General features: G+C 41.4%; 4 protein-coding genes across 5 annotated transcripts in view; all 4 read right to left on the bottom strand.

Annotated features, from left to right (window-relative positions):
• LOC144522704 (septin-7-like) overlaps window positions 1-15130 on the bottom strand; it is a 58348-nt gene extending 43218 nt beyond the window's left edge. The window contains exons 1-2 of one of the 2 annotated variants that reach the window (XM_078257983.1): window positions 14860-15130; window positions 8677-8776 (exon numbers count right to left, since the gene is read on the bottom strand). In XM_078257983.1, the coding sequence (XP_078114109.1) occupies window positions 8677-8776; window positions 14860-14898 (139 nt within the window). In that variant the 5' untranslated portion in view covers window positions 14899-15130. The remainder of the gene's footprint in view (window positions 1-8676; window positions 8777-14859) is intronic. The other variant, XM_078257984.1, reaches the window with a different exon arrangement.
• A 3049-nt stretch (window positions 15131-18179) lies between these two features.
• Window positions 18180-20591, bottom strand: LOC144522703 (monocyte chemotactic protein 1B-like). Its single transcript, XM_078257982.1, has 3 exons — window positions 20360-20591; window positions 19427-19544; window positions 18180-18856 (listed from the first exon to the last, which is right to left on the bottom strand). Exons 1-3 carry the CDS (start codon window positions 20424-20426, stop codon window positions 18742-18744), a joined length of 300 nt encoding a protein of 99 aa, XP_078114108.1. The 5' UTR covers window positions 20427-20591; the 3' UTR covers window positions 18180-18741.
• Window positions 20592-32059: 11468 nt separating this feature from the next.
• Window positions 32060-100938, bottom strand: smpd3 (sphingomyelin phosphodiesterase 3). Its single transcript, XM_078257981.1, has 10 exons — window positions 100776-100938; window positions 66493-67504; window positions 63596-63847; window positions 62099-63044; window positions 46829-46904; window positions 40662-40823; window positions 39826-39915; window positions 35281-35344; window positions 34374-34542; window positions 32060-32165 (listed from the first exon to the last, which is right to left on the bottom strand). The coding sequence occupies exons 2-10, from the start codon at window positions 66792-66794 to the stop codon at window positions 32064-32066; spliced, it is 2163 nt and encodes a 720-aa protein (XP_078114107.1). The 5' UTR covers window positions 66795-67504; window positions 100776-100938; the 3' UTR covers window positions 32060-32063.
• Window positions 100939-134812: 33874 nt separating this feature from the next.
• LOC144522701 (olfactomedin-like) lies at window positions 134813-141519 on the bottom strand. The gene is made up of 5 exons (XM_078257980.1): window positions 141387-141519; window positions 139167-139325; window positions 138375-138587; window positions 137657-137789; window positions 134813-136193 (listed from the first exon to the last, which is right to left on the bottom strand). Exons 1-5 carry the CDS (start codon window positions 141516-141518, stop codon window positions 135346-135348), a joined length of 1485 nt encoding a protein of 494 aa, XP_078114106.1. The 5' UTR covers window position 141519; the 3' UTR covers window positions 134813-135345.
• Window positions 141520-144179: the final 2660 nt, after the last annotated feature.

The following is a 144179-nucleotide window of genomic DNA, read 5'->3' as shown; positions in this document are numbered from 1 at the left end:
TCTACCGTTGTTTTTTTTACATCAAGCCTAATGTTAGCTTTGATAGCTGACAATAGCTAATGTTGGCGTTTGTTGCAGCTGACCTCTGCATAACATCAGTTCCATGTGAAAGAACTGATGACATAACGTTAGCTAGGTAGCTAAGTTAATCATAAGTTAACAGGGGTTGACCACACAGCTAACAAGCTTACAACGTGTAGGGTGAAAGAAGCACAACACACACCAGCAACATTCAGAGTGAGTCAGCATACACTCTTTTTTTGTTTTGTTTTTTTTAAATGATTTTTTGGGGCATTTTAGGCCTTTTGTATAGGACAGTTTAGACTTGAAAGGGGAGAGAGAGGGGGAATGACATGCAGCAAAGGGCTGCATGTCGGAGTCAAACCTGCGGTCGCTGCGTTGAGGAGTAAACCTCTATATATGGGTGCCCGCTCTACCAGGTGAGCTTACCAGGCATACGCTCTTTTGTCGTTGAGACCAACTGAAAAACTCAGAAAAAATAGCTATGTGGACACAGGCCCTAAGACTAGACAAGCTCTATATAAATGCAGTCCATTTAAATCATGAATCTGTCTGGACATTCAATGCCAGCTTTTGGTACTTAGCAATTTCACACTATGGAGACAATTTGGTTGGTACCAAAAAATAATTGATGTTTGATACCCAGCACTTGTTTGCTGTAGTCCTACTTTGATCCAGCTGACGTGTCAGAGGATAAGCCACTCTGACGGAGAAGTTAATTATTGGGGAAACAGGGAATGCTGAATAAATTAAATAATCAAAAGGCAGTAAACTTGTATCAGTTCAATTCTGATGCAATGTCCCGCATGCAACTCGCAGCTCTGCTTGCAAGGTCAAACTCATAAAGAGCTTCTGATGTTCTCTCCTCCTGAGTTGCTTTAGGAAAGCAGAGGCAGCAGTACTGTGAAGTACTGGCCTTGATACACTTGAGAAGCAGCATGAAGCAGGCATCACTTCCTCTCTCCCCACAGCTCCCTTCAGTTCGGATCTGACACTCAGCTCTGTTCAGCTTTCTACACTGGCGCTAGATCTTGCTAATCTTTCCAGGAGTTTTATTCAATCTGCCAGCTGGACAAAAGGGGCAGGAAGCTGCTTTTTTTCCCCCTCAGAGAGAGGCGGATCGGGCGGGAAAAGAAGAAAAGAGAGGCTTAAGACGAAAAACCATCAGAAGAGCAGTTTCTGGTGAAGTTCCTTCTGAGAGAAAGACTGACTGAAGGCAGAAAAACTAGAGCTGCATCCTGGTGAGCCCAGAGCTTCACATGGGCATGACGAGCACCTATACAAAACACACAATACCACCATTCTTGTCTCACATTGCCAGACCTTCCTCCACAGCGCTGCAAAGTAAGATATAGCTAGTCCACACAGCATTCCGGGATAATGCTCTGGCTTATTGGCGTTTCTTTAAACCAATCACAATCATCTTGGGCAGCGGTAAGCACCCTACGGACAAACGGTGCCTCTGCAAAAAGCCTCGGGAAGGAACTTGTTTTGGTGGAATATGTGTACGTTCAAAAGTAGTTTTAGTCGTGCAACAGAAAGCTCAGATTGGACAGATAGTCTAGCTAGCTGTCTGGATTTACCCTGCAGAGGTCTGAGGAGCAGTTAACCATAGTCCTCACAAATCCACCAGAGGTTAGATCGCCAACACAGAGACAGAGGAAGGGGACGGACATTAGGCCAAAATGAGGGACATCCGGCGGAACCTGAACAATCCAGTAAATGAAACATCGTCGATATAGACTACCACCATTCTGACTGCCATGCCAATAATTGGTTTAAAACCTAAAATGATGCAGTGAAAACGGATACAGGGGACTCTTGCCACATAAAGCCTTGTAAATGAACAGTAAACAATGTTGCTCTCTTCGGATGGTGAGAGAGGGCCAGCCCACTTTTGGATACAAAATACAATGATGGGTGAGAAACTCATAACCAGTAATAAAACACAAAGCCGCATCAAGTGGCTTCAATGTGGCAGATGAAGCATGCATGTAAAGAATGTCCCCATAATCAAAAACAGAAAAACAAGATTTATTTCTGTACAGAAAAACAATTTTTGCTAAGCAGTGGCGTAACGAGCCAACACCGGGCCCCTACGCAGGATTATCAAGGCGGGCCCCCCTACTACAGCATGTGATGACGGCGCAATGTCCACGAGTAGGCTACCATCAACAGGACAGGATAGGATCACAGAGACACAGCATATAAGAGATGAGATGACTGACAAAATCAGGAGTAGCCTACGCGCACCACAACAACAATAAAAAAACACTGGTGAATGCACCATAACACATGAAAATACACACAAGGGAAGTCCCTCCAGGATTTCGTGGCCTTTTTTTAAAGATTGTTGCGGCCCAAAATGCCTGAATTTGCAATAAAAGTTGAGTCTTTTGTATCTTTTGTTTGTTGAAGACAGTGAAAGTTGCAAAAAATGTTTTTTGTATAGTTCTTTTAAGGAAACTTGTTTTGGGGAAAATAATAATTATTACTATTAATTAATTACTCTGGGCTGAGATTTCCTAGGAACCTTACCAAAAAGGCTCAGGATGCTGCAAATGTTGGTATAATATGAAAATGGCTGGTGGATTTAAGACAAAAAGTAATAATTGATTGAATTAATCAAATTAACGAGTAGCTGTCCTCAATTTAGGTCATCCTGTACGTCTCATCTCCGGTTTGTCCTGCATCCACCGTGTGTGATTTTGTGTGTGTGTGTGTGTGTGTGTGTGTGTGTGTGTGTGTGTGTGTCAGTCGCGGGGGAACTCAGCAGCCCCGCCCGCTGCAGAGATCAGACAGGATGTAAACAGCAGCAGCTTTCAGTGACTTTAGAGTGAAAAAACGTTACAGCGTACATTGATGTTAAAATGTTTACAGGATGGTCTGAAATGTTCTGCACGGTCTTTCGCTGTACGTTTTGTTGGTAAATGTGAGATGTTCGAGTCACACACGTGAAGAGAACGGTCTCTGAAACAAGGAAATTAATTTGACCCGTTCTCACTCCCGCTTGGTCAGTGGCCAGATGCGATAGGGGGCCCCGGCTGTCAATCAATATCTTCCAGTCACGCGGGCCCCTGATTGGTCTGGGCCCGTAAGCACCACTTACCCTGCTTACCGATAGTTATGCGTCTGTTGCTATGTAACCTGCAGGCTTCTTCCCAGTGATCTTATACTCTTATACACCATATGCCTGCTCCAAAACTACAATACTGGGCCTCTGAGTCGAGCCGAGCCGTCACATTTCACTACAATGCCAAGTTCAGTAGTACTGAGGCCAGCCTTCAATCTTTACTTTCACAGTCTGCCTAATGCTGTAGGTCCAGCTGGCTGCTTCTCAAATAAATAAATAAAACAATCAGCTCTCTTGCCTCTGCAACACTGGTATTTCCTATTTTTCTATGTCACTTCTCCATTACATTGGCTTGTGATCATGGTCATATGTATGAACTTTGTAGTCCTCATTTTTGGTTGATTCTACGTTTAATGACGCAGGAATTGGGAGTTTATTGTACCTTTTGCCAAAGTTACACAGTATAAGTCTATGGTGAATGCCTAACATTGACATTTCACCATACAACACTGTATACAGAGGGTACATGACTTCTACTAGATGCATGGATTAGAATGATGTTGCATACATTGCTAAAGCTGCACAAGCCAATCTCACACTTAAGTAGCTCTCCAAACTTTATTGGACATATTGGACCTTTTAGCCTCTATGTTCAAACTCGTATGTGCGCATGAGTATTTCCGCCGACCCGTTTGTTTGTGGTTGTTACCATGGTGAATCACAGTATCATTGCTCCATTCATGCTGCCTTTTTATAGTGGTGGTGCACTCACTTAATTCTGAGTTGATTGAACTAACTCAAATCAGCTGTTCTGGAACCGAAAACTCTGAGTTTCCCATCTCAGGGTAAATCAACTCAGAGATCAGGGTTAGACTCAGAGTTTGTTAAACCTCCTTCCTGAAACGGGCCCCAGGTTCATTCATACTTGAGCCAACATCCTGCGGCTCACGTCCCAAATCAAGTCGTCCAAAGCACACAGATGTGTTATTTTGCGACCTGGGGCCACAGAGACAACTCCCCTACAAACTGTGGGAATCTAGCTTTGACAAGAAATATTTTCACATGCTCCCTCTCCGTCACTGAACAACACTGTAGATCACATGTGTCAAACTCCACGGCCCGGGGGCCAAATCAGGCCCCTCACAAATTTTGATCCGGCCTGCATATTAGGTTCACAATAAATCAGAAACTGTTTTTCAAACTTTGACAAGAAATATTTTCACATGCTCCCTCTCCGTCACTATGAGATAAAGTCACAGTTTTAGTTTCATCTCGTCGATATCTCGTCTTTGTCATGGAGAAAAATAGTCTGTGAACAATGTCTTTCGTCACAGCTTTCATTCATCATAGCATCACAGCTATGATGAATTCAGAAAGCATTCAGTGGTGGGACAAACTGGCCCCAGCTGAGAAAACCTCCCTCTGATCCTCTTCTTTAACTGTCCGCTGTGTGCAGGGTATTTCCTGCATAGAGACATTTTTGGGGCCCCCCCAAAGAGGTTTTAGAATTGAGATATAAAAAAAAAATAGCACTTCAAATCTTCTCCAAATGGGTTTAATTGCAATTTATCAAACAACCGTTCAACAAGAACATAAACTTGAATATGAGTGCTAATCTCAGTTTTACTGCCCAGGGTCTGGCTGGACTGGACACTCTCGGCGACTTTAAAGCTATAGTGTGTAGTTTCTGTCTCCCCCATAAGGACTTGTAAGTAATGACAACAAAACTGTCGGCACGTGCACATGCACATGATACAATTCCGTTCCTTTTCGTGATCGCATAAAGTAACACAGACTCATTGACTTTACAGTACATGGACCAATCATGCTTACTTTCGTGCGTAGGCACCCCCACCCCAAAGGCTCATTTTGTGTGTAGCGTTGAACAAACTGCTATGCTCTTCACATTTGTGTGTGTAATTTGGATCAGCTGGGGTATGCGGGGCTGGGAGCCAAAAAGCTGGGGCGAGAGACAGAGGGGCCCATATGTGAGAGGGCCTGAAACAGGATCTAATTGATGACAATGTGGAGCTCTCTCTGGTTCTCACCCAAGACATCACTCTGCTGTCTCTGTGTCCCTCCTGCGTCTCTTCCACAGTGGCTGTTTACTAAACAGGAAGCTAAAAACCCCAGGCTGAAATAATAAAGGTTGGACGCCTCTTTGTGTTAATGTCTTTCTCTGTCCACTGAACTGATTTGGGGACACCACAAGATTCACAGAGTTAGATTTATGACATTTTAAAACATTTTAAGGCTAGCTGGAACAGAGTTTAAGACCGACGTAGAAACCTAAAATAACCTGCCAAAACAACTGCCAAATCCAGAATATTTCTGAGGGAGCAGAAATGATGAAAGGCAGAAAGAAAGAGAAGCACAATAGGAAATTATTTTTTAAGGGTCCAACTGAATAAAGTTACACTGACAGGATATATTTTGAGTTGTCAAGCTTTAGTTTAGTTAGGGTTTTAAAGGAATAGTTCAATATGCCTATTTGCTTTTGTTGCGAGAGTGAGATGAGAACCAATCAATCTCATGCCCGTGCTTTAAGTACAGAGCTAGAGTCAAGAAAAGCTTAAACACTGAAAGCAGGGGAGACTGTTTTTGCTGAGTCCAAAGTTGCAAAAATACATCTACCAAAACCTCTAATTGTGCCTCTTGTAAATTGAACCCACCGTGAGAGGACAATCGCTCAATCCACCTTTAAGTAGAAAATATGGCAATAATTGCAGAATTACAAGGTAGGGAATTACGTTTTTGTCATTTAATATGAAGTATCTGCCAACATAGTACTCAATATTTCACTTTTTGTTAATAATAGATTGTGCACATTTTCCCTGTACAATGCATATCTGTTCATTACTGGTTACATGCCCCATTCACACAGAGCCTGGTTAAATATGTCAACAGAAAGCCGAAGTGAAACCCTAACCCTAACCTTCCGGTTTCTGTTCCAGGGGTAAGACAACCTCATTCTAAATCCAATTAACATTTCTGACTATGCTAATAACCAAAAATCCAGCCTCGGAACAGAACGTTTCTCAACAGTATGTCAAGTGGCTGGCTCCATATGTTTAAATATGGATGGTAGTTTGAAAAAGGATCTAATATTGTTGTGTTTCAACATTTGTTTTTAGCGTGCATTTAATGAACACCGTTTCCCATAAGCCCTAGACCAGAGATCTTGAACAGTTGTTCAATTATTGTTTGATAGTTAAAAAAAATGAACATGTTATTAACATGAATCCAACATATTATTTGTAAAGATAAATCTGTTTTTAAATGTACACAACATTGACGATAGGCTTACTGGCCTGTAGGTAAGGTAGCCATCCACAGAAACAGTTACCGTTCCACATTTTAACATTAAAACATAATGTATAAATATATGAATATGTCAACAATTCTTTTAATAGCTTAGTATTGTATGCACCATAAAAAGGTATTTAAAAAGGCAGGGGTCCCTGCTCAGTCTCTTTTTCAGCTGAGGGGTCCTTGACCTAAAAACGCTGAAGACCCCTGCCCTAGACCGTTGCAGGCTAAACGTCACAATGTCTCATTTGAATCTCTGCAGCAGCTCCGTGCAGGCTCGTGTCTCAGCTGCGTCTTACAGGCTTAAACTGGATTCCACCAGTAAGCAGCTGCGCTGCATATCGACAGCGAAACTGGATACATACTCCCCGCGTGCGTATGTATGTGTGTGTGTGTGTGTGTGTGTGTGTGTGTGTGTGTGTTAGAGGAGACAAAACGTGACAGTAAGTGACAGTAAAGACTCTCACACTGAGCTGAAATGGAAACACGGCGTGCGCTGCGACACGCGTCAATTGCGATTTGAATTAAAGGCAGTCATTTTTAAGGATCTGTTAATCTTCACAACATGTAGTAAAAGAGTGCTCTGTTTATTTGAATGTGAATAATCATGGTAAATAATCGTGATCTCAATATTGACCAAAAAAACCCCCAATATTGGCCATGATTGTGCAGCTTTAGCCAGAAGAAGACAATGCTTTCTACAATGCCAGATGCTCTCCCAATCGTTAGTCGTTCATACACTTAAGCAGTGATTAAAAAACCCTTAGGTGCTCCCTCCAGCACCAAACAGGAAGCAGCAACAGCTAGAGCCAGAGTTGTTAATTGTTGCTATGGCGACACACTAAGCTAAACACTAAAGAGGGAAAGTTCTAGATTTTTAACCCTTCTGAAGCCAGTCATCCAACGGGAGTTTTACCGCCAGGTAAACACAGACCTCAGGGTACTGGAGACATTCATCTACATGTACAGCAGAACAGAAAATCTGCTGACTTTACCTTAAGTTACCAGCTAACACTAGCGGTGCAATGTGTGACCCTGCAAGATCCCCAGTCTTTACATGTTATGACAGTCTTTAACGATAGATGTGGGATGATTGTCTTTAGATGTGAGATGGTGTCCGACTTTAGTCTGTTCAAAGTCTTCTAGTGTCTGGTAGGCATAAGACGTAAAATGGAAGGGAAAACCCTGCTATACAAAACTACTTATGCATGTGTTAGTGTGGTGTGTCCATAAAGAAAGCCAAATGCATGGTCCCTCCACGCCTCTGTCCACTTCCTTCCTTCTGTAATGCTGTTAGCCACATTTTGTGACCAGGTTCATTCATACTTGAGCCAACATCCCTGCGGCTCACGTCCCAAATCAAGTCGTCCAAAGCACACAGATGTGTTATTTTGCGACCTGGGGCCACAGAGACAACTCCCCTACAAACTGTGGGAATCTAGCTTTGACAAGAAATATTTTCACATGCTCCCTCTCCGTCACTGAACAACACTGTAGATCACATGTGTCAAACTCCAAGGCCCGGGGGCCAAATCAGGCCCCTCACAAATTTTGATCCGGCCTGCATATTAGGTTCACAATAAATCAGAAACTGTTTTTCAAACTTACAACCGAATTTGTAAGATTTGCCCACACCGGGAAACTTCCCCACAGAACCAGTGAGTTTTCATATTCAGGCTGTGAAACAGGTTGTTGGGAGTCGGCTGTGTGGTAGCGGCTTTTAAAAATGTAATCATTGTTTTGGTTGATTAGCTAAACTCTATGATGGCTAAGGAACTATTTTGCTGACTTTTTATGGACTTTATGTCGACCAAACTGTAAGTGAGAAGATGCAATAATACAGTCAAAGATATTTTACTTTTTCGATTAAATAAAAGCATGTCAATAAAACTATTAATGTTTGGCCCTTGATGTGATTTTCATTTTTCAGTGTGGCCCTTAGTGAGACTGAGTTCGACACCCCTGCTGTAGATGTTCTCAAAGCCAGGCCACACAGGGGACCTCCGTCCTGCAGAAACGGATTTTTAAATTGTCAACTCGTCATCCTGAGCAGCTGAGTGCGCTGGATGCCACGCATGCTTTGCCTCCTTTGAACCTGCGCCGATGACACACATTCACACAAAAATGAAAACACTCAGACGAGCAGACGGATGGGCAGGTGTGCATACATACTGTAAGATTGGCTTGGGCGCACAAACACTCTCACATGAACAGAAGAAAACACACACATTCACCACTCAGTCATGAGTCAGATGTAGATGTTTCCAACTTACCGACAACCATTAAAGTAAACTCGAACCCTCTTTTGACAGACTTCCGATACACCTGGTTGGGGAGATTGGCGAAGCCCACATAGCCCTCCAGGTTCCGCTGCTGAAGGAAAACACACACACACACACACACACACACACACACTTTCTGTTAATGCAGGAATCACACACAGTATGAATAATTAAAACATACACAGAGTCATTCAAAATTTTGCTGTGCAATTAATCGTCTCAGAAGTCATTGCAATTAACAATTTAATTGACGCTTTCAGTCAAATAAAAAAATTCATTTATTTATTACTTTTGTAAATAAATTAAAGTTTTTAATGAATCCCAGGATTATTGTTACAGGCCTACATACACACACTCTCTTAAACTCTGAAATTTGTATTATTAAACATAGAATATAGGCCCTCAACAGAACAGGCTTTTGGCAAAAGATGAGCAACACACAGATGCATGCAACGCACACAGAATCTCTGTTGCTATGGCAGCGATGTTACTAGGGACACGTGCTGCGTCTCTGATGCATTCAAACCTGAAAGGAAGCAGTAAACTCACTATCCATGTGTCCAGGGGATGCACTAGGGCTGGGCAATATTTCAATATTATATCAACATCAATATATATGAGGCAGTGTTGTAGTCAAGACCCCCTAAAGTCATAACCGAGACCAGAGTGTATCAAGACCAAGACTTTGAAGGGTTGAGACCGAATCAAGACAAAGACAAACGCAGGGCCAGACTGAATCAAGACCAAGACCAAGACCAAGGCAGGGCCAGACCAAATCAAGACCAAGACCAAGACCAACGCAGGGCCAGACCGAATCAAGACCAAGACCAAGGCAGGGCCAGACCGAGTCAAGACCAAGACCAAGGCAGGGCCAGACCGAGTCAAGACCAAGACCAAGGCAGGGCCAGACCGAGTCAAGACCAAGACCAAGGCAGGGCCAGACCGAGTCAAGACCAAGACCAAGACCAAGGCAGGGCCAGACCGAGTCAAGACCAAGACCAACGCAGGGCCAGACCGAGTCAAGACCAAGACCGGGCCAGACCAAGTCAAGACCAAGACCAGACATCCAGAACTACTACTTCTGTCTCCAAGATTCACTTTCTTGGGAGTATGTGTTAAGGAGGGGAGGCGGGGGTGGTTGCATTTGATGCAGGAAGTTTTACATCCAATCACAGTAATGATGTTAACACATACAATTACACAATGCAGAGGCAATTTAGTTTATCCCTGCAGTGGGGGTCCTGAAATAAAATCCAGAGTCCTCTTTTTTGGATATCCTAATATCGTAATATGACAAGTGTTGTCTTTTCCTGGTTTTAAAGGCTGCATTACAGTAAAGTGATGTCATTTTCTGAACTAACCAGACTTACTACAGTAACTGTTCTATTATTTGCCTTTACCCACTTAGTCATTGTATCCACATTATTGGGAATTATTTATCAAAACTCTCATTGTGTAAATATTTTGTGAAAGCACCAATAGTCAACCCTACAATATCGACATTGATGTATTTGGGCAAAAAATATATGATATTTGATTTTCTCCATATGGCCCAGTTCTAGTCCACATTCATTATAGGAGTGCTTAGATTGCATTTGGGGACGGTTCCGGGAGGATGGTGAAAAAAGTACTGGGACCCACTCAAATGACCACCTGTGGCTCCCGGGGACTCACTCCATTGAAAACCTATCAACATCACTGCTATGGTATTATACTTGTGTGTAAACAAATACACAGCTGATTTGGAGCTGCACACAGTCATGGTGTGCACACAAAGTGAGAAGAATCTTTTTTTGTGAACCTGCAATTAGTATTCCTGTGTCCTGCAGTGGCAGAGCCCCTTTGAAGTGAAGTGCAGCTGGGATGAACACAAGTCGGGGAAAAAAGGGCTGTTTTAAGGGGAAAAGAGAGGTGAGAGGGTGCAGGCACACAGAGAGAAATAACAGGCTTTCTCCGAGGAGGATGGAAAGAGGAAGTGGAGTCTACCCTGCCAAAGTCCATCAAACAAGTAAACTAAAACAGAACAGTCATATAAGCCAATAAATGAAGCCAATCAGTTCCTCAAAGCAGAAATGCAGAAGTATATTCCTCTGTGGAGGAAGACAAGGCAACACAAACAAACAAATCCAATCTCGCTACGCGTTGAACATGTCCACCCTGTTCCTCATGTAGGAAAGTGGTAAAGGCTGTGGATCTATGGATCGTAATCACGGTTTCTTTGTTTAACCGCAAATAGTTGCTGACATTAGCAAAAAAAAAAAAATATTATAAAGCGCTGCGGAAGCATCAGAGGTAGCGTTGCACGGACGTAGGAAAATGAAGACCTGTGTAAAATTATTTAAGACCTAGAACACAATACTTAAGCGAATTTAAGACTTTTTAAGGGCTAACATTTTGATTTTAAAATATTAGACTTTTTAAGACCCCACAGAAACCGTGGACTGATGATGGTTATTGTTGCTTTGTTTAGAATTGTGCGGAATTGTAATTTTATAAGTGACTATTGGTCGGACTGTTGAGCTAAAGCTATGCTAGTGGCAGCTGTCACTTGTTGTCATAGCACCTCCAAACATCCTGGGCTGTAGTAGCTGTCTCAAGCCAGAGAAATTTAAAGAGTAAAGAGACAATTATATTATTATTTCTGAGACAATTAATTATACAGCAACATTTGGAAAGTCAGGCTCGCCAGCTGCTCTCTCTCTTCACCACCGAGATATCTCTTCATCCTGTTCTCATTTCCCCATCACTCTCTACCTCTCTCACTCACAGTCTGCTGTCGGATAACACCCCCCCAATCACTGTGCACTGCCCTGCACGCTATGCGGGGCAAACACAATTGATTGCTGGCCTGCCTGCCAGTGAACGCCTCTCAGGCTCTGTCATGCATGGCGCCGATGGAAACCTGCAGCTCTGCACTGATAGATCGGCTGAAAGAGGGGGTTTAAAAGCACCTGCAGCTTAACTTTGGACCAATTTAAACTCCCAAATGAAGGCACAGAATGAACCTATTTTTCATTTTGAAAACATAAAATAGGGCATTATAAGGCCATTTCCATGCCATTGTAGATAAGTGCTAGTGTACACTCGTCACATCCGGGCTTCTGTACTTGAGACAACTGCTTCCATCTGATGCATCTTTTGCGCACTATGAACACACAACAACATTTAGTAGCCAGTTTATGTTGCACTTAATAATTACTGCCAAGTGTGAATACAAGTGACCATGTGCCATTTGTCACACCACAATCATACATTAGTGTTTTTCAAAACCAGACAATAGCATTCTTTCTGTGCCAACAGTTTGGGGAAGACCTATTCTAACTCTATAAAGACCCTTTCCTGTTTCAACATATTAGTGCACGAAGCCAGGTCCATAAAGAAATGCATTTCCCGGTTGGGATGTAGAAGAACTTGACTGGCCTGCAAGGAGCCCTGAGTTCATCCCCATCCAACATCTTTGGGATAGACTAGAACCTTATCGGCCAACAACATTAGTAGCGGACCTTAGTAATGCTCTTTTGGCTGAATGGAGCCAGGCTCCTGCATCTTGTGAAAACTTTCTCAGAGGAGTGGGAGATGTGTGATATTCAACATTCACATATGGTTGAACTAGGGTTTAACAATTTGGGGAAAATATCTAATAATTGCGATTATGGAAATGAACAATTTTGCATAATTATTATTTTGATTGAGAAATATATTAAAATGGTCATTGTGTGATTTTGTAGCAAACAAATATGTTTTCTTTGTTAAGTCTGTAGAATATGATTTGTAGGCTGGGAGATCTCCGCAGCACCACAAAACTAACTCAGAATGGTATTTTGACACATATTTTGCCTTTAACAAATATTGCACCTGCTGAGATTTGGATATTGTCTGTATCAGCATTGACTCATCATTATGAACAAATGTTGAACTAGACTTTCACAATTACAGCCTCGGAGAGCTTTCCTAGCAACACAAAAATAAATGCCCCCCCCAACGGATATGCATTTAAATATTCTGGACTATTTGAGGGGTGTCAAAGTTACCAGTATTCTGTGGACGTTTTGGACACACAGAATGTGGGAAAAGAAAAGGAAACAATCTATTTGCCTCGTCAATACTACATGATGCATGCAGCTCAACACCAGGCGTAACTGCCCTGAATGAGCCTGAAGCACTTTCCACCACTTCCATGTTTGATCCACCCACATACAAGTTTTGTGTGTGTAATTATGAATGTGTTACATAAGGTGCCAACTCTGACGGTGTGTGTTTGTGTGTGTGTGTGTGTGTGTGTGTGTACACATCTTGATAGGAGTCTGTGGATCAAATGGTGCACTATATGAGTTAACGTGCGCGTGCAAGTGTGTGAATGCATCAACATACAGCATGCATGTGCATGTGTGCATGAATTAGAAACCCTTTTATTTACGGGGACCTTGTGTCTGTAGCACATAATGAGGTTTGTAGAGCCTACGAGAGACACACAACACGCTTGAAAGGTCTTATGTCCAGCTAATGATAACTGTATTCATCATAGCATCACAATCATTATTTGCAATGCTGCAATGGCACTTGTCACTTTAAAAAAAATTCAATATGATTACTAATGTAGTTCTTTTTCATAAAAAAAAGTGACTAAGAGAAAAACAGGCCGGGAAAAGAGGGAAGTAATGGGGGATGTGAGAGAGAAAGGCTAGTCAGTCTACACTATTACTGTTAACCCCTCCCCCAGTCGACCCAGTGGTGATAGTAGCTGCCTGGTTCACTGACATCATCTGTATTGCAAAGTCCACTCCCCCACCCCTGCATGCATTCAGCAGCTGATGCTGAGACCCTCTGAATGCTTACATGTTAAACTTTGATTTATTACATATTGAATATTAATCATGTAATACATATTGCATCTCTTAGCACTGCAGTAGGGGGACAGAAATCATTTGAAAACAATGCCTGTGTAATTTCTTTCTTTTGTTATTTTTAGCAATGAGCACATTGCTCATTGCCCACTGCTCCTACACTAATGTCTCTGTGCATAATGTGTATGCCCACCCCCTTAGTGCTATGCCAAGGAAAGTCACTGGCTATCCACTCCGTCTGTATCACAAACAGATACTGTACAAAGTAAGTGCCAGTGTACAAAGCCCTTAACAAAGCAAAGCAAATGTGGTCAACCAACAGGGTTCTTCTGGCTAAACGCAGTTGTGTGGACAGTCACACCAAACTGCTTTCGACAATTAAGCAGTTTAATAAAGAGTTGCTATCTACAGTACATGTACATGTTTGGGAACACAGTTTAATACCTCTAGTAGTGAGTGATTCCGACATTATCGTTATGTATAGGCTACAATACAGTCCACCAAGCACTATTTCACTCAATTAAATTCCTTTTTTATTTACATTGATCGTGGTCTAGCTAAACTGCGAGATTTCTTAAAGGAATTTGGCGAAGGAGAGCAAATCTCAACTGGGATCATAAAATCCGACCACCATAGTGTGGCTATGATCTCAATTGTAGGCTACTAAATTACATACTTTCACTAGTAATATTGTCATGGTCGGTAGGAAAACACGTCTAAACAAAAATGCACTGTTGCCCATATAATATATGTCCACACTGCAACGAGGTATAATTGAAACCAGACCACGTAACCCCCGATACGTGCTGTTCTAACATTCAGGGAGCCTTCAAGCCAGCCTCAGTTCAAATAACTGCTATTTAAAAGACAACCTTATAGTGTTATCTCTTTGTCATTTGGTACATTTAGCAAACACTGCATCCACCAAACATGATATATTGCAACAAAAATGCAAATGATGCATCGCACCCATAACCTCCCTTTACCAGAGTAACGTTAACGGTACAGAGGTGGGAGGCGTGATTCATTTCTTTAAAACGATGGCATTGAACGTTACTGAAATTACGTCTTGTTTAGTCAACCACATTATGCCAATGTTAGAAATAGAGGTGTTTCTTTCAAGTATATGTCTTTGTAGTTATGCTAAATATCATGAAACAAGCAGCTATTAAAGGAGCTTGGTGTTTAGTTTTCTCCATATATCAGAGGTCGGTACCAGCAGCAACCATAACACACGGGTATGGTTAAATAGGGTAACGTTATAGAAAACAACAGTAGTGTCAACACTTGCACGTTGGTCCAACGATACTTGAAAGACAAATGGACTTACAGCGATGCTGGGAACCGCAGTCTCTGGTCGCTCGATCATTGTTGCTACTGTGCTGTCACAGCCCAGCCTGCACGGACATAAACTGATTAACGTCCACACAGATGACGGAGCGGAGAGAAATACGCTCTTTCCACCCTAAAACCCGTAGTTTGGTGTAAACAAAAATAAGCAAAGTGCGTCCTGTAAACGAATGAATGAGGTTAAATTACATATGGCCGCTGACGGATACTACTACCAGATGTAGCGTTAGCACAGTGAAGAAAAATGCTTAACGACAGTTTTTTTCCCTCACAAGGCAAACAAATGAAATGTATACAGTGCATCCGGTTCAGAATTTCAAAATAATGTTGTTGTTGTTTTTTTATTTTTTATTTTTTTATTTTTTTTTTAAATTTAAAACTTTTATTTTCAAGGGGAGAAGTTTCCACTACATTGGCCAGACAAATTCTCTCTCCCCCCTCTATATATTTGTCTCCCTGAATAGCTAAAAAAAAAAAAAACATATTTGTTCTGGATATTAAACATTAGAATGGCTTGTCATTATAACCAAAATAAAAGTTTATTTTGTTAGCATTTAACAACTACATTCCTGTGAGTTATAGCTGTAATGCTACAATAATAGTATGATATCAATAGTAGATGTGCTCACATGGTAATGAGTTAAGCTTCAAATGTGGACAAGACACACCAGTATCATATTTAAGCTATTCAGAAAAGGCAGTAAAAGAAACTACCTCATGGCAAAGTACCATAGGTATATACAGAGACGGTTTAGTATAGAGGATCTTTGGTAGGATATATATATAAAAAGTACAATTATGAGAACTGACAAGTGACAAACCTAGGGCGTGATGAAGGCTCTTATTTTGAAGGAAAACAGCCCTAAGTTCCGCTATATTACTGGCTGTGTGTGGCTAGCTTGCATCTGTGAGACCTGGATCCATATTCCTATTGGTCAAACACAAATGTGATCGGCCCGGCCTCTGATCGTGTGTGTGATGCCTTCAAGTGCTGGAGGCAGACACTTGCTACCTTCAAAGACTGTTGTGAATAGCGTTACTAAACATATCAATCAACCGAAGTGGTAAATGCGGCTTAATATTCATTTGGCCATACCATGGGTAAGTATCAAGTAAGACATATGTGATGCAAAAGCCACAACACATAGGGAAAAAACTGTATAGGCCTTCTTTGAATCATTTGCTTATCAAAAATAGATTAGGGGAGCATTTAGGACCAGCATTGGCTCTGAGGAGATCATGACATACAGCAATGTAGTTATAACATTTATATAATAAGGGCCCAATAATGTTATTTTTATAGGTAACCCATGGTTTGTTGTTAGGTAGTCAGAATATAGGCAGAAGGCTACTGGTGGTTTGGTGGCAAGGGGGTAATGGACACGGGCTTTACATAATGGTGTCTGTCCCCCACACAACAGGCCTGAGTTGATTTGAACGCACCATAAGTAGGCGAGTGTGCACATTACTCAGGTTGCCCCCCCCCCCCAAAAATAACTTTTTGCATATTGAGGAACTTAGTACTAATATTTGGTTCATTAGTATGCTCCACCTGTATGGGCAGTTCAAATGTTAGCAGGTCTCCCATTGGGCGAGATGCAGCAGTCAGCAAAACAGTATGGAACGGTTTATGGAAATGTTGGTTTCCATCAATCATAAATTAAATGTACGCTACTTGGAATCCGTGATTAGGAGAGACAAATGGGAGAGGATCTTTAAAAAAAACAACAATCTGTCCCCCTCACTTTGGGCATTATGGCTACGCCCCTTTTTGGTGGTGAACATGGCTTTAAATTGACACCCGCCAAATGCAGGTAAAAATGAACTTTGGCAGGTAACATTTTAAAGTTACCAGCCAATTGGTAAAAAAATGTAGCGAATAACACTGCGTCTGTTGGAATCGGCCGGCTGCAAACTTTTTGCCAGATTGGTCTGTTTTCCGCCAAGAAATGTGGGCGGTTTTGTGTGTGTTTTGCTTGGAAACGTAATCTCAATCTGGCAGCACTGCTTGGAGTACAAATGTGTGGTGACGTTTCGTATAACCGTCAGCTACATGCCGAGCGTCTGTGGTATCGATTACAAACCACGCTGTGTATGTTTGCCATCAACCAAAAAAAAACTATTTAAAGAAACATGGATGCTTAGGTGTATTCAGTGACACTCATAATCCAAAAATTGGCTAGTGGAAAATCTGATTGGCTGGTAACTTTAAAAATCTACTAGCCATGCTGGCTGGTGATCAAAAAAGTTGATTTAAAGCCCTGGCGGTGAATGTCATAAGAAGCGTTCCTATCTGGTGCTATCCAGTAAATCAATGTGATTAGGTGGCTGGAATGAAAAGAATAAAGTAGGTCTATATCAAGAAGTCATCACTGGAAGCACCATTAAAAGCATTGTGTGTCTCTTTAGTAAAGCTTCTGATGATGGGAACTTTTCTTGTTGTTTAGCCCACAGTTAAAGGAACAATCCCAAAGATTTGCATGCACTTGTGATGGTGGCTTGGATATGATGCTAAGTGGTCCATTGGTGCGCTCTTGTGGCAAAGAAAGCAGCTGCCATCTGACGTTCCAGCAAATGTCTTGTCCAAAAACACACTTGTTGTTAACTCATGTAGTTCAGTCATATCTACAGTACATAACCCCTGTATTGTAGTCTGAATGTGACTGTAGGTGTCTTTGCAAATAGCATTTTTTTTTCATATATAGAATTAAACTTGTCCATGCTGTACTGTCCAGCATTGGCGATTTTAGACCCTCTTTAGTTGTGTTGTTGTTCTGTGTTTGTCTTTGTAATCTGACTCCATGACACTGAAAATGAGGGTCGCCCCTCAATGATCTCTCGAGGATAAATAAAGGTTGAATGAATGAATGCATGTACTGCAATGAGCAAGTGTGTGTTTTATTGCTTAATAATTCAATGTGTCATTTGGAAGAAGGAAAATGTGGTATCTCCCAAAAGTTCTGGCTTTAAGGAAATAAGTTTTTGGCACATTTTCAAAAAGTCATTACTTCAGTGCTGCTAAGGAATTCAGTGTTATCACACAGACACATGATCCCACACATCTAAAGCTTACTTATCTGGGAGAAAGCTCCTTAGCCTTGAAAAGGAAGATCAAAAGCAATATGAGAATGTGAAGCTAATTTGCAGCACTTGGTATTTCTTTGCATGTCTCCATCCCTTCAGCATTTATGGTTCCACACAATTGTTTATGTAATATCAAAAAGGGAATGAACACAATGAAATAGTTAAATCCATGTAGAAACTAAAGCCCTGACAAGAAGAGAGAGTGGAGCACAGCCAAACCTTGACATATTATCTTGCTTTAATTCAAGAGGATCAAATTAGTAGCACAAGCATACAGAAATCAATGTATTCTATTCAAATCAATTATTTGTTGTCAAATTGCAACAAACAGACTGTAAATGATCATCACTTTACTTTATAGAAAAAATAGACAACGAGCTCAGAATGGTTCATAAATAGTGGGGTAACCCGTAGCTTATACTATACTCATAACGACAAGTGGAGTTGGGAGACATGCCTCTTTGACAGAGTATGGAAGTAGCAGTAGTTTCTGTAAGTCAATTTAAACTACATTGCAACGGTAGTTCACAGTGTTGACGGTCGGACTTTGAGTGTTGTATTAAGCGAGCACATACATATTGTTCCATATACTTAAATTAAACATTTGAAATCATAAATGTAGAAAATGGTATTTATAGAAATGCCTCTTAGCAAATTCTATCCATGAGTATGTTACAAAACACAACACTATTTACTATATACTGTATTAGGTATATATGTTGCACATAGATAGACAGATAGCTGAAATTGGAGATAAACTGGCCACATGTTGCCCTGGTTACAGGTTGGACGTCTCTCCTGGGATAGATTTGGCGTCCAGGTAGCTGATGAGCTGCTTCACCCAAGTGGCTGAAGGTCTGACACACAGCTGACGACCGGCCACTGTCTTCAACCTGAACACACACACACACAGAAATCAGACAGTCAGTGCATTCATGTGTAGATACAGTACATTACATGATGTCTGTGATATATGGCAGTGTTGTAGTACTCAACATCAGTCTTGGTCTCGAGACCACTTTTTCGAAGGACTCAGTCTCGTCTCGGACTTGACCACATTTTTTACTCAGTCTTGTCTCAGTCTCAGATGAAGAGGCCTTAGGATTTTATTTTTAAGACCGGTCAAGACCACAGCTGCAGGGATATCACTAAACTGTCTGTGTTAACATCAATACTGTGATTGGATGTCAGCCAAATCATCGGTAATAACATTTGGCGGATGGACTTTATTTGTTTTCTGTGGGTGTTTTCAATTTGAGGAGTGCCTATTGTTAGCATTTTCAATGTTATGGGGTCTTGCAGCGTGGGACTCGCACTGGTCTGGTCTTGGTCTTGGTCTCAACCCCTCAAAGTCTTGGTCTTGTCTCGATCTTGATACACTCTGGACTTGGTGATAACTTGGTCTCGGTTTAGGTGGTTTTGACTACAACACTGATATATTGCTCTAAAGGTTGTGTACTTACAAGATGGCAGGGTTGGAGCACCGCTGGCTGGTCCGGATGTAGCCAGCCACTCTGTCTTTAGGCACCTCGTTCTCATTGAAACGAAAGCAGCATCTCTTTGGGCCGACACCACGCACACCTACCAACAAACACCTTCAAATGAACAACTCACAACAAACACGCAGACTCATAGACATCATGTGCTTCTTCCATTTTTGTTCCCTTTTTAATTTCCTCTGGGCCTGCATGAGGCCAAATCTGAAATCTGTGTCATTGCTCAGTTGTTCCACCAGTAAGTATGTTAGTTAGTATAAAAAAAAAAAAGTATGTAAGTTAGTATGTAAGGAAGGAAGTAAGTAAGTAAGTAAGTAAGTAAGTTATTAAGTAAACAAGTAAGTAAGTTATTAAGTAAGTTATTAAGGAAGTAAGTAAGTAAAATGTATTTATTGAGCACCGATCAGCCTATCAGATAAAACTGACAAAGTGCTTTACATCAAACAAACAAGATGATACATTTTAAAAAAACACAACACACAATTAAAATTACAAAGTAATACATAAGAAAGTAAAGTGTGGACAGGCCAATCAAAAGCCTGATTAAGACGGTAGGTCTGTAACTGATTAACAACATTTAAGAAAGTAAGCTGTTCAATATTGTGAAAAAGGAACATTTGAATAATATTTTAGGGTGGATTTGTCTTTAAAAGTAAGACTGGAACAATTTCATACAATTAGTGTATGTAGTGCTGGAACCATCAAATCAGGGTTTCTTAACCTTTAAAGCTGCACTAATATATCTTTCAGCCACTAAAAGATCTTGTTTCTTTTTCTCTTTTATGTTTTTATATGTATTTTTATTTCATTTGAGCCTGCCCTGTCTAAGACAAATTTCTGTCACTCATGACAGACAATAATGTTTTTCTTATATCATATTATTATCAAGCCACTTCTTACCTTCACTCAGAGTGATGGCAGCCAGCATCAGCACAACCACAGACAGGGCAAGACGAAGAGCAGCCATCCTGAAGTGTGTGTGTGTGTGTGTTCCCTTCACTGTGTAGCAGTCGGTGCTAATCTGAGTTGAGCTGGCTCAACCTGTTCTCTCTGCTGTGATGACTTGGACTCCAGCTGCCTCCATATTTATACAGTTGCAGGGGAGAGACCCTGGGCTTCATTCAGGGATTTCTATATGACGTGTCAGTAGCTCTCACCTTTATCTGTGTGCAGGGGGTTACCAGGAGTGGGAGTTTCATGTATGGGCTTTTTTGTGCATGTGTTTGTGTTGAAGTCTATTTCACTTCCCTAAACAAATTGACATTCAAGAAGGAAGTATTTGCTTTGTTTTCAACGTGGTTTCCCTGTGAATTATTCACTGCTTGTTTAATTGAGACCAAAACTACTGTACTTTCTGCTCGCCGCCTTCATGTCACAGCTACAAAATTCTATATATACTGTATATGATTTTAGATAAATGAGTATTACATTTTTTTTGTGTTTCTACTAGAACAGGGGTGTCAAACCCAACGTCACTAAGGGCCAGAATGGAAAATGAGAACCACATCAAGAGCCACACATGTATAGTTTATTGACATGCTTTTATTTAAGAGAAAAAGTCAAATAATTTGACTGTAATATTGTATGTCCCATATAGCTGTAGTTGGCACCATCATAGAAAAAAGCGATAAAAAAAGACCGGAGAAAGCGACATAAACGTTGAAAAAAGCAACAAAAAACTCAAAAAAACGCAATAAAACATCGGAAAAAATGGCCAAAAACTTGGTAGGCTGAGTTTTATGTTTTAAAATTCAATTAAAAATCTAAATTAGAAACATGTATACTAAATTATATTTTGTTAACCCATTAACCATAAGTTGCAGGGAAAAGAATTCAGACAAAATAAAATAAATAAATAGAACTCTTCACACCAAGCAGAAAAACTGTCTGCTAAATTCAGCAGGTTTTCATTTTGGATCAACCCTGAAAACTGTAAAAAAGTATATATAAAAAAGTTCTGCAGATTGCATTTGGATCTGATCATCAGTGTATGTATTGTACTGTAACAGGTGAGCATCTGTCTGACTCATATTGCTGCTCTATACTTTTTGCATGATTTAGTCATAATAATCTTCTTACCATCTTTGAACCAGTCATATGTGAAGACACCTTACAGCAGCCTGAAGGAGAGAGGTGAGACTGAACCAAAACAGTCAGACCAGAGGTGGAAAGGAACCAATTTCAATTACTAATGTTACTGTAATTGAATAGTTTTTTTGTGTACTTTTACTTTTTGAAGTATTGTTTAAAATGTGTAATTTTGGGCTCCTGGGTAGCTCACCTGGTAGAGCGTGCGCCCATATATAGAGGTTTTCTCCTCGATGCAGGGGCCGCAGGTTCAACTCCAACCTGCAGCCCTTTGCTGCGTGTCATTCCCCCCCCCCCCTCCCCTTTCAAGTCTTCAGCTGTCATGTATAGATAAAGGCCCCAAAAATAATCTTTAAATTAAAAAAAATCTGTAATTTCCATCCATCCATCCATCTTCATCTGCTTATCCGGGGTCAGGTCGCGGGGGTAGCAGCTCCAGCAGGGGACCCCAAACTTCCCTTTCCCGGGCCACACTAACCAGCTCCGACCGGGATATCCCGAGGCGTGGCCAGGTTAGAGATATAATCCCTCCACCTAGTCCTGGGTCTCCCCCGAGGCCTCCTCCCAGCTGGACGTGCCTGGAACACCTCCCTTACCAGATGCCCAAACCACCTCAACTGACTCCTTTCGACGCAAAGGAGCAGCGGCTCTACTCCGAGCTCCTCACGGATAACTGAGCTTCTCACCCTATCTCTAAGGGAGACGCCAGCTACCCTCCTGAGGAAACCCATTTCGGCCGCTTGTACCCTGGATCTTGTTCTTTCGGTCATGACCCAGCCTTCATGACCATAGGTGAGGGTAGGAACAAAAACTGACCGGTAGATTGAAAGCTTTGCCTTCTGGCTCAGCTCTCTTTTCGTCACAACGGTGCGGTAAATTGAATGTAATACCGCACCTGCTGTGCCGATTCTCTGACCAATCTCCCGCTCCATTGTCCCCTCACTCGCGAACAAGACCCCAAGGTACTTGAACTCCTTCACTTGGGGTAAGGACTCATTCCCTACCTGGAGAAGGCACTCCATCGGTTTCCTGCTGAGAACCATGGCCTCCGATTTAGAGGTGCTGATCCTCATCCCAGCCGCTTCACACTCGGCTGCGAACCGATCCAGTGAGTGCTGAAGGTCACAGGCCGATGATGCCATCAGGACCACATCATCTGCAAAAAGCAGCGATGAGATCCCCAGCCCACCGAACTGCAACCCCTCTCCACCCCGACTACGCCTCGATATCCTGTCCATAAATACTACAAACAGGATTGGTGACAAAGCGCAGCCCTGGCGGAGGCCAACTCTCACCTGAAACGAGTCCGACTTACTGCCGAGAACCCAGACACAGCTCTCACTTTGGTCGTACAGAGATTGGATGGCCCTGAGAAGGGACCCCCTCACCCCGCACTCCCGCAGCACCTCCCACAGTATCTCCCGGGGCACCCGGTCATACGCCTTCTCCAGATCCACAAAACACATGTAGACTGGTTGGGCATACTCCCAGGCTCCCTCCAGGATCCTTGCGAGAGTAAAGATCTGGTCCGTTGTTCCACGACCAGGACGGAATCCGCATTGTTCCTCTTCAACCTGAGATTCGACTATCGACCAAACCCTCCTTTCCAGCACCTTGGAGTAGACTTTACCGGGGAGGCTGAGAAGTGTGATACCCCTGTAATTGGCACACACCCTCTGGTCCCCCTTTTTAAAAAGGGGAACCACCACCCCGGTCTGCCACTCCTTAGGCACCGTCCCAGACTTCCACGCAATGTTGAAGAGGCGTGTCAACCAAGACAACCCCTCCACACCCAGAGCTTTAAGCATTTCTGGACGGATCTCATCAATTCCTGGGGCTTTGCCACTGTGGAGTTGTTTAACTACCTCAGCAACCTCCACCAGGGAAATTGATGGCAATCCCCCCTCATCCTCCAGCTCTGCCTCTACCATAGAGGGCGTATTAGTCGGATTTAGGAGTTCCTCAAAGTGCTCCTTCCACCGCCCTATTACCTCCTCAGCTGAGGTCAACAGCGTTCCATCCTTACTGTACACAGCTTGGATGGTTCCCCGCTTCCCCCTCCTGAGGTGGCGAACGGTTTTCCAGAAGTACCTTGGTGCCGACCGAAAGTCCTTCTTCATGTCTTCTCCGAACTTCTCCCACACATGCTGCTTTGCCTCTTTCACGGCAGAGGCTGCAGCCCTTCGGGCCCTTCGGTACCTTGCAACTGCCTCCGGAGTCGTCTGGGATAACATATCCCGGAAAGACTCCTTCTTCAGTCGGACGGCTTCCCTGACCACCGGTGTCCACCACGGTGTTCGTGGGTTACCGCCCCTTGAGGCACCTAAGACCCTAAGACCACAGCTCCTCACCGCAGCTTCAGCAATGGAAACTTTGAACATTGTCCACTCGGGTTCAATGCCCCCAGCCTCCACAGGGATACACGAAAAGCTCCGCCGGAGGTGTGAGTTGAAAGTCTGTCGGACAGGGGCCTCCTCCAGACGTTCCCAATTTACCCACACTACCCAGTAGCACAAACAACAGTCAGAGTTTTCCCCCCCACAACCCGCAGGCGTAGGGAGGCGACCCTCTCGTCCACCGGGTTAAACTCCAACGTAGCGGCGCTCAGCCGGGGGCTTGTGAGTATCCCCACACCCGCCCGGCGCCTCACACCCTGGGCAACTCCGGAGAAGAAAAGAGTCCAACCCCTATCCAGGAGTATGGTTCCAGAACCAAGACTGTGCGTAGAGGTAAGCCCCACCAGATCTAACCGGTAGCGCTCCACCTCCCGCACAAGTTCCGGCTCCTTCCCCCACAGAGAGGTGACATTCCACGTCCCCAGAGCCAGCCTCTGCTGCCCGGGTCTGGTCCGTCGAGGCCCCTGACCTTCACTGCCACCCATGTGGCAGCGCACCCGACCCCAGCGGTTCCTCCCACAGGTGGTGGGCCCATGGGATGGAGGGATGTCCGCCACGTAGCTTTTTCGGGCTGTGCCCAGCCGGGCTCCGTGGCAAACCCGGCCACCAGACGCTCGCTGACGAGCCCTCCATCTGGGCCTGGCTCCAGACGGGGGCCCCGGGCTTCCTCCGGGCAGGGTCACTTCATCCCTTCCTCGATTTTTCATAGGATTTTTGAACCATTCTTTGTCTGGCCCCTCACCTGAGACCACTTTGCCTTGGGAGACCCTACCAGGAGCACAAAGCTTCAGACAACACAGCCCTCAGGTTCATAGGGACACACAAACCTCTCCACCACGATAAGGTGATGGTTCCCGGAGAAGATCTGTAATTTCACTTTTACTTAAGTAAGTTTTGTGCTTTGCTAGATTTTAGATCACATCCGTTACGGAGTTAAAAAAAAGTCAAAGTCAAATTTGCGCCATTTCTTTGACAAAGTATCGGTCAACAAACTAAAATCAAATGTCTTTGTGTGCCCTTATCAAAAGACTGCGATTTAATTAAGTAAAGTGTAATAAGTATAAATAAGATATATAAATATAACAACAAGTAAAGTAATTTTACTTGTACTTAAGTAAAAGTTCATTAAAGTAATAGTAGTTTTACTTAAGTAGAATATTTTTGTTGGGTGATAATACTCTCTGGGTTTGTCACTATGACGACTCCTTTGACATGACACACAGTTATTTGACAAATCATTCATGTAAAGATATTGACTATTGCAGCCTTAAAACAACTTGTTAAGATGTGTTTTGTTGGTACATACTATTGGAGACGCAAAGGAATAGGTCACAACTGTTTATTTTCTCTGCAAATTAAATTGAACTGTACTAGGAGTTACTTGGAAATTCAAAGTTAAAGCCTGTTGATACAGTATGTCACACATGGCTGATGTCACTTTAGTTTCATTGTAAGGGGAGTTTTCACACTTGACAGAGCCCCCCCTATGTAAATGTTCACTGCTAGATTTCTCCCTCTGCTCATGAAAAGCAGAAGGACTCCTTAGAAGCTTCTTTCACTTCGTCATACTTTGCCCTTAAGAGAGACAAACACAGGTTTCTTGTTTTGGATTGACCTTAATGTTATATTCAAATACATGAGTGCCTCAGGCCCACATGGCCAAACCCACGAATTGTGGTTACCAAGGTCTTGACCCCGGTATTTTCTCTGAGGTGTATGCTAAAAAAGACATGTAATATATGTATTAAAATAACTTGATTTTGGTGTGGCTAATGCCTACTCCCCAGGCCTGGCGCCAGAGTAAAATGACTAAGAGATGCAGGTAAAAATTGCGAGGGGGTAAGATTTTCTTTTCATAAAGTAGGATAAAATTAACTATATTTTACCCAGTGCTGTCCTGTGCTGCCGCAACAGGGTCAGCACTCGTAAATATGGCATCTCTTGAAGCAGTTAAGTTCAAAAATCTCTTTTTTAAATAATAAGCACGACTTGACAAGGTAACTATTTAAAAGTCAGTTTATCAGCTTTAGGCTTTCATTAATGTTACAGATGGAACACACACACACACACACACACACACACACACACACACACACACACACACACACACACACACACACACACACACACACAGAGCTGTGACTGCGCTCTCCCAGTGCGTGCTCCCGGTTGTAGACACTTCGGTCCCGTAATGGTTGAGCTAAAATATTTATAAAAAATGTAGCTAGTGCAGTTACATTAAGCTAACGTTAGAAACTGCTAACTTTTGGGGGCTTTTTTTAATGATTGCTGAAGAACATTTTTCCTGACTTTTTTAGGGCTTTATGTCGACCAAACTGTAAGTAAGTAAGTAAGTATGTGCTGTGCATAGCACATTAACCATTGAATAATAACAATAAAATATAATAAATAAGCTAAGACGACATCAATAGACAAACACTTAATTACAGACATAACAGGGTAAGACAATTAAAACACGGGGGGGGGGAGGCCAATGTAAATAGGTGAGTTTTGAGCCTGGTTTTGAATATTAAAATTGAAGGGGCGTTTCTGATGTCAGCTGTCAGTTGGTTCCACAGCTGAGGGCCAGCAACAGAAAAGGCTCTGTCACCTTTTTGCTTAAGCCAGGACCGTGGCTCATGGAGGAGGCCTTGGTTGGAGGATCTGAGGGACCTGGGGGCTACATGGGGATGAATGATACCAGCTCTGTAGCTGGGGGCCAGGGCGGGAACAGCTTTAAAAACCATCAGCAGTATTTTAAATTGTATCCTAGACTGGACTGGAAGCCAGTGCAAGGAGGCTAAGACAGGTGTAATGTGTTCACGCTTTTTTTGTGTTCGTGAGCAGCCTAGCTGCTGCATTTTGGACCATCTGAAGCCGTGCCACCAGAGTCAGAGGGAGACCAAGGTAGAGAGAGTTACAATAGTCTAGGCGGTAGGTTATGAAGGCATGGATGACTTTTTCCAGATCATTGTATGACAGAACAGACTTGAGTTTGGAAATTATTCTTAATTGTAAGTGAGAAGATGCAACAATAAAGTCAAAGATATTTGACTTTTTCGACGAAATTAAAGCATGTCAATAAACTGCATACGTCTGGCTCATGATGTGATTCTCGTTTTCCAGTGTGGCCCCTTAGTGAAATTGAGTTTGACAATTCTGCTCTACACCCCACTAGTGTATTTTTTTCACTAGGTGCCTTCCACCTGGTGAGTTCTCTCCCATCCAAGCCATAACAATGTTTACCCTTTTTCTCCCATTATTTGAATGAGCAGCTAAGGGACTGAAATGTCAGGCTCCCATCACATAGACTTCCTGTATAAGAGGCCCAAACGTGCCTCATTACACTTTTGGTGCGTGTTGGCCATTGGAAATGAAAAGTCAGACGCTTTCAGTGCGTTTGGGCCTTAGGGCTCACCATGGACATACAGCACCAACACAAACCAAAACTTTGCCTTTACACCGTCATCTTTAATCAACCAATCAGCTTCTTTGCCCACTACTTTCTTCAGTTGTTATTAAAAAATATGCAAAAATACAAACACAGAACAATTAGCAAAAGAAATAAACTCCAAATTATAAAATGAATTACCTCCACATTCCAACTTTTAAAAAACAACACAAAAGTGTAGTATCATCATGAAGATGTTGCACTACATACTGTAAGTCCCGTTGTTTGGACGCCTTGGATCTCTCCATGCTTGATGATGAAATGTTCGGCAGTATTCAGGTGTTGTGCAATAAAATCAGACAATTAAAAAAACTAAAGCTTATTAATAAATCTCTACATCGGCTACCACTTTGCTCCCACCCAAACCATAACTTATTTACCCTAAGAGCAGATTCTCACTGAAACTTTAACTATAATAGACCTATAGTGTATTTACATGACTATTTACCAAGTCAATAGTGAGGGTTTGATCTCATATGAAGTTCACCTAAGCAGATGACAGGATTCAACCTAAAAAAAGAAGATTGAATTGAAAAAAAGCACAGATACAAATCTTAGTAATATGAAGGATATATTAGTCATAATCATAATGAGTCATAAAGAGACAAAGAGAGTGTCAGAGCAGCCAGGTGACCTGTGGACTCATACTGCATGTAAAAATGACAGTTGAACATACATAACAGAACAACCAACACGCACGCACACACGCACGCTGGCACGTTTCATTCAAACGACAGTTAGCACATTTCTATTGAAAGAATATAACACGATGAGCTGCCCGAACAAACGTACACACATTTGTGTTAAAAATTAACACTTTTGCCAAAAAGTTGTTGTAAACATTGTTCACCGTGCAGACCATGGAACTCAAACAGTATCTGACAACCTAAATTGTTACTGTAACACATTTTATTCAGAGAAACAGGCTTCTACATTAGTGACTTTCCACACACACCACTAAAAAGAAATATACAGCAGGGTTTTGTAGTTGTCCCATGTTGACTGATAACAACAGGGACACAGACATGATCCATGTGTTCCCAGTACGGTAGATCATTGATCTGGAGATTCCTGCTAACACGTTAGCACACATAGTGTTGAGTGATAGGGAGGCCACCATTGCTAAAACCAATTCATATTTTAAAGCAAGGATATGCACATTTAAAAAAAAAAATGACACAATTTACAAATTGAAATTACAATTCCTAAGGAATAAAACACACCGTTGCTTAATTCAATTCACTCGGAGGTTTGTGCTGCAACAGCCTTACTTGGTCTGGTATGACCATAGACATAGATAATGGACGAAGCTTCCGTATCTGAAAAGTAAAGCCAATGCGGAAGTGCTTTAAACCTGCATTCTATCCAATTCAAGGCTCAAAACAGCAGTCCACAAACCAATGGGTGGTGTCACGGATGCTACGTCCATTATTTTTCACAGTCTATGGGTGTAACTAGTAGCTTTTGGTGGCTAACGTTAGCTAACCTGCGTTAAGTCTTGCTGTTGAGACCTGCTTCCATGTTATGGAATGGTATGTTCCAGCTCCTGTTTGACACCATGGTCTGTGTGGGTCTGGTACGCATTATTATTAGCCTGATTGACACCAGACCCACTCTCAGTTGTAACTGAGAGTGGGTCTGGGAAAGGTTCATTCACAGCTCTTTTCCAAAGGGGCGTCACCAACGGATGCCGCTCAAATGCCTCTGGGCGCAACTGGATAGTCCTTCAACCAATCAGACCAACGATCCGGGTGACGTAGCAGCGACAGCAGCATCAACGGGTTGCTGCCCTTCGGTGGCCGTCATGTTGAATGTAAACAAAAAGATGCTTTCCGTCGCTGCGCTATCGTCATCATGTAAAGCCCGCTTCAACGGTTGTGATTGGTGCCTCGATTTGGAAAAATTGGAAATGGGCTTGAATGGGGTCTTGGCCAGACGGACTTACAGAGCAAATCTCAAATTTGCCGGAAGTTCGTCAGGGTTTTCCCAGGCTACGTTATTATGGAACCCAAGAAACTTCTAGGAAAGACCCGCCCTTCAATAGCATTCACACATTACTATTGGCCAGGCATCCATGCTTACGCAAGGTAACGTAACCCGATTTGTTCAGGTCCTATCCCCTGACCAATCGGCTATCCTATCCTTAACCACTCAAGGTCAATGCCTAACGCCAACCAATCGAGCGGCTTCGTAGGACGTGACTTGCCTAGAAGTTACGTGGGATCCATAATAACGAGCCTGGTACAGATTGGGCGTTGAATAAGATAAGATAGACTTTATTTATCCCACACTGGGGAAATTCTCTTGTAACAGCAGCCCCCCCAAAAAAGAAAAAAAAGAATGCTATTCTATAATAGCATTATTATGAGTTCAAATAATTCAAAGGTTGTCATCTTTGCATTGCTGTAAGGTATATTGTTGTCCAACCAGCAGCAGAAGCAGTGTGTCAACAATGTAATACAGTACAGACAGGTGAGGGGAGCAGAATTCTAAAGGTGTGTTTAGACTGAATGCGAAGCATATTTTTTAGCCTTGTGCTTACTGTGTGTGAATTTGACTGCTGGACTGTGTGTGCAGTTTGTGTTTATTTGCCACAAACAGCCAATTTAGTCTGTAAATGTATGTTGCTAGCTAGCTAGCTGCTGCTAATGTCTGCACATACATTAGCTGTAGCTAGCTAGCAACATACGAATACAAGATATGACTGAACACTGGTTCTTTCTGTGTTTTTTTAAAATGTTTTTTTTTTTTTATATCCTTCTCTTTTTGTTCTAATCATCTTAATGTTCTTATATATGTTTGTTTATGAGTTTGAGTCATAAAGCCTTGGGATAAATGCAACACTTTCACTTAAGTTGAAATATATCTAACTTGGGCGGTTGCGTCTAGCCTCATTTTTTGTATCTATTACTTTAAATGCAATCGCACCGCCTCTAAAGTTTGTTTCACTTTCAGTCTGAACACACCTTAAGTTGTGTTGCATTGTAGTATTACACTGCTTCATGTATTCGTGTACCTGGTATGCTGTGTGTATTCATTAGCCTTTGCACTACTTGAATTGTGCATTATTTGTAGGTGGGCTGTCTTAATCTTTGGGACTTTTAGAACATTATAAAATGTGTTTATGTATACTTGGCATATTGTACAGGGTGTGTGCAGCGTGTAGGTCTTCAAATGTTTCTGTAATCTGAGGTTTTGCAGTTGCGTCACAATATGGCTGTCATCAGGGTGATCCATTGGACAACTGGCTATGCTCTAACCAAAAACTGGGCTGTATACTGTGTGTTAGCTAGTGCACAAATCAGACGTGCTCACAAAACGGCGATGGCTTGCTAACCAGATAGATACATTGGTTTGTTAGCTAACAAGCTGACAATATCTACTAAAGTCACATGTTGTCATTTGGGGGATCTCCAATATGGCTGCCAGAAGGTATGTTACATCACCTGAAAACCCCCTGTAAATGATGTGTGTACATGTTTGCCTGCTTCATGTAAATCTTCAGTATGTTTCCGTGCACACCCTCACTTGTGTTCAGTGTCATCAGCAGGGTGGAGTCTCACATGCACAAATGTCACACTGGCATACATTAAGTGTGTGTTACAGGGAAAAAATGCTTCTTGACTCGTCAAGCAGCCAGAATCAAGCAAGCAAGTGTATCAAGATGCTAAATTCATGTTGTAAACTGACACTGTTTCCCATCATGCATCCGCAAAGCCTCAGTTCCCATGATTACACCAAAAACATCCGGTCTAATTGTCATGGTGGAAAAACATGCTATAAGCATTTCAATGCATCTAACAAAACGCTTTCTCCAATTCCATGTCCCTTTATACAATACCTCTTTTTTTCTTCTTTTTTTTTTTAGAAACATACCATATAGTAATAAACAGGCATTTAAACTCCCTATAAAAATTCTTCTTTTAGAAAGACTAGTTTTGTTTTGTTTTTGTTTTTTAGAAAAAAAGACACTTGTTGAGGTTCCTGGGACTGACGTGGGAGTAGTAAGGTGAACGACCAGTAGCCAATCAGGAAGGAGCACGACACAAGGACACACATGGTCAGTGTAAAGGCCAGTCAGTAGCTGTACGCTTCACTCTTATCACTTAAATTAGGTGTTTTTCTTTTACACACAGTCAGTAAAGAAGATCTGACTGTCCCTGAAGGTAGAATCATAAAAAAAACGCATACTTACTCTACGGCTAAAACAGATCCAATAAAAGAAAGGTGTGTAAATTGACTACATGAAAACAATTCACTGTAAATAAAAACCTTCAGTTCAACAGGGAGTGTTGGCGAAGAAGAGTGGAGAGGCCAAGAGATATTCAACAGTCAAAATGTCGATCAGTTGTGTTTGTGTGTTTTAGGTGCTGTATTTAGTGTGTGTTTGTGTGTGTGTGTGGGAGGTTTACCCAGGAAGATGAATATCTTTCTGGCTTTCTAAACTGAATTGCCCTGCTTATCTCTCCCCTCCAGAGTCTTTCTCTTTCAGAGAGTGCTCCTCCAAGTGATTCATCCGTCTATTTCGTTCTCCCTTCAATCCTCGCGCAGAACTGCATTTATAGTCTTTCTCAAGCTGATCCGTATCTGCAAACTCTTAATCTCCTCCTCTCTTCCTGGTCGTCTGTCACTCCTCCATGGCAGTATTTAAAAAGCTCAGGTGGTCAATCTAAGGCTCCTCTTCCCCGGTGGAAACAGCCAATCGCATGGCCACAGACAGGTGGTCGGTGAGGCCGGCCAACTGGGTGACGAAGCTGAACTCCTCGATATCCTGCAGGAGGAGGAGAGGAGAACTGTCATCAAGTCTTCAGTATCTCACCTTCTATTCTGTACAACTTTAAAGTTACCTTCATTTCAAAAGCACACAAAAATACAAATCACTAAAATAACTCAAATGTCACAGAGTCTGTTTATATGCACACCAATATTACACAATTACTAACAATATATATATGATTCAGAATATGGCAATATTCCAAATTTGATTCAGGTCATGTAAACAGTATATTCTGTTTTTAGATCCCGAATTAGGCCTTTTTCCAAATTCAGCATTTTCTGATTAAGACCTGTGATATGACTTTATTATTCAGGTTTTAGAGGCATTCTTTGGACATGTATACAGTGCATTCAGAATATGCATTTCAATCAGGGTTTTTACCACAGTTTGCAACAGTTTACGTGCAGTTTACAGCTTACGGTCAGTTCTGTGTGTTGCTATGGTTGTTGGACACAAACTAGTCTGGCATTGCCAGACCTTCCTCCACAGTGCTGCGTAGGAGGGTCATAGGGAAGATGTACAAAATGCCCTTATACATCAGAGGGTTAACTTAAACTGTATTGTGTTAATTGTTTAAAACAATATACATAAACATCTCGACTTAGTCAAAATCAATAAAAAAAAAAAAAATAATGAAATGGGTGATGAAATTGGGTTTGTGGTTTGTTTATGAGAAAGCAAAACAACGATATATTAGTTTCACTTGTGTTGAGTGAAATGACGTTACAGTAACTCCAGTCTGGCACAAGGTGGCGCCAGGCGGCTGCGGTTTGAGAGACAGAGCGAGTCAGACAGACGGGGGAAGGAGACAGAGATGCTCTATGTAAATGATGTGATTTGATTTCCCAATCCTCTCCAATCCCTCACACAGACAGGCAGGCGTGACGGCGGTGCCCTCATTTCCTCTCAGCCGTGTTTCATTGTTCTCCTCTCTAGCTTTACCTCTTTAAATCTTGTTATTCCTTTAACCAGTCAAACATTCTCCTGTGTAGAGGTGGAACATAGCGCATTACAATTACTCATGTTACTTTAACTGAGTAGTTTTTTTGGTGTACTTTTACTTTTTTAAAGTAGTTTGTTTTTAAATCTGTAATTTTGACTTTTACTTACAGTAAGTATGTTATTGTTTGAAGTATTGTACTCTACATTTTAAATCACATCCGTTACTGTAAAAAAAGCTCTTACGTTGTTTTGTCAAAATATCTGTCAACAAACTCAAATCAAAATGGTTTTTGTCGCTTTTTGGACTTTTTTGTTGTTTTTTGGCTTTGTGCCCTTATTGAAATCGCAAAAGACTGCGATTTAATTAAATAAGTATAAATAAGATATTAAATAAGTATAAATATAAAATAACAAAACACTTCATTTCCTGCATTCTGATACATTTTTGAGCACCAATTTATGTTGGAAAGATCTTTATTTAAGTAAAAGGAAAACCCAGAACTCAGGAGGCGGGTAACAATTAAAAATATAGTCTGGGTTACAAAATGTTACAGCCTACCCAAGGCAACATTTTGGTTGTATATATGTTTTTTTTTCTTTAAACTTTGGTCTTGGAAAAGAAAGACAGACTGAGGCGTGCCTCTCAACACATACACACACAAATATTATATTAAAAAGTAATTGAAATGTTAATCCTAATTTCGTGATGTAACATTTCAGCCCAGGGTATGGTACAACTAACCCAGACTATGGGGTAAATTGTAACATTTCCCTCCTTGTGTTTGAGAGTAAAACGTGCATGTTCTGTTTGGGGTTGCAGAGATAACAGCTACATCATTTATCATCACGCTAGTTTGTATCACATTTTGAACATGCTGGCTTAAAAGAGCTCCGAGATACAGACAGAAAATAAAACAAATGTTACAACTATCCCCGGTCTCCCCTACCATACCCGGGCAGAGTTGGTCGATCCGTGCCCGAGTCCACATTAAAAACAAACGTACCAAAACTATGAGACATTTTTAACCAGTTAAAAATCTGTCTCAATTCAATCCTAATGCCACTATATCAGCAGTGGCTACTCCTCTCAATGTTTTTTGTCTTTCCTAAAATCTTAAAAAAAAAAAAGTAATGTTGAACCCTGCAAAAGGGGAAAACTGGATGTCACAGGTTTTAAGATTTACATTTTTTGTTCTCAATTTCAGACAATTTAAGAATGTTTTTTATGTCATTTTCCTGTTATCCTTGACTAAACCATACCAGTTTCCAGTCTGGCTGCAGGCCCTCGTCGCTGTAGAGCATGTAGTCGATCCGACGTCCGTTGCCCTTCAGTGGGATCTTTCTCCCTTTCTGACTGCTGGCGGGACACTGGTTCTTACTTGGAGGAAACACCAGGTACTCCTTCCTCCCCTCCTCGTTCTCCATCACTCTAACAGATACACACAGGGATGGGGAAGGATCAGAAGAACCAGGTTTAGACAAAGGATGTAGCCCTGGAGTTGCATTGCAGAGAGCCTTCTGCTCACTGTACTACTGACTGTTATTCCTAATAGGATGCACTGTTACATTCTGGTGGCATCCACCAACATTTGATTTACCAACAGTCTGTTCTTCTTCTGTAATGTGGGACCTGCTCTAACTCAAGATTTTAGTGTAAGACCTTTGATTAAGGGTTAGTCTGAAGCTTGGTTGTGGTAAAGGTTTGGATGAGTCTCTCACAAAATGAGTCAAGTCAATGCAATTTCATCCTTTTAGTTTAGTTTAGTTTATTTATACATCTACAATTACTACAAATTAATATAGATCAATACAAGATGTGATGCAAAAAACCCTCAGAGGGGTGTAATCTGGGCCCTCTCCAATGCATACTCCCAATTAAAATAGAAAGAAACTGAAATACTGATACGAAAAGAAAAGAGTAGAAAGAGAAAAAAAAGCCAAAACAAAAATGACACAATATCAAATCAACAGAATAAATATGAAAAGTAAAATAATATTAGGAGTATGTATGTGTGTGTGTGCGTTTGTGTGCGTGCGTGCGTGTATGTGTGTGTGTGTGTGTGTGTGCATGTGTGTGTGCGTGTGTGTGTGCGTGTGTGTGTGTGTGCGTGCGTGCGTGCGTGCGTGCATGCGTGTATGTGTGTGTGTGTGTGTGTGTGTGACTTACTTTTGTAAACTTTCAGGTGAACTGACCTCATCGTCATAAAGGCCACTGGGATCCAGTAAAGTACCTGTTGAATGACACATTCAAATGCATTACTGTTCAGGCAGACTCACATGCTGCTAATCATTTTATCTGAAGTCCACTCTACTCTTCACTTCTCAATAAATAATCCAATTAAATGTTAATTTTGTAATGATTTTCCCTTATTTCCGTGCCCTGCCCTCAAAGTCCCCAACCCTCATGGGTTTAAAAGACACCAACATGTCAGTTGCAGGGTTCAAACACTTCGTTACATTTAAACGCCTGTTAGAAGGCAGAAGTTGTTATGCAGAGTTTAAAACATGCATGGAGTCAGAAAATATGCTGTTAGCAAATCCGAGCATGCTTTTCTTGTGGGTTGTTTGAAACAACAGAGTGTAAAATGTAATTTACCCTTGGGGATTAAAAAAATAAAGTATCTCTCTGTCTCTCTCACACAAATGGGCCATTTAAGTGACACCGCCACCGCCACACAATCCTGCGGCGAATTGCCAGATGTGTGAATGTGATAGTGCCCTTATACTTTCCCTCATTTTGTTCAGTGCCAGTGTATATCCCAATAGCGTCTAGTAAGAACTTCCATGAGTCCAGTGAAGGACCCCCAAAGACAGCAGTACTGTTTTGACAGTGTGAAAGTGGTGGGTCTGGTTCGCCAAATATATGTAACGTTCTGAAATCATTAATGCTTTCTACATTTAAAATTAAAATTCAGAGTTCCTACTTTACCCATTGCCTGTTTTCACTGTGTTGTGCTTTCACAGATGTGATGGGAGACATGGGATTGAAATCTGGGTCATATTTTGTTTCAAATATTTTGTATTGAAAGCATTTGCGCATTAGGGTTATTATATATGCAATATGGAACTCAAGCAAAGTATAACTTCTGTCTAATGTACAAAATAAAAGGTTACTGTTTGTCTGAAAATTGTTGATCACTGGAGGAACTTCAGCTTTTTTTCCCTTAATTTAAAATACAAATCTGGGTCATATGTTGAGCAATTGTTGGGACGAATATTCAGATAGATGAACTGACACTTCATCTCCACTACATGTTTTTCATTCGCAGAAACATACCTGCAAATATGGCCACCCTATTTGTTATTTCCGTACTGTGTTTATTGATCCATATGCTTTACAACACATTCTCTCTCCCATCGCGTCAAAAAGCAATGCTTGGTCAGGAGCCTTTGGCGTTTGTTATTAGTGCAAAAATTCTCCTTTAGTGTCATATTTAGGACTTTTCACACATGCCTCATTTGGTCCGGACTTTCGAAATTTTCAGTTTGACCTGAACCAAAATTACAGGTGTGAAACCACCCCCGGACCACGGTCCGGATCAAAAGACCAAATTTTGGTCCAATAAAAAGAGGTGGTCTCCGGTTCGTTTATAGTGTGACAGCATTTTTTGGATGGTTCGGACATTCGGACCAAATACAAGAAGCTCTGGCAGGCTCTCCTTGTGTTACAAGACCGGGGAAGCTCCTTTAAGGACTAGCTCGGTGCTTAGTGTGTAGGCTACATGAGAGAGAGACGGTGTCAGCGCTCAGAGCAGACAGCTGTGTCTTGCTTCTCAACATCACAACAAAACAAAAAGAGCCGCGGCAGAAGGAGAGAGCAGCAGTCAGCTGAAAAAACTCAGACACAGAGAGAGGATACGAGAGGACGAAGAAGCCTGTTTACAAACCAATCAGTTATAAGTATCTGGAGACGCAGCTCACGGATGACGGCAGGACGTAGTTTTGTCACATATAGATCTTTAGTGTGCTTGCATAATTGCAGTGTGAAACCAAAACTTACCAGCTCAAATGTAGACAATGTAACAAAAACATGAACCTTGGTCCGGACCTTGGTTATGACTTTTATGTGTGAAAACGCCCTTAGACGCACTTGGTCGGGACTCTTGGCGTCACTATTTGACGCTCTGGGTCAGGACGTATGTTTTACTGACATGGGGCACAAGAGCTGGACAGTTAGGTTTAGGGTTTGGGTGGGTTTACAAAATGTACGTTTCAGTGACACGCGGGACAAGAACGGGACACGAACCCGGTCTCCTGGGTGAAAGTCATGTTTTGTTTAACACATCCACCCCCCCAACCAACCTCCCTACGCAGATTTTTGGTCTTTCATACCACTCTCTACCGTTGTTTTTCTTAATACTACGTCATTTTACAGCGCCGCGGAGCACCTGCACTGTGTTCCATATAGACGCTAAAGGGTGATTTCTAAGTCGGTATCTGAAGAGTTGAGTGTGAGAACGGGTTGCCCCCTCACCATGACAACCAGTTTCTTCCATCGAGTACAGTTGACCTTAAAGTACAACTTGGCTTTTTTTTTAGATGTGGCAAAGAAGGCGTCAGCAGACTTTGTTCTGAAAGCGTGTTTATGGCACTCGGACAGACAGCCAGAGAGAGACGAGCACTCAGAGTATCCTTTTGACGAAGAGGATGTGAGGCTGTGGGCCGGATAATGTGTTTCAAATGCCCCATACGAAGAGAACCCGGCACTGTGAAGTTACTCCAGTCAATTCACAAGTGTTGGGAGCTCTCATGAAAAGTAGGTGGCTGAAGCACAGTCTGTGCTTTTTACTGCTGTCTGCTGTGCTACTTACTTTCAGCTTGTTTGGAAAAGTGTAGATCTACATGAGAGTCCCTCTTTCAGGGAGTTAACATGACCTCAGTGTCTCTGTCCTCGTAACTTCTGGCATCACCAACAAGCTGTAGTATAATAAATAAATATTCTTTCACAGCAATTTGGACCACCACTCCTTAAAAAACATGGAAAGCTGCAGTTACTGTACTTGTTGGGTTTTTGGTTTGTGGTTGACATGTTTAATCTGACATCAAACAGGGCCTCAAACGCATCACCATCAGAGCCATGTCAGTTCTGAATGGAGTAGATGATCAACAGTGAGATTTCTACTGAAACCTTTCATTTTCACAGCTTCAAACGCGTGACTTTACTTTCATCTCACTGTTTTTTGAAACTATCAAGTGGTCCCAGGCTAGCCCTAATTCCCACGTGATTTGAATGCAGCACAAGCCCTGCAGGTTGTCTGCGTACAATATTTGGCTGGCTGGGTGATCAGCATTAGGATGATTCCTTGAGCTCTGTTACAGCTATTCCTTGTTTTCTTATATTTAATAGTTAAATATTAACTTATTTTTTTCGTTGCTGTTTTGTTTACATTTGGCTGAATAAGTTTGATTATGATATCAGTATTACTCTCGCATTGCCAGACCTTCCTCCACTTAGTCTGAGGACAAATCGCCACTCATTTCATGCACATTTCATGAAATCTATTGACGCACCATCAGTAAAAGATCTGACAATAGCTGGCAGCCTGGCGCTCTGTCGGCCTTTTTAAGCCTGGCTGTTGTTTTCATTTAAGTCTATTCTTCTTTGGATAAACTATGTGAAATGGGATCAGCTTTCTCCCATTTTCTTTCATTGATTCATTTTTCTTTCCTTGCCTCCTCCTTTCCCTCCTGTCCTGTCTTAATATCGACCAAACTACATGAGCAGATCCGTTGTCCAAATAAATAAGCCCTTTCTCTAAAACGAGCCCTTTCACTCTGTCCTGCCCACACTGTCCCTGAAATACCGCTGGCCTAAATAATGCTTCACATCCAGACCAATACCCTCCAGTCTTTACGTCACTAATTCCCATGTATCAGCACGCTGTACTGGGTGCATTTTAAGTCACACAGTGGTTGCATCCTGATTTAGCCAGACAGAGCCAGATTAGAGTCAGCTCTGTATGGATCACCAGCTTTTTCTGAGCAACTGAGGCTATGGGTGTATAGCAACACCTGCCTTTCATAATGTAAAGTAGCTTTACTTTTTGAGGGTACGTTTGTGGTGTTGATGCTTCATCTGTGAAAGCGTGTATTAGGTAGACTAGAAGTACAGTATATGCAAAAAAAACATGCAAGAATTAAATCCCCCTTTCCAGTGCTATGTAGTGCCACTCGGCCTCATGCCAAAACACTTATTTATGAACCTCAATACCCAATGGAAAATAATCTCAAAATGAAAAAGCACAACGGGGTGTCAACATAAAACACAGAGCTTTCAGGCCGGGGAGCATGCATTCATAATCTTTCTGAAATGGCCAAGATGGACAAGTGCTAGAAATGTTATGTACAAATGTATGTGTCGCTTAACTTATTCAAACAATTTAGTTATAATGGCTTTAACTGACCTCACACAGAGTGACACAAGGTACACTTTTTGCTTTTGGAAACATGTTTTAATAACTTATATAACTTTTTTGTCTTGTCTGTGCTGTTGTGTTTTACATAGTTTTATACTGATATGGACCTGCGTGGGGGGGTACATTTTGTGATAAAAATAACTCAACAGAGGCAGGGATATGTAGACCAGAAAGGGGGGAATCCCATGCATCCCCCCCAGCAAATCGCACCCTGACAATATGTGATGTGGCACGGTGTCTGTGCTTGTGTGTGTGTGTGTGTGTGTGTGTGTGTGTGTGTGTGTGTGTATTGTTACCCAGAGCCCATGGTTTGTCCTCCCCTGGCCCCAGGCGACATGGGTCCTTGTATTGAGTAAAAAGTGCATGCTGCTGCTCCAACTTGTCCTCTGAAAAAAACACAAGAGCACACATACAGTACAATTGTTCACACAGTTTAAGGCTCTGACACACCAGCCCAACGGCGGACCTTTGGCAGAAAAGGCAGTCGGACTGAATCCAACATGTATAATCTCTTTTTGATTGTATTAGAAATGCACTATATGACTGTGATATGAATTAATTTAATTAAAACAGATATGAATTGCACTTATTTGTGGGGAAAGAAATAGTCTTACGTTAATGTTTTTTACTTATTTTTACTGATGAGTCATGTGTTTCTACATTGTGTTTCAGCTTCAAGCTTTTGCCATTAATGGTACATATATTAATATTTTATTAGTTTCCCCTGTAAAAACCCTGGTACCATGTGCCAATCCTGTCTCAGAGCTATATGAGCTCTTACATATACTTTTATAAATTATACATTATGGATAGGTATTCCTTAGGCTTCTTGGGATTTAAACGTTATCTGGGCGGAAGAGATATCGAGAGATGAAACCTCCATCATGTTGGTGTGTGAACTGATCGGCATTAAAACAAAATGTCAAGTTTAGAATATATTGATTTAGATCGGACTAGTCTCGCATTGCCAGACCTTCCTCCGCAGCGCTGCAAAAGAGGGTCTCGATTTACTCTGCAGAGATCTGAGGAGCAGTAAACCATCCGGCCGAAAATGAGGGACATCTGGCAGAATGTCCGGTGGTACCTGAACAATCCCGGAAATTAAACATCATCGATATAGACAAATGCATACCTGAAGAGCAGTTATCAAAGTTGAGATCTCCAAGGATGACATCAAAGGCCACCAGGTCTTCCAGCACCTTCTCTCCTTCACGTGGTTGGGACGAGGATTGGCGAAACTCTGCCCCCCACTGGAGCAACAGGTCCAGCTGCTCACAGCGTACAGACGCATCACCTGGTGGACAGCGCAGTGTCAGAGGGGAAACAAATTAATACAAAATGTTTGCCATAAAGTCACACAAGCATGTCTGAAGGAAACAGACCTGACCTGATTTACAAAAGACAAAAGAGTAGGAGAGGATGGAGATCAGGTCTGGGTATTACCAGGGGTGTCGGACTGGGGGTGAAAAAAGGGACTGAGTACCCAAAAAGATGCTACAATGGATAGCTGTGGATGCGGGGAGGGGCCCATAGATAATGCTTTTCAACGAGGCCCAGAATTTTGAGTTACGCCCCTACAACACAACAGAGCACAACAATCCATCTTAATGATACAGTCCGATACGCTGTGTTCAGAAACATCGGTTAGGATCTCATACGATGTAAGTCAAATCACCTTAATTCAGATAGCCCGACAATGTAAGATTGTCTCTGGGAGCTTTACAATTTGAACAAAATGTACAACCCTTTACAGATCAGGATTAGGCTAAACTCAATGGATCAGGATATGACATGATATAATAAAACAATGGATGCCGATGATACTCTGAGTCACTGTCATACATTGATATAATAACGACTTTACATGTTTTTATTCAATGCATTCTCATAGACCGGTTTGTATGATATTGTATTAAAACATATGCACAACAATTGGTATGATATCCTACAAAATTACGGTGACCGATGGCCGGTCACATGACAGTTAAGTTTAGCCGAGAAAAGGTGACTGTCATGCGGCGACTGTTATGGAAAAACTCAGAAGCAGCTTGACTTCTGGATACATTAAGGTTTGAGAGACTTTGATGACTTATACACAAGCATTTATTAATGTCGATCAAAGAGAGTTTAAGGTAGACAGTACAGTTTAACCACGGTGTGTTAGCGTGCCGCGTCGTCCTCAACTCTGAGGGTCTATGCCTCTTCACTGATGCGTATATCTCTCGCCCAAGCTGTCAAGTTTGTGTTATGCCAAGATATATACCTTCTCTTCTCTGCTTCTCTTCATAGTTGTCAGATTCATCATACAAAAACTGAGATACATTTGTTTATTGTGTCTTTTTCACTCTAAAGAAATGTTATGTTACTTTATTTGAACAGGGACAATATAAAGAACATGTAACAAAGAGAGACATAATGTACCGGGTCTTAGCAAATTGATATTTTATGCCAGTAGTCCCTGGCCAGGTAGGTCGAATAATAAAATATTAAGAAAGATTAAAAATTATAAGAATATTAGACATTTAACAAGTACAAAATACATCCCGCCTCCAACAAACTGCACAAGACTGTCCCTCACTCGAATGACAATTTTTGTTTCTTTCCTTACTTGATGACACTTATCTATTGTGTTACTAATACTCGTGGCATAATATCAAGTCGATTGTGGAACAGCCTAAGCCAAAGCATTTTGCTTTGGCTGTGTTTTCTTGTGTCCACCCCTGAGAGAAGGGAGGAGGGGAACAGAGGGAGGCGGTAGGTGAGAGCGTGAGAGAGAGAAATAACAGCTGAATAGCGGAGAGTGTGAGAAACAAAGAGGTGTTAAGATATTGCTGCGTGAGTAGGTGGCTTTGATTACTCTCAGCTCCAGCTCAAGTACATGTGAAATGTAATGTTTTTCCCTTCTTTTTCTGTTACTGGATCACTAATCACTAGAGATAGTGCTGGCTCTACATTTGTGTGTGTGTGTGTGCGTGTGTGTCCATTCCGCTTGGCTTTCTGTGTGTGAAAACCTGGATGATGTTTATTTAGGGCTGAGTAACATAATAATTTAAATATCTGTAACTCAGCAACATTTTTTATTCTAATAGAGTGCCAAAGTAATAAGCATGATTAGTTTAGTCCAACCCCGACTATACAGGTCAAATATGGCATGACAGTCTTGTTCAAAAGGATCCTTTACATTAGGGCTGGGCAATAATTCAATATGATAATTTATCATCTTTCAATGGAATCATATCGTGATGAAATCATATATGGAGATATCGAGATATGCATTACGTTGTCTAAATTTTAATTACAAGCACATACTAACTCAATTTTCTCAGAAAAACTGTTGTGAAACATTTTGAGGGAATTTCATTTGAAGAATTGCAGATTTGTTTTACCATCAGACTATTTTTGTGCATGCATGTAAATATAGTCAGTATATAGCTGGAAACAAATTATTTAATTTTACTCTATAATTTCACTTGACTCTGTTTACCACATTATTGATGATTATTTATCTAAAATATCACTGTGTAAATATTTTGTGAAAGCACCAATTGTCAACCCTACAATATTGTCGCAATATCAATACTGATATATTTGGTCAAGAATATTGTGGTATTTTTTCCGTATCGCCCAGCCCTACTCTACATCCAGATGAGCAAAGCTGCCTTCTGTAGCCCGTCCTCACCCAGAAAACGGCCGTATGGGTCAATTATGCGAGCAGCTCATAACGACCCACCCACAATTAAGTTTCTTGTTAGGACGCGACTTCTCTGTTTTTCAACTGTTTTCCCAGTTGAGAAACACAAGCAGAGATGTGTAGTCTGGATTAAGAATGGGGATTTCATTTTACTGTGCCATAGCCAGAAAATAGCTACATTCATAAAAAAATAGCAACAAAAATAACTGCCTCAAACATGGTAAAAATAAAGTAATATCAACATAACTCCCTACAACCGCTGCTGCAGCTTCCGTGAGGATTGAATATAGCCAGTGGGACACATATGTCGGATTAGTCAGGGACCAAAAGAAGATATCCTCCCCTCGAAAAACAATCGACTAACATGATTAGATGTCAGGCTGAAGATTAAGTGAAAATGAAATGGCGGTGCAGTCTGATTATCAGGCCTCTGAAGAACACAGCTTCATAGGTTGTATTTTTCGAAGAAGGCAGCCCTTTCTCAACAAGGCATGCAGTTAGGATTTCTATCAAAATGACATTCTTTTTTAAGTTGTGTGAAACACGGCTGGGAAATTATTAATTATTTTGACTAATAGTTAAGATCAGATGATGTTGAGTGGATCACAGACTGGTTTATGTCAAAGTTTAGTCAGAAGGCTGTTTTGAAACCATTTAAACATTATTTTTCAAATGCTATAAAACTGAACCCCAAATTCATACAACTTGCATCCATGCATCCATGGTTTTTTGGGGCAATTTGGTTGAACGAAAACCAAAATTTCTGATGTTAAAAAACTTAAAAAATGAGTCAGATTTGACCCGAGGACAATACAAGGGTTAAAAGGACACTAAAACGCAATAAGTTGTGAGAAAAAAAATCAATGCATTTCAGTTAAAGGAGTAAATTTACAGATGTTATTATAACAGTTGCAGTGAGGATCTGATATGAATATGTTGAAAATAATTAAATGAACAAATATCAAATAGGCTGTGAGCTACAGCATCAGTGTTATGACCCTGGGGTCATGTTTTGTGATTTGTTTTGCCCTGCTCTATCAGTTGTTCTCCTGAGTGTACACAGGTAATGAAGAACAGGTGTGAACACCGGATTGGTCCAGCAGAGCTGATTGCTGTCTCCTGATTGGTCGCCTGGAGGACAGCAGCCATTTTAAGCCTCATTGGACAGGAGCTCTGTCTCTCTCTTCACTCTGCCGTTCCCAACATGTGCCTGTGTAAACCTGTATCTTGTGTTTCACATTGCTGTGAGTAGTGTTAACAGCCTTCAGTCAAAATGGCGCTTGGGCACAAAATGGTCGTCAAACTTGGCCATTATAGTGATGTAGTCGAGCGCTGAATCAATCCTTTCAGTGTCGCTGTCCGAGTGCTCATCATTGAACACAAGAGTCATAGATTGCCTCCGACTCCCTTCCCATGGCATAGAGAAGCGTGTTGACCTGCACTTCCCCGCTGTCCCTGTCCAGCCTAGACGCCACCCGAAAGCGATCGAAGCGACGGCGCCACATTGGCCAGTCCGCCGGGCGGGTGAAGTCAAACGGTTCTGGTGGTCCGAGCTTTGCCATTACAGCTTAGTGGGCACCCAGTCGGCCACTTCTGACACCATGTCATGAACGGTAATAATTGATAAAGAATCCGTTAGTCCAACCTGCTTCTTTATTGACGAGCGTACACTTTTTTACTGCCCATTACAGGCGCGCACCCAAAACGTCACAACCGCGACTACGGTGGCCTGCAGTCACGATGCGATTAAGGGCCGAGCATAATGCGTTTAATTTTTTTTAATCCCATGCCACCATTTATTATTTTATTCTCACTTCACTCGGCTTTACGTCGTGCCTAACAGGATACTATTTTGCCGTACTTCCTAGCGCATCCTGCTGCTGCAGGAATAGCAACGCAGATTTCGGTGCCTCATTCTGGTGCCACTGATATGTCTGCTCTTCTCTCTGCTGCTCTGAAACAGAAACACCGCTGCACATGACGCTAGTTAACACTATACTCAACAGCAGCTAACGTTAGCCTACCGCTAGCTAGTTAACACTATACTCAACAGCAGCTAACGTTAGCCTACCGCTAGCTAGTAGCTGAATTAAACACGGTTACAATGCTAACAGCTAACGCTAAACGGTGTAAAGTTTATCTGTATTTCACTGTAGAGGATTCAACACCGGGATGTAACAATCTGCAGCTGCTGCTGTCGGAAAAACACAGACGGCGTTCAATCAAACTGGTAATTTACAGACTAGTGGTGCATTCAAAGTTATTGTTAAATGCCCATTTCCCATCTGGTTGTTGTTTTTGTCATTCAACAGCTATTTACTAGTGAAATAAGTTATTGTTATAGTGATTACATTATTATTAAACATTTAATTTTGACGATATGGCCTTAGCAATAAACAAGTCGTTCTTTAATGTCACCAACTGTTTAGTACCTCTTTCTTTTTTTTACTTTCTTAAAGTATCGGTTAAGGCACCAGTACCGTTTTAAAAGTACCGCTTTAGCACCGGTAACAAACAATACCCAACCCTAATATTGACTCTAGATTCTAATGTGTGACTAGATTACATATATAATAAACAAATGCATTCATTTTATTCCCAATCAAGATCCACTGGTAAGAATGGCTTTCCATTGTTAATATGGACTTAAAAACTGTTCTGAAATGCAAAATAACAGAATTTTAATCATGTGATAAAACATGCGATTATTCACGATTAACTATAGAAATTCTACAATTAATCGCGATTAAGAAAATGTAATCGTTTGACAGCCCTAATTATTACTGCTATACTTTTGGTTTGTTGCTTTTTTAATTGCTTTTGTGAAATTATTTCCAGACTGTAAAACACACGTCGAGGAAATTCTAACTCCTGATGCTACTACCAGCACGCTTCGTCAAGAAATCTCTTTCACACCCGACATCATGACAGGTGCCGAGGAAAAGAACAGAAATGAGAAGAAACACCTGACACACTGCACTTTCAATTCAAAATAAGGGTTTACCGCTTACAGTAAGTGTAGTAATGAAGATACTATAATACACTCAAGAGGAGAATCAGGTGTCTACCCCCCCTCCCCCTCGCTCATCCCTCCCCCTGCCCCAAAGGCTTTATGTTTAATGCATCTTTAGAAACAGCCCTGGCACTGCTATTTTTAGACCTGAGAGAAGCGTAGGAAGAGCCCAGAATAGCAGGCGAAAGGGTAGGGGGGGGAAGAAGTGTCTTTGGTAAAAAATGAGGGAGGCATCGACCGGAGGCTTTAAATAGGGCCGTAAGGCCGTAAACAGCTTGAGCCAGTCGCCATGGGAACAACAGCAGCAGCAGCAGCAGCAGCAGCAGCAGCAGGAGGAGGCACACAGAGGTTTTGATGCGCCCATTTATCTAGCTATCTGGACACACACACAGGGCTGTGTACAGTAGATGGATGGTTGTGCGCACACACACACAGAGCTAAGATGTTCTTCGCTCTTAGTGCAAAACAGCCTTAAAAAGTGAAAGGCAATGTCATGGAAATCATATTAATGCATTTATGTGTGCATGTGTCCATGTGTGTGTTTGGGACACAAAGTGACAAAGTGTTTGAACAGCTGTAGAACATGTCACTGTACCTTCTATGGCATGGAGGTGCGTACACGTGAGATATCCCACAACCCTTTGGTCCTGATGGGAGGTGCCCACGTGAACCTGCAGGGAACCAGAGACAAACATGACATTGTGTTACTCCGCCATATTCAAACCAGCAACATGATCTGAAGCCCACTGAACATGTGTGTTTGCGTATGTAAAGCATGCCAGGTAACAACACCAATGCCAATTAGATCACACAAGGGAAGGTGAAACTTTGATTCCTGTGGGGGAAACTCATTACAGCTGTAATTTAATTGCAGCAGTTAGGGTGTGCTGCATAACAGCAGTGGGGGCAAGAAAATGAACTAGAGCGATCTCCCTTAGAAGCCTGGTCCGGGTACAACAAGACTAGACATCGGCCTAGGCTGTCCTCAGCGTTCAGGATGTCAGATCGTAAATGTTGAACATGTTTAATATTTGCATATGAAATAGGTGCGGACAGATTAGACTTCCTAGCAGATCGGGGGATGTACACTCTTAAGATACCTCACACCACAAGAAAATCTGGCAAGATAATCTTTAGAACAATTATTTTAGGGTTTATTTAACTAGCCATCTTTATGTCCAGCAATATTGTTTATCACTGCTAATGCTAACTACCCATTTGTTTTCTTGTGGATAAAATATAAGCACATCACTGTGTCGGTCAGTCGGCCACTTTGGTCCAGACTGAAATATCTCTAACTGTTGATGGATTGAAATTTGGTACAGAAATGCATGTCCCCCTCAAGATAATTGTAATGATTAGAAACTGCCATACTTATTGCGAACTATCGAATGTTAGTAGGCTACGCTACTAAGATGATCAATATGGTAAAGATTAAGACTGCTTAGCATCAGCATGTTAGCATTGTCATTGTAAGCATGTTAGCATGCTGAGGTTAGCATTTAGCTCAAAGCGTTGCTGTGTCTAAGTGCTGCTAGCTGGTTGTGACTTACTTCTACGTCTTGTTCAACACAGGATTTTAGATAATAAAAAACTAGCAGACAGTAATAAGAACAAAAATAATGTAAAGGCTTTCCTCATGTAGACATATTCTGAATTAATGATATAAATTTATATTATTGTGCCAAAAGGAAATATTTTAAGCAGCTAAAATAATTGGTATTGCATGGTATTTCCAACATAAAAATGATGTACAAGGAGAAGAAATCTTTGATTCCACCCTGCCATTCACAGTGTTGATATTTTACGCTGCATTATGAATGGTCTGCTATTCCCAGGGGCATGGAACATTTTCAATCAGCAGGGAAATAATGTATCAGTAATAATCAGTGTAAACAAAAGGTACAACTCTTCAACACCAAAACCATCTGACACAACTTCTGGTATTTTTCTTTTAATGCCAGTTTCTTTGAATAAAGCTTAAAATACTATATATAATATAGATGTATGTGCATTGGAGTGAGTTTATAACTTTCACAGCTAAGTAATCTTGTCAACAAAACTAAGTGAAGTAGAGAGAGTAGATGAAAAATGCATTTGGTTGGAGTGTTCATTCTTGTGAAATGTCCAATTGCATAAGTGAAATGAGTGAGCGATGTTCTGTAAATACAAGAGGCAGGCTGAATCAATCAGCGTCAGCTAAAGACAGAGCTGAAGATTTTAGTAACTATGTCCTCGTACGCTTTACACGTACTTCTTCACAACCTCAATTTCTCCATTCCCTTTGCAGAAGAGTGAGAGAGAGCAAAGCTGCAATAAATTGATCACTCCAGATTTAATCAGACACCTTTAGCATTGGTGTGGAGAAGTCCTTCAGCATCACAGAAACAAGACATGGAGGACGGTGGAGGCTGGCAGCGCTGAAGTGCCAGTGGGTGGATGCAGACTGAGGCGGAGGAGGAGGAATAAAGGGTTGCAAAGAAAGGGAGATGGTGATTGTGGGGTGGTTAGTTTGAAGTGGGAAGGTGTCTGGGTGAAGCACATCTATAACAAGACAGAATACATCCTGTCAGAGGCCAACTTAGAGACAGCCTTGGACAGAAGTATTGCATGAGGTAAACTGCTCTTAATATAGCTTTCTATCTTCATAATCACGGAGGGATATTTGTAAAGCCATATAATTAGTACTAACTAATCTAAGTAACAACCCACACTGCTAAATGTTATATATGTATTGTATTAAAAGAGACTATTGTCAGTAAGAAAATTTAACATTAAAGTCATCCAGTGTTGTGTCAGCCTTTCAACATACAGCATTCACACTGCAATTTCTTCAGAAATTGCATTCTGTTGTTTATCCAGTTAATGAAAGCTTTTAAATTCGCTGTGCTAAAAGCTTGCGGTCTGGCGAGGTTTTATACCAGGAACAATCCTCTGACAAATTTGAAGAACAGAACAGCTGGCCTTTTTGTGTGGATTTTGCATGCTCTCCCCTGTGCCTGCGGGTGTTCCAGTTTGCTCCCAGAGTCCAAAGCCATGCAAGGTAGGTCAACTGGTGACTCTAAATTTCACATTGGTGTTGATATGGGAATGGTTGTCAGTATATATGTGTTAGGGACTTGTTGTTTCTTATCTAAGGGGCTACCGGAGGAGTTTTGGTATCTTTAGTCAAAATAAACTTGACCCTCCCTTCGCCAGCCATACATTTTTCTATGACCCTCTGCTTTCTCATCTGACACATCCCACTCCTCTGTTATGGTGGGGGGGGCATTTCAGTAGATTTACTCACTAACATTGTTGTGGAAACACAATAAGTATGGAAACTAAATGCACACTTCTGGCATTACTTCAAATACTAAGTTACTCCTAGTGAACTAGTATTCAAATGAAATAAAACAATAAAACATTGAGACCATTCAACAAAGCACCCTGGGTAATAAGAAATGAACAACACATGAACTGGTTGCTATGGACTCGTCACTAGGCTTCCTCAGTCATTGTATATTTTAGCATATAGGTAAAGCTGCCAAAGCTGAACATTATCCAAAACGCCATTTCTCAGATGAGCGTCAATTTGGGAGCTTGCATGCTACCACTCCTTCCTTCTCAAATGCCTTGAAAAGGCTGTCGTTTGCACAATTTCAAATCACCGGGACCCAGGCGCGGAGGTGTGGGCGGGCCTGGCCCGCCCACATTGACTGCTGGCCCGCCCAATCAGAAAGTTGGTGTGCAACAATCACAACAACCATGCATTGCTGTTGTGGCCAACAACTGGACACTTTATACATTGTTCATCTGCTATTTCATTACTGAATTCACTTCTGAGACTTTTTTATGCGAGAAATCAACTATATAGTTGTAATTGATGGCTAATTGCAAATTTGGTCCGACTGTTCAGAACCTCCACAGTCTGACGTGACAGCCGGCGGGTGCCTGCCGGGGGCGCTGGCTTGCTGCCCGGCCTGTCCACCTTCACAGACCCGCTGTGAGCTGGCTGGAGCTCTCTCAGAAGACTCGCGGACAAGAGGCGTTCCCCGATCGTTTGTTTAACACACATATCCATTATAAGATTAACTGGAACCTGTGGTTTTTCGAAGTTATAGTGCTCCACGAGAGATTGCGGGCGTAACGTAACAAGCTCGCTGACCGGGCTGTCACTCACACACACCGGCCACGGAGCAGGAAAACGAGAGGGAGAGCAGCGTCTGACAGGGCAGAAAGATACCCGTCTCCCTTTGATAGTCTTGTAAATAAATTATAACATGTATATTAGATCTGTCAGTCTTCCTCTATCATAGGCGCCGATTTATGTTTTCCTCCGTGGGTGTCCACGGGTGCACGCCCTTTAAAAAAAAAAAGTAGGCTAGGCTAGTCAAAACATTTTTGCATTTCAGAACCTTAGGGAATGGACAGCGGCCGACACAAAGACACACGCCTATTGATTCGATAATAAAGCCGTAAAGTAGGCTTTCAACTCAGGACAGCGCCACTTCTCACAAATACAGATAGGATTGGAGATGAGAAGTTTAACTGACACGTAACCGCCATCAGCGCTCACACGCTCCACTTCGCACCAACTGCAATGTTTAATTTTAAATGAATGTAGCCCACGTGGATGCTCAGTATTTTCCGTGGGTGCTCAAGCTCGAGGCAACATGAAACCTTTCCATCTTCATGACAGTGACGATACTTTGGCAACAGGTGGAACAGTTAGCTATAGGGTTTCATTCTCAAAGAAAGCAACTCTAAACTCGTGTTGCTGTCATGTTGCGATTTGTCTTGGGTCAGACCCACCTGCTAGCGACGGGGGGCCAAGACTGAGAGCTACATGGAAAAATATGCACCAAACAAGCCACTTTGAAATTTTGCTATTTTCATGAATACAAAAGTTGGGTTTTGCGTCGGTCTCTGACGGTGAGAGCCACTGACCAAGCATCCGTATTTTACGAGTTGGGAGTGAGAACGGGTTGGTCCAATGTGTACCCAGCCTGAGAGCTGAGATACACCCCAGCACCCTGCGACCCTGAACACAATATGGTGATATACATAATGGATGGATATATGAATGAAGACTAAGAGCAGGGTAGTACTGTAACCCCTATCTTCCACCAGGTGCGTCTGCGCTGCATTCCGAGCAATCGCACCCATTCATTCATTCATATGAATACTTGCTTAAGGTAGAGTTCATTTATCTAACTACTATGATTTTTGGCTGCTCACTAGTCCTTAACTTCCCTGTTACCTCCACTGACTTCTTTCACAGTGACTTAAAAACATGCTTGTTGTGTGACCCTCTCATTCAGTCAAATCAAGTGCATCATTTACGATCAATTAATGTCTAATGGAAAAAGTCAGCATTTATCTCTCTGGTGAATGAGCCCTGGTGTTAAAGCACCCCACTAAGGAGAGGACTTCCATATAGACAAATGGAGACTGATTGACAATAATGGGATGGCTGTTTAGGCTTTGTTTCTGTGCAGACCTCCTAATGAAAAAATCTAAAAGGCATTAGCCTGATTAACTCGACTCTGATACCAAACACAAAGCTCACGTCGCAAGTTCAGTTAATACACCTCACAGCAAAGGCCACACATTTCCCTCCGAAGATTTGGGCACTAATTTAATTTCCATTAATGGAATGAGTGTTTTGTGAGAATGGGTGGGGTAGAGGAGCAAAAAAGATCAGATGGTGCATTAACTTTGCAAATAATGTTGCATAAGATGTGACTCAATGAAAATGGGTGGGACTGTGTTGGTTTGCTGATAACAGCTGACACAGGCAGACACCAAAAACCTTTAGTGTATACTATATTTTACATGTTTCCATACATAATACATATCACAGCTTTAGTAATCCATATTTAAAGGAATAGTGATGCCCAAATCAATATTCCCATCTAACGCTGTGTTAGATTGATACCACTGTCATGTTTGTCTGTTAAATATGAAGCTACGGCCAGGAGACAGATAACGTAGCTTAGCATAAAGAAATAAGAGTGCCAAAATGTCCAATCCATAAATGTTGGCAGGAGTCTTCTCACTCATGTACTTTTATTGTGTTAAAACTGTAAAATTAATACTAAAACCCATATTTGTCTCCATTACATAATTACATTAAATGCTTTTTATTTCTCAGTTTGGGTAAATCTCACCATAGGGATCATTAAAGTTTCATGTAATCATCTTATCTTTACTTTTTTTTTGTTACCCTCTCTCCAACTCTGTCCTCATTCCTTCCATTTCTGTTGCTCCAACTCTGCCTCTTCCTTCCCCTCTGCTCTCTCTCTATCTGCATGCCGCGCTCTGTATTAATATTTCAGGGGCTTATGCATGCTTCAATAGGTGTGTGTGCACCCTGAAACTGACAAGAGGCCTGAGGGGATTCTTATATGTGTGTATATGTGTGTGTACACACACTCATGCATACAAGAACAAGTGGACTTTCAATGTGTTTATATTGTCTGCGGTCTATGCAGAAGATGAAGTATAGATGATGCCAACGTTAACTGGAGTTCTGCATAGTGACTTTTGGTCATGAAATAGGAAAGCAATTTCTGTCAATAAATTGAGTTGACCTTGATAGTTAACAGAGGTCCTTTTTGGTCATTTAAGGCCAGGGGTGGCTTTGGGGAAATCTCCCATTGATTTCCATTCTATCCAATCTAGTGTGTCCCTGTTTTAAAACCTAATCCGTAAAAATGCATTCAAACTGTGTATTTACACACACACACACACACACACACACACACACACACACACACACACACACACACACACACACACACACACACACACACTCTCTCTCTAACCATGCACTTAGTAGTTTGAAATAATTATAAGAGGGGATAAATGTTGAGACTGAAAAGCTTTAATTACGGAGCCAGCGCTGGCTCTCTCTTTAGGGAATTTTTTTTTTAATAATATGCTATCTCTGCCTCTCGCTGCCTCTCTCTCTTTCTAGTGCGTCACTTCCCCACAAGAGACAATTCAGATTTATGTCGCTGACCCGCTGCTGCTCTCCAGGTAAATAGATCCATTGGGAAATAATGAGCATTTGTGTGTGCCCCGAGTTATATTTTCTAGAGACTGAATTCATTCAAGAAGAACAGCATTTACGTTCATCATAATTGAAATAAACCAGTCTGGGAACAATAACAGAGGATGGCTGAAGGCAACATCATGGGTTTATTTGGTATAAAATTCAGTTAATTGTAATAATTAACATAAATCATGTTCTAGATACTTTAACCCAAACTGAAATAAAGCAATAAGAAAAATATAAAGGCCCTTGGTTACTTACATTTGATCATAATAATGGAAAGGTTAATGTAAAGGTTGCTAAACGACAGTGGTCACAACTGAAGCCACGTGTAAAACTCTAGCGACACACTTTGAACAATCCTCATCGAGACAACACACAGTCACTCACAACACACTGAGTAAAAACACTATAATCAAACACCCAGGGGTGGGCCTAGAAGGGGGGCCCGGGGTGAAATCTATTCTGTTTTGAATGTGTGGTTAACAGTTTTGACAGCAGAGTGTTAGCATTTGAACAAAGTGCTGTAGATCCACAGTGTTGTGCAGGCTGTGGCGGGTTGTGGGATAAGTCTGTAGGGTTTTGAAAACTGTGTTCAAGCTATGAAAAATGAACTAGAGTTTGGTTCACATGAACTGCTGCTATGCAGACTGTAGTTAGTTAGTTTTGCACATGTGGCTCCAGATGTGCCCACTGTCGTTTAGCAACCGAAAAAGACAATTTACAACTACTTGGTTAAGGGGACAGGCCATGGTTACAGTGAACCGAAAGGCGAACATTAATTTCAGGCTTGTGATGGAAAAGCAAAATATGATCTCCTGTCACTTAGCTTTCTTGTTTTAGCCCACCATGGCATTTAACATGCTCATGCTTAGTTTCCTTATTTTGAAAGTGCTGTAAAATCCTAACTATAACGACAACAAAACTTAAATCGTATGCAGCTAAAGAGAACTAGTACTAGTAAGATTTCTGGCAGTGTAAAGCACAGTGCTGGTAAACTGCCCTATTAAAGCTATAGTGTGTAGTTTCTGTCGCCCCCATGAGGAATTCTAAGCAATGACAACAAAACGGCGCGTCTACATGATCCAAGCCTTCCATGATCACGCACAGCCCCCCCCTCCTCCACGCAGTTGCTAGTAGCCAAGGAGGACAGAGAGAGAGTTGTGTGGAGCTGATAGTCTTAATTAGCTTTGTAGCAACTCATTTGGCAATGGCTTGAATGTAACGGACGTTCATTAATATAAAATAATTACTCACTTAAGTTTTAAATTAACCCTAAACTCATTTTAAGCACAGAAACAACTCGTACAACACATCATAAGTTAAGGTTTGTTTTCAAAAGAGATTTGAGGAATTTCAAAAAGCGAACTTCAATGTTTTAGCTTTAGCGCCAAATGATCTCTTCACACGTTGCTCTAGAAAAAATGTAGGCGTCACTACACAGCTGAGTTTGTTCTGAACATTTAAATATGAAACACATGGGGATCAGTTATATGCAAATACCTTAAAAAGTTAAATTTAATAAGGTATGTGAAAAGACCTTAGACCTCAGAGGGTTAAATACGGAAATTTGATCTAAAGAATTACAACAATTACAGTTTTCTTCAATGTCAACATTTATTTTTGGCCCGTGGCCTTCCATCCAGATACATTTTTGGCCCTTCATATAAAAGAATTTGGGCATGTCTGCTCTAGTGGATTTGGTGTTTTGGGGTTTTCTGTTCCTTGTTTCATTCATTGTTTGAGTTTCCTGTGCTTGTGCTTTGTGTACCTTATGTGTCCCTGTAGCCCTGCCCAGCATGTCTTCCATTGTACACCTGTTTTGTGTCCAGCCTCGTCAGTCTGCCTTTGTGTTACCAGTCCTCATTGTCTTGTTCCTCCTTATTCCAGTTCCCTGCACACTCCAGCTGTGCCTTGTCTGGTGATTAGCCCCTTCTTTATTTATTCTGTGTGCTCCTTTTGTCTGGTGTTAGTTCGTCATCGTGTTTTGGGTCAAGAAGTTCTGCCTGTTTCTCGTGCGCTGTTTCTCAGTGTTCCTGCTTTTCCCCTGTTTTGGATTTGTTATCTGCTTGGACTGTATGTTTATTTAAGTCATTCAATCAACTGAAACTCCACCTTGCTACCACCTCATCTCATCTTCTGTGTTTGGCCCTAACCTGACCCTCCTAACAGGTGACATAATTACGCAATATGGACATAATCCCTTGGGATAAAATGATGCTTAGACTGATGTTTTGATAATAATAATTAATGGTTGATAGTTCAAAATAATTTCCCTTTCCCACAAAAAATGTATTAGAAGACGATCTAAATTGAAATATGAAGTTTCAGTTGTCTATATCCACAATGTTCCATTCTGGGATTGCTCCATTGCTGCCGGAAATTCCGCTGGATGTCCCATCTCCTTCCTCTTTCTTTGTGTTGGCGTTCTAACCTCTGGTGGATTTCTTAATCTAAGTTTTCTGTTGCACGACTAAAACTACTTTTGAATGTCCACGTTCCACCAAAACAAGTTCCTTCCTGAGAATATTTAGCAGAGGCACCGTCATTGTGTCCGGGGCTTAGCACCGTCCAAGCAATTGTGATTGGTTTAAAGAAATGCCAATAAACCAGAGCACGTTTTTCTCCCATCCCAGAATGCTGTGTGGATTAGCCAGACCTTCCGCCGCAGCGCTGTGGAGGAAGGTCTGGCAAAACAAGACTAAGTTTCAGTAAATGTTTCATTCAGTTGAAGGATATTTTGTTAGCTACAGTCTTATTGGTTCCAATGCAATTTTTTTATCGCATTGGAATGGCATTTTTTATGTCATTTAAAAGTCTTTTCAGATAATGTCCATTTTGAGCCGCAAGAGCCTTTAAACTTGAAATGAGTTACTTTTTTAGTTCTTTAGTGCGCTAGCAAAACCAGTATGTGAAACCAAAAAGAACGGGATCAAATGTATACAATGTAATTAAACACAGAGGTTGGTTCGGACCTTGGTCTGGACTTTTAGGTGTGAAAATGCCCTAAAACTGTGTAAGGGTCAAGACTCTGTTTTGCAAAAATATGCACATGCCCTCTCTTCGTCAGATTTAGCGCCAAATTATCTCGTTACACATTGCTCTAGAAAAAATTTGGGCATCACTATAGAGCTGAGTTTGTTCTGACCATTTTTATATGAAACACACGGGGATCAGTAATATGCAAATACCTTGAAAAGGTCAATTTAAGAAGATAGGTGAAAATGCCCTTAGACCACGAACGTTGGTTCGGACCTTGGTCCGGACTTTTAGGTGTGAAAACGCCCCAAAACTGTGTAAGGGTCAAGACTCTGTTTTGCAAAAATATGCATATGCACTCTCTTCGTCAGATTTATAAAGCCATGCACACACATGGTTCTGCTCTATAAATCTCAGCTTTTATGAAATTGTGCTCATGTGCATTAGCTTAGATGTAGACACAAACCTTAATCATCTGTTTGCATGTCATCTGGCTCCTGATGTCAGGTAGCTCCTAACTGTGGCACAGGCACTTTTATGATGTGTGTTTGAAGTAAACAGAAGAACTGAGTAGTTAGCATCAACATTGATAGCTTAGTTGCTTAATGGAAATTTAAAAAAAGAGTACAGAAAATCCATGAAAGATGATTGGAGTAGCGTCCACAATGTTTTGACTGACAGGTGATGTCTGGGGAAAGTGCAAAAGCACCGCAGTAATGAGTGCACAGAACACAAAGTTGAAAAAGGAAGAATTCTAAAGATCATCACTTTACAAATGACGTCTCACTGAGCTTCCTTGTTTGTGTTTGATATGAAAGAACAAACAGTATCTGGTAGCTATGAAGCAAAACGCAGCGTGAACATCAGGTACATCAAATGAACTGCATCTAATGAGATGCATCCCAGCTGGTGGCCAAGTGAGCCGGAGTGCCGAGTAGTAATGAGCGAGAATGACCAAAGGTTCATAGAGAGGAAGCGAGGGTTCACAAAAAAGATGCTGCCTTTGGAAGGCTGCCAAGATGTCTAGAGAATGGAGAAGGGGCAAGGATTTGAACAGCCGGCACATGAAAGCCTGCAGCTGGCTGCGAGAATTAAGGAAGGGCTAGCAACAGCCAATGTTGAACGATGTTTTATTGATGAGAACAACAACATGTAGTCGGAACACAATATACAGTAGTGAGATATAAACAGCGTTTCTCTAAAATAGGTGTCTGACTCATGCCCGCGGACGGAACCCGGCCACTCGGGCCCGCATATCAATTTGGGTTCGTAATAAATGTTGGCGAGCCTAGATGACCACCAAACCAAAAAGACAGGAAAAAGTTTTTCGAAACGGCAATTACTCGACACTCAAAGCAGAATTGGGCAGATTTGCCGACTTTGAGACTCACACAACTGCTCAGTTTGCAAATTCAGACCTGTGAAACAGGTTGTTGTGAGTCGGCTGTGTGGTAGCCGGCTTTTCAAAATGTAATCATTGTTTTGCTTGATTTGCTAAACTCCATGATGGCTAACGAACTATTTTGCTGATTTTTTTTAGGGCTTTATGTCGACCAAAGCTATATAAGACATGCAATAACAAGGTCAAAGATATTTGACTTTTTCAAAATAAAAGCATGTCAATAAACTAGACATGTCTGGCCCGTAATGTGGTTCTCATTTTCCTGTGTGGCCCTTAGTGAAGTTGAGTTTGACACCCCTGCAAAAGCTCCTTTAATATTGATGGTTGGGAGTGAGCATGGCACACAACATGGCTCAAAGATCAAGGAGGACAGTCACATTCTGACCACAGACAGTGGTTACAGTGGTCTCCCTCGCTGTAGGATCATTTAGGCACTGTAATGACAATTATACGCAACAGATCTGACCAGGCAACCTGATTGGTCAACTACACATTTAGGACATTTATACTGCTTAACTGAACCATCTCTGCAACAACTGACCAATCTTAATCTGCAAATGAAGACCATGAAAAAAAAAACTATTACGTCTATCTTTATTAAAGATTATTTTAGTAATCCCTATTCCCAAGGTTGAGAATGAACTTTCACACTCACAATGGGTTGTTTCTAGATGTTTGACAATTACATTTATGGTAATGACAGTCTCAAATGTGTCCATTTTGTGCTATTTTGCTCATGGTACAGGGATAGGATGTGCAGTAAAAAACAACAAAAAAATGCAGCATAAAACAAAAAGGGTTCTGCTCCAACAAGCAAAGAATTCCAATCAATCCCACCAAAACGCTTTTTAGTAATACAAGCCTCAGCCTATTATTCAGCGGTAGCTCATTTGGAATAAAAAAATCGAGAGTGACGGAAAACAATCTACAGTATAAAAGCAAAGGTGTTTTGGGTAAACAACTCTGGGAAGCCGATTGTCAGTTGCGGTTCTACCACCATTTCAAATGGAGGGGCCAGGCTGGGGCCACATGCAATTTTAGGGGTACCAAATATATTAAGCACAAGGGATACATACCAAAAACCCTCCATAGGTTCCACACAAGAATACTCAATCAGAGTGTCCCTGTAACAAGCTGGCTGACCTGGAACAACCTCATATACAAGAAGGTGGTGAAAAGGAGGTGTGAGGCCAGCTTGTAAACGGCAGTGACAGGCAGAAGGGCAAACAGGGAGACTGTCAGTCAGCATGCAAGCCGTGATCGAGTGTGTCTTTATTAGATCTGGTATTGTATATGTAAGGGCATGTATGGACACAATCACATTTTGCACATACATACGGGTACCCGTCATCGGCATCAGGTCACATAAAGCCGATCCATCACAGTGGGAACTGGATCCGATCCAGACTCACATCACGACAGCAATAGTACGTGGCTGATTAATGAACTCACAGACTGTCAACACTCATCACGTACGCACGCACACACACACACACACACACACACACACACACACACACACACACACACACACACGCACGCACACAACCACAGCTCACTTCATCACTGATTCATTGCACATTGTGTTTATAAGCTCTACACAGTGCACTACGGGCTTTTCTCTCTAAGGCAGGGGTCTTCAATGGGTTATTAAGCATACTGGTGTATCAAAGTTGTTACAGCAGGAAGAAAATGTTTTGCATTTTGATGCCTTTGCCATACTACAGCACGGAGATCTAATTAACACAGACAGCTGGCAGGTCATTTTAACTTGGACTCTCCGTCTCTCTTTCACGCTCTCTTACACACACACACACACACACACACACACACACACACACACACACACACACACACACACACACACACACACACACACACATATAGTGTGTGGCACTATCTTTGTGGGGCCCGTCATTGTATATAATGCATTCCCTAGCCCCAAGTCTTAACCCTCAAACAGACCTTTAACCTTGTGGGGTCCAGCATTTTGGTCCCACAAAGCTGTCCGGACCCCACAAGTATACTGTATTCCCGGTTTTTGGACCCGACGAATATAGTTAAACAATAACACACACACACACACACACACACACACACACACACACACACACACACACACACACACACACACACACACACACACACACAATCTCTTACACAAATGTATAATAAGTTAATTTAGTATAAATAGACTTAATGGGCAGATTCAATTACCGCCTTGCCGAAGTTACAGATAGTGGCGTCAGAGATGACAAGATGAGCTTTCGGCTGAAAAGGCACCAAGCAGCAACCAGAGCTTAGACACATTTCTGCTGCAGGGAAGGCATTAAACGAGGTCCACAGTGACATTTAGTTCTAATTTGGCTCAGTTTGAAATTAAATGAGATGGGGGAAAAAAAGGATATTTTCCCCTGTTACATCTACAATCTCATTAAAAAGACGTTGAGGAGAGAATGTTAAATTGTCTTAATTCTTTTGAGTCATAATCATTGTTCTGCAGTCTTGTCAAAGCCGACACAAAGTAACGCTGTCTTAATATAGACTCAGATATTAGTCCTGACATTTCTTAAACTGGTCTCTGCACTGACCTTTTAGCGAGAATGATTCTGAAACTACTTTATGAAACCATGGCAAAACGACAAAAAAAGATTGTCCGTCTTAAAGTTGTTGGAGCAGTAATTAATTTTTTTCATGCATGTAGAATGTGATTGAAACTATTACAGTGCTTTAGGGCCCCTGTGTGTACTTGCAGGCAGGGGCGCGGGAAGTAGGGGTGCTGGAGGTGCTGCAGCACCCCCCTGTTAGCAAAATGCGATGACAATAAAATGATAGCTTATAAATATCTCTGGTTGTTGTTTCTGTTCCACGACATTTTGTATGTCATGTTTGAGGTGTGGGATGAAGAGAGGGATAATTTTAGTAACAAGAGGGCTTTTCACCGGGGTGGAACAGCTGATCTCTTCACCGTGGAACAGCTGATCCACTTGTGCCTCTGTTGACCAGTGTCTACTGCTGGCTCCGAAAGGTCTTTCTCAGCTCTTCGCTGCCTGAAAACCTGGCTCCGTATCACTCAGAGTAGACTTGTTGACATGTTGGATGATCTAATATTCATTTTTTCTAGAGCAACGTGTAAAGAGATAATTTAGCGCTAAAGCTGAAACGTTGATGTTGTCTTTTTGAAATTCCTCAAATCTCTTTTTGAAAACAAACCTTAACTTATGATGTGTTGTATGAATTGTTTCGGTGCTTGAAATAAGTTTACCAAAGTCTTAGGTTCACAAAGTACTGTAATATATGGTTAAAATAGTAAAAAAAAAATTGTAATATCGCTTTTTGAGTAGGAGTTTGGTCAAACGTCGTCGTCAGAGGTTTTAAAGCAATAGTTTGACATTTTGGGAAAAGCACTAATTTGCTTCATTGCCAAGAGTTAAATGAGAAGACTGACCATCAAATCTGAGAGGGCTATCAATATTTGAAGCCAACTTTTGGAAAGACATTTTCTAAAATGTCGAAATATTTCTTTAACCCTCCTATTGTCCTCGGGACAAATTTGCCCATTTTCAAGTTTTTTTTATTATATCAGAAATCTGGGTTTCTTTCAAACAAATTGCCCAAAAAATACATGGATGGTTCCATACAACATTCTTCGCATGTACAATTAATGATCAGTTGAATTGTGGGTGTTTTATTCAATTTTATAGCATTGGAGAAAAAATTTAAAAAGTTTCAAAACAGTGACTTCACTCCGACGGTCCATCAACATATGTTCCTCTGATCTTAACTACTCGAAATAATTCATACTCTACTCAAATTGTGGGCATAATTTCATATAGTCTATAGGAGATTTATTGACCATGAATTCCAAAAAGTAAGTGTAAAACTAGTTGCAATAAGTTGGTGTTAGTGGTGTATAAAATAGTGTTAGTTAAAAGAAAAAGTTCCACAAACGTCAAAAAAAGCTTTAAAAACCTCGAGAAAAGCACAAACCCTCTGAGGACAAAAGACGCACTACTCTAAAAGCGATATTACAACATTTTTATTTTTGACATTTATTTACTATTTCTCATTTCAAGCACCAAAAAATTTGAGTGAAGGTATGTTTTCATAAGAGACTTAAGAAATATTTCCGCTTAAGGGCCAAATGATCTCTTTACACATTGCTCTGGAACAATTTTGGGCAACACTATACAGAAAGTGTTCATTCTGAGTATTTTGATATGAAACACATGGGGATCAGGTTATATACAAATTCCCTTAAAAGGAGAATTCAAAAAGAAATCTAAAAATGCCCTTAGACCTCAGAGGGTTAAATAAGTTAAAAAAACAGGTTAAAAAAGTGTTCATTTTTAATGAAAATTTGCACCTGGAATTTGCACCATGCATCAGAACAGCCAAAACAAGAAGAAGAGAAGATAGAGGGAAGTTAAAGTAACATTTCTGACCTTGGCAAACAGAGCCCCCTTGGCTGCCAGTGCGTCCTCCCCCCTCCCGTTGGGGTAGCACTCGAACCGTGCGTCCAGGATCGGGTAGCGGCTGGCCAGCATCAGTCCACTGTTCAGGAACTTGAACCTCGAGCAGCAGCCTTTCCAGCCGTACCGGCCCACATCACTCAGCACGTAGGGGAAGTAGCGATGCAACTGGCGCCGCAGTCTAGTCGTCGACCCGTGGTCAAACACTTCCTGCAGAGCCAGGAAATCTAAGTTGGCGGGGAAAAAAGCAGAGATCTCGTGGTCGAATGTCTCGTCTCCGTGGCGGCGTTTTCGCCCGGGGCGCTTGAAGATGGACGTGCGTGGGACGTGAGAGAGAGTGTTGTTGGAGGATATCCCCACGCCAGTGTCCCCGCCATGGTAACGGGCGAGTGACTCCCTGGAGGCGGTCATGCTGCCCGTGTCTCCCCCTGCCTGCTCCCCAGGCCGGTGGTTCCCTGTTCTGGCCTCCTCTTCCTGTGGGTCTGGCTCTGGAGCGCTGATGCTGATTTGAACCCCTGAGGTGTGCATCGGGCAGTCTGACGATGGTTTTGTCTGGGTCCCGTCCCCATGCATGGGGCAGTCGGGATGACCCTGGCCACTCTGAGCCCCTGTGGAGTGCATGGGGCAGTCGGGAGCCTCCCCTGAGGTGTGAACGGGACAGTCTGAGCTGCTGGTAGTCCCTGCTGGGTGGAGGGGGCAGTCTGCTGCCGTGTCTCCTCCATCTGGGTGCAGAGGGCATTCGGAGGAGCCCTGGTCTCCTGCGGAGGGGTGCACGGGGCAGTCGGTGGCAACTGAGGGGTGAATTGGGCATTCGGCTTCGGGGTCGGCTGGGCCGTTGGTGGTGTGTGTTTGGTCCGGGCGCTGGTCCAGAGAGGAGGTACGGCGGAAACCTGTGGCAAGGCTGCTGAAGGATAATGCACTGATATCCACAACAGAAAGAAAAAAAGAAGGAAGGAAAGAAAGAAAGAAAGACTTAGAAACATTTCACTTAAAAAAAACACCAGTACAGGGGAAAACTGAAAAAAACAATATTCACTTAAAATCAGCCCACCTCACCACACTGATGACAGGAACAGAGAGAGGGAAAGATAGAAAGAAAGAAAGAAAGAATGAAAGAATGAAAGAATGAAAGAAAAAGAAAAAACAAAGGTAGAAAGAAAAAAGAAAGAAAAGAGAGAGAAAGAAAGAAAGGAAGAAGAAAGAAAAACGAAAAGACAAAAAAGAAACAAATAAAGAAAAAAAGACAGGAACTAAGAAAGAAAGATAGAAAAAAGGAAAGAAAAGTGATAGAAAGAAAGGAAGAAGAAAGAGAAACAGAAAGACACAAACAGGAGAAGAAAGAAAGAGACAGAAATCAGGAAAGAAAAAAGAAAGAAAGAAAGACAGAAAGAAAAGAAGGAAAGAAAAGTAGAAAGGAAAAAATCCATGAGTTAGATTGGTATTACTGAGCAGAGTGAATGTGCCGCTCACCTGATGGAAGTGTTGGTGGGGGAGTCGATGTAGATTTTAATCTGAGGCCGGCTGGCCCCGTTGCGGATCCTCTTCCCCACCTCGCGGGCTCTCCGGTGGGTGTCTGACAGGTTGTTGAACCTGGCCAGGGAGTCAGGCAGCAGGCAGACGTTGGCACTGCAAAAACAGAAGCTCCTGCCCTGCGGCCTCCACTCCCCGATGCCAACACCCCCCAGGCCAGCCTGGCCCTGCTCGGCCTGCGCTTTGTCTGGTCTGCACAAGGTAAGCAACAAAATACTCTTATCAAGTCAGACAGATGCTATGTTTCCCCCCACCCTTTTAATACAACATTATAGCAGCACGGTGGCCCTATAGAGCTCAACGCTGACCGCCCACTTTTTGAACGGCTCTGGTTCCTAAAGTGTTTTTCCACATTCTATTGTTTCACAGACCTTCCTCCACAGCGCCGCGGAGGAAGGTCTGGCTAGTCCACACAGCATTCCTGGATGGGAGAGAAACGTGCTCTGGTTTATTGGCATTTCTTTAAACCAATCACAATCGCCGGAGCCACGGTGCCTCTGTAAAATAGTCTCAGGAAGGAACTTATTTTGGTGGAACATGTGTACGTTCAAAAGTAGTTTTAGTCGTTCAACAGAAAACTCAGATTGGACAGATAGTCTAGCTAGCTGTCTGGATTTACCCTGCAGAGATCTGAGGAGCAGTTAACCATAGTCCTCACAAATCCACCAGAGGTTAGAATGCCAACACAGAGACAGAGGAAGGGGACAGACATCCGGCCGAAAAAAGGACATTCGGTGGAATTTCCGGCAGCACCGGAGCAATCCCGGAAGTGGAAGGTCGTTGATATAGACTCTGTGATGTCAGACAACTCCTACTTTATGACGTTTGCCTCAAGTTTACAAGGAGGAGCCCCCACATACTGTATCGGTATATTCTGGTTATGTCGTAGGGAATAACTTTCCCGTTTAAAACAAAAAATGTGGCCTTATTTTGAGAGGCTTTATGCATTGCCTATCTAGATAGTAAGGTGGGATATTGTCTGCACTAACTTACAATAATGGTGACAGATGGCGTTACTTTTCCAACTGGTTTCTTTCTTATCTTCATATCCTTTTCTGTTGTCCATATAACCAAAATGTTATTTTCATTTAATTGTTTTTCTACTCAAATCTGACACTTATCCTCTCTACTGACTCGCTCCATCAGGATCAGTGGCTTGTGATCTTAAATTATGGATGTGTCATTTGTGCAATATGTAGGGCTATTTGGGTTGGGCAATATGTTAGTTGTGCAATATCTCACAATATAGCTAAAAATGTTGTACCCATAACATTCAATAAACCATTACCACATTAATGTTGGTCTAGTCTAGTTACTGGATACAAATGCAGATAACATAAGGGAACGTCTGTCACATTTATGCGTGCCACAAGGAAGTTCCAGGGAGAGAGGGCTGCTCTTTCACCACAAACAGAGCTAAATACAGTACTTCAAAGTTGTGGTTATGGTGGGTAGCCACTTGGGTGTGTGTTAGGATAACCAGACGCCCGCTGGGACCTAAATGAGCCTGGCAGCAGCTGGAGGCATGACCAATGAACAAACTATTTACAGTAGATAATGACTCCATTTTCTGCCTCCTGAAATCTCCAAACCTTGGGATCAACTGGCACTGTAGATATAAAATGAAGCATGACTCTGCAACTGAATGGTCTATTTCTCAGCTCAGATAGATTCAGAAACCCATTTTGATGCATAGTTTAGGAGAAAATGGACAATGAAACGGGGCTGTTTCCAGAACAGCCAGTTTGAAAATCAGATGCAAAAACAAATGATGGCTATGTAAATGGTGTGTTTATCCCAACGCATTCTCATGAACGGGTTCGTATGATATCTAAAAAAAGTTATGCACACGAAAACGTATTATATCATACGAAAACTAGGAGACCACCGGCTGGTCACGTGACATCTGCTACAGAGCTCTGTTCTGCAGAGCGGTAGTTGCTAGCTGTTGAAACCCCAGAATAGGTGACTGTGAGCCGGGTACAGAGCACCGTGAGCTGCTGGTCGTTTGGGCGGAGATTACAGTTAAGTTTAGGCAAGAAAAAGTGAGCGTTATGCGGCGACGAAAGTTGAGTTTAGGCACCAAAACCACTAGTTAAGTTTAGGAAAAAGATCATGGATTCATCCATGTTCCTTGCAAGATCATGCAAGGAACATGCATTTCCTGGGTTAGTGTGTTTTACTGTGCATGCAGTAGAAAAGCAAAATGGACAACAGGTTGGAAGAGAAACTGTATAATGTTTATAATTCATCACCCACACCTGTGGGAGAGATTAAAACATGGGCACACTGATAGTTAAAGCCCTGAATAACACGTAACACATGTGTGTGCAGATACTCAATAGTAATACGTATAGAAACACTTCCACTAAACTTCCACTTGTTAAATGTCTTATTTGTTACATGACTTGAAAACTAGAGCTGCACAGATTAATCGATTCATCGATTAGTTGTCAACTATTAAACTGATTGGCAATAATCCATGAATCAGTGACAGTCATCTTTTATGAAAGACAAATGAAAATTCTTTGATTCCAGCTTCTTGAATGTGAATATTTTCTAGTTTCTTCACTCCTCTGTGACAGTAAACTGAATATCTTTGACAGGGGTGTAGCACAACATTCTGGGCCCTGTAGAAAGAGTAATTCTTTATGGGCCCCTCCCTGCATCGACAGCTATTCATTCTAGCATCTTTTGGGTACTCAGTCGCCTTCCACCTTCGTTTTCATCTCTGATTTATTGTTAAGCAGAGATGGAGCCATTACAATGCGAGACTAGTTGCAGCCCTATATTTAAAACTAGAAAAAAAGTGGCACTTCACCAAGGTCCAGACTAACCTGCGGTAGGTGAACAGGTATGGCTGGCGGACGGCCTGCAGGGGAGCCCAGATGACGAAGCCCAGCAGGGCGAAGGGCAGCGAGGCGAGGAGAAGGAGCAGGTAAAGGGGCGCTGAGATCACGACACACAGGGTGAGGAAGGAGCAGGGGTCCTGGGAGCGTTGGCGCTTCTCCAGCGAGGTTGCCACGCAGGAGCCCAGGAGCCGGTCCAGGAGCCAGTAGCAGGGGAACACCAGGCTCCATGACAAGCCGTCCAGGAAGTGCAGGCAGGCACTGGAGTAAGGGGTGGTGTGGAGGACCATCTCTATCCTTTTCTCTCTCTCTTTGTCTTCCTCTCTGTCACGCTCGCCTCGCCTTGCAAGCTAGCCTACGCTGTTAGAAAAGTCCGTAGAAATACGGGCTAATCTAGCGTCTTAATATGAAGGAATTTTCTGTAATGATTTTTCACAGGTGTTTTTCCGTATTTAGATTTCTTTAAGATTAACAGAAATGTCCGTTAAAAGGTACAGAGGATATACTGTAAATCGACAGATTTTTCCGTTTTTGGATTCATAGAAATGTATGTAAACTTAACGGAAAAGTTACTGGTAATTTTCTGCCAGGACATTATCCATCTTTTTTTTTTTTCTTTTTTTTTACAGTGTATGTACACAACCACATATGCCACACAGATCTGTTCCAGAGATTACGTCAACAGAAATAAATAAAAAATATAAATCAGACTCAACTGAGACCCTCCCCCCTCCTTGGAGAGAGGTACACTACATGGTTTGGGTGTTTTTTTGGGTGTTTTTTTTTATCTTCACAGGCGAGCTTGTCTCAGTATCGCTACCCCTCCTTTAGCAATTGGACCCTCTACAGGGGGGGTCAAGAAGTGCAGTCTGGAGGGAGGGGGTTTCCATGGTGAGAGCTTTTCTGTTGATGATGGATCTACGATTGCGGGGACTCCAACGACCTCGAGAGGGGGCGGCCATCAAACGTCACCGTTTCCTCGGGACCTGGAGAAAGTGAACTAATCGATAGAAAGAACAGAGGAAGGAAATGGGGAAGGGGGGGAGGAACAAGAGGCGATCAGTGATTGATTCGCTATGATGTAAGCACGCTGCAAGCAAAACAAACCTTGTAAATTTCCATGTATGTGAATGCATACTGAACATACATTCCCAGCGGTTCTTGTATGTCCACAGCCAAAACAAAAGAGTGTTCTGTTTGTGTGTTTTGTCTTTAGATAGGGCATCTGGGTTTTTAACACAGCTACTGCCCATCCAACCTTTAGTGTACTGAATACAATCCAAATGAAGAAAAAAGAAAGTGCATTACACCGGATCTATCAAAGTAAAACAAGCACTAATATTCAACAGCATGTGGTTCACTGAGGCTACATCTGCACTACTACATTCTCATTTTAAAACAGCATTTTGAAGCAAAAACAACCTCCGTCCACACACGCTCCGTAGCAAAACTAATCTCCGTTCATATTAATACCTCTGACACATAAGCTGTGTTGGAAACCGTTCCCTATCATGGAAATAATGCCCTATATAGTGTGTTCGCCATTTTGAAGTTTTGTTAGCATTCTCCACAGTTAATTTCATTCACTATATAGTCCATTATAAAATACCCACAATGCACTGCTAGTTTGAGCATATATACAATGTACCCTACATATCACCCCCGTGTACTAGAGTCCGGATCAGGCTCGGACATTTCTCTGTCCGAGCCCGGCCCGCGTCTGACAGAGCAGTAACTGAGCCCGACAGGCTTTAAGATATTTCTGTCCGAGCCCGACCCGAGTCCGTCATTTAAAATCTCATTTTTTTCTCATACTAATGACACATGTACGTTTGTACGATGTTGTCACGATGTTTTCAGTGAGTGTCCGACATCTGGTATCCCTATATAGTTCACTATTTAACCCTTTGAGGTCTGAGGGCATTTTTTGATATCGTCTTGAATTCTCCTTTTTTAGGGTATTTGCATTTAACCTGATATGATGTGTTTCATATCAAAATGTTCAGAATAAACTCAGCTTTCTGTATAGTGTTGCCCAAAATTGTTCCAGAGCAATGTGTACAGAGATAATTTGGCCCAAAGGCAAACATATTTCTCAAATCTTTTATAGTAAATAAATGTCTAAAATGAAATTTTGTAATATCGCTTCTTGCATAGGAGTGTTGTCAAACATCGCTTGGACCCGCCGATGCATCTTTTGTCCTCAGAGGGTTAATAAACACTATATAGGGAATAGTGAATGAATGAGGGAACAGTTTTGGACACAGCTACAGACTGTGTCCACGTCTCCACTTCCTCCCACTGTACAAAAGTGAAGCCAAAAAATCCAGTATGAAATCCTATCTGCCACAGAGTTTCTCTTCAGGCTGATGTCACTTGTCGATGCATTAGTACTTTTAGTTATGTAAAGGATCTGAATACTTCTTCCACCACTGACGACAGCCAATATAATACTAATCTGCTGTTTAAACAATCTTATTTTCTTCCTGCCCACAGATGACACTCCTTGAATGTTTTTTAAACCAACTATAACACCCACACAAGCCACAGTGAGGGGCATTAGCTCCACCAGCATGACTAAATAATGAATAGATTCACTCATTCATGACAACAGTCAGGGGTTTAGGAAGACACAAAGAGAGTGTTGACCTCAGTGTAACCTCAAATACCCCACAGGGACCAGCAGAGCAACAGCACAACACCCTCAACACAGTGTCACATCTACAGCAAGACACAATGACTCCATGATCCATCAAACCATCCAGCTGAAACTCACCATATGTTGTACACACATGTGTTAAAGGGTAATTTCGGGTTCTTTCAACCTGAGGCCTGTACTACGAGAATTGATTACTAGTTAATAACCACCATAGTGACACAGCTCATGTGGGACCGCGGTTGTTAGATTTGGTGAAGCTGGGTAACTGAATTAAATCCAGGGCATGTTGATCTTGATTCGTAGTACAGGCCTCTGGACCCTATTTCCCTATGTTTTCTGTGTGTAAGTGACTGATGGGAACAACAATCTTTGAAATTAGTTCAGTATTAAGCGTGAATGCTGTAACCGGCAGCCACACACCGGGCTGAAATGTAACCTTATGGGGCAAATGTTCATTGTTAATTTGGTCCACTTAAAGTGTTGTTTTGCTACTGACAGGCTCAGATTATTATTCTAAGTGTCTGACAACATTATGGAAAGGATCCCTACAGAGATAGACCTTTTTGAAACCTCTTTAAGACCTTTCTGTTCAACAGCGCTGAACCCACATGACTCCATTTAAAAAAAACATACTTTTAGTGTGTATAGAGCCATATTTTCACATGCAAATCTGTAAACTATGTGTTTATTTCAACCAAAACTAGAGTTGTGATGGTTGGAAAAGTGGTAAGATGACCCAAAATGGGTTTTTATAGTTTTATTTTGCTTCTGTTGACTTTGAATGAAGTGTATTTTACGATGCTAAAATTACTTTTTATTTACATGGAGTCTGGTGGCTTTAGCGAACGCAAAGGATCTTACACTTTAACAGAAAGGTCGACCTCCTTAGAAATCCTTTCCATAATGTGGTCAGACACTTAGAATATTAATCTGAGCCTGTCAGCGGCAAAACGAGCACTTTTGTGAAGGTAAGTACAAGCTGCAGAATTGCCCTATTAACTTACATTGTGGCTTGTTTCGCCGCTGCTGATTGCAGCGGTAGTTACCCTTTAACACACATGAAGATTAGTATTCATCTAAATGACAAAAAATAAACAACGTTGTTAAGCCTCTAAAGTTAAAAGAGCAAGATAATGCTGCTTTACTTAATTAGCTTATTTTGTCCCAATTAAACAAATGGATGTCATTTCTTCATTTTGCATCCAGGGTCTGTTCTTTTATCTTTTCAAGAAAAAAAGCCTTTTTCAAAAGAACAACACTATATGAGATATTTGTAACACCATTCTATTGTCTGCCAAAATGAGACTCTTATGTTTGACAGGATGATGCTCTGAATAGCACATCTATATCAGAACAACAATAATTAATGTCACCTCCGCCCTAGTAATCTTCTTCTGTACAGTCTAAACCTTGGTGTACAGTAATGATTCATGTTATGACAGAACAGTTGCAATTTAGTGAGATGACTGACTTTCCGCCTTCTACTGATCGACATCTTCTTGTGTGGGTTGGCTGGTTATCCGGGTGAGAGATGAAGAAAGGACCTCCTGACTATAGGGCTGCACAATATTATATATATATTTTTTTATGTCACCGCAATATTAACTGGGGCGATGAACATATCGTGAAAGGCTGCAACACATCGCCAAAGGCTGTGACATATCATGAAAGATGCAACATAACATGAAAGGCTGCGACATATCGCAAAACTCAGCGACACATATTGCGAAAGGCTGCGATGTATCGTGAAAGGCTTCAACATATCGTGAAACGATGCAACATATCACAAAGCGCTTCGACACATACCGCAAAAGGCTGTGCCGTATCGTGAAAGGCTGCAACACATATCGCAAAAGGCTGCGACGTTTTGTGAGAGACTGCGACTTATCACGAAAGGCTGCAACTTATCGCTAAACGATGCAACATATCGCAAAACTCTTCGACAAATATTGCAAAAGGCTGCGACATATCGCGAAAGACAGTCAGAGATTTCTTATCAGCAGAAAACTGCACTTTAAAATGTAACTGTCATTCTTTTCTTAGTTGTGTCTTTAATGTTCAATTCAATGTTCATATTTGCTCAATAAAATGTTGGAAATGATTTCCTTTCATTTGTTTTAAATTCAACAAGCAGTTGTATTTTAGCAGAATACTGAAAGGAGCAGAAATGCAGAAGTGAGTAAAATTTAATATAAAGTATGTTTATTTATCGCAAGTAATATCGTTATCGTGATATTCAACAACATTATCGCATATTTTCCTCATATCGTGCAGCCCTACTGCTGACTCACCAGTAGGCCTAAGAGACATGATGGCTGACTGACTGACAGACTGTTTTACTGATTTGACGCATGATTGTCTGGCAGATTAGCAGGTCGACAGACAGTACTTTTCCATTCAGCCTCCTGGCAGTCTGTGAGTTTGTACTTAGAATATTGTGACCCCTGGTTAATGTATATTTAAGATAGTGAATATGACTGTGAAGGTAATTAGTAAAAGCATTGTTTGACCCACTTATCAATAAAACGGTGGTATCCATTTAGCATTAACAGAGGACCGAGCATGCAGAGAGAAGGTCAGTGACTAAGCACAGAATAGGCTAACCTCACTCATTAAAATGAGTTTCACCAAAAAATACATTGATAATAAAAACGACATGTATCTACAGTACTTAAAAATAAATTTTACTAAACTAAACTTTGTTTTTCAAGTTCAAATATTTTTGGTCTTGCTAACAGACACTGTTCTCCACAGTATTCAGTAAACAAGGTCATCTGATGCTGAGTACTGCTCAGAAAATACTCCCATTAATAGAAAACTAAGCGAAAATGGAGCGAAGACAGCAGAGAGAGCTGCTTATTATACTGCAGACCAGTCTCTCAAAGTAAGAAAGAAAGAAAATTAGAAGTTAAAAGAGTACATGATGGTACTGTATGCTTCCATTTCTTACATTGGTAACACTTTAATATGAGGGGACATTAATTATCATTAGTTAATACAGTTATAAGCATTAACTAACCATTAAGAACAGTTGACTAAAGTTTCTAATTATCATTTACTAATGATGTTAATGTTAACTAATGTATTAAGTGATACATTAATTAACAATAGTTAATGCAGTAATAAACATTAACTAACCATTTATAACAGTTAACTAAGGCGTCCAATGACAGTGACCATGTACTAATGATGTTCATGTTAACTATGGTATTAATTGAGACATTATTTTAACATTAGGTAATGTAGTGAACAACATTAACTAGTCTATTTTTACATTTATAGGTGTCCTTACAAATTATACAATGTTCATTTATTTAAAATATTCACAGTAAATCCAGATATATTCTTGGATTTGTTTATGTAAAATAGAAATTGATCTCATAGTCTTCCATCAGCTGATGGAGTTTTCCCAGATGAAGACTGAAACACCCAGAAAAAGGAAGTAAGCAGACCTTGAGGACTAGGTTGACATTTTTTAAGAACTACACTCATTCGCTTTCTCGCCAAGAGTTGGATGGGAAGATAGATCATGTCTGAGAGTTTTGTCAATCTCCTCATCTAACTCTTGGCAAGAAAGTAAAAATCTGTCAATCTATTCCTTTAAGACTTCTTTGTGAAAATACAATCTCCAATGTCAAGAATTACCTTTCATGCTGAAGATATATTCTCTAGATTTTAGTGGCATGGCCAGCAGTGAGCAGGTAAAGCTTGGAGAAACAGTGTGACAGTGAAAAGAAAAAGAAAAGCAGGAAAATAACACTTTAGTTAGTTAACATATCAGCACTGCTTTCATTATTGTAGATTGGCTGCATTTCCTATCTTCCTTGGATGCCATTACAAGGCAGAGGAGAGAGAACCTTTCACTGCAGTACAGGCTTGGTTAATGTTATGCTTCTTTTATTGTGCTGTGTTAAATCCCTTCAACCCACAATGTTTAAAGACATGCACTTTTAACAAGACTGTTTTCCTTGGAAAACTGTGAAGAATTTCCTTTTTGGAATTGCAGACATCATAATAACCAACCCAGAAAAAAACACCAATCAATCACAGCTGATATATCAGTGAGCACAAACGGTGACACTTATCAGGGGAAACGCTGCGGTGCATAATTCATACCCAAACACGCAGGCTTATAGGAAGAGACCGAAATACACAACGACTGCAAAAGATCCAAGAGAATGCCAGCAGAGATTTCAGTGGCAAACACACACATACATCTTCAGGCAAAGACACACAAAACATGTAACAGTCTACAGACATATGCATGCAGACGTACACATATACATGTTTACAGTGAGTCAGCTTCGTGCAGACAGAGAAATCCTTTGTTGTTTGCATTATGCTGAGGAGCTGAAGTCTACTAATTAGAGCTGCTGTTCATGGTATCCTGCTGCCACTGGGATTTCAATAGAGGAACAATGTCGACTAATGGAGACAAACATTCTGTCTGTATTTCTATCTCCTGTTGAGGAAGACAGGAATTCAAACTGTCTCCCCTTAGTTTACTTAGTTTTACTTTCAGTTCTATAATGGACTGCAGGCCGGAGACGGTCAACGGGCCAAGCAGATGAGTGTTTTTTATTGATCAGCCTCCACAAAAATGCCGTGGTTGTTTGGTGCTATAGGGAAGAGAGGTATGAACTATACCTTCAGATGTACAGTACATAGGTCACCAATGCCTTAGTCTATATCGACGATGGTTCATTTACCGGATAGTTCTGGTGCTGCCGGAAATCCTGCCGGATGTCCCGCCGGATGTCCCTCACTTTCCTCTTTCTTTGAGTTAACTTTAAACTCCGGTTGCATCGAGGAACATTAACTGGAGCCTCTGAGCAACGTTACACGCTGAAAATGGCTTTAAGGAAAGTTTGGATCGTGCAACAAGGCAGGCCAGCTTGGTTTGTTCGGGGAATGATTGTAAAGATTTACAAAGACTGATGTTTAGGGCATTTACTCTCTATCTGGGAGGAGTATATGCTATGTACAAAATACACACAATGATACACTGGTATGAGCAAATTACGTTTAACCATGTATCAGCTAATTTAAATAGCTCACGTTACTGTATTGTGTCAACAGTTAGCTTCATTTAATATTGTACGTGGTGTTTCTTTTGCAGGGTGCAAATATAACATCTAAACAAGTTCCTTCCCGAGACTATTTTGCAGAGCCACGCTAGCTTGGCCTAAATCTGATCCTAGCGTGTTGATGTATCAGGCCAGATTCAGGACGATTGATTTAGTGTGCATACTCTGGGTTCATGTTTAAAATATCAATATTACAGTTAAACATTTAATGTTACTCTTTGACTACTTGCAATTAAAGGCATTCATGACCGTTAATACTATAATATAAACGTGTTTTTCTCATATGACATAGTATTGTAGAATCAGTTTTGATCAATTAATGGTTGAGTGTTAACATAGTTTAAAATGATAAAAAAATGTAGCAAACCATACGCTGTGTTCATGTGCTGCCTATTTGTACAATCACACCTTTAGTGTCCAAAGACAAATGTGACAGATGCCGCCCACAAAGAGCCTGGGTTTGGGCCACTCGAGGTTTCTGCCTAAAAGTAAAGTTTTTCCTCGCCACTGGAAATTGTTGGGTCTTTGTAAATTATAGAGTGTGGTCTAGACCTACTCTATCTGAATAAGTGTCCTGAGATAACTCTTGTTATGATTTGATACTATGAATAAAATTTAATTGAAAATTGAATTAACCAAAATTACTCTATTAAGTTCCCAGAACTGCCAAAGGACAAACTTAGTCGCTGTGAATATGTTTTTCTTTTTAAAATAATTAATATTTTGTGAGCTATGTGGTCCCTGCTGTTAATGAAACCCAAGCGAGTGCCCTGTTTAACATTACAAAGAGATGAAAACTTGCAGCTAGTGTCCAATAAGGATACAATATGATGACTCTTTAATCAAAGAGTAGTGTGGGAGATGGTCTCCCCATTAGCCAAAAACAATGACACTTCAAAATGACCTTTCCCTCATTTACATACATAATGAACAATGGGAATAGAATTAAACAAAATATGATATATGACACGTGGGTGATAGAAGCTGCTGGTAACAACATAGATGCCAAATTTCCTTCTTTCATTAGTTCTTTTTCTTTAATTATAGATATTGAGCAGTAACATCATTAAGTTAAAAATGCCTGTTAAGTTGACAAAATGATGCATGGCTTATTTACAGAAATGTTATTTAATATGCACTGTCCCTGTCAAATAAAGGATTACATTACACATTACACACATTGTTTTTTAATTAAGCAAGTATGCATTGACAGTCTATATGGAGACAGCTACATAGCATTGAAGTACACGGCCTAAACAATAACACTTTCACAGCTCTAATCACGCACCTAAACACAGGATGCACACCTCACTGTCCTGGGACGCTGATTAGGACCCAGATCGACAAGTAGGAAGTGAGTGATAAATGACCGTGTCAGCTTGGGGGCTGTGGTACGTTCAAGTTTTTCCACAGATCTGCTCCAGATAGTTTCCTCCTCAGCCCCAATCAATACTGTCAGAAGAAAAATTGTGGGACGCATGTGTGTATGGAGAGGACAAAGGGTCATATTCACTTGCTTGTGTGTGAGCCCATCAATAGCATGCGTGTTTATATTGTGTGCATATTGTCTGTGTATGTGTATGTGTATATGAAATTGTATTTATGGGTTTCAATTTGTGTTTCAACTTGTTTCTATTTAAATATTCTTTCCATCACATCTATATAGACATGCATATCTATGTGTTTCATGCTTGTATACATGTTTTTTTTTCTCTTTGTGAAGTACTTTGGTGCAATCTTGTTTGCTTTTAAAGTGCTGTATACATAAATTACACTGAAATTTGAAAAAGCTGTGTGAGGCATAAACCATTGTGTGTGTTCATGCATATGTATAGTACTATATGTGAGTGTGTTTATCAGTACAATGTAGTCCAGTGGCTGAATGGAGCATAACATTGATCACTGCCTTTGTTATAGGAGAGAGATTAGAGCAGTGAGCGCCACAGTCTTTAGTCTCCTCTTTGTTTCTGCTTTACCTATTCTCTCTCCCTCCCTTTCTTCTTTTTCTTCGCGTTTCATTTCCTGTTTCAGTTTCTCACACACAGCGTACTCCTGCAGCTTCTGCACGAACAGCAGTCAATTCAGCAATTGCCACAGTACTGTACACACAGGTGCACACGCACGCACGGACACACACACACACACACACACACACACACACACACACACACACACACACACACACACACACACACACACACACACACACACACACACACACACACACACACACACACACACACACACAGGTGTGTGGCACTATCTTTGTGGGGACCAGTCATTGACATAATGCATTCCCTAGCCCCTTACCCTAACCTTAACCATCACCACTAAATGCCTAACCTTAACCCTTACCCTCACCCTAACCAGAACCTCATTCTAACCCTAATCCTAAAACCAAGTCTTAACCCTCAAACAGACCTTTAAAGTTGTGGGGTCCAGCATTTTGGCCCCACAAAACTGTCCGGACCCCACAAGTATACTGGACTCCCGGTTTTGGGAACCCACAAATATAGTTAAACAAGCCCACACACACACACACACACACACACACACACACACACACACACACACACACACACACACACACATGCGAAGACCAGTGACGTCACTCTGCTCTCAACATGCTCCAGGGAGTTCTGTTGTCATGGCGACCTAGTCACATGCACTTAGTAACTGTACTAGTGTGGCTGCCTGTCAGTGTGCAGAGAACACACACGGACACAGTCAGGACACGGCTTTGGCTCTCACATATATACTGAAGTGGTTGCAGGGTATATATGTATGTGGAGTGGTGAGACACAGACACTGTCGAGCACAGGGTTTTCCCTACCGTTATAAGGTTTAGGTGCAGCACCCAAGCCGTTTTGGGCACCGCCTAAGACGAATAAATGTAAAATCAATGTGAGCATCAAAACTAAGGGCCCTTTTACACCTGTAGTTCTGTGGACTCGGGCCTTTTTCATTTGGTTGGGTTTGCTTTCACATTGCACTTTGTCAAAGGCACCACACACTGTAAACACGTCACGCGATCGAGACGGTCGCTTGTTTATTGAACAGAATATCCAAAACTCGCTGACACTTTCAGAAATAATGGAGCAACACCATATTTATAACGTCTTGGGTTTTCTGGTTCTGCTTTAGTGTTTCTGATATCTACGGTGGCCGACAGGAGCAAACGCCCTGCAACTTAAGAAAACACACGCAAATAGACAAAACACAAGCAAATTAAGAAAACAACTTCATTAATTTGACAACACGTGCAGCATTCAGCAAACGCGCTGCAAATACACACAACACAACCAAATACATAAACGCACTGCAAATATGAAACGATGCAAAAAGAAAAGCACACAAACCCAGAAAACAAATGCAACAAAAAAACGCAGCATCCAGATTACACAACGGAAGTTCTCCAGACCTCTAGAGGGAGCAGCTAGTGGAACAGCTGGATTTTAGACCCCACGGTCAGCAGCTAGCAGCTGACCTGATGACAGCAAGGTCCCGGAGGTTTGGCCTACTAAGTAGCCTGCCTACAATTTTAAGCCAGAACAAAAATATATAGTTTTTATACCGATTTTTGTATACATTATATATTGTAGTGTATTATCATAATTTGTTTAACGTGCAAATATTATTTTTTTACCTCAAACCAGACAAAGACTTGCGCACCCCCTGTGATCTTTGCCGCCCCCCTGAGGGGTGCCCGGTCCCCAGGTTGGGAACCACTGGCTTAAATCATATATAGGTCCGTAAATTGTGTGCAAGGTTGAAATTTCAAGCTAGTAAATGCTTTTGTTTTTGGTTCACTTCCTGTATTTGGGTCGGATCGCGTTCTCACCTGAAGTGAAGCGAACTCACTTGAAAGTGAATCGAGATCCCCGTTTTCAAGCAGTCCAGAGTTTGTTTGTCTGATCCACACCAGAGTTCAGATGAACTTTCACACCAGCCCTAAGGTCCGGACTATCAGACCAAACGCTCCAGGGTTGGGTTTAAACGGACCAAACGAGGCAGGTGTGAAAGCAACCTAACTAAACTTTTCTCAGATCTAATGATTGTAATTGGATCCCAGTGGACTTCTTACTGTAAGCAATTAGTGTTTTCACATGTGAGGAATGTGTCACCTGGGACACGTTCAATCTCTAAACGGTGTGCACCGTTTTGCTACAGTTTCCTGGTTTCCTCGGAGCGATGTTAAACGGGCTTTGAGGTATGTTTTCTTTGGTTTGGTAGGTGTGTCTCTTGTTTATTGGTTGTGTCACAGGTGATACCCAATCAGCAGAGACGTGTCTGTATACTTGTGGTAATAAAGGCAGGGCGTTCGCGCAAACAACTGGGTGTTCAACACACCTCCGTTTCTGTTAAAAAAACATGACACTACATTTTGTCGGGGCTGAAAGGAAAGCAAGTCACTTCCTGTTAGATTTTTGTGTCTTAGGTAGAGAATTGTGTGTAGTGTTTTGAAAAAAGTATTTCATGCAACTGAAAACTGAGGGAAAGGCTGAGAAATAGCTTCTGGTTTTGGAGAGTCGGGGTGTGGTTTTGCCCTTTGAGTGAGAGGTTTCAAAAATGTTGTGACATGTAAAGATTTGGTGTGTAAGCAGTTGTAAAAAACTGTATCAAGATTAGTCTTTAAGCTTTTTGAGTGTTATTTAATTATCACCTGCTCCAGCTTTTTTCAATATTTTGTGAACCTAAGAAAACACTGAAGCAGTGCATGCATGCTGCTACAGTGAAGCCTGCAAAACATTTAATTCATGTTTTAATAGCCCAACAGCAGCTATACTTCAAACAAGTGATACCCATGTCACATGTTTTCCCCTGGATGGTTATTTTCCAATCAATTAAGAATTGTGGCCATGTCAATAGCTACGCATAACCATCAACAACAAAGTAATCTGGGGCTGAAGTCAGACCTGTGGGAACAGTGGGGCGGAACAACAACTCCCATTAGCGCTCTGACTGGATGAATTGTCAAAATATCCATGATAGACTGCAGCTAATTACCATCAATATCTTACCGCTCCATTAAAGCTCATGTGTAATTGTATGCTGCACATGTACAGTATGCATATACAGTGTGTATTTGTGTGTGGCAGGGCTGGAAACCACCAGCAAACACAATGGATTACTGGTGGAAAAATGTGTGTGTGTGAACATGTTGCTACGTTGCTATGTTTCTTAGTTTTTGAGAGCGTAGATGGAATAAAAACAAAACACAAACAGACACACCGCATTGCCATCCCCGTGTAATCACACAGATATCATTGTATGGCTAAATAATAAAAAGGACATCATCTGTGTGTGTTGTATATTAATATTTGAACTGTCTGCTGTGTTTAGAGAGGATAAGGTTAGCTCCTGTGATTGGACACCAAGCCCAGACTCCACCTCCTGATACTATATTCCCACCATTAATAAAAAATAAAAAAAATTCTAGATTGCACATTGTGTTAACAATTGTGATAATTTTCAGGAAATGAGAGGCGGATGTCTGAACGATGTTAAAGATGTAATATTCACACAGTTTATGTTATGAAATTAACAATAACCCACACACCTTAAATATCCATGAGTATCTTGAGCTATCAAGGTATCACACTGTCTCTCCTCTGTCTCCGTCTCTCTGTCTCCTTTTCAGTGTAATTATGGCTTTATAACATGGTTACTGGAAGCATATAATACCATTACTATGAGACACAATGTAATCAGTACAGCAGTAATTTGATCAGGACCTGCTGCCACCTGCTATTGAGCAACATTGCTGCTCTCATAACCACAAATAAACTCTGAAAAGCTCTTTTGACAATTGAAACTTTCAACTGTGTTAAATCGCAACTAGCTTTAAACCAATCACAGTCTCAGGAAGGAACTAGTTTTGGTGGAACATGTGGACGTTCAAAAGTAGTTTTAGTCGTGCAACAGAAAACTCAGATTGGACAGATAGTCTAGCTAGCTGTCTGGATTTACCCTGCAGAGATCTGAGGAGCAGTTAACCATAGTCCTCACAAATCCACCAGAGGTTAGAACGCCAACACAGAGACAGAGGAAGGGGACGGACATCTGGCGGAATTTCAGGAGGCACCGGAGCAATCCCGGACTGGAACGTCGTGGATATAAACTAGCTTTGACATAAATACATAACAAATACTCTGAACTATGGTTTTGGAAACAGTTTTCGGTAATTACATATTTATAATTTGGAGTAAATGGGTTAGAACATCACCTCAATGAGCTTCCATTCTAACCCATGACCTTTTGTTTCATGGCGTCGTCTCCTTCATGTCTCAGTCTGGCTCTCGTCTCTCTCTCCTACACTTACCGTCTCTCGTTCCTGTACATGATCTAATAAATCGCTCTGCCGAGCAGCACAGCATCACCCCTGGACTTTTTACTTTAACACAAATGCTGATGTTGGAGCCTTTCTACCTTTAACCTGCATTTGATTTAGGACCCACTGACTCATTAGCTGTGTATGAATGCCTCTTTGACTTGTTACCTAGAACCATAACAGATTACCTTTTGTGAATGCACTGAAGCAGGTCTGTTCAATTACAAATTTAATTGGGCCGGATTTCAAAACCAGGAAATGTAGATGGCACATTTTAAAACAGGTGCAAATATATGTAAAAGCAGTTTATTGTTTCACTTTTGGTCACATATCTGACCCAGGCACATCTGTGCAGAAACAGAATATAAAATAGCTATTACTGCAAAGAACCACATGTGGCAATAACTGATGGTATTTATTGTCAGTTTTACGTTTAAGGGTTGACAGAGAAATATTTTCAGGAGAGCACTTCCCTACTTGTGACTGTCAATAGCCAGATGTTCTGAAAAGCTACTAAGCGTGGTCCTGCCCGATAGGTGCTGTGTATGTGCAACTCTCAACAGATGAGAAGGAAGCGAGATGGCTTACTCGCTACTTCCATACATACATACATACATATTTTGTCATATTAGATTTATGTTGAAGCTTGACTGTTCACCACTAGTTGGTATCACAATTGAACAGAGATGCAGTTTAAACCTTCAAAGTACAGTACTTTACTGTACTTACACAATGAAGCCAATTAAACTAATAAGAGTTCCTTTCTACAAATCATTATCTCTCTCTCATCACTCACAGCTGCTTGACAGCCATTATAATTCAATTCCATACAGACCTGCCCACTGCAGCCTTACTTTCTACGTTCACATTCAGCGGATTAAAATCATGACTCACAATTAACCAGCAGCACTCTGGGCAGCCATCCATATAGGCTCAGAGCAGGCAGTGGAGCTCAGATAAACAATTTGTGTCTGTATGGGTTCTTGTGCACATGCCCTTTGCCTGTGTGTACATTTGCATGAATGTGTGAATGTGTGCAGAGCTGCTGCTGTGTTTGCTCTGTGTAACCCAGAACAGCCAGTTAGTAGTAGTAGTATCAATGCCTCAGAATGATGGGTGTCAGTGCAGCACCAGTCTGCTCAAGATTACATGACAGGACACTGACTGGTCTAAAGTAAAAGGCATCATTCTTTTCATGTAATCACACTTTTAATAGAGCAGAGCAGAGATTTGTATCACAAGGGTAAAACCTCTATACCAGCTGTATATAATCACGTTAGACAAAGTCTAATAGACAGTGTTGCCAGTGGAACAGCTGTGAGATGTGGAGAGAAACAACCACAAACATGAGCCTCTATGAACATGACATACCTTCGCTTATTTTTTCCTCTTTTCCTCTTACCCTTCTGACCTCTTCATCTATCCTCTCTTCTCATTTTCTCCGACCATTTTCAACTTCATGCGTCTTTGTCCTACTGAACTCTGACCTTTGTCCCCTCCCCCCATGTGAGTCTAACAGCGTGCCTAACGCAGGCACACACACACACACACACACACACACACACACACACACGGAGAAGGCAGACAGACCGATGAGTTTTCACTCTCGGTACATTAAGTCATCAAAACTTGACCCAGGCATTAAGCTGCACATTATATACACACACAAGTACAAACACACACACACACACACACACACACACACACACCCAGATATACATCTGTACTCTGCAGACAGAGCAGTATGGATTGTACGACATTGATTTGCTCTACATTTGTTAAAGCTAACAGCTATGTGCTGATCCACTGTCAAAACACAATCACACAGGAACAATTTCACTCACAGCCAGGCCATGAACATGTATTTTATATCCATATGTCACATGGCCTACACTCTAACATTCACAAACCACTTTCCCTATTTTACCAACACGCTTGACATTTCTGATGACCGAAGACTTTAATTATGTTTGGCTTCCTGCCCAAACAGCCAAAAATCTGAGAAACCTACCATCATGTGGCCTAGAAGACATACTGCCTGTGGTCATTCACCAGCAAAGCTTCCAGTAGCAAGGTCATATATATTTGTTGATGTCAGATGAAAACCCTTTAAATCAGTTAATTCACATTAACAACCAGGCCTGTTTTCTAACTCCACAACAGGGTGTAAATGCTGAACTTGTAAAAATTGCAAAAAAGGTAAATGTGAGTTACCACATGTACTGCACTGAGAGGGGAAATGTGTATATGCTAAAGCCAAACCAGCAAGGAAAGTGGTTGTCTCTGAACTCAAATTAGAAAGGGCAGACACACCAAGACGGAGAAGAAGAAGAAGAAGAAGAAGAAGAAGAAGAAGAAGAAGAAGAAAAAGAAAAAGAAAAGAAAAGAAGAAGAGAGGAGGTCGACTGAACTAACTAAATGAAAAAGATGTTTTAGCTGAAATTCAGTGTTTGTCATTTGTCATGACTGTCCTAGAAATTAGTTTTAGAGCACTTTTGTGGTCATGACTGTATTTTAAGGAAGAAAATACAGTATTTATCAACCTAGCAGTTGAAGTAGAGCACTATACAGTTAACTATAATGGCTGATCCACAGGGCTAATTTCTGTTTACTTTGGTCAAATTTTTTTTGAAAAGCTTTAAGAGATCCATTCTGCTTGCCCTCATATACAGACCATCCTCACCAAAGAAACAGCCGTATAGGTAGATTGTGCGAGCAGGTAATTGCGACCCATATTTACATCTATTATTGGGCGGCGACCTCAAGTGGCCGTTGTAACTTTGGGGGGAGTAAAGGAGAGCAGCACGGTGGCTCAGTGGTTTGCACTGACGCCACACAGCAAGTAGCCTGGTCTGAGCAGAGTGTGATCCCTGGTCCGGGCAGGTCCTTTCTGTGTGGAGTTTCCATGTTTTCCCCCTGTTTGCGTGGGTGATCTGGTTTCCTCCCACCATAAAGACATGCATTCTAGGTAATTGGGACTGTAGTTGAAAATTAGCCGAATGGCTAACACTGGTGCATTTACAAAAATGTTGATTAATGTGCATTGTCCTAATAAATAAACAAATACATACAGTAAAAAAAAATCAGGTGACGTAGTATGAGCATGTGTATGTAGAGGACGGGTGGGTGGATGGCTCAGACAAACACAGGACTTTCACCCAGGAGACCGCTGTCCGTGTGTCCCATGTGTCCCATGTGAAACCAAAGGTTCAAGAAGCTGGTTGAAGAAATGAAAGAGGGAGGCTGTGTTCGCATGGTCCAACAAGTCTGCCACGCAGGTAAACTGTGAAAAAAACGTATTTTGCACGGCCACATGTAAACGGGAATATTAGTGTAATATTCACTTTCATTAGCCCTGTAAACAGCTTAGTCAAAATATCATCTTTTTTAGAATAAGGGCAAAAAACGGAATATGTGCATGTAAATGTAATCAATGTTAAATACAGAACGGTATTACACATTGTGTTTAGGAGTCATTGTCAAAATGACCTAGTCTGTCGTTCAGGTATGAGGATGTGCTGTCTGCTATATTGTTTTGCCTGAGTTATCACATTTTTACATGGTAAGTGCAAAGTTAGCAATACCTATAATTAGAGTGCCCACAATTATGAGAGTAAGACCCAATTTGTAAAACAATGGTATTTTCCTTTACCGCAATGTATTTCTATCATGTTTGAAAGTCCCAAGGTCTACAATGACTCAACACTTTTTTTTGCCTCCTCTTTTTTTTGCTTTGGCCTTTTGCAGTTTCTTCACAAAGATGTGATTGAACAGTAATGTTGAGTGTCCCTCTGACGTAAGAGGGCAAACACAGACCTGCTGACTGTCCCCTAACATGCCGCTAAAGTAAGGAACTAGAGCAAAAGTGCAGTATTTCTATTCTCAAAGCTTCTTAAACCAGTGCATTGGTCACTGAGTGGGAGTATTGCCTTTTCACTTCTTTGACAACACTTCTTTAAACAGGAACAGGGAAATCCTATTTTTAAAAAGCAGAATCAAAGCAGAGGTTAACCTCACTTCTTTAAATCTTTAGGTAGGAATCTATAAACCCACATCATCGCCAACTGCTAATGTGTGAGGCAAAGACATGATACTGTTATGACCCTACGTTGGAAATATAGAGTAACCTTAAAAGATGGAGAAATATTACTGTATATTAGCTGGTGTATTTTGCAGTCCAGGATTTAACAAACTTGAACAAAACCTTTGCAGTTCCTCTCAGTTTAACGGAGCGTTTTAGCTCATTGTTTTGAATTACGGCCTTAAACTTTACTGTTTTGTCTGCAGCATTGTCGCCAGTAACAGCTAACAGTTTTCAATGAAAAAACTTGGATAAACCCACTGTACACTACCTGCCCAGCACCAAACAGCAGACAGCTGCTGCTATGTTAGAGCATGAGTAGAGCATTAAACAACTGACGTTGGTGGAGACGAAGCAGAACCAAAAAAAAACTTACATTTATCAAAAACACAACTTAAAATGAATGCTAATGTTGCTTTGTGTCTGCAGGACGTGTCAATTGGCAACAACTTTATAACGTCATAACAACTTCATGTGATGATAATACGAATGTTGTGTTTACAGCGTGTTGAAATGCCCTCAAGTGATCAAATAATAATGTTAAAAAATGCATTAATTCTGCCTTTTACAATCAAACAGCTACACTAAAACCAAGGTTACATTCTACCCTTCTACACCAGAAGTAGAATCATACAATTAAAGACACTTTGAGCCCACACTGTGTAATCTTCATGAGTAATTGTGATTGGACCATTGCTCTGACCTCAGTGATGCTGTGGCTGGCGCTGCTGAATTATGGAGATGGATAGAAAGGCCATTCCAATTTAAATTGTATGTACCGTTGCCATAGTGCAGACTAACCTTCGTATAAACCGACAGAGGCTAAACGAGCAGTGGAGTAGGAACCTTATGAGGCATAGACAGCCAGCCGCTAAATGAATCAAATTGATTTAGTTAGGCTCGTTTTCTGTGACCAGTGTGGTATGGGGACATGGCAGAGTTAGCAAGCTAGCCAACTAGCCAGTTGTCCTCTGGGACCAAACAGCAGCTTTTTTCAACTGCAACTCAGCTATCGCTCTGCAAAAGTTAACTAGGAGACAACTTTGGGGAACGGGTAGAGCGGTGAAAATCCAGGCTATGTCAGCAGACCTCACTTATATCGCTGTTACCATAGGGAGTAGCTTTGCCAATATTTAAACTGCCTGTGAAAACCCAGGGTAACGGTCCGCTGACCCGATGGCACTGGGTCTAACTGTCGGTCCTGCTCACACCCCACTGCTCCAGAGAACGTTTCCTGATCTGTGTCGGCTGGCTCTTCACCCAGCGAGCTGTGGCACACTGACGCATGTTGTCACCATTACAACTAACAACAATCGTCATTTTCAACAGTTCAATGGCCTTTCTTTCAATTTGAAGCCTATTGTTTGAATTCACTTATTGGGGCACTGTATGGGCCTTAGTTTGTGAAGTTCCCAAGTTCTCTCCATGTTCCCATGGGTATCTTTCTACCCAAAGATACAGTACATGCATGTTATGTTTTAGGGATGCCCATGCCTGGAGCAAGGCCCTGGTCTCAGAACTGAAGGACACGTGCTGTTACTGCTTTTCCTGTCTCTCCCTTGACAACCAAAGCCTTTTCCTTGATCTAATTATTATTTATCATACTTGTGACAGCACTTCCTGTCTTGTGCATAATGTATGTTTCATACCTCAGTTATACAGGTCTGCAGGAGTCCTTTCTGTCACATCTGGAGGAGAGTCAGTTTCCTTCCTCAATGAAGCTTTAGCAAATTAGCACATTTTCATCCTTCTGGACAGCACCCTACAGCTATCAGCTCAGAGCAAACTCTCAGTCCTGAATACTGTCCAATGAGTTTTTGGAATTTTAGGCACAATCTTCATGGTCATTTTCTTTTTCTCTTGATCATCATAAAAACCCCTAACCCACACAAATATGGACACACTAAAGGTGAGGTATGGATACTTTTTCACCTTGTCAAACATTATGGTGATGGAAAGAACAAACGGAAAATGAGGGACTGAAAGGAAATCATAACAAGTAAATGGAGAAGGAAGACAGAAGCAAATGACTACTGGCTGGATGACGCTGTCACCAGTGTGGTGTATGTTGCTATGGAAACAGCCCAAAGTTCAAGCCATGACAAACACAGGTAAGTGCTTGGGTGTGTGTATGAGAGAGAGAGAGAGAGAGAGAGAAAGAGAAAGAGAATAAAAGCCTGAAAATTGCATCTGCAGTATTAAGCATTTGGAAATAACAATTTTTTTATTTAAGAAGTAGAAGAATTAAACTGTAATGTTTCTTGTGTGAAAACAACATAGAAATGTTCATGCAATAAAGTATGGATCAAAGACAGCAACGGAACCATCTGAGAAAGGAATGTAGAACGTGAAAGTATGGAGGATGAATAAAGCCCTTGAGGTGTATGTGAACCAGCACTACTGGAGATATGAAAGCTCTACACCTACTGTAGTAATATCTAATGTATTTGAAATAATATATAAATCAACAGACTGCTGCAGATTTAAGCCTTGTCTTAAATTGATAATGATGACATGGCCGATGTTATATCATATATATATTGAATATTACAGGTTATTGGCTGGCTGAGCTGCAGATTAATAGTTAGTATTATCTCTTGAGCAAGTTCGTCTTATTCTTCAGTTCACACTATTCAGAGTGATGACAATCCCTAGATTGGTGGAACAGTGTGCAGTAAAAAAAGAATGATGTAATAAGGAGACACTAACAAAATGATCTTAATCTGGAATGACTGCCGCCAGATACAGAAGGCATCCTTTAGAAATGTTAAAGTAAATAACCTCTATAAAACACACCGTAAAGACATACAGTTTAGATCTGCACAGTACTGTTAAAGCACTAAAGCTGTTTTTGTATGTGTTTGCTTATTCCCCTGCAAGACCAATTAAGTCATCTTGAATATTGAATCTTGGGAAGCTCTGAAATCCTTGCTTTCATCTGGAATTACAGAGATGTTAAGAGTAAAGGATGTGGAAAGGGGAAAATGGCCTTAAAGTCACCAATAGATCAGCCAGAGTTACTATATATAAAATTAAGAAATACATGTGAATTTAGACAAGCATTTTTTATTACGTTTAAGCAATTTCCTAACAAGCAACTCACTCACTCACTCACTCAAAAGAAATGTGTTTTGGTTTTGCTGACTTTAGTTCAATGGTTTAAATGAAATTGTCAGAGTTAATGTAACATATAATCCTTCTGTCTGTGATGTACTGCAAGGTGCCCTGCATTTAACTTGTTCCCACTTTATAGTTCACATATGTGTGATATTAGCTGCTTGTTTCAGCTGGCAGAGAGCAGACTGAGCACACAGGCGGGCTGTGGCCAAACGACACCAAGTTCTGTTCCAAAGCATCTCTTTTGCTTCCGTTGGTTGCAAAAGAATCTTTGCAACTTAATCAGTGCTGCCAGCTGCACTGACTGCATCTGTAACTCTGCATTTTGAATCTACTCAGCTATACAAACACTTTGAATTCACCACATGGGAGGCTGAGAACAGAAAGAGACTGAGGAGGAAGTTGAAAATCTAGTTAACGCCCAGCATCAAGCCGCAGCCTACCCTGCCTCGATGTCATCTTTAACCTCTGCACCTCACTAATTACCGTACAGGGCTGCCTCTCATCCTCTCGCCCCACCCCTCTAACGCACATTCATTTAGGTCAGAACATGGCCTGTAGGCCATGCAGGTAATGAGAGACCATGTGCGCAGCTCCAGATGGATACTGTGTGGTCCTCCCATGTAGGCTCCTTGTTTGTTTGAGTTTCCTCCCCCTGTTATCAGTGTGTGGTCATGAATTTCTCAAGCCATATACTTCAACTACATCAACCACATCTGGCACACACACGACTCCACCCAAAGCACCTCTTTCTGGCCTCGCACAATAAGTAGATTAGGGCCTTTGGGAGACAGAATAGGAGTGCACCTCTCGGGCAGACAGAGCGGCAACACAACCACAGCTACGTTGCTAAATATACATACAAGAACTGCAAAGGAAGAGAGCAAAATATCAGTCAATATAGTCAATATTCTGAATGATGTGGGGGTCTATGGGGTTGCATGATATAAGGAAAAAATGCGATATGCGGTAATGTTGTTGAATATCGCGATAACAATATTAGGTGCGATAAATTAACAGATATTAAAATGTACTCAGTTCTGCATTTCTACTGCTTTCAGTATTCTGCTAAAATACAACAAATTGCTTGTTGAATTTAAAGTGAATGGAAATCATTTCCAACGTTCTTTTATTGAACATGTTGATTTGAGTATAAAAGGCACCACTAAAAAAACGAGTTTTCCACTGATAGTTTCTTTCAACTAACACAAATCTCTGACAGTCTAGGGCGATGTGCTGCAGCCTTTCGCAATATGTATATTGTGCAAGTTGATATTGCGATGATGATAAAGAAACAATATATTGTGGAGCCCTAGTGTCTATGTTTTTAATCAGTTATCAGGGTAGATGACTGACAACACACACACACACACACAGCTTCCAAATATAAACCTCAGACTGGAAGATTAACTCAACCAAACCCAAATCCTGCCCTCTGCGTCCTCTCAGCGGAGGTAAAGACAAGACCAGCGGTGGAAACATAATCCCTCCATGTTCACACAGTCGGTTCACACTGACCTGCCAACAGCAGCAGGCGGGCAGGCAACCAACCCCCTCTTCATCCCCCAAACACACACACACTCACTATCCACTGCACAGCTGTCCACTCTAAACATAGATTGAGTGAGATGCACATATTTTAACAACATATGAGAATAATGCAGGGTAAATATTGTTCGGCCAATCTCATATAGATGGACTACAAACAGGATCCATTCCCTTTCCAAACCCAATTTAAACATGTTACAGTAATGCTGTAATCTTGGGCCGTTCAGTTAACATTAGCAAAAAATAAAGCACAACACTTAGCAAAGCCAGTGGTTAAAGATTAGATACAAAGTCTCTTTAAATAAGTCGGTTCGGTTGGACAGTTGTGTATTTACACGGTGAGTTATTTAGATCCAAGCTCAACATTTCCATTTCATGTTTTGGAACACAGGTGAATAGAAAGCAAAACTGTAAAACATTTTGCCTTAAATTTACAGTAATATACTGGCAGCAGCTTTGCCTTTAAACTATTCTTTATTTACAGTATGCATTCTGTTTTTAAATTCTAAGGTATTTTACTGTAAATAGATAGTTTCTTACTGTATTATTTGAATGTACAGTTATATACTGGCTGCAGTGTCATTCCCGCCTTTTCCTTTATTTTCCCAAGATGCATTGGTATTAACAGTAAATACCTGTAATCTGTAACAATCGCAGATAGTGCTGTAATATTATTATTTTCTCCCAGAATGCATTGCCATTTACAGTATGATCCTGTATGACATTAAAACGGTAAGATAATGTGAGATTCAAGCTGTACATTTACATCAAAGGTTTACAATGAAGTACAGTTTTTCATTTTTCCATATTGTTTCTACTTGGGGACTGTGGGAAATTATTTGGATGGGGATGGAGATGAATCGCACATTACACCTTTTAAAAAAGCAAGACTTCCCCCACATTACTGTTTTCTTTGCACTCTCTCTTTGTCCTGTAACCTGTAACACTCTCCAACCCGTTCTCACTCCCAACTTGTAAAATACGGACGCTTGGGCAACGGCTCTCAGCGTCAGATACAACGCAAAAATCACCCTCCAGCATATGTGTAGAACACAGCGGGCAGAGCAGCAGCTCTGCTGCGCTTAAAGTTGACACATTAAGAGCAACAACGGTAGTGAGTAGTATTAAAGCCCGAAATTCCTTATAGCGAGGCTGGTTGTAGGAGTGGATGGGTCAAACAACACAGTTATCCATTGTGATACCGGTTAGTTAGTTACACTTGAGTGATTTAACTTCATTCCGTCCATCCAATGGTAGACTGATTAACTTTCAATATATAAAGTTCTTCGATCACAGTGAACCTATATGCTCAATGCCACAACAACCCTAAAACCTATCATAATTAAAGTGTAATAATATGGTATTATTGTATAAATATAAGATTGTGTTAGACACATTTGGCTTTGGTTTATGTACAGTTTTAGACACATTTCTATCATTAAAATCCAAAATAATGCAAACTGACACAAAGATAAAATAAAGCTGTACATCATTTCACAAAATTATTCTTCAATACACTTTGACAGGAGAGACTAGTGAGGCATCCCACAGAAAGGGACAGCCAGTGAATACAGACAGGGTGAGAGAGAACAATGAGAGAGAGAAATGATCAGGAAGAATGTAATGTTGAAGGCAGAGAGAGTAAAATGAACATTTTGCTCCCATATTTGTTCATGATTAGATGTCAATGGTGTCTGGATTTTCTTTTAGTCAACATTCATGTTCAAGTGTTTCGTGATCATTTAAGCCTCTTCTGAATTTCCAGATGTGTTCATCCGGAGCTCTTTGAGTTTTCACACGTCCGGCTTAGTGTGACTTTGACATCATTACATTTTGAGAGTTGTATAGCAGCTACCACCCACTGTCATCTTGGATGTCTGCTGACCCCTGCCATGTGTATTTCTGAAAAGATGAGCTACAGACGGCAAAGACCCAAGAGAGATGGTTCAGGTGAGACATGGTTCTTCAGTCAGTAAAACTAGGATTGTTATACTACTGAGTCTGAGAGGCCTCACCGGAAATATGCTGGGCAGTGGAGACTAATCGGAGGATTTGGTTGTATATTTGTGACTGTGAGACAAACAGATGGTTAAGATTCTGGGCTTAATAAATAAAACTGATGTAATTGGCTTGGCTCCCTTGATGTGGCACTCTGAGTTTGGGAAGGGGATGAATTTGAGTGTTCATAATGTCTTTCTGGAGCTACCCATGCAGCCATGCTGGCAGGTTGATGTGGCAGCATGGCAGCATGGGACGATGTAGGGAACAAGATAGAAACATGGAGGATACAAAGAAGAGGGGAGGATGGCAGACATACAAGAGTGGTGGAGGTAAAAGGACACATGCCCACATGAAGGCAGGATGAAAGGATGAAGACCATACAGCCTGAGTGGAAATGAAAGAGCGGAGAGTGAAGAGGGTGGAGGAGAGATTGGTAAGTGAATGTTGATACATACGTTTTGGTCTCTAATCAGCTTCACAGGGTCTAATTAGAGCTAAAGGATTCACATGCTGTAATCATATAGTCCATCCACATGTATATATCTATATTTACATATACATACTGCCTGTTAAACACAGCCTATTCTGGTTTAGGGTGGGTGCACTCCCTGACCCTGAGGTCCTTCTTATTACCATTTAGAAGATGGTGGGTTGAGTTATTTCCAGATAAATGCAAAACAGTTTTAGTTGTATTGGTGTCTCTCAACGGTTTCGTATATCTTATGAAAAAAACGTGTGCACAATGGTTTTGTTTGATATCTTACGAAATATGACTGTTCAGTTTAACGCTGTGAAACGGCAACAGGTATGTAACCGTTAAGTGAGGGTTAACTTTAGGCACCAAAATTACTTGCTTAAGGCTAGAAATAAGATCATGGGTTGGGTTAGAATTAAACTATTCCCTTTAACAATAGGTTCACGATTTTTCAAGCCAGTCTTAATCAATATCATCCTGTTCATACTGGCCATTAAAAATTCCATTCTTTATGCACTTTCAATGTAAGTGGTGAGGGACTGGCCTGTGCAAAACTGCATTTCAAGTTTATCTCAAGTTAATATGAGGCTTCAGCAGTCTGTTTTTGACAGATAAGTGGGTATCTTTCAAAGTCTTTTTTGTGCAAAATTCTCTTTTGGGAGAACAAAAAGGACATTTTGTACTAAAAAGCTGTAAACTGAAATACATTTTTGCACAGAACAAAGCACATAAAGAAGGATTTTCTCACTAGCCAGTATGAAGAATGATTACAACAAGCAAACCTTTTTAATGCAGAAGATATGACAGTCTGGCTTTTATCTTAAGCTGCTTTTCCACCAAAGGTTCTTGGGACTTTTACAACTTTCTAAGGAACTATAACGTTCCTTTAGCCCATTGGTATCTTTGTTTCCGCCATGTTCTAAAGACCCGTGAAGATTTGACAAATTCCGCTGACGTATGAAAAAGCAACATGATGGAACGAGGGCTGCTGGTTGTCGCAGGGGTAGTCTCCTCCGCTCCTGGCTGGCTAGCTGGTCTGGCTACTCCACACAGCATTCTGGGATTGGAGAAAAACGTGCTCTAGTTTATTGGCATTTCTTTAGACCAATCACAATCGTCTTGGGTGCTGCCAAGGTCTGCCTGACAATATCTCCGCAATATCGATATTGAGGTATTTGGTCAAACATATTGTAAAATTTGATTTTCTCCACATCGCCCAGCTCTAACAGTAACTTGTGCAGCTTTATTTAAAACTTCTATCCTAACCAAATAGACCGTAAGAACCCTTTGTTTCATACAGATTAAATGAGTTTCTTTGCTGTTCATATACAACAACATGCGGAGCAGATGTGGCCTTAAGTAGGCAATTGTAACAAAACGTTGAGGATCATGGTTAATGAAATAGCTAATCCCCAATGCTTTCAGTGAGTGGCTGCATGTCTAATCTGCTCCACACTGAGGCTGACAGACATCATCACCAATCCATGTGTGATGTGTTTGGCAGGCAGTCTACCAACAGATTTTTTCTTGCCCACCATAAGGTGTCTTCTGGGAATCATGTGGTAAGAAGTTACACCTGACTTCAGAAGCATTCGTTCTGGCTCTTATGTACTCCTTACCTTTGTCATTATGTGTGAATAAGAATAAGAGGCAGAGGAAATGTGATTCTTTTAACATTTAGATTAGAAACACTATTCTATTCTGTTGTATTGTATAGTAACAGATCGGTTCTCACTGTCAGTCTGTCAGTAGTAGACGTTTAAGCAACTGCGGAGGTTTCTGCACACATTGTTAGATTGCATATGCACATGTGTGTCTTGGCGTGTGTTTGCGTGTGTGTGCACGCCTACTGTTCTGTTAAAAGCTTTGATTCAACAAAGAGCCAGAACCGGCTCTACAGGCGAGGTCACACAGCGTGACCTTTATACTGAAGCCAAGCTTGACTCGACTGTCCAAAGCATCTGAAACCTGACAGTGATCCCAGTGTTGGCCAATGGGATGTTAGCTTGGGAGGGGAGAAAAAGAGACTGCACCAGAAGAACTCTACATTGCTCCATGATTATGAACTACAAAAATAGCAATAGTTAACATGGACAGGATTTGTGGATTTTACAGATGTCCCCTGACAGAATTGTCAGAACAGCCAATTTCTGCCATATGAAGCTAGCTAGCATTGTAATAAATCTGATAGTGTGCTCATTGACATCTTTTTCCCCTGGTTAAAGAAATCCATTTAAACAACAGAACAATAGGCAGAAATATGGCAAAGACTTTGGATTAGGGACCATATTTATGGAATGGACCACCGGAGGAAAATAGGGGAGGGTCATGTCTTTTTATTCTTTGTTGAGGGGAGGGTCATCCAATTTTTTTTAGTCTACGGGGAAGGGTCACCCAACTTTTGTATTCATGAGTAGAGCAAAATTTCAAAGTGGCTTGTTTGGTGCATATTTATCCATGTAGCTCCATGTAGCTCTCTCAGTCTCGGCCCCTATCGCTAGCAGCTGGGTCGCTCCCTGTTTAGTCAGCCAAACCTGTAGTTTAGAGACCGTGGGATTACCCAAACTGAATAAATCCCGCTCGCACATATAAACACAAAACTGCTTTGCTAGCTCAATCATGTTGTAACTAAGACATCTGATGAAAAAATTATTTTATTCATTAGCATGATTGCCGTACTGCTTAGTTCAGAAACATCCAAAACACCGTACGAAAACATAGCTGACCAGACGCAAGCTTTTATTTTGAAAAGCCGAAACTCGGGCCGCAGACAGCACCAGCCGGCGGCCGGGAGGGCATGAGACGGGAGGTCTATCCTTTCGGTCCCGGTGATTATTTGTGATTATTTGTGAAAATGTGCAAACGATAGCCTTTTCAAGACATTTCAGAAGGAAGGAGTGGTAGCATGCAAGCTCCCAAATTGACGCTCATCTGAGAAATGGAGTTTTGGATAATGTTCAGCTTTGGCAGCTTTACCTATATGCTAAAATATACAATGACTGAGAAAGCATAGTGACGAGTCCATAGCAACCAGTGTTGAATTACCCAGTGTGCTTTGCTGAATGGTCTCAATGTTTTATTGTTTTTCATGTAAATACTAGTTCACTAGAGGAGTAACTTAATATTTGAAGTAATGCAGTAATGCAGGAAGTGTGCATTTAGTTTCCATACTTATTGTGTTTCCACAACAATGTTAGTGAGTAAATCTCCTGAAATGGCCCCCCCACCATAACAGAGGAGTGGGATGTGTCAGATGAGAAAGCAGAGGTTTAGTCACGTATGTTATGGCTGTAGAAAAACAATGGCTATCTGTATGTTTTTACCAAGCGCAAACCAGTACAATAAATTGTTGGGGAGGGTCATTGTTGTGTTTTCTGTGGAGTTCTGTCATTTGTGAAGTTTTGTTATTTCTTATTTACATGTTTAATCAAATTGTTACCTTAAACCAGAGCTACAAATGCCGAAAGTAGAGCCTCTTTAAGAGGGTGTGCTGTGAGTACATGCGACCGGTGATTACTACGTGAAGAGGAAGTGCGAGATTCATTTACTTTGTAACGACTTTCAACCCGGTGTGCAGCCACTTGGTAAGCTCTCTTAATTTCATATGTTTTCTTGTCTGCTTTTATGATGTACGCTTCATTTTGTCTGCTGTCGCCATGCTACGTTGTTGTGCTGTGTTTATGTCCGTTGCACGTTAAAGATAACGTTATGGTCCGGTAGGTCTAAGCAGTTCAGTTGGCCGTTAAAGATAACGTTATGGTCTAAAGTTATAAGGTGACGAGGTGGTGAAGCTGTGGGACATAAACATAACATTTAGACTTATAACATTTCTGCACCATATGTGTCCATTTGTGTTTACTTTCTTTAGCTTTATAAATGTCTGAAGTATGAATCGCGGACCGGTATTTAACGTAGGTAACGTTGTACTTCCTGGTTTACCGCGGGGCATTTTGGGAGCTGTAGTTTCCAGCTGCTAGCAGAAATACTGCATGCAACTTGCATAGGTTTTAGTAGGACTTACATGAATATTTGAAGTGTATTATTGTTATTATAGTATATTAATAATAATATATATTTGTATTTGATTATTTATGTATTGTTGCTTATTGTTATTAGGCTATTTAGGTAAAGAACAGGGGAGCTGTGCTGTTTGTAGTATGCACATGAAAATTGAAACATTGCATTTCTTATTATTTCAGGTTTATTACCTGGTTACCCTTTCTGAAAAAAGAAACAAACGTAGAGTAATATCCTTGGTACACTGGGTTGCCCTTTCTGTGGGGAGAACACGGAACAGTCATCCCTTTTCTCCCAATCATTTTGGAGGGTTGTCCAAAATATAATGCTGGTGAAGGGAGGGTCAGGTCTATTTTGACTAAGGTCCCAAAACTCCTCCGGTGGCCCCTTAATTAAATAATGAACAGTCCCTTAGATCAGGGGTCTTCAACGTTTTTTTAGGGTTAGGGTTAGTCTCGTTTTCATATCACTGTTGAAAATGAGCGTTATGAAGAAGCGGAGGAGTGGTAGTGGGTTTGCTCAATACATAGCTTGACATGCTTCCACTATCTGTAATCTGGAGCAGAGGTTTGGAAAAGTGGGGTACAAGGTCCCCAAAGAGTCCTTAAGGGGGTTCAGATGAGCTCCCAGCCAATGGACAAATGTTTTGGGCCTTTTATCACTTTTTGTAACAGACCTTGAGTGCCTGGACATGTTTTTTTTAATGACTTTTTTAGTCATAATTCGTCCTCCTTTCCGTGTACTTTATCCCTTCCATGAGCACCGGTGTTAAAAGGATAGCAGAAGCGCTCCTGCCACTTTTTTCTTGGACGAATATTTTAATTTGACGGAAATGCCATTCACTACATTTTAATAACCCAATTAGATAGATAATTAAAATGATAACTGTGATCTGAGGTCCATCTCTGTACTGGAACTATGACTTTTCATCCAGTGTTATCATCACGTCAACATTTCAAATTGTCCAATACTTTGATTCATGACCAAATCCCGCAAAATTAATGACATTTTGTGGTACACATTACACCTGCTAAACATCAGCATGTTAGCATTTTCATTGTGAGCATGTTAACATCATGATGTTAGCATTTAGCTCAAAGCACCACGCCTCCTCCCTGGAGGAGCATAAAATTGTCAACTTTATCACAATGTTTTCAACTGACTGCGACAATGTGGGGGTCTAGTGTATGACATAAAATCACAAAATCTGGTTATCACTAAAAGGGCAGTAGGGTGTTGATGTTGGCAATAAATCATCTTTAAAATGAATGGCCCAGGTAGAAACCCTGTTGATGTCAAACATCCATCTTGCTTTTTCTGTAGTGTTCTCTGACCTCTGACCTCCCTGTGAAGACGGATAGCAGAATGGATACAATAAGAAAAACGGAAATCGTCATCCCACCACAAATGGTGTCAGTACCCTCAGGGCTAGTCTCGCATTGCCAGACCCTGAACGAACCAAGCAGGTCTGCATTGTTGCACGATCCAAATTTCCTTCAGAACTTTCCCTTTTCAGCGTTTAACGTTGGCTCGCAGGTTCTGGTTGTTGTGTACTGAAGCGACCAGAGTTTAAAACTGCAACACAAAGAAAGCGGAAGATGAGGGACATCCCGCAAACTAACTACCTCAGATCAAATCACACACAAAAAAAACTTTGAATTGAGCATTTATAATGGTATTAACCATAGTTAGTCCATCTCACCCAGTGCTATACACAGTTAAGAATCAACAAGTATTACTGATGTCTCGCCACCTGCACACAGGCAGAGAAACCAGATCCTGTGTTATCAGGTGTCACTGGACTCCAGGACTACAAGACCCCCCACCTGTCTGCCCTATCAACCCGCCAGCGCCACTCAACCACCTGCCTCCTCTGTTGTGGACAGAAACCCAGTCTGCGGGACACCCGCACACTTTAAAATACCCACTCAAACATTAACAGGCACATACATTGTTTTTGTGAGAGAGAGAGTTGTGTGTGTATATATATATATATATATAAGTTTGTTATTTCACCAATCAAACTGCCAAATAAAAAGAGTTTTTGCAAGACAAACTCAAAAGGTACTGTAAGTAAGATGTCAACATATTGTGAAGCCTTCTACTCCTTTGGAAGGCTGGTCTAAAAGCTAACAACCATCTGAATAACTCACAGAAACAAATGCCAACATGGTTGTATTTACTAAAGGCACAGGATTACTCTAATACAGAGATAATTGGGTAAATGTGAGAAGAGTTAGGCTACAGGCCCAGATCTAAATCCACAGGGAGTGGAAACCAACTCACTGTACATATGAAGACAGAAACTGAGTAGAACTACTCTCCATCCACCATGTTTAGATCCACTCTAAACGTATACTTCTGCAGCCCCGTCATGATGTCAGCAATGTCACCTTTCACATATCTGCCTGTGCGCTAAAATGTCAAGATGTGTTCACTTCAGGAAGCACAGGGAGCTCGAGCTGCACCCTGCGAGCACCCAGATGGCCTGTGCGCATCTTGTTAAAGCCGAGTGGAAAGTTCAAAAAGACTTTATACATAAAGTTGAGCGTCACAAACACTGGATCCTTTCCAGCCTCGGGAACGCAACCAAAACGTCCTATGAACAAATCACAAGAAGGGAGGAAGAATTATGACTAAAAAAGTCATAAAAAAAAAACATATCCAGGCACAAAAATATATCAAAGGCCATTGATTAGCTGGGCAAAACATTAAAAATACAACAACGCGTATCAGCTTGAGCCTTCCTCAAGGTTTTTTTTATGTTTGTTTTATGTTAGCAGGTACCAGGGACTTTTTATCATAATGGAAAACCAAAAAAGGGCGAGTAGAGTCGAGGCGAGTCGAGTCCAGGCGAGCCGAGCGTGGAAAAATACCATTAGAAGACAAAGAGGGTCTAATGAATTGCTATTGAGTTGCATTATGGGAAATGTAGGATCCAGCCTTTTTGGAGTCTGACCTATACAAAGAAGTAAAAGTAAGGATATAACAGCCTCTGCTGCTTTGATTTTGAAAATTATGTTGTCAATCCATCTCTTCGGAGTCCCTAACCTCATAGAACTGCATTACCAAATTACTGCAGTAACCCTTTAATATACAAGGACACATTCATTTTTGAGACTCAGTGGTATGGTTTGATGTGAAAAATGAGCAAAAACTTGTTTTAAAATATAATAGAAATATTTAGTAGAAAAAGAAGGCTTATGCTGTATTCTATTACCAAGAAAAGTGATTGCCAGTCACTTCCCTTTTATTGTACGCATGTGGATGAAGGAAAGACGGTCACACAGCACCTGCCTGACTCCTTTTCACCACATCAGCCAAGGCAATGAAACTGAGACAAGACAGGGAGAGGAGAGAGGGAAACAGAGAGTGAATGCAACAAGAAATGGAAGGACAGGGAGAGGAAAAGGGAGGAGAGAAGGAAACAAGAAAGTAAAAAAAGAGAAGAAGAGAGAATGCAACAAGAAATAGGGAGGAGTGAGAGAGGAAAGGGAAGGAGGACACAAGAAAGGAGAACATAGGAGAGAAGAGGAAGAAACATGAAATAGAGGAGATGAGGAAATCAAAGAGGGAAAGGAGAGGGGGAGGTGAGAAGAGAAGATGAGGAAACAAAAAAAACAAGAGAGGAAGGAGATGAGGAAGCTGAAAAGGAAAAGAGATGAGAGGGGCGGAGAGAAGAGAGTAAAAGGGGAGGGGGAAAGAGGAGAAAAGAGGAGAGGCCAGCTGGGCCACACCTAAATGTACTCTGAAACCAAAAAAGCAACACCTCTCACTCCTCTACTTTCTCCCACAGGCTGTGATGCTGTATACAGTATACAGTATATCAGGAAACACAGCAGCAGCCTGACCACTAACAGTCTCCTCAGCCTGTCTCCTGCTGTAAACCAGTAAACAGGAAAAATCACAACTGAATGACTAGAAACCACAGAATTTACTTAATTTGAGGTAAGTCTAGAACAGTGGTGTTCAGTGAATCATCCCTCTGTTAACTAGTGTGTGTGTGTGTGTGTGTGTGTGTGTGTGTGTGTGTTTGAGGGACACAGAAATAGAAGATATAGACAGAGAGGGAGAGAGAGAGAGAGAGAGAGAGAGACAGAGAGAGAGAGAGAGAGAGAGAGAGAGAGACAGACAGAGAGAGAGAGAGAGAGAGAGAGAGAGAGAGAGAGAGAGAGAGAGAGAGAGAGAGAGAGAGAGAGAGAGAGAGAGAGAGACACACAGAGAGATACAGAGAGATACAGAGAGAGAGATACAGAGAGAGAGAGAGAGAGAGAGAGAGAGAGAGAGAGAGAGAGAGAGAGAGAGCGAGAGAGAGAGAGAGAGACACAGAGAGAGAGAGAGAGATACAGACAGAGAGAGAGATACAGAAAGAGAGAGAGAGAGAGAGAGAGAGAGAGAGAGAGAGTGAGAGAGAGAGGAGGAGAGAGAGGTGAGTATTGCTAGTAGAGTATGCCTTATATTTGTGTTTTTTATTCAGTTGCATTGAGTTACTGTTCTCATCTCAGACATTCAGTGTGCATGTGTGTATTAGAGATGTATATATATATATATATATATATATATATATATATATATATATATATATATATATATATATATATATATATAGAGAGAGAGAGAGAGAGAGAGATAGAGAGAGGGAGAGAGCATCTCTGATCATTGGATCATGCAAATATGAGTCAAATGTTTCACCCCAGGCAGGCACAGCACAGAGTAAGATTTAGGCGCGGCTGTAAGACTTGCCTCAGTGGACATGCACAGTGCTGACAATTACAGACAGCAGGGATACATATCTGCACTATTACACAAACCCCAAAGTGAAATGATCCCAGTGGGAAGAGAGCACGTATGATTGATTAGCGTGTGTAACCCAGTAAAGGTGTAAAAGTATCATCAATCCCCGGCTGCTTTCCGACACACTAGACAGAGAAATAGACGGGAAAGAGGCGACTTACTTGTTGGAAATCTCTCCCACATGGGCTTCAGGTAACGCGTAAACGCTGCTGACTGCTTTTTATTTGTCCTCCGTTCCGTTGCCGCCCGCGCCGAGCGCTAATAGACGATCTTTGAGGCGGTGAAATCCAGCTGATGGCTGCGGAGCGACCGAGCGACTGGCTGGCTGACCGAGCGGAGGGGAGAGGAGTCTCTTCAGCACCGCCACTTTGAACAGCTCCCGCTGACGTCACTGCCTGAGTCCAAGGACACGCCCACTTCCCTGGCGAAGGACTCCGGGGCGAAAGAGGGAGAGAGAGAGAGAGAGAGAGAGAGAGAGAGAGAGAGAGAGAGAGAGAGAGAGAGAGAGAGAGAGAGAGACATACACTTTCTCCTACAATGTAAAGCAGGGGTCTTTGAAGTTTTTTACGCCAAAGACCCCTTAACTGAAGGAGAGATGCGGGAGGGAAGAGGGACCCCCTACATATTGTCAGTAATCAGGCTTGGACCAAAGTGCAGAAATGCGACGAGGAGCAGTAGTTAGAAATACAAATAATTTAATGATAACACAAAGAGAACTTACAAAACACACAAGCTGGTAATGTCCAAATAAAAGAAAAACCAAGGAACATGGAAGGAACGGGGAAATCAAAGAACACGAAAATATAGCTTACACTGGAAGGATCTCACACACAAGACTCACGATCGATGACGATAAACTAACAACAGACACAGAAAGCACAGAGACTAAATACACAAGTAAACAAGGGACAGGTGACACAAGGGCTGGGGAACAGGTGAAAGACATCAGGACGGGGCAGACACTCTCAAAGGCAGGAAAACCAAAAGACAGGAAGTAAAACAAGACATAACGTGGGAGAAACAGGCAGACTACAAAATAAAAGAAACAACGCATGAAACAAACACATGGAAAAACACATAAGATAGAAAACATGAGAAGTGAAACAAGGAACCAGAACAAAAAAACACAATAAAACTACAACAGAAAACCCACAATCATGACACATATATTGTATTAAATTAAGTTGGGCCTACATAACGTGTGAGCACCCTAATAAAAACAAATCACTTTTTATTGTTAAAATCCATCCCAACAAACAGAATAAAACAAGTAGCAAAAATAAAATAAAAATGTAAAAAGTAAGAAATTCATGTTTTAATGTTAGACATACATGTGGCACAGTGAATCCTTGACTACCAGTATGCCTATCATCAGTGTTTTTTTTTAACAAACTGCTGACTTACATTGGCTAATAATATGTTGGATTCATGTTACGACAACAGATTTCAAAGAGCTAAATGACCTTTTGAAATAATAAAATTTAGCATATCTTGCTGCCCAATATGTACACCCCCCCTCCCCCCACACACACACACAGACATACAAACACACAAACACACACACACACACACACACACACACACACAAACACACACCTGCTCATCAGATAAACATTCACACTCCAATGGCGCAGCATTGGGAGCAATTCTGGGTTTAGTGTCTTGCTCAAGGACACTTCGACATGGGACTGCAGGACCTGGGATCGATCCACGACCTTCTGGTAGATGACCGCACTGAACCACAACCCTGAAATCTCAAGGTCCATTTGGTAGTTGATCTGGAGCTTTCAACTGTATCACATGGTCCTCATCGTTCAATCAATCAATTTTTTTATTTGTCACATTAAATCTATGAGGTACAATCCCTTTTTGCCAGACCTTCCTCCACATTTTCTTTTAAACCAATCACAATTTCTTTAAACCAATCACAATCATCTTGGGCGGTGCTGAGCCACGGTGCCTCTGCTAAATAGTCTCAGGAAGGAACTTGTTTTGGTGGAACATGTGGACGTTCAAAAGTAGTTTTAGTCGTGCAACAGAAAACTCCGATTGGACAGATAGTCTAGCTAGCTGTCTGGATTTCCCCTGCAGAGATCTGAGGGGCAGTTAACCATAGTCCTCACAAATCCACCAGAGGTTAGAACACCAACACAAAGACAGAGGAAGGGGACGGACATCTGGCTGAAAATAGTGACGTCCGGTGGAATTTCCGGCGGCACCGGAGCAATCCCGGAAGTGGAACATATGTGTGGATATAGACTAAGTGAAATGTAACCCCATAGGCTCCTTCAACTTGTGCTTGACGCATCATAAAGCAGAATATGGCCGTCAGATCAGCACACAGAAAAGTCAGTCAAAAGTTTATTGATTTCATAAAAAACTAAAATAATTGTGTTTTTTTTAATATAACTTAAAAAATGCTAAATAAACTTTGCAAAAAGAAAAAGAGTCACCCAGTTAATGTCACCGGTACTCTGGGATCCAGACAAGTTTCGTGACCCTTTAAATGTAACTTTCTTTGTGTATGAAGTGCAAATACTACAAAAAGTCCAAAAGATATAAAAAGGGATTGAATATCTACGTCTGAAAGTGTCAACAACTATGTCTGATGTTGTCAGATGATGTGAGCAGGTTTTGAAGTGAACATATCAGACGTGGAGACTTTTCAGAGCTTAGTCTTACAGTGAATTCACTCCCTTGTAAGGTTTTAACTGTTTTATTGAGAACTGACACAGACTACAGGAGTTACAAAGCAATCTTGACTCATCAATCAAATCAATCTAGGAGATGTATTCAATCTTAAGACAGACACTTCAACAGATGAATCCCACTCTCAGAGAGCAAATATATAATTTTCTGTATGCAAAATAGCTGTTTTTGAGCCAACATATGTCAGCGATAGATAAAGATCTTGTCAGTCATAAGCTGCTGCTCCGCTTTGCTCCTCAAACGTATTTATCTATTTATGTAAGTGGATTTAGAAGGGTTGGTATCAAATGATATTAAATACAGAAACTGTGTCATAGCTTAGGATTTAGTGAACTGAAAAACCTACAGTGAAAAACTGAATGAAGGTAAAATATGTGCTACATGCTCATAGAAATAAAATGTAAACCCTTCACGGCTATAGATGGAAAAATATGATGCAGCAAAGTAAAAGAAATGTTGGCAGTTAAATCAGGGATGCAGAAGGACTGGTACCTAAAAAACCCAGAATGTATCCCTGGGAAATGAGCCTTGTTAAATTACATGTTGCATATCATGTCTGCAAAGCTGAACAAGGCTTTTTTTATATTCGTTGAGTTGGTAAGAAGAAGCAGTGCTACACAGAACTACAAGCCAGTTCATCATCCTGTTTGGAAAAAAACATTTTAAATTGGCTAATAAAAATTACATCTAAACAAAATAATTCTCTGAAAGAAGCACAAGAGCAATATAATAGAATAGAATTTGATTGTCCACCTGAGTTGAAAATGATCTATACGTCACCAAAACATAAAAGCAGTGAACATGTAAAAGAACATGCGTCATGCATCATTAGGCCAAAGTTTTCACTTATCCAGAAAATAACTCCAAATCTACAAGATGGATTGGCACAAAATGCACACACACTCCCTGCTGAGGAATCTGCCTTTGGTGATTCGGATTTTTCAGTATCATGTCAAAGTTATAATGTGTCCAGTTGTTTGGTTTACATTACATTACCTACCATTTAGCTGGCGCTTTTATCCAAAGTGACTTCTAATAAATTGCTTTCAACCTTGAAGGTACAAACAGCAAGAAGTAAGTGCAAGTACATTAGCTTCAAATAAGCCAAACTACAAAGAGACACATGAAAGTGCCTTTTTATAAAAAATTGTATCCAAGATGCAGTCTTAAGAGATGTATTTTTAGCCTGCTGCGGAAGATGTGTAGGTTTTTGGCCGTCTAAATGTCAATGAGGAGCTCGTACCTCCATTTAGGAGCCAGGACAGCAAACAGTTTTCTTTGAGTGATAAGTTGCCCCTTGCTTTGAGGGGCCAGCAAGCAGGTTGGCTGATGCAGAGCGGAGTGTAGCGTTTGACCATGTCCTGGATGTACGCCTGGCCCTAATCCATGCATGCGGGCAACAACTGGTAACCAGTGAAGGGAGCAGAGGAGCATAGTGTGAGAGAACTTGGGGAGGTTGAAGACCAGTCGGTTTACACCATAGTAATGAATGTAATGAAACACCATGTAAAAATAATGGACAAATCCAGGTCTCAAAAGTGAAGCCAATGCAGAAGTGTCTTAAACCTGCATTCTATCTAATTTCCAGCAGGGGGTGCCTCCACTGGCTCCATAAAGAAGTTCATTTCTATAGAAGTCTATAAGTAAATGACCCTACTTCTGACTTGATTTATTACCTGCAGCAGACATTTTCATGATTTTATGTTTTCAATCTCCAGTTTTAAGTCTTAAATACAGCATGATGTTTATTTTGTAAATTATGGTCACATTTTCTTTTTAAATAGATGGTAACGCAGGGGATGCTTTAGGAGCGTGGCTACATGCCACGTCGTCAATCATGACAGAGGCTTAGCAATGCTAACCATGGCGCTGTGTACATTACTGTAAAATAGACCTGAACTTCTAGTTTTTGGGTGTTGTCCATGTTTCCGTCTTAAACTTTGACGCCAGTAAATCTCAACTGGATGACTTCCTTCAGAACGGTTGAAAATCTTCAACTTTCCCTCTTTAGCGTTTAGCTTAGCGCAGCACCATTGTAACCATAATCAACACTGGCTTGGCCGCGTCATCCTCCCCACCCCAGCTCAGTGAGGTCATCCTGCACATCTTCAACTGGAGCCGCGAGAGAGTCTGGAGCAAGTTCCAGTCCTGTGGAAGACTTTGTGTGTTGTTCCAGTTACAAAAACTGCGCATCCCAGGGAGCCCAACCACTTCAGACCGGTGGCCTTAACTTCTCACCTGATGAAGACCTTGGAGAGGATTGTATTGCGACACCTGAGAACCCTGGTGAGCTCAGAACTAGACCCCCTACAGTTCACTTACCAACCAGGCATAGGGGTGGAGGATGCCATTATCTATCTATCACACAGATCACTGTCACACCTGGAGAACACTGGGAGCACTGTGAGGGTCATGTTTTTTGATTTCTCCAGTGCTTTCAATACAATTCAACCATCACTGCTCTGGGGGAAGCTATTGGGAGCTGGAGTTGACCCCCACCTGTCTGCATGGACCACCAGTTACCTCACTGACAGACCACAGTATGTGAGGCTCCAGGACTGTGTGTCTGATGTGGTGATGAGCAACACAGGAGCACCACAGGGTACAGTGCTCGCTCCATTTCTCTTCACCCTGTATATAGCGGACTTCAGGTACAACACAAGCAGCTGTCACCCAGAAGTTATCTGATGATACTGCCATTGTTGGGAGGGTATCAGAGAAGAATGATCAGGAATACCGGGAGGTCATCGGGGACTTTGTCAACTGGTGTGAGTCAAACCACCTTCACATCAACGCCAGCAAGACAAAGGAGATGGTGGTTGACTTTCGCTGGAGGCCGCCTGGTACTACACCGGTGAACATCCAGGGTGTTGACATTGAGATGGTGGAGACGTACAAATACCTGGGTGTTCACTTCAACAATAAACTGGACTGGTCCAAAAACACAGACGTCCTGTACAAAAAGGGCCAAAGCTGTCTCCACCTGCTGAGGAGGCTGAGGTCCTTTGGGGTGTGCAGGACTCTGTTAAAACATTCTATGACCCTGTGGTTGCGTCTGCAATCTTTTATGCAGTAGCCTGCTGGGGAGCTGGGAGCACAGAGAGGGACAGGAAAAGACTCAACAAACTGGTGAAGAGGGCTAGCTCTGTTCTGGTCTGCCCTCTGGACACCATAGAGGAGGTGGGGGAGAGGCGGATGTTAGCCAGGCTGGCATCAATCATGGGCAACACCTGTCACCCCCTACATGAGACTGTGAGTTCCCTGAGCAGCTCCTTCAGCAGCAGACTGCTGTACCCTCAGTGCTACCGCAGGTCCTATTATTATTATAACGATTTGTATTCTATTTTTCCATTCCCTATACTTTATGTATATTTTTTCTCCTATGTCTACTTAATGTGTATTTGTGTTATTCTGATGTATGTATATTTTTCTTTTGAGCTGCTGTAGCACAGAATTTCCCCGGTGTGGGATTGATAAAGTCTATCTTCTACCTCGTCACAACGTGTGGATGGTCTGAATAATGGAGTTTAGAAGCAATTACTTTGGTGGGTACAGTATTATCATAACTTGCCAAAAACCATTGGCAGGGGCAAAGAAAATAATAAACCAATTTTAATTATAGACAATTTGCTAATTGGCAGGCAGAGCAGAGCAGTCTTTAAGTCAAAGAGGTGCAGGTTTTAGCCCGTGTGGTTGATTGACGTCTAATGCTGCATTCAGATGAAGCAACATTTTATTCCTGCATCATGAAAGCAATCCCATTATATTTAACTGCATACAGTATGACCTAAAATATTTTGTTGAGCACACCAATTTAAAATCTTCCCATTAACTTCAGTAAACCTGATATTTAACATTGACCTAGTAGGAAATGAGGAGATTTAAAAGAGCGTCAAGCTATGGCTTAATTCAGTGGAAACCTACATGTAATCTACATCCCCTAGACATACATGATCTAAACTCAGACTGGAGCATCCTGGCATCATCAGTTTGACCTGGCAACACAACATCTGATTGATGTGAGAGATAGATTTACTGTAGATGACAGAGGCCTTGAGAGTTTGTTGTCGTGAGATATTTGAGCTACAGTGTAAGCCTGGAGGCTTCCTCAGTCTTCAGGCGCCCGAGAGACAGAAATAGGGGATATTAAAGAAGGTGGAGAGCCAGAGGAAGAGAGATGTAACAATGAATTTGGGACATGAGGGATTGTGGGGGCTTACATCATGGTGGTTGGGTGATCTCTGAGTCAGATAGTGTCTAAGGTGATTTGCCATGCAGTATATGAGCCGCACCTGGCTCCAGTGAATGGCTGAGGGGATAATCCTTCACAACAGAATCTACTTTGCCGATGAAAATCCTGTGAATTCTCAAATGGTCCTATGACACCCTGAGCTCCTCTCTCCTCCTCTGTCTCTCCATCTTATCATTAATGCACGTTACTAACTTAGATTCTGTTACTAATGCATGTTTCCTCGGATTGTGGTGGCACCCAGATCGTGGTTGCAGCTGCTGCCATGGTCCTGCTCGATGCCCACTGCTACAACTATTATTAATATTATTAGTCATATGACACACTGAGTTCCTCTCTCCTCCTCTCTCTCTATATCTTTATTAATGCATGTTTCTAACTTAGCTTCTCCGCCCTGAGTGTTTTTTCACCTCGCAGGTTTCCTCTGATTGTGGTGGCATCCGGATCGTGGTTGCAGCTGCTGCCGTGGTCCTGCTCGATGCCCACTGCTAAAAATATTATTGATATTATTAGTCATATGACACACTGAGTTCCTCTCTCCTGGCCTGTGTGCATAACTTTTCGTACGATATCATACTAACCCGTTCATGAGAATGGCTTGGGATGAAACAGGCCAAGCATTGCCTGAATGACACGGCAGTGGTGCATGCTGGGTGGTTCATCATCAACCTGATATGACGTGGAGAGTTCTATGTGATTTTCATATTTAAAAACTTTGGAAATACTTTTTTGAGTTGTGAACAATGTCCTTCATATCTGTATTCATTTTTTCAAATCCACTTTTTTTCATTTTTTATAAATTAAGAGAATGTAATTATAATTTGAGATGGTTCTCTATCTTTGCAACTAGTAAAGGGAGGACTAATGTAAGATATAGATGTGCTTCAGTTTTGGGGGTTCAATTATGGAATTAACTTAATGATGAGTTGAAAATGTGTCCGTCTCTGTTAAAGTTTAAACAAAGCTTTAAAATCTAAAATAATTAAGGGCTATGAAGTACTTTGATTAAAATGTAAAATAACTACGATTGTACTCAAGTATTTAGTTTCATTTAGTTTTGTTGGATTTCTGGGTGATTCTATGGGGATTATAGGATAGGCAAAAATAAGCCTTGGCTGCAGCCTATTCCTTTTTCTGTTAGCTACGGTGGCAAATTGTGGGAATTAATTGTTTCTTTCATATGTAAATACAATTATTCAACATCATTTGTGGGGTATGGGGGGTGTAAATGTAAAACTTTGCAGCAGATGACTGGAGTTCTACATCAGCCACTCCTGCTCAGCCCTGGCCTGTCAGGGTGCAGTTATTATATAACAGGAAGCTCTTTACTGTCAAAAGGATCCATTTGGCTGTGAGTCAAACTGAAGCTTCTCGTACACTTTGTTTGGACCCACCATCCAGCATGACAGCGAGCTGAGAACAGCATTTTGTGGCTCTGTTTATGTGGCGTACAGACTTAGGAAGCACCGTGAAGTGCTTTTACATCTTTGTTGGTGGTTTGTCAAGTGCAAACCAAGGTTATTATAGTTTTGCAGTTTTCATTAGTTTACATTTTTATTTTGTTTTGACTTTTTGTGTTCAAATTCAGTTTAGTTTTAATTAGTAAAGCTGGTTTGCTAGTTTAGTTTTTAGTTTTTGAAAATGCTTAGTTTTAGTTTAGTTTTTATTAGTTTTAGTCTTTTTTTGTAATATGGGTTATTTGTCGGGGGATTCAAAAAGGTCAGAAAAGGTATTGTGTAATAATAACTCATCAAAATATCATACAATTTAAGAAATATGTATTCACAATGTATTAATCAATCAATTAATACATCAATAACACCAGTACATAAAATGTAGCCTACATATGGTCATAAATATGTAAACAGTCTACACAAGACGCAGTAGGACTGCCGCTTTCTTCCGACTTTCGGTACCGCCATGATGCCAGGCGACAGGCACGGAGACACGGATGAAAGATCGACAAAGACGAAAACTAAGGACATTTACGCGATAATTTTATTTTATTTTAGTTAGTTTTGCAAACAGACATTACAGTTTTAGTTTAGTTATCGTTTTTTTGTAATGCCTCGTTTTTATTTTTATTTCAGTTAACGACGATGTTTTTTCCCACCTAGTTTTCATTGTTTCGTTCGTTTTCGTTAACGGTTATAACCTTGGTGCAAACATCCTTTGAGAACAGTGTGAGACACACACACACACACACACACACACACACACACACACACACACACACACACACACACACACACACACACACACACACACACACACACACACACACACACACACACACACACACACACACAGCCTGAATGATGATGAACTCCTCGTACAGGCATTCAGATGAATTATACAAAGTAGTCCAAAAGCAGCCCATGTCCTGTGAGCCCATCAACCACGACAGTAATTCCTGCTCCTGCCGAGACAAGGTTGGGGTCCATAGTGTGTGTGTGTGTGTGTGTGTGTGTGTGTGTGTGTGTGTGTGTGTGTGTGTGTGTGTGTGTGTGTGTGTGTGTGTGTGTGTGTGTGGGGAGAAAAAACATTGGCATAGTTGGCAAGCACATATCTGCTGAGTAGCTCATCTTCAAGCCACAAATACAGCCCTGTTGCTCTCTGATTGATCATCAGAAGAAGGGGGGAGTAAAATTCAGTTGCTCGGGGAGTGTACCTCGCTGTGTGTGTGTGTGTGTGTGTGTGTGTGTGTGTGTGTGCATTGGGGGGGGGGGGGGGGGACTAGAGACAGGAGCAAAAATCTCTCCATCCCAAATTCTTTGACAACTCAGAGTTGCAGAGGCTGAAATATAAAAATGTACTTATCAATACAGCAGAGATGACGGACAATAAATCAGAGGCCTGATTAAATGCCTGACGTATTGGAGAGAATCATTTATTACTACATTCCCAAACCATGAGCCCTGCTCACATTTCCCTACCAGAGTGTGCAGGAATGTCTTTTCAATTCACTGATTGCTTTGGCCAATGACGGACTGGTCATAGCACATAGTTTTCCCCTTGTGTCATTTAATACGTTGCTGATGCAACAAAAAGTATAAATATTCTTAAATAAGGCCAGTCTGGCATGCCGTTTAGGAAATTATTATATATATATATATATATATATATATATATATATATATATATATATATATATATATATATTTGAAGTTTGAATATATGGAAAGAACCTTGAATATATTGACTGAAAGTCTGAATATGTGGAATAAAAGTCAGAATATATGGAATGAAAGTCTGAAATTCCAGGTGGAGATCAATATAGTGCAATCAATAAGTGCTGTGTGTATGTGTGTGTGTGTGTGAGAGTCTATTCAAAGTGCAGAAAAAAATATGTACAGTTTAGCTTTTCACAATGCAGGTTTTTACAACAAAACATAGAAAAGTCCAATTACTGTACGTACACACCGCCGACTTGAGCTTCTAAAGATAGCAGAAGTCATTCATTTTCAATGGAATCTTCTCTCAGCTGCAAGGAGCGGCAAATCTGTCAGCGTCGCGTTTTGGGCGTTTTGAGCGACCAGAGCGTCAATCAGAAAGTTGAAAGTAGGTCAACTTTATGGTAATGAGCTATGACGCGATTCAGCGGCAAGCAGTGGCAAACGCCAGCAAGCAATCGGAATATAAACGTCCTTTGCGCTGGCTGATTCCGGAGAAACATACGATGTAAACTTTCGTTCCTACAAAAACATTAGTTCTGAGAAAATGGAGGAAAAGATCATAATCACCGTTGCTGGGTTCCCTATCATTGATGATATCTGCGTATAGGGACCAGTTAACGTTACCTGCAGGTCACATGGTCTCTAAACAGTCCGCTCACGGTGAAGTCCTGCACGGATCAACAGCTGGCGGCTGCTCGCTCTGCCTGCACGCTGCTGTGGTTCAGCGGCTAACGAGCGAGCTAACTGCTAACAGACAGCACTGCGACCAACAAACAATACAAATTCTGTCATTATATATGTAATTTATAAAAGGTTTCTAGTGTCAATGTATAGGACGTGCAGTGGCTGCTTGAGCTTTTTCCATGAAGGAACATAGAACGCTGCTACGTCAGAGCGGCCAAAGCGTCAAACAGCTTCCCTGTACTTTTGACAAGCGTCCTTGACAGGGTGTGTACGTACACTTACAGTACAGTTATCAATATAAAGAATTATTCATTTCTAACACTTCTCTGTAACTTTTATTCTTGTAATTGGTATCCGGTTCGGTTCCGGGTCTTTTTGGGTTTATCCCCCCGGTACCATTTCAGCAGTTTAGACTTACAGCAGCTCTGCTGGATGAAGGTTGCTGATGAATTCCCTCAGTTTCAGAAACAGTTTTGGAACCTTGGAAAGTGTCACAGCAAACTATGGGGTACAACTGTGCTCATACTGTTGAAATACAAACATGGTGCTAAACCTCACTTCCAATGTGTGGGCTCCACTCTGATCAGACTTTATTGGCAATGTCGAACCCTGATTTGAGTTTTGCTATTGCCTTGTGAAATCTCATGATGTTCTGTGAGATTTGCTGCCCCTTCTAGAAAATGAAGCTTACTGTGTTCAGTCTGACTTTACTGTTATGAAAGCAGTTTTATTTGACAGGAGGGCAGATTATTAAATATATTTTAATATCAGCCCCTAGTATCTCTCTATTCGCACTGAAGGGAAGAATAAAGGCCAACTATTGGTAAAAAAAAACTAGGCAGGTCCTAATTTGATCCTGCGTTGTTCTTAACAGCTAGGACGAATGTTGACGCAGCTATAATCAATATTTTTATATTAACATAGGATCAAATTGCTATGTTTATGTGAAAAATGTTGCTGACTCTGCAGTGCAATCAGACTAAAGGGCCGTCCAGACCAAGAACAATAATTATAACCATAACTATAACTATAACACACTGCTGAATGATAGCATTTAATAAACAGTGTCGTCAAGCATGCACGCTCCATCTGATAATTATACATAATACACTAAAGTGTAATTTATCATTCTGCATAAAATCTACGCCGGGGCTACGTACATACGTGGAGATACTGACCCTATGCCGTAGCCTGACGTGCGCCTCTCAAAAAAATGTCGCAGTGCAATCATCGCTCGGCCGTGGCTTGGTAGCGTTGCATATCCCCGACTCATTTCCTGGTTCTCCTTCTCCATAAACAACATGAAATCACACACACACACACACACACACACACACACACACACACACACACACACACACACACACACACACACACACACCGGCCCTGCTATTCTCTTAAAGAGATCGACTCACACACCAACGCACAACTATAAACTTCAGGCCACTTATGTAGGCTACGGAGAAAGCTCTGCATGGAGCCTCCCCAGAACCATGTTTCAACGTAAGATTGCACAACTGTCTGTAGTAATATCCTACATATTTGTGAATTCAGGTACATTTTATGAAGATTTTATGACCAGAAAAAGTCTACTGGCGGTCCTGGGGCGCTCACACTGCTGCCTTTTCCAGGCAACAGCGACGCGGAGCAGGCAGTAGAGCAGTAAGATCACCGGAACAAAAACACAGACACATCACCAAAATATGATATCATCCAAAACTCTTCTCCAAAGATTCACTCTCATGTCACAGAAACCACTGTGACAAGTGTCAATGTTTAAAAATCCCAAAATGCCCACAGCTAAAGGATCGAAGCCCCACCGAGTAAAAAAAAAAAGTCCCGCCCTGCCATGCACTGACCCACCTGTGTGGAAAAAATACACCATCTCTCTGCAGTGTCATCTGCCATCCCACGTTATAAATTCAGATGGATTATGATTGGCTGTCAGTGTTTCAAAATCGCTGTGGACTCCATCATACACTTACAGTAAGTTAACGATTTTTAATATGCTTTATGGTGTGTGTGTGTGTGTGTGTGTGTGTCTGTGTGTGTGTGTGTGTGTGTGTGAGTGAAGCTAAGCTGTTACCGTGTGTGACAGTGCAGATGGATCAGCACCAGTGTTTTATGTATAGGAAGATAGGACATAACAGACCAGCTGTTCCCCTGCCACAAATTTTAATCCTTGTGCCTCCTGTTGATGACAGAAGAGAGCAGAGAGCTTTGTCCCTCTGCTTCTACACACAGAAGACGTGTTTTGGGCACACATTTTGGGAGCATATAACATGATTTACACACAGGGTAATATAGGATAATATTTGTGCATGTAAGCACAATTGTGTTGGGCTTCAAGCAAATGCTCTTAACCTCAACACTTCCAACTAAATAAATTATCACTGTGAAATGATCACTATCATCTTTTACTCCTGCAAGGCATCAAGGAGATGAAACGATCATTGATCATTTCATCATGCACTGAAGCTTGGCTGTAAAACAAGTGTAGACAATTTTAGCCGCTAAGACAAGATACATTTTTATTCTTCATTGCAGCTATTCGTACAAGAACCTTTCAGACCTAGAGTTCAGTATGTTGACTTCCAAAAAGATCTCAAGTTGCAGCTTTTGTCTCGCTTTGCCAGAACTATCTTCACAGGATTAAGGTCTGGCTACAACATAGATACATTATGGGATAGGAGAAAAACTCTGGGTTGTTTGCATTTCTTTAAACCAATCACAATCGTCTTGGCGTCTTGACAATGGCTCTGCAAAATAGTCTCTGGAAGGAACTTGTTTTGGTGGAACATTTGCATCTTCTGTTCTCTAACAATCAGTTAGAGAACAAATGTCATGAAGTTAAAGATATTCTTTGTAAATCTTTACAATCAGTCCCTGAAAGAACCAAGCAAGTTGTTGCACGATCCAAATTGCAGTCAGTACCCAGAGGTCCACATTTATCCGTTGGTAAATCTCCACTGGATGACTCGCTTCAGATAGGGTTTAGCGTTAAGCTTAACGCAGCTCCATTGCAACTATAAACAACACTGGCTTGGCCGTGCCATTCTCCCCTCTCGTCGAAAATAGTCACATCCAATTGCATGATTGTGATGCCCGTATCGCCAAACTTGAGGCTTCCAAACGGCAGTCCACAAACCAATGGGTGATGTCACGGATGCTACGTCCACTATTTTTACAGTCTATGGTCATATAGTATAGTAGAGTACTGCATCATATATACTGTATAATATATAAATGTCATATAGTTAATTGTCATATTGTAAATAAGACATATTGCACATTATGATATGGTATTGTATAGCATCAGATCATCATAGAATTGAAGCACATTATACAGTATACAGTATAGAATTGTATGCTAATTCTCTGTGTAAACATAACAAACCCATATGGTATAACATACTGCACAGAATCTTGTATTAAGTGCAGATGAATTAGCCAGAGGAGTAACCACATACGCCGTACTAAATGCAGTCAGCATCCACATTTGACCGCACAGCCTCCTTTAGCAAAAGCTCAGTAATGTGTGATAAGCTGAAGCGGGCAGAAGAGTGAGTGCACTTGGGGAGTGGATCGGCTCAAAGCCTCTTTAATCTCGTAATCTTTATAGAGTAGCTCTTGTTAGCTGGTTTAGGCCCGAGAGGCAACTCCACGATGCCCCTGCTCCTCTGTTCCTGCCTATTAGCACAACATCAACATGCATGGAAACAGGCTGTTGACAGCAACACACACACATTTACACTTCACACATACTGATGCTGATGAAATGAGACAAATACCAACTAACAAACTCCAGTTGCACACTAGATCTAAAATGAAAAAAAGACTTAATTGAATCATTCAGGCAGATAACACAGAAGACATGTTTTCTGTTGTTTCTGTCTTGTCTCATTATTGTTAATCACTGGCTCTGCTTTCTAATAAAAGTCCTGTTAAATGCCTGCAGCTTCCCTGGGGTCAGTGGCGCATCATTCATCTCTCTGATGAGGACTTCCATCAGCCAATAGCTGGAAGGCAGCACCACAGATTACCACAAAAGCATTTTTCATTCATAGTCTAATGCCGACCTTACACCGAACGACTTTTCAAGCGATTCCACTGTCACAGAAGTCTGGTTGACACCAGACCCTTCTCAGTTGTAACTGAGAGTGGGTCTGGGCAAGGTTAATTCACAGCTAATTTTCAAAGGGGCGTCACCAACGGACGCCAAATGTCTCTGGGCGCAATTGGATAGTCCTTCAACCAATCAGACCAACGATCTGGGTGACGTAGCAGCGACAGCGGCATCAACGGATTGCTGCGCTACGGTAGCGTTCTCTTAATACATCCATGTTCGGTAGCTGTCATGTTGAATGTAAACAAAAAGCTGCTCGCCGTCACTGTGCTATTGTCATCGTGTAAAGCCCGCCTCAACGGTTGTGATTGGTGTAAAGCCCAAAAATTGTAAATGGGCTTGAATGGGCTCTTGGCCAGACTGATTTGCAGAGAAAATCTCAAATTTGCCGGAAGTTCCTCAGGGTTTTCCCAGGCTACCGTCACAGACTAATTTTCAATATCGGAATGAAATTAAGAGAGTCTTGCTAGAGTTGGGGCACGCTCCCGTTGTCTCAATTGTTGTGTATGGTTACTATGGCGCCATGCTAAGCTAAATGCTAAAGAGGGAAAGTTGCTGATTTTCAACCCTTATGAAGCGAGTCATCTAACGGGAGTTTTACTGGTGGATAAAGCAGACCTCCGGGTACTGGAAACATTCATCTGCATGTATGGCAGGACAGAAAATATGCAAACTTTCCCCTAAGTTACCAGCTAACGCTAACGCTAGCGGTAGCTAGCTAGCTTGGTTAACTTTTCCAAAACAAATCTAGTTGTAGTCCTGCAATATGTAACCCTGCAAGATCCCCAGTCTTTACATATTATGATAGTCTTTAATATTAGATGTGAGATGATTGTTTTTAGCAACTTTTACATGTAATCAGACAACGCTGCTTGAAGTAAAACTATTAAGCATAGATTATTTCCTGTTCTTCTCGAGTGGTTTAAGAGTGGATCTATTTAATGTTGCATTACTCCCTTGACTGGTGGGAAAGGCCATTGTCTTGGGTAGAAAGGTCACGCCACAAGAAGAAGCGTCGCCACCACAGGTGGAAATGCTATCACCATGGGAGGAGCTGTTCTCATCAGATGCGGAGACAGAGCACTACAGACAGACACATAGTCAAAGCAGGTAAAACATCACTGCAACTAGAGGTGCCATCTTGGTTTAGAAACATCACCACCACTGGATTGATCGGAGAGAAATTGCAACAGACAGAACTGCATCACAACTGGGCCGACACATTCTCACTCTCCCATCGCGTAAAATACGGATGCTTGGTGATGTGCTTTTGTTATTCACGCTAAAAGTCCCCTATAGCGTTAAGAATCTTGATGTCACTTTTGACACTTTGGGTCGGAACGTACTGACTGAAATGCGGCACAAGAATGGGACAGTTGAGTTTAGGAAAAGATGGTGGGTAGGTTTACAAAATGTACGTTTCAGTGACACGTTGGACAAGAACGGAACATGAACCACGGTCTCCTGGGTGAAAGTCCTGTGATGTTTGACCCATCCACCACCCCAACCAACCCGCTACACAGAATTTCGGTCTTTCATGCTACCGTTGACACTCTTAATAATACGTCATCTTACAGCGCCGCGGTCGAGCTGCTGCTCTGCCCGGTGTGTCCCATACAGACGCTGAAGGGTGATCTTTGCGTCAGTATCTGATGCTGAGAGCCATTGCCCAAGCGTCCGTATTTTACGAGTTGGGAGTGAGAACGGGTTGTGGAGGCAGAGGTCAGTTGATGTAAACGGAAATACCATCATCGTAAGTAGAAAGGTCACGTGAAATGGGAAATGTATTTCTATGTAACGATGTGTATTTTACAGATTCCCTTTGGAAAATATTGTCATCACAGTTTTTGTTGTAATGCCTCAAATGGGCAATTGGATAAAATTGGTAGGTATTTTCTTTTGTCTTGATGCTTCAACCCCAAGCCTAGAAAGTCACCTACTATTGTCTGGAAGTACCTCCAGAACCCTAGATGTCCAACATAACTCTTTCCACTTCACAAATCCATTACAGTGTGAGAATGCCATTAGCATAGATTGGTATGGTACTGTTGTGTGTAGAAACACTGTCACCATGGGAGAAAAAGGCTAAAGCTGCAGCAGGAAACATCATCATTGCGAATCTGTAAAATGTGATTATTGCTTTCAGACATATGAGAGTTAAAGTGTGTTCAAGTCTGGAATATACAGGAGCATCACCTGCCGTGTCACTTTTTCCAGATGGCAAATTCAGATGCAGACTGAGATTTTCAAACCAGGGCTAAATGTGGTAAAACACACACACACACACACACACACACACACACACACACACACACACACACACACACACACACACACACATCCTAACAGAACAGTCTTCACACGGCAAGTACAGAAGTACTTTTGTTTCAGCAGCTTTTCCCTCTAAATCTGAAGTTTAAAGTAAACACCACCATAGTACAGCTAGATCAGGTGAAGGGAGAAAGCATGAGCGAATGGTCGGAGTCGCTGGCATACACAACACTTTGTGATTGGTCACACAAGTTGAAAAATCAAATAGAAGGTTTGTGTCTCACTAAAAAGGTTACTCTGTCTAAATGTGGTTCTACTGCATAGTCTCCCCGGTCTTGTGTCAACAGAAGGCAAACATCTGTGCCAGTATTTGGTCAGCAGAAACAGGATTTTGAATGATGGTCTAAACTCAGTGTTTTAAGAGTACAGTAACTCATTTCAGAACATGTACATGTAAGACAACACATTTCGAATGTAAATCCATCACAGTTTTATAGCTGAGGATACTGTGTGTGTTTAATGGGTATTCAACATGAGAAACATCTGTGACACATTGCGGAAGAAAGAACAAGTTCAACTGTAAAACTGTCCAGGCAGTGTTTGAATTAACAGACACACACACACACACACACACACACAAACATACACACACACACAAACACACTCCCTTTCCATCCACCCTGTCATTTTAAGCGGGGGAGATGGACTCTTTCCAGGTTTTGCTTGGAACAGCTTTTTAAAAGAGTATTTATATCTCCAAACTCCGGGACGCCTTGTCATTAGAAAGCCTCATATAGCAACAAGGCTGGTTCCACCCGTCACAGCTCCACTCCCACACCCCTTTCTCTCCGCTTCTCGCTCTCTCATCAAGGCCACCACCTTTGTGGTTTTGCCTAAACAGTGCTAGCCCAATGTTATATTTAACAAGTGTATCCAAATACAACTGTTCTATTTTTTCATTAATTTGATTATAATTTATTTGCAGCCACAATGTACACATACGCAAACATTTGGCTCTGCCATCATAAATCTACAGTGCACATAACAGGCAGCCACATTCACCATCTAGTTCCCACTGAAACCCACAAAACTCCACTAACCTCCTCACATACACGTTCCCTTACGGAGCCTTACAGTTGGTAAAACTGAATGAAATTTTCAAAGATTCAAACCAAATATTTTTTTATGGCTGTAATTCTGCTTGTTAAAGGGTAACTACTACTACTACTTTTTTTCCCACCTGGACCCTATTTTCATATGTTTTTGTATGTAAGTCCAGTATTGAGCGTGAACGCTAGAACCGGCAGCCACACACCAGGCAGGGGCAAATGTGCATCGTCAATTTGGTCCACTAAAAGTTTGTTTTGCAAAGGCTCAGATTATTACTCTAAGTGTCTGACAACATTATGGAAATGATCCCTACAGAGATAGACCTTTAAACCCACCAGACTCCATTTAAAAAAACAATAACACCAGCGTTTAATACTTTTAGCGTGTATAGAGCCAACATATTTTCACATGTAAATCAGTAAACTATGTGTTTATTTCAACCTAAACTAGAGTTGTTATGGTTGAAAAAGTGGAAAGAGGAAAGGGCTTTTCATAGTTTCATTTTGTTTCTGTCGACTTTGAATGAAGTGTATTTTACGATCCTAAAATGACGTTTTTATGTTTAAAAAAAAGATCTTACTCTTTAACAGAAAGGTCGACCTCCTTAGAAATCCTTTCCATAATGTTGTCAGACACCTAATATATAATAATAATAATAATAATAATAATAATAATAATAATAATAATAATAATAATAATATAATCTGAGCCTGTCAGCGGCAAAATGAGCACCTTTGTGTAGGTAAATACAAGCTGGACAATTGTCCTATTAACTTACATTGTATATAAATATAATGCTACAATGTAGGATGTTCAAATTAAACGTGGCCAAAGCTTCAAATAATGAGGTAACTGCATGTAAAAAGTAATCCCTGTGAGCAAAAACCTCAGATTTCAGACTGTCCTCTTGTTATCTTGGCTGCAGATGATATAATTTCTCCGCAATTTCAGATCACATTCCTGCTCGAACATGTCCAGTTGTGTAGTGTTTGGTTTAGAATCCTTTATTGGTGATTTTTCACAGTAGTTCTGCTATACTCCGTTACAGTCAGTCCCCAGCTGCAATGACAAACAGTACAGAGACTCTATATCTTTGCATAAATAATAATTAATTTGGGTAGTCCTCGTTCTTAAAACGTTTGCAGCCAGTTTTAATAAAAGAGGGCCATAAGGGTAGATCCAGTGTTGCTAGCTTACAGTTTAGCATATATGGTATTGACTGAGTCCCTGGAAGAAATAGCAGTTATGTAATGGTCTGGTCACACTAGCATTTATAACAGCAACACTTAGAAATGAAGATCAGTGGAGGCAAAGTAAAGCTTTCATGCAAAACTTTGACATGAATTCACGCTGTTTCCTGCCGGCCACTAGCTTCTGTCACTCGAGTGTAATCTCTCTTCTCTTTCATCTGTCTTTCTGAAAAAATCTCCCTGGGCTTTACGTTCCATATTCTAAGACAAATTGGCATCCACTCCATGACATGCTGTTTCAAGGCTGGATTGTTCAGGTTCCAAGCTCCCAGCACAGCCTTTTTTTTTTTTGCGGGAACACGAGAATAAATTTTGCTGCAACAGGCGTGTATTGTTTATGGCTTGTGTATGAGCAAGCTTAAATTTTAAGAACATTTTATGTTTGAATTTATTTCAGATAAGCAACCACGTATTCATTCATTGGTTTTTGTCATAGATTAATTTTATTTTTGATGATTTGATGATGTGTTTGACTAAGGCAACATCTAGACTACTACGTTTTGGTTTAAAAAAAAATAGCTTTTGCTACATTTATGCCGCGCGTCCACAATACTACCGGGGTTGCTTTGTAGTCTGGACGGGCATAAACGGAGACCTTTGGAAACGACGATGCACGTCAGTCAGTCTTATCGGTTAGGTAGGCTTACGTACCTTTCAGTAAGAGTTCCACCTCGTTCTCGCTCCAACCTAATAAATCCATGCTCTTACTTTTCGCCATTGTTGTTCTTTCTCCAAAATATATTCTGCATTTTTCGACCGCAGAGTAACGTCAGACAATCTGCTTCCTGTTTCAACCCGGTCTCACGCCAGTTCGTGAAATAGTCACATTATTTTGATTTATTGATTCATGTACAGGTCATGATTTTCGAACGTTACCATTTCACAAACTGCCATGACACTGGGCTGCTCTGGGGGACGCCACAACGGGGAAAATAAAGGCCACACGCCGGCAACAACAACAGGACGGACCGCCACACGGGGACTTTTGTGGACGGAGACCGTTTTTGTCTCAAAACACAGCTTGAAATGAAAATGTAGTAGTGTACAGTGATTTGCTGGGGGGTTGCGTGGGATTTCCCCTTTTCTGATTTACATATCCCTGCTTCTGCTGAGTTATTTGTATCCCCCCCCTCAAAGTTATCAATGCTTCTTCACCAATAGACCAAATATTCTATACCTAAAATAGAAGTATTTTAAACTAAGTAAAGCGCTGTAACATAAACACATAGTGCCATAGAACGATAAAATCTGAGCAGCAGCTGCTGGTTGTATTTAGCCTCTACAGAGCTCCAGGACACCGGCTACCAGCGGCAGTTGTTTAGCCGCCAACAGGTGACTGTGAGCCGGCTACAGGCACCGCCAGATGACGGTCCTTTCAGGGGCCGTGGTAGTGGAGTTTAGACAGAAAAAGTGAGCGTCATGCAGGGATGAGTTAAGTTTATGCACCAAAAAGTTAAGTTTAGGAAAAAGATTGTGGTTTCGATTAAAACACTCCAGAGGAACAACTGAGCGTTTCCTTAGTGAAAGTTTAGTTTTCACCGCAAAGTGAACTCCGCTCACCGGCCTGAAAGCTCTGTGAGCTGAGTGGGGATTTAAGGAAAGGGGGATTTAATTATTTCATGTTTTGTTTTGTTGTGCATGATCAAACCCCCCCTCTGCCTTTTTCACAAATTGCACCCCTGTAGCGTAGACCACCATGAGTGAAAATGAAGGGAGGAAGGAGGAAGGTGCAGTGTGGGTAAGGAGGCGATACAAGAAGGACAGGGTTGAGGTGAAGTGGGGCAGGAGGAGGAGGAGGGCTGGGAGGAGTCGCAGTAGTCAAGGGAGGAGGTGGAGGTAAAATTGGTGTGTAATTACTCTCTTACTGTCTTAAATTAGAGGGGAGGACAGCGCTGCCAACCTCCTGCTGGTGCCTGATGTCTGCACCAGCATCCCTTCTCCACTTTGTTCCATTTAATTCCTCCTCCCCTCTCCCTGGAGTATCGCTGAAAGGATTTCCGTGAGCCGACCACGATGCTATGGGAATTTGGACAATCATTTCTATTTACAAATGTGCCAAAGTGATGAGAGGATTTAACATCTCAAAGAACACACGGCCTCTTTATAAACAGGATGAGAAATTAAAGTGGCATCGATTTTAATGTGGTTTATGAAGTCAGTCGGGGAGAGAGTTCTTGCATTAATTTGGAGTCATATCTTTTGGCCGTCTGGCAAAGGGAGTCCAATATTCACTCTCCTTTTAGCTCTGTATTGGTCACCCCGTGCTCATTCCCAACTCATCAAATACAGACGCCTGGTCAGTGGCTCGCTGCGTCAGATACCGACGCCAAAAGCACCCTTTAGTGTCTGTATGGAATGCACCGGGCAGAGCAGCAGGGCAGCAGAGCAGCAGGGCAGCAGAGCAGCAGGGCAGCAGCTCCGCGGCGCTGTACGATGACGTAGTATTAAGAGAGACAATGGTAGCGAGTAGTATGAAAGCCCAAAATGCCGCATAGGGAAGCAGGTTGGGGTGGTGGATGGGTCAAACAACACAGGACTTTCACCCAGGAGACTGGGGTTCATGTCCTGTTCTTGTCCCGCATGTCACTGAAACGTACATTTTATAACCCCATCCACCATCTTATCCTAAGCCTAACTGTCCAGCTCTTGTGGCACATGTCAGTTAAACGTACATCAAGACCCAGAGCGTGAAAAAGTAACGCCAAAGGAGACTTTTTGTGTCAATAACAAACGCCAAAGGCACCTGACCAAGCGTCATTATTTGACGCCATGGTAGTGAGAATGTGTTGGTTTTGGTCTAGGCAGGTAGTGTGAACAACTGCTTGCTATGGCGGAAAACATACAGTAGTTGATCTGAGGCCTGTACTAAGAATCAAGATCAACACACCCTGGATTTATTTCAGTTACCCGGCTTCACCTAACCTAACAGCCGCGGTCCCACATAAGTTGTGTCACGACAGTGGTTAACAACTACTTCAATCAACCCAGGTTTTCCCAATCCAGCAATGCATGCGTTCACATAAAAGAGGCGGTGTTTGCACAGCACGACCAATCACAAACATCTATCAGAGCCGCATATTTTACATAAGAAGAGCAAACTATAATTCTACATCAATATGAAGGACACAGACATGGTTTTACAGGCAAATCGCAATACAGTTGCTGCTGCAGGAGGAAAGCTGTAAAAAAAATAGCTGACGCTGTAAATGCATGAATCACAATGCTTATTAATATCACTTCCCCATCAGTCAGGACCAAGATCTGACCATAATTACACGTGTCCTTTCCATAAACTGTTGTTGCTTTAGCCTATTATTTCAGTTGCAACCCTGGCAGTGGTAATCGATCGTGAGAGAAAATGTAAAACCATAATTCAATAGAATTTTAATCATGGGATAAAACATGCGATTATTCGCGATTAACTATAGAAATTCTACGATTAATCGCGATTAAGAAAATGTAATCGTTTAACAGCCCTAATAAGTTACCACAGCCGATAAACCCGGTAATAACTGATCCACCGCCGTTATACACAAAACCCTGGGTTGAACCTGAAGTTACCTCGTTAACGGCAAATCTTGCCTAGTAGTACAGGCCTTAGAGCGGTGAGACCGAACCAAAACAATAAAGTTGCGTAACAAAAGTAGACAGACACTAAAAAGTTTTGTAGAGCGGAACTGCAAAATAGGGTGATAATTTGCTGAGAGATTCACTATGTCAACTCCTTTCATGTGACAGTCATTTAAATACAAAGTCTGGATCAACTTGAAGTACATTTCCAGTATAAATGCCTGACATCCACCGTACCCCTCTCTTTCTCCTCTCTGTGTGTCGCCGTTCTCAAACTCCATTCGCTTTGTGAAACAACAACAAACTGAAAAAGGCAAATTTGGAAGAAAATTTGGATCGTGCAACAATGCAGGCCTGCTTGTTTTTTTGGGGAATAATAGTTAAGATTTACAAGGAATATGTTTAGGGCATTTACTCTCTAACTTCCACCAAAACAAGTTCCTTGCTGATGCTTTTTTTATTTTGCACAACCATAATCGCTGAGTCCGGAGCTCAGCGCCCCTCAATTGTGATTGGTTTAAAGAAATGCAGTCCAGAGCTTTATTTTTCTGTAGAGATAGGTCTGGCAATACATCATAATACTAGTGCAGCTTTAAAGTGAAAGTAATGCATCAATGCTTTTGTCAGACTCAGAGTGAGAGGCTTTATTATTTCCCAGAAGCAGTGCATACATACCAGTGTGCATGTATGTACATACTGAAAAAGACAAAGTACAAAAGCACTAACCTGGAGCCATTCAGAGTTTTTTGTGCAACAATAGCAATGCATTTATCTCTCTCTCATTCCCTGTCCTCTACACCAGTGGTTCCCAACCTGGGGTCCGGGGACCCCTCAAGGGGGCGTCAAAGATCACAGGGGGTGCGCAAGTCTTTGTCTGGTTTGAGGTAAAAAAAAAATATTTGCACACGTTAAACAAATTATGATAATACACTAGAATATATAATGTATACAAAAGTCTGTATAAAAACTATATATTTTTGTTCTCGCTTGAAATTGTAGGCAGGCTACTTAGTAGGCCAAACCTCCGGGACCTCTTAACCTGGGACCCTTGCTGTCATCAGGTCAGCTGCTAGCTGCTAGCTGCTAGCATCCTCGCTTGTCCTGCCGCCACGGCATCACTATTTTATGAATGAAACATGGCAGAGAAACGTAAAAGTGCTGATAACTGCTCTGTATCAACAAAGAAAGTAAGGCTCTATCTCGAGAGTTACCTCAACTTCGGTTTCGGAGGGGGCTCAGCTTTTCTTAGACATGAGTAGGGGGGGCGCCAAGGAAAAAAGGTTGGGAACCACTGCTCTACACTACACCGCAGTCTCCCTTTTTCTCACATTTCCATGTCTCCATTCTCCTTCACATCCACAGTTACTACTACTGATGACTATGGACTTGGAGTGTATTTTTTTATTTTATCTTCAACTGAGATCTTCCAGTTTCAGACCTGATTGCAATTCCAACCGTTTTGATTCTGTATATGTAATCACGATCACTTGTACTTGCGTGACTGGCTGGTTCAAGCAACCCCTTGACTCTTCATTGTGTGCAGAATCAAAGGTGTAGATTTCGGAGGGGATGCAGGGGATAGTTCCCCCCATATTTAGAAGAGGTTGATTTGTCTCCCTCAAAAAAAATGAAAGAAAACCCACTCAACAAAAGAGATGAAAATGAACGTTCAATTCAATTCAATTTTATTTATAGTATCAAATCATAACAAGAGTTATCTCGAGACACTTTACAGATGGAGTAGGTCTAGACCATACTCTATAAGTTCAGGGGGCTCAAACATGTATATATTCTATCCAACGTTTTCAACTGTGAACCTTGCAGCGCATTTGTGTTGCAGTATCACAAAGTACAGTCCCTCCGTCTCTTTTCTTTCTCTTCTTTCTCTCTTTAACAAGGTGTGATGTTTTGAATATGCAGAAAGTTTTGAACAACACAGGAGAAGAATGAAATTGGGTTCAATATCTTAAATTCTATATCAATATCAATTTATATTAAATTACATTCACCAGAATGCAGGACATTAAGTGTTTGACACTCCAAATTATCTGGGGGTCCCAATGTGTCCCCACCAATGTTGAAACAAAACCTACGCCCTTGTGTAGAATGATGAGCGGGAGACTTGTTTATCTTTGACGCCGCCATTGGCCCATTTAAAATCTGAATAGGAACAGAGTATGTAGCGGTCAGTCAAACAGTTGGCTCAAGGTAGCTCACACGCAGCACACTACAAAAGAACAGCATGCTAATCAGGCACAGAGGCTAGCAAGCTAGCTTAGCTTGCATTATGGCATTATTTTAACATTTTAGCACTTATACAGTACAGCAACCCACTTGAAACTATTCTTATTAACATTTTCATAAATCACAGTGCACATATGTTCATACAATGAACATACAATGAACATACAGGCATTAATACACATTATTTGTCCTATGCTCTGCAAATCAGCACAGGGCACGTTGCTCATAACAGATTAAAAACAGCCAGCGGCCTTTATCTACTACTTCTAGAGAGAGAGCGCCCTTGAGCTGATGAATCTACACACATAGTAGGTACATCTCACTTCCCTTAAATTGCTTCCCCCGGCTCCTCCACTTGCCTCCCTTCCTCGCGTCTTAGCCCATCCCACCAAGGAAGCACAGGAGGGACGCGAGGAAATCATGGGAGGAGAGAGGCAACGAGCAAATGTGTTTTAGATGGATGAGACGTCCTTTCCTCTGAAGCGGCACATTATTCTTCAGCTGTATGGGCGGAGTTAGCAACTTCTTCAGCTGCACGGCTTCTGTGAAGTCTGCTATCGTGTATCCTCGTTAATGGCTCCTCAGAGATCCCTCCTCGATGCTCGATCCTCGGGGCAGGAATAAGAGCTTTGAAACGGCCTTCACGAAGGAGGGCCAGAACAACTTCCGGTACAGCCGAGGACCGAGGACCTATCAAATAAGGAAAGTTAGATGCACCTATAGATACACAGAAAGATGCAGGTCACGTGGTAAACATTATGTCTTGAATAGTCTCGCATTGCCAGACCTATCTCCACACAAGGTCTGGCTAGTCCACACAGCATTCTGGCATAGGAGAAAAAAACGTGCTCTAGTTTATTGGCATTTCTTTAAACCAATCACAATCGTCTTGGGCGGTGCTAAGCTCTGGACGGAGCAACGGTGCCGCTGCAACATAGCCTCGAGAAGGAACTTGTTTTGGTGGGGGTTCAAAGATTGTTTTAGTCGTGCGAAAGAAAGCTCAGATTGGACAGATAGTCTAGCTAGCTGTCTGGATTTACCCTGCAGAGATCTGAGGAGCAGGTAACCATAGTCCTCACAAATCCACCAGACGTTAGAACGCCAACACAGACAGAGGAAGGGGACGGACATCCGGCCGAAATGAGGGACATCCGGAACAATCCTGGAAATTAAACTTCGTCAATATAGACTATGTCTTGAATAGTTTGCTCCCTGAAGGGGCCTTTGATAGTTTAAAATAAGTCTGTCAGAATATTTCACAGTGGGACAACACAGCTGCAATGGTACGCCACCAGGGTTTAAATCAATAAAGGGGAAACTCATTTTCATCATCCTCTTTTGGTGCAGTGTATGCTGCTCTGTTTCCCCTGCTTCTGCCAGAGTGGAAATTTTAGCTACACAAATATTTCTTGAAGGCAGAGCCTCTCAGGAGGCCGACCAGATTCAATCTTATTGGTTAATTAAACTTTAACAGAGCCAAAGAGCTTGGTTTCTATTTAGCTGAAAACCATTAGACTAAAGACCGGTGCGAAAATCCATTTGGAAGAGAGGAGAGATGTGTGTATTTGAAGAGCTACCGGTTTTACTCTTGGAGCCTGCAGCCTGTCACACAAAGGAAAGCCTCACACAGTAATCGTTCAATCATTTTGAGTGTGATGACTAGAGGTACTATTGTCTTTCATTGGTGATGGAGAATCAGTGAGTCACACCGGTTTGCAAGTCAAAATTGAGTCACAAATAGCCATGACAATGAGCCACTTTCTCAAATTACAGTAAAACGTTTTTAAAGACGAGCTCAGTGCTGTTAAAGGATAAGGCTGGTGTTAATCTATGTGGTATTCAATCCATCTCTTAGTGTTTTTGTGAATAATACCCTTCCTTGTCTGTAGCATTCAGTCCTAAGCACACTTGTTCCTGTTCAAGATGCAAGTCTTTATTAAGAGGTCACAAACTGTGTTGGGCAGAAACACATAATGGCTGGACTGCCAGCGCAGATCATGTGTAGGTGGCTTCAAACGAAAAGAGAGAAAATAAGCCCTCTTATGTCTCGTTTTCTTGTTTTCCAGTTGTGTCTTGGGGTAGACATTCTGATCCATAGGGTGAGATGTGAAATAAAGCCTCAGTCATCAACATCTTTTAAGACATTTATTTCTTGCAAGAAAGGTTCAGTACATCATCCATCTATATCCATGACGTTACACTTCCAGGATTGCTCCGGTGCCACAGGAAATTCCGCCGGATGCAAGTCTTTTCGCCAATGTCCATTTCCTTCTGCTTTCTTTGTGTTGGGATTTTAAACTCTAGTAGACTTATGAGGACTACAGCTGCTTATTTAGCACCTATGAGCTAAAGAGGTAAGAGGAGCCATATACTTCTACATATGCATATTACATGCCAGTGTGTGTGTGTGTGTGTGTGTGTGTGTGTGTGTGTGTGTGTAAAAGACTGTCCATGACTGCAAGTGCACAGGTACTAAAAGCATTGTCAGAATGTGAAAAGACATGTTCTTGAGTGGATTAGTGCCCCTGAGACATAATGTATCTACTCTAATGAACATGCTGGAAAATCAAAGGTTGACCTGCTGACTCAGCTAACAGAAAACAACATTTAGTCTATATACAGTAAGTCACATAATGTTAGAATAGAAAAGTCTTTATTGTCCTTGTACATGCACAAAAAAATTTATACAGTCCTGTCAGTGCAAACAATAGCAAAATTATATATATATATATATATATATAAATATATAAATATATATGTGTAAATATATATGTGTATATATACACATAAAAGAGACTCTAAAAGCTACTTTAAAAATGTATAAAAAGAGACAGAATGTCATAGCTCAGGCTTCAGAGAATTGGGTGGACCCAAATGCAGAGACAGCAGGCAGTGTTGAGTTCAACGGTTTAATAACAAAATCCATGCAACAAAAGGTGTCCTGAATACAGCAGGCAAAGTACAAAGAAGGAACAGGAAGAATTCCAAAACAGGAACAGGCAGAATCCCGAAAACAGGAATTACAGGGAACAGGAATACCGGGGCACACACGGGTAGACTAACACACACAATAACCAAACAAAGAAAACACAAGTAAACAAGGGTTAACAAGGGCTGGGAAACAGGTGAAAGACATCAGGGTGGGGCAGACAACCACAGAGGTGGGAAAACACAAGGCAGGAAGTAAAACAAGACATGACCAGGGAGAAAAACAGACTACCAAAATAAAACAGGAAACAGAACAAATACACAATCATAACACAGAACATTGTAAAAAAAGAAGAGAGAGAAACAAAAACAGAACAATACCACTGATAAATGACATTCACTGCGCAATTCATCCTTAGAGTAATACTCAAGTAACATTAAGTGCAGTTATGGCTTTTGGATAAAAAGTTTCTGAGTCAGTTTGTGTTTTAATTGTCCTGAAACAGTCTTTCAAAACAGAAAGTGTCCGGGCGGGTTGAGATTGATCTTTTAGTATCCTCTGGGCTTTTTGTTAAGGCAACAGGAACTGTAAAGATGTTCCAGGGAGGGAAGAGGGCAGCTAATGATCTTCTTGGGCAGTGGTGACGACCCTCTGGAGAGTTCTCCTCTCCACTTCTCTGCAAACCACACACAGATTCAGTAAGTCAATATGTCTATGGAGCAGCGGTAGAAAGACACTAGCAGTTTTATCCATACATTACATATGCTTCTAACAGCTAAATGAAAAGCACTGTTACCAAGGGAGAAACTTTGGGTTCCACATTGAGTGGGTTGAGATTGCCGACCAAATATGCAACATGGAAGCTGTGATAACATGAGATTATTTCCCCTCACTCATTTTAAAACGTTTTACAAATCAAAACAAACATTTTACTTGTGATCCATGATGGGCTCTGTTAGACTAACAAATGTATCAGTGATTTGCAATCATTTGTGAAATGGACAACCGACCCGTGTTTCAAAGTTCAGAACTCAATACCAAAATGTCCTGCCAGATTCTGTCAGGAACATGGAGACTCTGATCCCTCGAAAAAATTTAACAATCATCACTTACGACTCATATTTACGCTGTTGTAATTATGACGGGAGCAGAGCAGGATATACATGTATACTGTAAGTGCGCCAATTTCTGCATCGGAGTCACGTTTGGGTGCTGGATGGGTTAAACAAACAGGACTTTCACCCAGGAGACCGGTATTTGTGTCCCGTTCGGAAATAAAAGTAAAGTTTTAGTAGTGTTTTTAAAACTTTACAGAACTATGTCACGTTGTGCGTCACGTGCGTTTCTGGAAGTGAAGTTACTAAATGTACTGATTTTAACCCAAACCACAATCTTTTCCTAAACTTAACTAAGTAGTTTTGTTACCTGAACCTGACCAAGTAGTTTTACTGCCTTAACCTAACCCAACTGCAACTGTTTTACAACGTTACTGACGTGACCGTTAGTTCAGGTATGAGTACGGAAAACGCTCTTGTTGTAAGTATGTCCTGCCACCGTTAGGGGTGCTAATTTATATAACGCTCCTGTGGGTCGTATTAGAGGGGAGGATTAACAACCTATGTGGTCATATGGTTTGGAAGACTTGTTGGCAACAGCACAGCGCTCATGTTCACTCATTTTTCATTCCAAAAGTAACCCAGAAATGAGAGACAAAAACAATTAAGATCACTGTTAAGTTGTGTCCTGTATGCAAGATTACCAACTAGTGAACATACTTAGACTTGATTTATATTTGCAGTTTATACTTCCAGAGTCAGTGTGTGGAGTGTGGACCAAGCATGCTCCTGTGCAGCAGCCTGCCATTTAAGCTCATAAGCCTTAAGTCTTATTTTTTACATGAAACCCCGGCCTGGTGCAGCTGGTGGAGGATGGAAAGATGTCTTGTTGCAGTCATTACCGGTAATCATCTTTACTTTATACCGGCAGCGAGTAATAACGACTGTATGTATCAGATGTACTCTTTAATGTGACCATTACCCTTTATGACCATTTATGGGTAATGATGGTGTGATGATGTGTAAAGGTGAAGCTATCAGGCTATCATAATGGTATGAGTCTGCCTTGGAGACAAAACAGGATGGACTTCCTGGCAATAAGTATAAGGATACGCTGTAAGTGGTCAGTAAGGCATCAGCTTGCAACATTCAGTGATCATGCAGTTAAACAGAGAAAAGTCCTGATATGAACTTTATGAACTTTTTAAACGCATTGGTTTAGAATTTAGTCTCAGTTCAACAACAACCATTATGTCTGGGCCTGAATCCACAGATCAGTCTGTCTTCCTTTTCTAGCAATGAGAAAACACTCTGCACCTTTGCAGGAAATGAAATGAAAATGAAATTGAAATGATTCCATTGGAGGTGGTGTAGTGTTTGTAAGTGTAGCGTGTAGTGTGTCTTGCTCACTCCTGTCTGGGCCTTGAATCTTTGCAGCACAGAGTCTACAGCTGTGCTAGCAGTTCTGTGAGGCCATACTTAGGCACAGTGATGGTTTGTGCTAAATGCTAACATGCTCACAATGACATTGCTAACATGCTGATGCTTATATATGATGATGTTATGTTTAGGGGTGGGACAAAAATATTGATACGGCAATATATCATCCGTGCGATACGCTAATCAATACGCTGGTGCCAAATATCAATATTTTAATGAATAAAATAAGTCACTCTAAATAGATTTCCATGCTCCCAGCGTTGCTACGTCATGGCTCCTCGAGGTGGTGCTCAACACATGAACGAGGGAAAGTTGAACATAAGTTCACTAGTCAAAGCGGAAGAGGTTTTCAACAGGATGGCAGACAGCAGTTTGTGGACAATAACAGATTTCCCAGCCACCTTTAAGTCCAAAGTCTGGACCCAGAGTTGCTCTATAGTTGTGTCATTTTAATTTACAGATGGAAAAACCTGTGCTGCATAATTGTGCTGTTTTCTAACAGTTTGGACTTGCAGTAAATAACAAGAGAAAACCTGCATTTAACATTTCACTGGCATTTTGTATTCATAGTTAGGCCGATATTGTGATGTATCGTTAAAGGATTCTGGCAATAAATTGATTATCGCACAATTATCATGATATTATCGGTATTGTTGGCCATGTATCGTGTATTGTATAGTGAGGTACCCTGTGAGTCCAACCCCTAATTATGTTTATAATGGTTGAAGATTAGTTTAGCATGCTAACTTTCAGTCTCAAGTCATTTGGTCCAGGTCTCAAGCAAGTCTTGAGTTGTTGTTTTTTTTTTTTGGGTGGGGGGGCAAGTCAAGTCAGGTCAGGTTATATCAAGTCAAGTCCTTAGTTAAGGCAAATCAAGAAATGTGACAACATTAAATTATATTATTTTATATTTAACAGCTAACATTCAACTAATGAATACACGCAAGTCATCTGAGTCTATTGTCTCGAGTTGACTCAAGTCCACATCTCTGGATTGGTTTTGCAGGTTTTGGTCATAAACTAAACAATTGGACGAATTGCAATGTTGAGCTGATGATGGTGCTAGATGAAAGGTCAGACGGTCACCAATGTCATTACAGTTCATTCTGTGGAGAACATTAATATTGGTAGCAAATGTATGGCATTCCATCCAGTAGTTGTTGAATTTCTGAAGCACTGATTCAGTTTAGGACTCATCAGCTGTCATCACCTAAAAAATGAGCTCAGACAATAGATCTTTTTCTACACCAATTACTGCATCTTATACCTTGCTTCTTTATGACTAATGATTTAGCAGTGACTGATCTGTTCATTTCTAAAGGAGTAGCACAATGAAAAGAGAGGATCTGAAGATGAAACATTATTACTCTGAAGGTTACAAAATGTTACTGTGTCCCAGCATATCATTACAGAACATGTAGATCGTGCCCAGTCTATTTTCCCTATACAGAAACATGATATCAGCCTGACCACATACACAGTAAAGACCATTAAGTTTTGTCCTGAGCCAGCCGGCTGCTGTTTGGCTTCTTTAAATCTGCAGGGCAGCAGGTCTGTCATTATGTGAGCAGAGCTTTGGGTGTGTCTGAGAGGCAGCCAGCCAGAAACTGGAAACCAGGCCACAGCAGCGCAAACATCTGTCCTTCTGACTTCAGTGTGAGATCACACCGACCTCTACTGGGTACAGCCAGTACTACCACAAACTCCCCAGTACATACTATAAATGCTCAATGTGGAAACTACTTAACAGTCTCAATACCTCAAGTCACTATTCTCTGGACTCATGACTCAACTTGGACTCGAGGATTTATTTAAATCGGACTTGAGCATTCATGAAATATGACTCAGAAGTTGGATGAAGTTTCTGACTACTTTTATATGTAATAGGCAGTGATGGAGTACTCAGGTCCGAGTCCTGGACTCTGATTTGAGTCTGACTCGAGGCACTACTTTCTGGACTAGAGACTCGACTCGGACTCAAACTCAGGTAATGGTGACTCGACTTGGACTCGACTCAGTGGTGGTTGGTGACTCAACTACAACACTAGAATATTAGAATTTTGAGGTGTCAGCATAAATACTAGGGGTGTGCAAAAAAATCAATTCATATTCAAATCACGATTCAAGCTCTACCCATTCAAAATCGATTCAAAGATTTTTTTTTATTGTATGTCTACTGCAATCACATGGGAAAAGTAACTACATTTACATACTGTGAATTGTTTCACTGCCTTGCTCTTAATGTCAACTGTTATCTATGAACTTGAATTAAAAATGTTAATGTCAGCATACACTGTCTCTATGTCTCTTTTTGGTTGATAATACAGTCTGAGATTAGGCCCTTGAGCAGTAGAAAGTAGAATATGGCTATGTATAGGTGTAATTACACACCTATACATCTGCAAATAAATAAATAGAACAGTATGGGTGGGGTAGGGTAGTGCAAATTGTCCGGGTGGGCTTAGTGGGTTAATTATCACCGGGATGCAAAGTTAGAGTTCAGTTGGGTGACAGCCGTAGGAAAAGAAGCTTCCTCTGAACCTGCTGGTAAATACAGGCTGTGTGCATTTTTCTGTGGATTGAGCATTTTGATACTTTCACAGTATTTATATACTTTAGCACCTCAACTTTATAACTCAGCTTTATAACAAAAACAGACATGGTCACTTTTTGCAATATGGGACTAGTAAGCAATAAATAAATGTCACCTTAATATCTGTCTTTGAATCAGGTTAAAGCTGAGTGTGATACTTACCGTGATTTCAAACTAAACTTCTGGACGTCAGCATGTTAACATCATTGTTAACGTCATTGAGAGCATGATAGCAACCTGACATTAGCAGTTAGCTCAAAGCACCACTACGTTGGTACATCCTCACAGAGCTGCCAAGCCTGGCTGAAAACCAGAAACACCAGTCTGCAATATATAACAGAGTTAGAACTGCAATGCTTGGTAGCGCCACAAGGTGGTACCTCCCTCTGTTATTATTGTGATGTACGGACAGTACAGTACAGTACGCTGCAGTTTCTCTCCTCGGACGGACACATACTTAACTAACAAGTTGGTGCTATGTTCTACTGCTCATGTATGATAGGTAAATATATGGATCGCACCGTCAACAAATGATTCATAATGTAATAAATTGTAATAGTGCTTATGTGCCAGCTGATAGCGACATATCAAGCTATAATAAGACAACAACTCTATCAAAACATCGCTATGGTGATGATGATCAACGTTATGGCATTTCTTAGAATTTTTATCTATCTATCTACAATAGCCATCGCGGAAATACGTAGCCGAAAATATCTAAAACTTCTTCTTTTAGTTTTATGGCGGGTTGCAACCATAAAATGACCTAAAACGTAATCAATTCATCATTTATTCGGCAAATAACATTTCCATCAGTGTTTATCGCATAAGCCATTTAGCGATTAAGAGAACAATCCAATGAGATCGAACGTACAAACTGTGTGTCCATATTCAAGAAATTCAATTGAATTTTACTGTTTACATTTTTCATCCGATATCACTTAATTTGCATAAAAACGTGTGGATGGAAACATGGCTAGTGTGGAATCTCCGTTCAGTTATCTGTGGCCTCTTTGAGGTAATCGGCTATCTCAGAGCTCTGGCTAACTGCTAGCTCTCTCCACCTACACCAGCCATGTTACAAGTTACAGTCAACAACACAATGTCAATTATTTTATTATTAATTATTACAGTTTTTATTATTTTATTTGTTATTGATTTTCCAGCTTTATAAAATTCTGTGTTACATTACAAACGTTGGGTACAACATACAGTATGTGATATGCCCTACAAACCTGTACAATATGGAGTACCTGACTGCTGATAGGATAAATAGTTTGACATTTATGTGACATGTTTTAATTGCCAATTACAAGTGCTTGAGATCAGAAGTGGGCCTGGTAAGCCAGTAGATATCCATCGTTATACATGTAGATCTGCCTGTTGGTGGGGTTATAGCTCACGCTGGCCACTCCTTTAGTTACCTTCTCCAGTGGGAGTGCTAGTGAGTTGTCCTCTTTGCCTGTTGCCGTGTCAAAAGCGTAGAACACCTCCTCACGGTAGTCATCCACATACCGAGTGGCATACAGCACGCCGCACACCATGAAAGCGTTGCTCACCGCTTTCTTGAACAGCCTCGTCTCCCACGTCTGTGAGACATTGAGTGTCTCCGCCTCGCTGTCCCAAGCTAGATGGCTCACCACAAGATTACCGTGGTTACTGACAGTGGCATACAGGGCCCATAGTCCTGTCTCATCTGCCTCCACGTCTACGTCACTATTGGCGCGGCAGTCATAGTAGCAATACGGGAATTTGTTGTTGAAACCCACACCGGTGCCTGGAAGGGTCACCCGCTTGACACTGTTGCTGTTCAGGTCATAGCGGCAGACATCTGCAGAGCGGTAGCAGTGGTAGTACAGCGCTTCGCCGTATAGAACAGCACTGGGACCCTCAATGGTGTCGGCATGAGTGAAGGATGGAGCGAAGGTGAAGTCCCTGTGGTTGACGGAGGCCATGAAGTCTTCGTAGGTTTGGTAGACGCGCAGCGTGTTACCCCAGATGTGGTTGTTGAGCAGAGCCTGAACCCAGTAGCTGTTCTTCTGCCCCTCGCTGTCCATCTGGGCCTGTTTGCCCCACGAACCAGAGATGTAGCTCTTGCTATATGGACTGACCTTAGTCATGACAGGAGCACTAATTTTGGAGATCAAGCCCTTGAGGCAGTACCTGTCCCGGCCTGGAAACAGAGAGAACAAGAAAAGAACGTGAATGTACAGTACAGCGACAACTTAATAACTTAACTTAAACTCAATAACACAGGTATTAAAAACAGGAGACACAAGACGCAAAAACAACAAATAAAGAGATACAAATACTGTAGGATAGTACTAATAAAAAGGGGTTGAGCATCGCCTGTTTTCCTTTTCTTCTGTCCATACTTTACAGTACATGCTGTTTTGCTATTTGAATAAGCTTGCTAAAATCAGAACACTCATGTCTTTTTGCCACATCAGACTTCACATCATCACACTTTTTAAGAAAAGTGGCAAGTACTTGGATAACAGGACGCATCTGTACATACACTTATTGTCAAAGTAAGTTTGGTTGGAGGACGTTTTAATGCTGGGGATGCATTTTTTAAGGTCCTTCTTTCCATACTGTTTAACCATTCAATGCTTCAACAATGGTTGGACTGTTGAGTAGTTTAACTGACAAATAAGGTCAAAACATATGCACTTTGCATGCAGTGTCTTTAAATTGCTACTCTACTGCACACTGTAACATGTTAATAGACAACATACTTTATTTTTCTGGAGGTAATGCACATTTTTACTTAGAGCGTTCATCATAGTTATTGCAATGAATGAGTGAGTGCTCTCTTACACACACTTTCAGACACTTTCACTCACACACACACACACACACACACACACACACACACACACACACACACACACACACACACACACACACACACACACACATACGGGCATACCAACACAACAGCCCGCAGGCAACCAGAAGAGCTTTGTTGACTGGTTAAAGCTACCGTCAAAGGAACAGACCATGTTTGGGCAACTGGGGCATGAGTCTACCTGAAGGGAATCATTTACAGGGACATAAATAGTATAGATGCAGTTAAATACATATACAAAATCATGGGCCATTGGTATACAGCAAGTCTTCATAATATTAAGCATATCCCTCTTTTTTCATGGGTATAAGTAACAGCGTCTTCGCCATATATGGCGGCTGCCTATGATAGTAGTAGCCATTTAGCCCTCTTTTTGGGCATCCCAAGCTGACGAAACCCTTTTAAAACCAGCATGTGTCTGTGTCCTAAGCTGCCAAATATGAAAACAAATAGTCGGCACCTAACAAATGAAAACAAATACCTCACTGGACACCTCATTAATCATCTGATGTATTAGCAAGTAGGTGTGAGAAAGTGTCAGAGTTACTATTGCAGTGCTGAAACATTGATTGTTTTACATACAAGTTTTTGTACATTCTTACTGAGAGTGAGAAGTGGTATACATACACACACACACACACACACACACACACACACACACACACGCACACACACGTACACACACACACACACACACACACACACACACACACACACACACGCACACACACACACACACACACACACACACACACACACACACACACACACACACACACACTTACCTCTGAAGTCTTTGGGGATGGACTTGCAGGACGCAGCGCTGTTCTTCAGGTAACGCAATTTCTCTTTGACAGTCTTCATGTTAATTGTGTTTGACATTTGCATCTGGTCTACATCTCTACGCAGTTTACCCACCTAACACACACAGAAAACACACACATTTACATTTACAACATTGTTCACAGACCGTTAAATTAACTTTCACTTTGGAACATTTTAAACAACACAGTTATGTTTCTTCATATCATCATAAAATGTCAGTAAGGTCTTCTAAATTTTCTCTCTTCCATATCTGTTTTATACCCATGACATGACACCATGAGCAAGGGTGTAACTTTGTGGTTAACATTGGGGGGGTTGAGATCGTGTATTAAAAAAACGACGAAAAGATCTGTCAAAAAGAACTGTCAAAAAAGCCTTGAAAAAGCGACACAGTATCCTTGAAAATAAACCCTAGAAAAAAGCAACAAAACGTCAAAAGGCAACAAATGTCGGAAAAAGCAGCAAAAATTTAGGAAAAAAACTCCAAAAGGCGACAAAAACATCACAAATTTGTGCAAAAAAACCTTTTTTGAACCTTTTTTGCTGTAATATATCTGTTGATGCAACAACACAGATTTCACATAGAGTTTAGTAAGGTTTCAATTTATGTTACTCGTGTATGCTAATTGCTGTGCAACTCTAGGAATAATTTTAGTGTCAGTCCATGTTGTGCTGTACCTCTTTGGAGAGTTTCTGGGATTGGACGGTGTTAGACTGGCTGTGGATATCACCGATGTCGGTCTCCAGCTGGCTGAGTTCCTGGCCCAGCTGGTGCAGAGCCAAGTGTGTGTACAGGCCCTGGTTGTTCAGGTACTGGTGAAGCTTCAGCCGCTCCGTCAAGTTCAGAATCACAGCCTCGAGCTCAGGGAGACGCTGGTTGGACAAGACCACCTGAACGGAGACACAGACAGAAACTGAAACTTCTTCAGGTTTACAGGTTGTAGAAATGCTGATAATAATCATAATAATCATTATTGCAGAATCAAATTGAGATGTCCCATCATAATAAATGCTTCATAACCAGTGTGGTACTGTGTATCCATATAATCCATCGACTCAGAGATGGAACTGGACCAAGGTTATAATAAAGGTTTTTCATTTTAGTTTAAGTTTAGTTTGAGTTTTTCAGAAAAGTTTTAGTTTATATTCTTAGTTTTACAGTAGTTTTTAGATTGTTGGTTTTAGTTTTTATTTACTTTCAGTTTACTAAAAATACTTTTCACTGCTTGTTTTAATTACATTTTTTTTTTTTTTTTTGAGATTTCCTCTTCGTTTTGTCACATTTTTCAAAATTTGTCTCGCTTTTCTGATATTTTTTTGCTTTTTCCAATGTTGTTTTCTTGTTATCTTTGGCTTTTCTTTACTCATTTGGACTGCTGGCGCTGGCACCCCTAGCATTTGCCCATACTGCCTATGATGCCGGTGGGGGGGGGGTTTGGGGGTTTGGGGGGGACCCTGTGTAGTTCTCACCTGTTTCTGCAGGCTGGTCAGAGATCCTTCACAGGACTGAACCTGCAGCAGCACGGCCTTGTAGCTCACAGCAGGGAACACCCACATGGTGGAGTTCACCTCGCAAACACACGAGCCGTTCTTCTTCAGGCCCGGCGCGCGCTGAGCCTGGCCGTCACCCTGCAGGCACACATGCACAAAAAACTCAGCTAGAGCTGCAAAGATTAAAGGGTAACTACCGTTTTTTTCAACATGGACCCTACTTTCCTATGTATTTGTGTGTAAGTGACTGATAGGAACAACAATCTTTGACATTGATTCAGTATTAAAGTGCTCATATTATGCTTTTTGGCTTTTTTCCTTTCCTTTATTGTATTATATATCTTTTTTGTGCATGTTATAGGTTTACAAAGTGAAAGAGCCCAAAGTCCACTCCAAAGGGACTTACCATCTCCAACAGAAAACACTGTTCACAAACTGCTCCAAACAGCTCTATTGTAGTCCAGCCTTTACTTCAGAGACAAACGTGGTCACTTTGGAACACACGTTATAATGCTCACCTAGCTGCTAGTGTGGCACGCCCTCATACTCTGCTTCTGACTGGCTAGTAGTCCTTACCTAGGTACTGTCAGGGCACACCCTCATACTCTGCTTCTGACTGGCTAGTAGTCCTACTTAGGTACTGTCAGGGCACGCCCTCATACTCTGCTTCTGACTGGCTAGTAGTCCTTACCTAGGTACTGTCAGGACACGCCCTCATACTCTGCTTCTGACTGACTAGTAGTCCTTACCTAGGTACTGTCAGGGCCCTCATACTCTGCTTCTGACTGGCTAGTAGTCCTTACCTAGGTACTGTCAGGGCACGCCCTCATACTCTGCTTCTGACTGGCTAGTAGTCCTTACCTAGGTACTGTCAGGGCCCTCATACTCTGCTTCTGACTGGCTAGTAGTCCTTACCTAGGTACTGTCAGGGCACGCCCTCATACTCTGCTTCTGACTGGCTAGTAGTCCTTACCTAGGTACTGTCAGGGCACGCCCTCATACTCTGCTTCTGACTGGCTAGTAGTCCTTACCTAGGTACTGTCAGGGCACGCCCTCATACTCTACTTCTGACTGGCTAGTAGTCCTTACCTAGCTACTGAGCATGTGCGACTCCCAACAAAGATGGAACAGAAGTGAGATGTCTCACTCTGTTATCTAATTATTATTCTAAGTCTCTGACAACATTATGGAAAGGATCCCTACAGCTACAAGATGCACAATTGCCCTATTAACTCACTTTGTAGCAAATTTGGGCCAAAATATCTCTTTAATCATTGCTCTGTAACAATTTTGGGCAACACTGCACAGAAAGCTGAGTTTGTTCTGAACATTTTGATATGAAACACATGGGGATCAGATGATATTTACAAAAAAAACTTTAAAAGAAGAGATAAAAAAATGCCCTCAGACCTCAAAGGGTTAATACTGGACCAGTGTCAAAGATTGTTGTTCCCATCAGTCACTTGGACACCAAAACATAGGAACATAGGGTCCAGGTTGAAAAAAAACGTTAGTTAAGTAAGTAGACTTTATTGATATAGCGATTTTCACAGATAAAACAATCACAGGTGCTTTACATAAAACATACAATGTGATGTGATACAATATGAATCGATTAATTGATTAGTTGTCAACTATTAACCCTACGCTTTAGCCTGACGTGCGCCTCTCGAAAAATGTAACTACACGTCACGGCGACGCACGTCACTCGGCCGTGGCTTGGTAGCGTTGCATTTCCCCCGACTCATTTCCTGGTTCTCCTTCTCCAGAAACAACATGAAATCAAGGAGAGGGTTAACTTCTCCTGCTCCAGATCTCCCACCGTGGTCAGAAAGAACAGGGGAGACACTTTGGTTCTCTCACTATGACTCTAGAGTCACTACTCACTCTGAAAGCTATTCATGTCACTCTCTCACTCACTCTACCACACACTCCCCCCACACACACACGCACATACACACACTTGCCGGCCCTGCTATTCTCTTAAAGAGATCGACGCACACACCAACGCACAAGTAGAAACTTCAGGCCACTTATGTAGGAGACGGCGAAAGCTCTGGGTGGAGCCTCTGCAGAAGCTGAAGAGACTGCATTCACAAATATAACAAAAAAACACGCCTCAGCATAATGTCATAAGGTGCTATATATCTTCTTAGTTATCCTAAGTTTCTAATAGTATGATATTAAGATTGAACTCACTGATGAGAGCAGCAGTAGGAGCAGCAGCAGCATGTTGACAGCTGGAAAGATGAAGCGTGGACTGACAGGAACAGAAGCTGTTCGTACTGAAATCAGCATCCCGTCCTCTTCTCTTTTCTCTAATACACACATTCACAACAAACACACCTGTCCCTGACTTGCTTCTCGTCGCTGATGAGTCACTACAGAACCGTAAAAACCACTTCCTGTGGATGTGAAACTCAAAAAATTTGAAACTATGGCGTTTCTAAACAGTTATGGTCAAGCCAGGAGTTCCCTGTATTTTTCCCACTTCCTCTCTCATATCGCGGCAACAAGGCTGCACAAATTAAACCAGGTGACATCCTTTACTGTCAAACTGGGAAAACAACAAATACAATGGGATTAAGAAGGCTAGTCTAAACATACCTGTTGTGTGCATGTAATAAATCTCTTCTGATTTTATGTTTGTTAGGCTACTTATTAGCTACAGGGCCATACAGTGTAATGTAATACGAGAATAACCAGAGCATTTCACATCTTGACTTTTGCAGACCAGAGTAGCTGGAGATATTAGCTGAAGCTTAGAAGTGGGGATATTGCCAGCCAAGACATTTCTGAGTAGTGCACAGAAGGAAGAGAAGGAAGGAAATGAAGAAGGAGAAGGCAGTAAACTGGAGAGACCAGGCAGGTCAGAGCAGGAGAAGACCACAGAAGGAGATGCAGAAATAAGTGAAAGAGAAGAGGGAGAGGAAGAATTGACTGTGAGGGATGAAGAGGAGGCTGCAGATTCAGAGAGAGGGACAGAGGCAGAGAGTGATCAGGAGGAGGCAGATGAAGATGACAGGGAGGAAGAGGTCTGCAGTTACCCCTGGACCATATGGTTTGTTTATATTCTCCTTCCATATAAATTGCAGTACAGTAGCATAACATGTCATGTCACTCAGGCTATGTTTAGACGGAAACAATCTGAAGAGAAAACGCAAAAGTGGCGTTGCATTCTCACTTTTTATTCCGCGTTTAGACGAGAGTTTTGGGGGGGAAATCTGCGTGCATATAGTGACGCAAAAGTGTGTGAAATTTGGTAGGATTAGATTAGGAGGCTGAAGCAGACCCTCCTCTGCCCACTGGCACTCGCTCTCTCCCTTTCTCTTCATCCACAACGTTGTCGCCTACTCTGGCTCAAAGGAATAGCCTACATATGGTCATCAAACTATAACAACCTTATCCACATTGTCGAAATCATTTAAATATTGAGCCATCACATTGAACATCTTTTAGATAACAGAAGCCTATGATTTCTGTAGCCTTCTCAGTAACAACAGACTACCTGGACGCCTTTTTCTCGTCTCTCTCCACACCGCTGTCTTCAGACTTTTGAGTTTTGACCCTTTAGACGGGAACACGAGGGTGGAGCGTTTTTAAGATTTCCACTCTGGAGGGTGGTTTCACTTTTTTGCGTTTTTAAGCCCCAAAAACGCCGTCGCCATATAAACGAAAGGCACATCTGATAAAACATTTTTTTTGTTTTCACCTGCGAGCGTCATCGTGTAAACAGGGCCTCAGTAAAATGACATGTTTTCAGTTTTGGGCTATTTCCATTCGGTTGTATATGTTATAGGGTTAGATATGTAAAGATTTACATATAAACATAGGTTATCTAATGATGTTTTATAGTTTCTTTATCATAGCATTTGTTTGACCTTTTGTGTGATCATAATTTCTGATACAATAAGACACATTCTGTTCTATTTTCTCTTCTATTTGTCTGTATCAGTAAATATGATCAAGCCATTTAATTCAATGTTAGCTAAATTCAATTTTATTTATAGTATCAAATCGTCAATCGAAGAGTTCACTCTTCTCAAGACAGATAGAGTAGGTCTAGACCACACTCTGTTTTACAAAGACCCAACAGTTTGGTGGGCAGCCATCTGCCGTTGCCGGTTGAGACACTGACACAGATCTACAGATAGAGAAATATGATTCATAATAATTACAGCAGTTGGTATGATGAACGGTGTCAATTATAGTAACAATAAAAATAATAGAACTATGGCAAGAAATAATATTTGTAGCAGTTCAGGGCTTGAGTACTTTCAATAAAACCTGTTTAATTCACACTCCTGGCTCTGCATCTGTCTGCATTTGGGTTCTGAATATCATTCACACGAAATAATGAGTCACCTAAAACATTTATGCTCTCAAACTCATGCTTCAAAACAGTTATTGTCTCATATAAAAAGTAATTGCCCTCGAAATGAAAAATTCCTTTGGACAATGGTGGTCAAAATGTTTGGCTGTGTACTGTAGTAGTATGGCAGTGGACCCTGGAAATGTTCCCAATATCCACATTTCAATCTTGTACTACTTTTTCATTGACACTACCAGAATGTTATTTTTGTCTAGTTAACTGATAGCTATTGATTTTATATTAGCCAGAAACAGTGAGCGTCATGCAGAGATGACAGTTAAGTTTAGGAAAAAGATGGTGGTTTGGATTAAAACACGTTTCCTGGGTGAAAGTATTTTGTTTTGCACAAAGTGAACTCCACTCTTAGGTTTGAAAGCTCTGTGTTTTATGTTGACACCCCGTTGTGCTATTTCATTTTGAGATTATTTTCCATTGGATATTTATAATTAATAAATTAGTGTATTGGCATGCCTGGTCGAGTGGTATCCATGGTATTGGAAGGGGGATTTAAGTCTTGTATGTTTTATTTCGTTGTGCATGATCAAACTGCTTTTTTCACAATAGATATAAATATAAAAAAATTTATAGAGAAGAAGAAGAAGAAGAAGAAGAAGAAGACT

Source organism: Sander vitreus, chromosome 8 (assembly GCF_031162955.1).
Source record: "Sander vitreus isolate 19-12246 chromosome 8, sanVit1, whole genome shotgun sequence".
Taxonomy (NCBI): Eukaryota; Metazoa; Chordata; class Actinopteri; order Perciformes; family Percidae; genus Sander; species Sander vitreus.
The sequence above is the reverse complement of the archived record's forward strand: the minus strand, read 5'-3'. Positions and strand labels throughout refer to the sequence as shown.

Bases quoted from the DNA above. Each gene is read 5' to 3' on its own strand.
- LOC144522703 (XM_078257982.1), bottom strand. From the start codon at position 20,426: ATGGCTGCTCTTCGTCTTGCCCTGTCTGTGGTTGTGCTGATGCTGGCT. The intron at 19,545-20,359 runs GTAAGAAGTGGC...GTTTGTTGGTAG, and splicing joins TGCCATCACTCTGAGTGAAG to GTGTGCGTGGTGTCGGCCCA. The intron at 18,857-19,426 runs GTAAGTACACAA...GTGTGTGTTCAG, and splicing joins TGCTCCAACCCTGCCATCTT to GTTGAAGACAGTGGCCGGTC.
- smpd3 (XM_078257981.1), bottom strand. From the start codon at position 66,794: ATGGTCCTCCACACCACCCCTTACTCCAGTGCCTGCCTGCACTTCCTG. The intron at 63,848-66,492 runs GTTAGTCTGGAC...TACCTTGTGCAG, and splicing joins TACCTGTTCACCTACCGCAG to ACCAGACAAAGCGCAGGCCG. The intron at 63,045-63,595 runs GTGAGCGGCACA...TGTGGATATCAG, and splicing joins CCCACCAACACTTCCATCAG to TGCATTATCCTTCAGCAGCC.
- LOC144522701 (XM_078257980.1), bottom strand. From the start codon at position 141,518: ATGTGTGTATTAGAGAAAAGAGAAGAGGACGGGATGCTGATTTCAGTA. The intron at 139,326-141,386 runs GTGAGTTCAATC...GTGTGCCTGCAG, and splicing joins TCCTACTGCTGCTCTCATCA to GGTGACGGCCAGGCTCAGCG. The intron at 136,194-137,656 runs GTAAGTGTGTGT...CTCTGTTTCCAG, and splicing joins CATCCCCAAAGACTTCAGAG to GCCGGGACAGGTACTGCCTC.